We start from the raw sequence: 144,179 nt of genomic DNA, 5'->3' as shown, positions 1-144,179 counted from the left end.
CAAATTATGGACATTGGAGGAGCTATTTGAGTAATCTTTATGGATAGGAGGATGATTGTGATTACTAAACACTAGAGAAACTACTGGAACTACCTAGTAGAGTGGTGATGTGAAAATATATATTATCTCTTTCTTGAAAGAATTCCTAAAAGATGAACTATCTAGAGCATTAAATAGCATGGACAAATAAGTCCCCTAGATATTATTGAGATACACACACAACATGTGGGACTTGGATGGAACTTGTATTGTTTCAAGAGCTTCAATGCTCTTGATCTGAAAGAATTCATTCTTTCAAAATATTTTCAACACATTACACCTACTCTTGACTTCTATCTTTCTTCATCATTTGCACTTTTCCATTTGTAGTAGCTAACATTACCTCCCTCCTAGATGAGTGCCAACCCCATGGCACATTGTAGGCACCATGCTTCAACTTGCATTGAGGACATGGGATGCTTGGGATGTTTGGAAATTGTACTTGGAAGAGTGGTGATTTTATGGATGAGAGCTATTGTTGGGTATGTGGTCATTATTAGTGATTGAAGGTGTGGTTGATCATGTCGTATGTGGTGGTTAGCAATTGAAGTTGTGGTTGGTGATGTAGCTATTGAAGGGCTTATAGTTGTTGGTAGTGCTTGTGTGGTTGTTTGATAGCCCCTTTGGTTGAATAAAACTTGCATGAGCATGGGGTTTGGGCTGTAGCAAGTCGAAGAGCCATTGTTTATATGGTGCAAGAGATGTCATGGGCTTCTATACTTGGAATAGGAAACCTCTTATGTACTCTTCCATTAGGGAAAGTAGTAGTCTTCTTTTTTATGCACAAGACATACTTTAGTGGTTTGGGAGATAGGTCAAACTCCAAGAAAGCTTAGAGTGTTGTCCCACACTTGAGGACCCCAACTATGTATAGGTTTTTGTGAGAGTATTTATGTGAGTGAACTTGCGTACTTAGGTAACTCATTAGGGAGCCATTCACTCTTTGTGATGGCTAGGTCAATAAAGTAAGGGGCTTAGGAAGTTGAAAAGTTTGTCATTGTCCAAGAAGAAACGCTTGAATAAGATCATAGGGAGACACCATATTTGAATGGTTATTGGTGTAGGACAAGGATTCCCATGGTCACCACTATATGCACATTCATGATGATGGATTTCTTTGTTAAGTTCCCTCCCCACCTTGCTTTCAGTGTTGGAATGATGGCATTGAATAAGTAAGAAATAGAGAGAGAAAGTGCAAGTTGTTCAGGAGGTAGGTCACTCTAAGTGAGTTGAGCTCCCTAGGTATGTCTTGCCCTTAATGAGCCATAAGAAAAAGTGGAGGAATCAAGAAGAGGGGCTAGGGGGTTAGAGATAGAGCTAGTTGATTGAGGCCATCTAGTGTTTCTTACATGAGGACCCTTAGACATGGTGCAATGATCATGCTTGCATATTAATCTTTTCATTTGTGAATAATCATATATACAAGCACCATCATGAAATGAGGCATCCATTTTTACAAAAGTGAATGGGGAATATTAAAGATTGGGAGGTTGATCATGAGAATGGTTTGGATCATTTGATTATCACATATTGGGGTACATATGGATTGATTATTAAGAACCATCATTTGAAGTGCAAGCCTCACTATTGGAGCCATTATGTTGGTGAAGACTTGAGTATTGATGTTGATTAGAGAACGTGGAACGGTTTGCATGTCCCTTGAGGAAGTAGAGGCTCTTAAGGTAGAGATTAGGGTACATCTTTTGTGCAAAATTAACACAAGTCTTCAACATCTACTCCAACTCTTGGTGACTCTCCTCGTCACATGCCTCTCTTGCAACTCCTTCAATGTTAATGACACTCTCTCAAAAAATTGCAACAACCTTGGCGACTATTTCATTTAATATTGAGGTAGGTCACCCAAACATCATTCCATCATTTGGCCATCCTCATCAGTATCAACTCTAGTATTTGAATATTGAAGCATTGCTTCTACGTAGAATATTGAAGCATTGCTTCAACATTGCTTCTACAAAATATATTGGGGTGTTGACTAGAAGCTTTGAATATTTGAGCATTTGAGTCAACAAGCCAGTGCTCAAATCAATGCATACACACTTGAATTGCTTCATTCTATTATTGCCTCCAAGGAGCCATATAAAAGCAAGTAGCTTGCTTTGAAAAAAAATATCCAACACTTATTTGAAAGCCACACAAAAAATCACCCTTGATACAACAAAAGGATCAACACTTGAATTCCTAGGAAATAATCAACACTTGAGTTTCATTATTTGAATGTTGCATACAATGCTTGAATGCTAATCACATGCTTTAGTTGATAGCCTTTTAGAATGGTGTGGTTTGAGTTGATTCATCACAAGTTGCTCTGAATTTCTTTATATTTCCTTTTCTATCAATTCTCAGAGCGTATATGACATAGGACTTGCAATCTTACATTTTAAATTTTGTTAAGAAGGCTAAAAATATTATGTCAGAGAAGGCTTAGAGCAAGAATATATTTCCAAGTGAGGGATTGAGATATTTCAACAAGTCACTATAAAATTGCTTCTTGGAGTTGATAATCTAGTGCTAAAAGAAGGGAGTGTGACCATAGGCTAGTCACTCCCAAGAATGGGATCTTTGCCTTGTGGCATCTTTCATCCCTTGGTAGCTACTTGGAGAAAAAGTGCTCATTTATTCTCCAACACTTGGCTCAAATCATCACACTTTTGATTCAAATGCAAACAAGTGATTGGTACACTTGCTAATCATGGAGCACAAATGTAGCAATGTAATCATATCACAAACATTCTTATTGAGAGCCTACCCAAATTGGTACATTTGTGAGTTCCAAGGTTTTCAAGCTCAAGCATATAGGTTGGTTTGCATAATTATTCCTTCAATGGAATCTTCCAAAAACTATGATAGATTCAATCTTCTATGATGTAGGATTGTGACTTCAATGTAAACTAGAACATGACATTAATTCCACATGAGTTGAAATGATTATTGGATTTCATGAAATATCATTGATATTGGAGCTGCAAGAAGAATGGAGATTGTGCACATGCACGCACATGCGTGCACACTCACACCCACACCTACAACCCCTCCCTCCCCCCCCCCCCCCCCCCCCCCCCCCAACACACACACACATAGAGGACTCTATGATTGTCTTACTGCCAGCCACATTGGCCTTTACCCCAACCACCTCCCACTTAAATGCCATTGTTCCTTTAAGAAAGATAGAAGAATAAGAGAATGTTTGAGGTAAATACATATGAGTTACCTTTGCCTAATGCTCATCAACTCCCTACAATGTGCAAACATTTGAAGGGTAGAATTTTGTTAAGAAAGTTTATAGGTTATTGTGGGAGCCTTCGCTCTCAACTGCCAAGATCCACTGACCACTTTTTGCTTCAAGTGTTTCAAGCCAAGCACAATGGCTACCTCTCACATAGCCATACACACTCTCACACCTACAAGTGTAGTGAGCTTACCTCCATGCTCAATTGAGTTGCCTCCTCCCTCAAGCACTCTGGCAGCTTCACGGTCCAAGGTGCAAGCTCAAGCAAGCTTGATCCTCAAGCTCCATGCTCCATGCTCCATTGCCATGCATGAGACAAGAGAAGAGAAGAGAAGAAGAAGAAGAGAGGAGAAGATGGAGAGCTTCTCCACCACAATCCCTCACCTCCCCTCACACGCTCACTCCCTCTCTCAAGCACAAGCTCAAGAAATCAAGAATAATAAGTAGAAGAAGATGTAACGTGCCCGCCTATCGATTGTCTAGGCACGTTTTTAGCGGTCCATTGAGAATCTAAGCAATGCCGCCCGGCAGTCCCATGGAATGTTACAAGGTTTTCCCCCTAGGGTTTCTTGAGTCCACCTCGCAACAGAATGTTCGCTGCCAACTAACTACGATCGACCTGAAACTTAGGTCCCTAGTGTCCAAGGTTTCCTGATAGCATTCTAGCGTCAGGTCTTGGACATCCTACTTTACACAGAGATACCCAAGCCGAAGCAGACCCATACCGCACTTAGTTCAAGGAGAATGGGAAACGAGAGGGATGCGCTACTCAACCTCTCTACCCATAGGGCATAGTCCCATTATGGTCCCCTAAAACGACATGGATCGGGATTCTAACCTAACAATTTCTAAGGGTCGCACGAAAACCTTTTGAGAATCCTTCCAGTTCTTTGGGACCACCGTGCCGTAGGACAAACTTGTCGGGCGTTCTGTCCACCTGCTTCCCTCAATAAGTGATCTTTAGTTATTTAATTAGGTCCTATCACATTTATGTGTGACATTTAAAATCAGCTTCCTTAATTAATCCTTTTAGGGAATAGGGTTTGTTCACATAATTTATGGCACCAACACAAATACAAAGCAAGCAGTCCTTTTGACAAACACCTTAACTTATCTTCCAGTTAATCTTTATCTCTTGCCCATATAGGAGGAATTATATTTCCCTTCTGCCCTGCAGAAGTAATTGGTCCAAATCACATGGCACCATAATCTCCATCCTTTATCTAGAATAGGATCTTCCAATGCTAGAGACATTGGGACCACGGCAGTCTTCAACTCCATTCCACACTTGACAAGGGGTGTCCAGAGCTCCACTTGACCCACAAGTGGCCTAGGAGTGAAACATCAAGTCCGTGGTTGGCCTTTTCACCACTCGTCCTTCTGCTCATGAATCGAGCAGTGCCCTTTTTGGGTTAATCCGTGATGCGATCTTGGAGATGATCCATCTGTGTAGAGAACCTTTCCTTAATTAAATCCTTTAAGAATCAAGCACAAACAAGGCATTCAGGCCTAATATCATCTTTTAGAAAACATTTCTTTATTCCCATGCCAACTTGTCATTACAGACCCTTGCCACAAATTTACCATCCATCACAAGAACTTGGAATAGTCATCGAAATCACAATGAAACAATTAGTTGAATGTAAAAGCATTTAGGGTTTTGTTTGCTCAACCAACAAAACCAATTGTAATCTTTCCAAACAATGTAGGAATAGACACGATAACATTCCCATCACATATCAGCTCTCCCCTTTAGGATCAAAGAGCGATTCTATGTCAAATTTACTTAGCACTTTCTTCCTTTGGCTAAGGCATATGTTAAGGTCTCATACAACTATGCAAAATATAAGTCCGATTGATCACTTACATTGATCGGTAAACCAGCCTTCTTTTCAACAAGCATAAAGGTATCGGTAAACTAGCCTTCTTTACTTTGTCTCAGAGTTTCCGAATCCTTGAGCTCTCCACTTGCCTTTGAGGCAAGGAGTTGTTATTTGCATCTAGCCTAACCTCGAATAGGATTGATAAACATTTTTTCAGGGGGTGGTTTCCATGCGAAGCAGAGGATCTTACATCCTGATACCAACTGTAACATGCGTGTCTACCAGCTGTTCAAGCATGTTTTTAGTAGTCCATTGAGAGACGAATCTAAGCGACGCCGCCCAACACTCCCATGGAATGTTATGGGGTTTGTCGCCTAGGGTTTCTTGAGTCCCCACTTCTCAAGGGAACATTCATAGACGAGAACCCACTAGGATTGACCTAAAACTTGGGTCCCTAGTGGCCAAGGTCTCCTGACAACGTTCTAGCATCGGGTCTTGGACATCCTACTTTATGCAAAGATACCCAAGCGGAAGTAGTCCCATGCCGCACTTGGTTCAAGGAAAATGGGAAATGAGAGGGATGTGCTTCTTAAACTCTCTACAAATAGGGCATAGTCCCATTCTAGTCCCCTAAAACGACATGAAGTAGGATTCTAACTTAACAATTTCTAAGGGCTAGATGAAAACCTTTTGAGAAGCCTCCCAGTTCTTTGGAACCATTGTGTCATAGGACAAACTTGTCGGGGGTTTTGCCCACCCGTTTCCCTCAATAGACGATCTTTAGTTATTTAATTAGATCCTATCACATTTACATGTGACATTTAAAATCAGCTTCCTTAATTAAGCATTTTAGGGAATAGGGTTTGTTTGCGTAATTTATGGCACTAACACGAATATAGAGCAAGCAGTCCTTTTGACAAACAAGTTATCTTCCAGTTAATCTTTGTATCTTTCCCAGATAGGAGAAATTATATTTCTCTTCTGCCCTACTGAAGTAACTAGTCAAAATCACATGGCACCACAATCTCCACCCTTTATCTATAATAGGATCTTCCAATGCTAGAGACGTTGGGACCACAACTGTCTTCAACTCCATTCTGGACTTGGTAGGGGGCGTCCAGAGCTCCATTTGACCCACAAGCGGCCTAGGAGTGAAATATCAATTCCGTGGTTGGCCTTTTCACCACTCGACCTTCGACCCGTTAATCGAGTAGTGCCCTTTTCGGGTTGATCAGCGGTGCGATCTTGGAGATGATCCACCTATGCAAAGAACCTTTCCTTAATTATTAAATCCTTTATGAATCAAGCACAAACAAGGCATTCAGGCCTAATATCATCTTTAAGAAAATATTGCTTTATTTCCATCGCAACTTGTCATTACAGACCCTTGCCACAAATTTACCATGAATCACAAGCACTTGGAATAGTCATCCAAACCACTATGCAACAATCATATGAATGTAAAAGCATTTAGGGTATTGTTTGATCAACCAACAAAACCAATTATAATCTTTCAAAATAATGTAGGAATAGATGCAATAACATTTCCATCACATATCAGCTCTCCCCCTTGGGATCAAAGAGCAATTCTATGTAAAATTTACTTATCATTGATCAGTAAACCAATCTTCTTTTCAACAAGCCTAAATGTCTTTACTTTGTCTCGGAGTTTCCTAATCCTTGAGCTCTCCACTAGCCTTTGAGGCCTGGAGTTGTTGTTTGCATCTAGTCCAATCCCGAATAGGATTAATAAGTATTTGTTTTAGGGGGTGGTTTCCATGTGAAACGCAGGGATCTTACATCCTGATACCAACTGCAATGTGCTCGCCTATTGATTGTCCAGGTGCATTTAGCGGTCTATCAAGAGAAAAATCTAAGCGACGCTACCTGGCACTCCCATGGGATGTTACATGGTTTGCTGCCTAGAGTTTTTTGAGTCCTTGCCTTGCAACAAAATGTTTGCGGCCGACGAACCCACTAGGATCAACCTAAAACTTGGGTCCCTAGTGGCCAAGCTCTCCTGATAGCATTCTAGCATCGAGTCTTGTACATTCTACTTTACACAAAGATACCCAAGCCGAAACAGACCCATGTCGCACTTGGTTCAAGGAGAATGGGAAACGAGAGGGATGCACTGCTCAACCTCTCTACCTGTAGGACATAGTCCCATTCCGGTCCCCTAAAATGGCATGAATCGGGATTCTAACCTAAAAATTTCTAAGGGTCAGTAAAACCTTTTGAGAAGCCTCCCAGTTCTCTAGGACCACCGTGCCATAGGACCCACCCGTCAAGGGTTCCACTCATTTTTGTCAATAGGCAATCTTTATTTATTTAACTAGGTTCTATCACATTTAAGTGTGACATTTAAAATCAACCTTCTTAATTAAGCCTTTTGGGGAACACATTTCGTTCGAGTAATTTATGGCACTGACACAAATACAAAGCAAGTAGTCCTTTTGACAAACAAGTTCATTAACTTATCTTCCAGTTAATCTTTTTCTCTTACCCATATAGGAGAAATTATATTTCCCTTCTGCCCTATAGAAGTAACTGGTCCAAATCACATGGCACCACAATTTCCATCCTTTATCTAGAATACGATCTTCCAATGCCAAAGACGTTGGGACCACAACAGTCTTCAACTCCGTTTTAGACTCGGTAAAGGGTGTCCAGAGCTCCACCTGACCCATAAGCGGTCTAAGAGTGAAACATCAATTCTGTGATTGGTCTTTTCACCATCGAACTTTAGTCGGTGAATCGAGCATTAATCTGTGGCACGATCTTGGAGATGATCTACCTATGCAAAGAACCTTTCCTTAATTAAATCCTTTAAGAATCAAGCTTAAACAAGACATTCATGCCTAATATCATCTTTCAAAAAACATTCCTTTATTCCCCTAGCAACTTGTCATTACAGACCCCTGCCACGAATCTATCATCAATCACAAGCACTTGCAATAGTCATCCAAACCACAATGCAACAATAAGTTGAATGTAAAAGCATTTAGGGTGTTGTTTGATCAACCAACAAAACCAATTGTAATCTTTCCAAACAATTTAGGAATAGATGCAATAACATTCCCATCACATATCATTTCTCCCCCTTGGGATCAAAGAGCGATTCTATGTAAAATTTACTTAGCACTTCCTTCCTTCAGCTAAGGCATATGTTAAGGTCTCATACAACTATGCAAAATGTAAGTCCTATTGATCACTTACATTGATCGGTAAACCAAATTTCTTTTCAATAAGCATAAAGGTATTAGTCTTTACTTTGTCTTGGAGTTTCCTAATCCTTGAGCTCTCCACTTTCCTTTGAGGCATGGAGTTGTTGTTTGCATCTAACCCACAACCTCGAATAGGATTAATAAACATTTGTTTGGGGGGTGGTTTCCATGCGGAGCGTGGGGATGTTACAAAAGAGGAGAGGAGAGCTATTTTTGGCCACACACAAGAATGAGCTTCTTCATTCACTTTTTTTCTTTTATACAAAACCCTAACCCTAATCCCTTTTGGACACCCATCCCTTTTTTACATGCTCGGTCATTTTAGCCTAGGTTCTCTTTTCCTGCTCCCTTCTATTCACATTGTGGCTTCACCCACACCCATCTACTCTTTAGAAATTGCACAAGAGGGAGCCTTGCACTCTTTTACAAAGATTTAGGGGTGCCTTTTCATTTTAAAATGTGCCTCTCCCATTCTTGCACTTGCTGTGGGCTTTTAAGGTGTCTTTGCAATTTTGGCCCTTTTCCCTCTTATTTCTACTATTAGGCCTGCCTTTTTCTGCTTTGCCCTGCATTTTAAAATTTTCTTTTACTTCTTTCTTTTATTTTTTTCATTTCTTGCACTGGGGTTAACATTACCCTCCTCCTAGTCAAGTGCCAGTCCTATGGCACTTGTGGGCTGCTTTATTTATGAGGGCTTGGGTGATTGAAGTGTTGTCATGAAGGTCGATGATGGGGCCTTGTGGAGATTGGATGTGGAGAAGAAGCATATCAAAATGGTTGAGGTTGTGGAGGCCAAAAGTAGATTGAGTGGGTGACGGGGCCTCTGAAGTCGATGGGTTATCGTGGTTGGTCAAATTCACTTGAAAATGAAAAAAATGTGCACTGCCTAGGGGGTGCGTCTACTTTCCCATGCACAATGCATTGTGCATTGTGTCAATGCCAGTGGAACTAGGAGTTGATTCAAAGCTTGGGATATTATCCCACACTTAAGGACCTAGTTCATGTAGAGGGGAGGTTCAGTGGGTGTAGCTTAGGGAGATAGGCCTAACCATAGGCAAGTGTGACCTCCTTAGGTGTGTAAGTCCCTTGATGAGCCCCAAGTGTGGAGTGGGGGAACAAAAGGGCTAGGGGGTTAGGCATGGAGCCCAACCGACTAAGTCCACCAGACACATCTAACTTGAGAACCCCTAGGTGCAGTGTTTGTGGCACTCTAGTATTACATGGCAAAGCTCATTGTTCCTTTCCTTTTGCTTTGTGTGGGTCTTTTCTTTGTTTTCTCTTTTCTTTGTCTTTTTCTTTGTTCTTCCCTTCTTCTTCCTTCTTTTTTTTGTGAGATACATTGGGAGGAAGCATGCTAGACATGATCCTGATGCTCTATAGTAGTTACATTTCAAGGGGATCTAAGAGATTTGCCAAGAAATGCATGGTTTTTCATGTAGTCCTTTGCTCTTCTGACTGTACTTGTGGCCACAAAAGGGGCTTCTTTGCTAGATGTAGGTGTAAAATCTTGGACTTTTCTAACCAGTTATTGTACCTGATTACTTTCATTGACTGCTCCTTCTGCAGTTCCTTGTGTTGGGGTGATTGTTGGTATGGACATGATATGTGGGACTAGGTGCAACAAGGCTTTACTCATGCATGTTGGCACCAGTCTTGGTCCCACTTCCTCAGCTATTGTGCTTGTGCCTGGCATGAACTCTCTTGTTGGGATCATTTTTTCCAATTCCTGAGATCGTGAGGGTTGCTTCTATAGATCTCCTAATGGCCAAGGCACTCTCCTCCTCCTCTTGTTTCCTTAGTCATTCTTCCTCCTCTTCTTTCCTTCTCCTGCACTCTTCTTCTAGTCTCTTTGATTCCTCCTCTACCCTTTGTAGCTCTCTATTTTCCTTGGAAGTGGATTGAGTCCTTCTTGTGGGGGTTTTGAGAGTGATCTTTCTCCTCTCCCCATGGCTTGACAATTTTGAGCCTTACTGCTCGTTGACTATCCTCTAGCTCAAGGCTTCTTGATGTTGAGATGGTGGTCATTCTCCTTTTCATTAGCAACTCTTTGTATGTTTTCCTGTAGTTCCTTGTGGACTTTGCCTCCTCCTATTCTCCTACTAGAAGTATTTATAATTTAACAAAACCCAGTTATCCGTATTTGGCCAACCATCATTGCATAAGATTACTACAACCTTAGGTTGATGCATGATTGCCACTATTTTGGGTTGTGAAGATTCCATGGCTTTCTCACGTTATGCTTCAACCTCAAAATATGCCTCAATTTTAGTGGTGGGCTTGGTGACAATAAACTTCATGCCATGATTTCTCTATGACACTTTGAGTCCACGGCAACTAATCTTCAAGACGTCTTGTTCTCATATGTAAGGAAATGGCCTCAAAATATCATTCTACTATTACATAAGACACAAGTAGCTACAATAGCATACTGGAATTTTTGTAGATCCTTATCCAAAGTTGTTTGGCCACTAAAATCACCTCCTAAAGGATATACACAAAACTAGGGGCTAAAGTAAGTGAGTTTAGGATAATCTATGTAAACAAACTTGCAAGAGTTGTAGCATTAGTTGTATACAGAAGAGTGAGGAAGAAACTTCAGCATAAAGGCACCACAATCGAAAGATATTTGAATATATTGCGATCAACCTCATCTATCTTGTTGTCACAAACTAATCGCACCAACAAACTCCTCACAATCTCCCAATCTTGCATCTCTAGGGTCAGTCCAATTCAAATCATCGATTTGTTACCCAAAGAGTGAACTTGAAATAGATGATTGGGGGAGGAGTAGGAGAGCATGAAATGGTTTTCTTCTTTTACTCTTTTTTCATTCAAAAAAGTATGTTATTTTGTGTTTTGATTTGCTAGTTATGTTTTTCCTTATTATCATTTTTTATTCATATATTTTTTCTAATAGATAATTAGGAATTTATTTTCCTCCTCCCATTATGTTGCATGAAAAGTGTATCCTCATCTATTTCTTATGGGTTTAGTCTAAGGCACTCCCAATAAGGTGTCATAAAATTGTAGAGTAACTCATTTTTCCAAGATGCATGTATTTATGCAAATGATTCTACCCGATTTTGATACTTAAATATCCTATTTTTATTTGTTAATTTTTCTTGTATTTTAATGTAAAAGTTAAATTTTATTAATTAGAATGGCATTTAACAACATTTAAGTGTGTAAATGTGGTAATGATTCATATTTCTTCAATTGAAACACTTGATTAATACTTCTTGCACATTGGTTTAATTATTCCAAATCTTACGTTGTTTTATTTATAACAATTTTGCAATACAGACATTACATCCTCTTCCCCTTAGAGAAATCAAGATATCCCTTATAGGTACATACTTTCCTTATGGGATTCAAGTAGGATTTATGTTGGTCTTGGGCAACCTCTTAGTTTTTCACCCTCTTAGTTTTGGCCACCTATTTGTAAATTATAAGAAATACTAAAACATAGCTAAATTCTAATGGTTTAGACTAGAAAAGTCCAATAATTCAAAAAGAACTTGGAATATCTATCAATAACTTTACTTTGCGGTGGTCTGTGAAGTTTGAATTGTTCCTTGATAAAGATTCTTGCAAAGGATTTATAGATCATCTTGATTGCAATCAAGTGAGCAACTTTGGTCATTCTATCTATCACCACCATGAAGGAATCATATTTGTCACAATGAATGGGTAATCCAACTATGAAGTCCATGCTTATAGACTCCCACTTTATCTATAGAATGTCAAAGGATTGAAGTTCCCCAAGCATCTTGGCTCTTTTTGACTTGACTATTTGGCAAGTTGGGAATCAGGTTATACCACAATACATCATTCTTACCTAATGATAGCTCTTGAGAACTACATTAAGAGTCTTTACATAATCTAGATGTCTGGCTATTGGGATGTCATGAGATTTCCACAAAATCTTAGCCATATCATCCTAACTCTTCAAGATATAAAAGTAATATTGGTAATAAAGATACCCATGATAGTCCTTTATCTTGGCTCATTCTTTGTTTGCTAAGCTTCTGCATTGGAATGTTCTAGACATGAGTAGTTTTTACTCCTTATCATGGGAAAAGACTTAATGTACAAGCTCTAGGATAGGGTTACTAGATATGAATACAATTCGTAAGCTTCGTACTTCAACAATGTGATTGAAAGCTACATGTACAATATGTAGGACATTAGGCAAAAATCCTATTATTTCAATAGCTTCAATGCTCTTGAACTCAACCAAATCTCACATAGTCGACTCACAATTTGACCTTGCATCCATCTAGTCTTTTTTCAATGTGCCAAGAAATCAAAAAAGTAAACAACTAAGAGTTCATAGTAGACTCACCTTCTCACCTTTTGACATTGTACTTTGAATGCTTTTTTGAAGGCTTCATGATGGCCTCACAATGCAAGTGATGCTTCTTTTATGTGCCCTAATACTCCATTGCAAGTGATCCACTCCTCAAATGCTCCAATGAAGAGAGGAAACATTGAGAAGAAGGAGATATCCCAACCTCAACCTTACTCTCTACCTCCAGCTCCAAGCTATTGAAGAAGAAGGGGAAGAAGAGAAGAATAGAAGGCAAGAGAGAAGCTTCACTCTCCAAGTCCCTCACTTTTAGTCTCACTCTCAATATGACATGTAAGAAGATAATATGAAAGTAAAATAAGGTAGCTCTCAAAGTTGCACACACAAGGACAAGTTCCCTACTCACTTTTTGGTCTTTATACATGGGGTTTGGGATTTAGGATTCCTTCTAAAAGTTAGGTACCCTTTCCACTTTTTAGCTCTTGATTGGTCCCATTCACGTTATGTATATAGCTCATATTAGTTAGACCACTCAAGCTTGTGTCCACAATCTCACATTGGTATGGATCTTTCTAACTACTCCAGGATACTTTGCAATTTGCATGGAAGAAAGCCCCTACTTTCAAATGAAATTACAATAATAGCACAATCCAAAGCTACTGACACTTATGCAAATAATAGTTTACAATAATACAATGTAATCCAAAAGAATTAATCATTCCAAAGTGTATATTATACCTCAACTTGACTTGTTCCCTTCTTTACCATTTACAAGTAACATGACTCCTCTCTTAGATGAGTGCTAGTCCTGTTGCACTCACCATCATAGGTAGCATGCTTTACCTTGCACTGAAGATGTGGAATGCTTAGGTGGTTAGGATGTTTTCTTGGGAGGAGTGGTGGTATTTGTTGAGAGATGTTACTTGGTATGCAATAGGTGGTGGTTGAAAGTGCAATTGGTGAAGATGAAGCTACTAAAGAGCTTATTGTTTTTTGTGGCATCCTTGATTGATAAAAGGTAGAGCCTAAGTGGAAGCATACAAGTAGAAGCAAGAGCAAAGCAAGAGCTATGGCACAGAGAGAGAGAGAGAGAGAGAGAGAGAGATCATATGTGGGAATTTCAATAGTCACAATGTGTGATCGGCATTTCCTTATTCAATACCTATTGAAAGAATAAAGAATAAAGTGATAGTAATGGGCACCCACTACCTATAGTGTATAGGTGTGCATGTGTAGTTTATGGTGTGAGTAAATGTGGACAATTAAGCACATGTGCCTTTACCCTTTGTGACTCCATGAACCAGCCTTCCCTTAATTCAATAATCACTAAAAGAATAAAGAATAAAGTGGCAGTGATGGACGCCCACCACCTATAGTGTACAGGTGTGTATGTATAATGTATGGTGAGTAAATGTGGGCAGTTAGGCATATGCGCCTTCACCCCTAACAACCTCCCACATAAATGTGAATTTTCCATAGTAAAGAGTAAAAGAAAAAATAGAAAATTACATGTACATAGAGTAAAAAAAGATGAGAAAAGATGTTATCTCATCCTATGCCCATCAACCTCCTTAGAAAGGAAAAACCTTCAACTAAGAGACTTTTATTGAGTAGATTTGCAGCACCTCAATGTGCTTAGTCTTCACATATGGAAGACCAGATTATGTATTTCTACACCTTGGACATCCAAGAAATAGGACCTTCAACAAAAGGGAAGATATACCTTGAGGTGGACTTCCTACTATCACATGTCCTACATAGTTGGAGTGAGTGTAATCCATGACTATAGTATCTTGGCCACCATAGCAAATGCACATATCTGTTGTGTCTTTCACGTATCTTATGATTTCCTTCACAACATCCTAATGCCAAGTGTAGCCATATAATGTGCCACAACTCCCACTGCAAATGCTATGTCAGGACAAGTGGCTATCATGGCATGCATCAAACTACCCTGCTGTGGATGCGTATGGAACCTATGCCATCTTGGCCCTCTCATCATCTGACTACAAAATAATTGGCCTGACTAACCTTCATGTGAGAAGGTAAAGGATGGCCAATAGGCTTACCATCCTACATATAGAATTGCTTAAGTACTCCTTCTGAGACAAGTACAGAAGTTTATTAGAGCGATTGTGCTTGCGTGTAATGCACATACCAAGTATGTGGGAGACCTGTCCCATGTCCTTCATATCAAAGCTCTTCTCAAAGTCTTTAAAGCATCCAGCTTAGCACTAGCACTCCTAGATATAATCATATCATAAACATGAAGTAGCAAGATAAAAAGGCTACCATCACAATCATTTTTCATATATAAACATGAATCTATATCACTGTAGGAATACCCTTGTGAATGCATGAAAATATCAAACTTATGGTACCACTCCCTAGGTGCCTACTTAAGCCCCTAAAGACTCTTTTGCAATTTTTACACTAGGTGTTCCCTTTTTTTTTCCACAAAGCCCTTAGACTACTACATATAAATCTCATCATACAAGTCCCCATTTAAGAAAGCCATCTTAACATCCATTTGATAAAGGTTTAAACCCAACTAAGTAATGAAAGCCAAGACCATGCATAGGATAGTCATCTAGACTATATGAGAAAAGACTTCATCAAAGTCAACACCATACTTTTTCTTGAAACCCTTTGCAACCAATCTAGCCTTATATGCTAGCTTCGAGTCATGAGGGGTATTCTTTGGCTTGTACACTCACTTGCATGGCAATGTATGTTTCCCATCGAGAAAGGAAACTAAGTCTCATGTATGATTCTTCTATATGGAATCAAACTCTAATCCATAGAGGGATTATATTGATTAGAAGGATATGAAGCTCTAGCAGAGTGCCTTAAAGCTGGCTATGGGGCATGTACAACATGTCCTATTTGTCTAACATCATGATCTTGCATAGTAAGCAGATCATGGGCTACTACATTATGAACAATTATAGCAAGCTCTCTCACTAGGGTTAGCTATACAGTAACAAGAGGCTCCTCCTAAAATACCACCTTGCATACCTCCATTACTTGCTCGGGCTACATATGCATCCTCTCATCATGAACACAACATCATGGCTGTGGATAATCTTCTGATCCGGTAGATCCCAAAGGTGATAACCCATTTCAGCTACATCACCATATCCAAGAAAGATACATTTAGCAAACTCCACCTTGTTTCACTCATCCTTGCAAACATGGCAAAAAAACTCACATCCAAGACCCTCCAATGAGCATATGACAAAGGTTTTCTAGACTATACCTCCTCTACAACAACCTGACAACTAAGAGCAATGCATAGGGATATATTAATGAGATAACAACAATAGTAACTATCTTAGTCCAAAATTATTTTCATAAGCTGCTTGACTAAGCATACTATGAATTCTTTCTTGAATCATCATGTTCATGTGCTTTGTAGTACAATTCTAAGCTGAGGTGTATGGAGTAGTTAATTGATGCTTAATACCTCATTCATTGCAAAAATTCTCAAATGCCTTAGAGACATAGTTACCCCTATTGTTAGACCTTAGGCATTTCAGAGTCTATACCCAAACCAATTCTCAACATGAGTAAAAAAATGCTAAAATGTAGCCAAAACATCTAGGATAATATTAGACCTTACATGAATAATTGTTAATAAATGTTACAAAGTACTTCGCACCATTCAATGATTAATAGGGCATGGGACCACATACATCAAAATGTACAAGACCCAAAGGCTCACCCATGCACATAGAGACAGACTTTTTTGAGTGTTACGTGTTTGGCTATCATAAAGAAAATTATCACATAAACCAAAATGTGAGGTGGAAGATACTAAAAATGAGTATTTCCTTTCATTTCTTTTAAAGACATGTGTCCAAGGCGATGATGCCATAAACATACATGTGGTAAATTGGTCACAATCAATACATGGTCAATAGACCCAAAAATGAACAAATAATAAAGGCTACTAACCTTTGAATCTTGAGCAAAAACAAGGTGACCATGAATAATCTTTGATGCTTGCAAAATCACCAAAAGAGACATGACATCCTATGTCATCCAATTGTCCAACAGCAAGAGTAGACTTTTAGTCAAAGATGGTACATGATGTACATTATGAAAAACATAAGAGCTACCTGAAGCAAACTACAAACTAACATCCCCAATGCCAATGATATCCAATGTAGTGTCATTTTTCGATCTCATAGAACCCATAATGATGTGATAGGTATATGTAGAGAGAGCTCACGCTCAACCATCAAGACCCACAGACGGCTTATTGTTTCAAGCGTTTCAAGCAAGCACAAATGGCTATCTCTCACCTAGCCGATGCACCTTTTGATCCTACTAGGGTGTAGTGAGGTTACCTTGATGCCCGAATGAGTAGCCTTCTCCTTTCAAGCAAGCCGGTAGCTCCACGATTCGTGATACGAGCTCAAGCATCCTCAAGCCTCCACCTCCAAGCTCCATCCTCCATAGCTGTGCATGTGACAAGAGAAGATAAGAGAAGAGAAGAAGAATAGAGGATATGATGGAGAGCTTCTTCTCCAAGATCCCTCACCCTTACACACTCACTCCCTCACACTCTCACACTCCCTCTCTCAAGCACACACAAGCAAGCAAGAAGGAGAGAAGAAGGAAAGAACAAGAGTCCACTTTAGCCACACACCAAAGAATGAGCTTCTCATTCACTTTTGAGTTTATATACAAAGCCCTTATCCCTTTGGGCACCCATCCCCTTTACATGATTAGCCATTGTGGCAAGGTCCCCTTTTTCCCATTCCCTTCTAGTTGCCCTTTCTCTTTACCTATGCTTGTCTACACTTTACAATTTGCACAGGAGGGAGCCTAGCACTCTTTTACAAAACTTTTAGGGGCACCTTGCATTTAAAAATGCGCTTTTGTCTTTGACTTAGATTTTGAGGCTGCCCTTGTGCTTTTGGTCGTTTCCCTTCTTGCTTCTTCCTTTGTGTCCACATTCGATTTTCTTGGACTTCTTTTTCTCAATATCAAACTAGGGTTAACATTACCCCCCTCTTAGACGAGTGATAGTCCCATGGCACTTATGAGTCTATGTTGATGAGGGCTCGGTAATCTGAAGGGTGGTTGGTGAGTTGATGATGATGGGGCCTCTTGGGGATTAGTCATTGGAGATAAGCTGATCAAAATGTTGAGGTGGTGGAGGTCGAGAATAGTTGGAGTGGATGACGGGGCCTTTGAAGTTGGTGGTTTGCAGCCTTTGTCTATACGTGAAAGGAAAAATGCACTACCTAGGGAGAGTGCCTACCTTGCCTATGGTGCATTGTGCTCATGCTAGTGAAACTAGGAGTTAGGTCAACAAGCATGGGTGTTGTCCCACACTTGAGGACCGAGTTCGTGCATAAGGAAGGTGCGATGTAGTATTATTGTCGTGTTCTTCTTCTTCCATGAATCATATTTCCATCATGGCCCCGAAGAAAAAGAATTCAAAAGCAAAAATCGTGAATGACCCTACTAATGTGGAAGTAATAGTTGGAGTTGTGAGCATTGGGAGTCCCTAATAGAGCCACGGGCGTGGATAACAACCCTTTACCAATTTCGATACCATAGGTTTTTCTAAAAATTTCTATCCAAATTTAATAGAAATAAGATAAGTCTCTTAAGAAATACTTTGATCTTTTTACTTGGTAAATTATTAGAACATCTTATAGGCTAGAAACTATTAGGAAAATTACGAAATTCTAGAACTCAAGAGAAATCATAAGGAATTTTTCAAGATGGATTTATTAAGAATTAACCCCAAAGAAATTAGTCAAAGATATACTTTAATCTAGAAGATTTTAAGACCAAAAATATCTCTAAGTTGAAGAAACAGAGTTAAGGCCAAGAAACTTGGTTACAAGAATGCCATTATAAACCTTAAGCTGAGAGGTTAGAGACCCCAAAATCTAGATACCCTTGGGGAAGAGCTCATTGTGTGAATTTCAAAGGTCGGTTGCTATGAGATTAATCATCACTTGAAATTGAAGTCATAATTGCTTGAAGACATCAATCTTGTTTGTGATTTTCTAGATCAGATCCTAATTAAATTAAGTATTGGAGCATATAAAAATTGAGAAGTCATATACCTCCCCCAAGATAGGTGCAGAATCCCCATACCAAGAACCAATGTTCTTTTACCGCCGCGGAAGCATGGCCCGACTCCGATGGCAAGAGGTCTCCCAGTAGGGATCGCATTAAGTAGGAGGTGGTTAGGGTGCCAGGGGGCTCTGGCTAGTAAATCCTTTATGCACCTATGAACTAATTGGTCCCCTGTATTGCTCAAGTTCTACTTAGGACACCTAAAAATGCTAGCTATAGGTGGATTTGATCTTGGTAACGTGCAGATGCACCAGATGAGACAATATGTGAAATTATAATTTTTCTCTTGTATGGGTAGGAGAACACACATTATGGAATATAATCAAGCGATATTGTTTTATTTTGATTGTATGTCCTTGATTAAGTTATGCAAATGAACAATTGTGCATAAAGAGATTTTTAATTAAAGAAGTAGTTTTTATATGTTTCACGTAATGTGGTAGGTAATTAGATAACTAAGAAACTTCATAGAGGGAAGCAGGTGGATGGATTCTCGACGAATCCAGTTTTATTGTAGGGTGGTCTCAGTTAGCCGAGAGGTTTCCCAAAAACAAACACTATGAAGAAACTCTAGGAAAGGTTGATTCAGTGACTTACCTAGGGTTTAGTCTTAAAACCGAAATGTAAATTATCTTAGGGGAAAGGTACAACGGCTGTGCCAAAGCACTGCTAGGGGTTTCATAAATCCTTAGTCTAAAACTGGAAAAAGATGTTGTACTCCATGAACCAAGGGTAATTGCAGTCGCTCCTTCCAGACAAGAAGCCTCTCCAAGTATACCTCTGAATGTGAGTTAGTTGGTGATAGGTGACTGCTAGGTCAATTAGGAACCTTTAGGTCGATTCTCCAGGGGGTAATGGTAGGACGCTTCCCCTACGAGGTAGACCTAGGGTTATAGAGCTAGACAAAATGCGATCATTCTGGTTAGAGTACAAATTGTGACAGCTGGAAGGTAAACTTTGGGTAACTATTAAAATGGTACTAGTCATGTAATCAAGGCAAATAAGTTACATTACCCCCTCCTAGCCTAGTGCCACTCCCATGGCATTGATGAGTAGTAGTTGGAAGGTGGGATGGGTGTAGCCAGATGGCTTTTTGAGTTTGTATACAAGCCCTTGCGGGGGATGGTGTTGGATGGATCGGCCCTTGAAATTGAAGATTGTGTTGGGGTTGGTTCCTCCTTGATACTGATGATGCATGGATCAATCCTTTGAAGTCGCAGATGGTGTTGGATAGATCTCTTTTGGAGAATGGCAGGTGGGCGGATCTAGCTTTGAAATTTAAGATGGTGTTGGATAGATCCCCTGTGGAGATTGGCGGGTGGGTGGATCTTCCTTTGAAATTGACAATGGTGTTGGATGGATCCCTCCTCTCTCCCTCTCAGGTTGCTACTTGGGAGCTTAACATAGCTTGTCCCTATCCCCTTCAAGTTGCCTTATCCCTTCACCTATGTCCGTTTAGACTTTACCACTTGCACAAGAGGACACATGGCACTTCTTATAAAATGAATTACATTATGTTTTGTGCTTTCCTTGCAATAGCCCTCAAAGGTTCTCCCTCATCCTTGAGAGAGCCTTGCCAGAATATTCGGTGCTTTCCTCCACCCTTGAGAGAACATCCTTCATTCTTGACAGGACCTCCCTCATCCTTGAGAGGACTCGCCAAAATATTTGGAGCTTCCCCATGTTTTTTCCCAAGGTTGCCATCTCTTACACTTTTCTTGCCTAAGAAAAATGAGCTTCCTCATTCACTTTTTTGACTTGGGCTTCCTTGATCTTCCTCTATTTCATTTTAGCGGCATGGTGACATGTTGTGCAACAGCGGTCATGTAAGTCGATGATGATGTGGTTTCGTAGGGATTGGTCTCGGGGAGAAACTAATCAATTGGTTGAGGTAGTGGGGCTGGGAGTGAATTCTGGTTGAGGTAGTGGGGCTGGGAGTGAATTCTGGTTGAGGTAGTGGGGCTGGGAGTGAATTGATGGATGATGGGGCCTCTAAAGTAGGTGGGTTGGAGCATTTGTATTTATCTAAAAAGAAAAGAAGGTGCACTATCTAGGGGTGTGTCTACCTCACTGTCCGATGCATTGTGATCATGCTAGTGGAGCTGGAAGTTGGGTTAGAACCACAGGCAAAGCCTAGGTGTCATCCTATACTTGAGGACCCAATTTGTGCATCGTTGTAGGTGCGGTGCATGGCTTAGGGAGACAGATCTGGAATTCCTACCCTTGAGATGGCCTAAGTGCGAAGTTGGGAATCAAAATGGGCTAGGGGGTTATGGACGAAGCCGGCCAACCGAAGCCACTAGATGTTTCTAACTTGAAGACCCCTAGGTGTAGTGACTATAACCTACGTGTATTTTTTATTTTTGCAACACATTGATCTAGCCATTGCACAGGTATCTTCGCTGACGTTGGGGTCAAAAAGAGTGGTGGGGGGTGGCATTCTTGAGAAGTAGGGTCTTGTCTTAAAAACCTCCCACTAAGAGCCGTCGGCTTCTTTCTTCTTCTACTGCTGCTAATTGCTCTGCGGCATCTTGGATCTTTTCATTTTCCTTTTGCAAGTATTTGTACAACACCATCAACTCATCAAAATTACATTGTAGGCTTAGGAGGCGTTGTGTTTCCATCGTGAGTTTTGCTTGCCACCTCTCTTCTTCACCTCCCCTGGCCTTGATATTCTCCTTTAACTCCTTGATCTCTCTTTGATACATGGCCACTTGATGGGTTCTCTCTAATTGAGAGACTGCCATCATCTCCCTTTTGGCCTCAAGCTTAGTTACGGCTATTTTCTTGTCTTCCTTTGCCCATTCTAACTGTGATAGGAGTTCCTATACATAGTCATCGTAGTCTGTGGACAATGGCAGTGCAGTGGGACCAATGGTTGTAGATGCTTCTATCTTCTGCCTTTTGGGTCTTGTCTGGATTCTCCATCCGCAGCGATGCTTCTCATTTTTCTCTTCTCATAGGGGTTCCTGCACTTGCACCTTGAGTTGCCTCTTTGATGACCAAGGAACTACACATAAGCCACAAGATTGTTGGCATCCATAGTGGTAGAGGAGTCTTGGGTGGGTGCAATGACTGGGGTGGTAGGCAATAGGATGGGTGAAATGGGGTTGATTAGACCCTTGCCCTTTCCCTCAATTATTGGGGGTGGTAGGCTTTTGTGTATTTTGGAGCTCGTGCTTGGACCTTCGTGTCTGGGTGGACTTATGGCATCCAGCTCTTCTTGCCTTAAGGTTGCTCCACTGAGAGGTGGATGGCTAGGGCTATGTCTTCTTCCTCGTTCTTCCTTAGCTCCACATCTTCCTCATCAGCTCTTCTCTTTCTCTCCTCCTCAGGTTTCCTAGATTCCTCTTTTGTTTTCTTTGTCTCGTCCCTTTCTTTTCTCCTTCTTCATTTTGTGCTTTTGGACTTACGTTGGACTCCTTGTAGATTTGATTGCTCTTTCTTCCCACTCTCTTCTTTGGCCTTCTTCTTCGAAGTCTCTTTCTTTGATTTCTTGGCCCTTCCTTGGCCAAATTGTGCTTCTCACTCTCCTTCTTGGCCCTTACTTGGTGCAGAGGGGACCTATCTGGTGTCTTATTGACTGCCTCGTCTTCTTGTGCTTTCCCCAGTGCCTCTCTTAGGATGGCTGTCAAACCCCTCCGAAGTAAATGGTAGAGGCCTTTGACGATGACGACTTCCTAGCTTTGGAGGTCGAGGACTCTCCCCTCAAAGGTCTTCCACCAGTGGGGCCAATGCTTTTGCCGATGTTTCTATCGTCATCCTCATGAAGCCATTTAGGTTTACCTCATCAAAGGACTAGACAACAATGCTCTCCAGCATTGGCACATTGATTCTATTCATCAATGTGTTGTACCTTTGGTTGGAGAATAGGGCATGCACCGTTTTGGCCTAAATTTGGGCTTCGGGGTGGGGGATGTCAGCTACTAGGATGATGCTATCGTTGGTGTGGACTATCACTTTGTCCATTCCCAATATGTCGTACACATCCCTTTTTTTTCCATCTTTCCACTTGCTGGGTAGGCCCAGTGCTTTCTGTAACAACTCACGGCTCAGCTCGATTTCTACTTGAAGGGCTTTATTCCCTAGATGCACTATGAAGGTGCTGCAATTCCTGTTGAAGGTCCGAAGGAATTCTGCACACTTCTTGTAGTCAACAACTTTGCCCACCTTCTCCATGCACTTTTGTAGCTTACACTGCTTCACCAATCGCTTGATGGCTATCTCTTCCATTATGATGTCTTTTGAATCCAAGATGTGCCTGAATTTGAATTGATTGTAGGCCCTTGTTTCCACTAAGAGGCTGTACTTCACCTGCTTCTTCTTCAAGAATGGAAGTTTGTTGCTTTTCTCTTGACCAGCCCTTGTGAATACATGTCATAATACCATAGTTTACCATTAGTATTCTTTATATCATTTTTGCATAAAGACATGTAGGCGATAGAAGAAATGCTTATGGGAACTAAAATGATCAATTAAAGAAAGAGAATTTTTCTCTTAAATACTCCATGCTTTTTCACACAAATTTATGTTACTTTTCCTCAATCACAAGTTGATTTTCATTCATTCTTTTCTGCTTTTGGTTTCATTCTTGCTTCACCATTCATCTTACATGTTTGTTTCACCTTACCCCCTCCCCTTTGGAATTGAGAAGAATCCTTCCTAGGATTAAAGTTTGAAAGGTCAAGGGCATTTAGCACATGCTCGTAGTGTTTTACTTTTGCATGAGCTAATCATAGAAGTTTGAATTGTATTTTAGATTAGCATAGTAGTCCATGTCGAAAGGATGGATGCTTACTTGAGTGATGTAGGTGAGAACATCTGTGAGGAAGTCCATGTCAAAAGGACAAATGCTTACTTGAGTGATGTAGCTGAGAACATATGTGAGGAAGTCCATGTCGAAAGGACAGATGCTTACTTGAGTGATGTAGGTGAGAACATCTATGAGGAAGTCACTAGAGTCGATTTGATTGGCAATGTGTAACTCCTCCTTAGTGAGAATTCTATCTAAATATGGGTGGGTTAGGAGGTGCTCTTCTAGGGGTCCGTTACGAATGGTGGTCAACACCCTATAGGAGGTTAGAGCTACATAAGTGGGATCATACTCTGAGGTTTTGATTGCATGGTGTTGCTTAGCGTTAGTGATGATTTGGTAGCCCTCTTGCTCCCATTGAAGTTGTAGAGCATACCATTTCCTCAAGAAGGAGGAGTCAGAGTCGTTTGTTAGCTCTTCTAGCTCTTGGCATGTTGATGTGACTTTGCTCCTGCGATATGATGGGATCAGCCATTGTGTGCAAGCTTTTTCTCAAGAGATCTCATTGTCAATTAGTTCCTTGGCTACTTCAGGAATCTTGACAAACACAAACTCATAGTTCTCCCAAGTGCATGGCAAGGAGTGCATTTCCATTGCTAATGTCTTATCAAGGAGGCCTAAGTCTAGCCATTCATAGTTCCTAGCTAGCATGGTGAATGTGACATCCAAGCATCTGATGCAGGTGACTAAATCATCCCCCATATTCATGGCTGGCTCCATAGCCATCGTAAGGATAGATTTACACCTATGGGAGGGTTTGAAGTCTGTTTGAGGTTGAGATTTGGTTGGAGCTGGATAGCTCAACTGCTGATATCTATCTTTTGGGCTATTCAATGGGGAGTTTGTTGGCCACTTGTGTGATAGATTGGTCCTACGGTCTAGTTGATGTACTGCTCTCGGCCTGTGGAGCAATTGGGACACTAGAAGTGTTAGGTTGAGTTGACCTAGGGCCAATTGGTTACGGCTTTGGTTGAAAGACTCCGTGAGGTTCTATGGATTTGGTGCTTTTTGGGGTAATGGATTCCTCATCCCTAGTTGGCTCACCACTTTGTGGAGGTGGGATGGAGGGCTTGGATTGAGAAGCAAGCGTATTGTTCCTATGCTTGGGCAACCAAATCCAGTTGTTGCCTTCGTAGTAGCCTTGAGCATGCAATAGGTCTTTGGGTACCCATCAGGGCTTGATTGTTCATCTACTTCAATGGTGCCAGCTTTGCCTTTTAGGCCTAGGATGTGATATTTTGTGGTCACGAGTTCATGAGGGTTGACTTCTAGGCAACTACAATTTTCATTTTGGTACCCATTTGAGCTCCTGCTCAATGGTCTTGGATGTGTCCCCTTTAGGCTATAGCCAACTTGTCTTCACAGGAAAATTCAAGTTACAACCCCCCCTCCTTGGACCTTGCATTAGATTCCTCCATCGGTGGCATTGGACACTTTGATGAAGTTGTGCTGCCCTTGCTGCAGCCGTCACTATCCGAACATTGCCAATGGCAAGATGAATGCCCTACGAGTCATAGTTGGCATTATAATGTGCTTATTTCTTAAGTGCACATCCTAGAACACATCGAAGATCATAGGTAGGCTTTAAGTCTCGATAGAGACTGCTATTTTTCACTTTCCTAGTAGTGAGTAGGACTATCCTCCAAATGGATTGAGTTTAGCGTTGGTAGGTTGCAGTTAGGGCTTGACCAATGAGGGTCCAATGATCATGCATACAGATGTTACAAACAGCTCCCTCGTCAATGAGTGCATCAAAGACGTGTGTCTTCTCAGCAGTCATTGATATGTGTAGATAGGTAGGTGCCACCACTTCCTCATGTTCATCTTCAATTTCTGTGATGGTGGCCACTCACATCTTGACAAGATTGGGTTGTTATGCAAGCTCCTTGCCATCATATAGATTACTATAAAATATTACACGGCACAGTGAACAGAATCTGAGAAAGAGATAGAGAGTACACAACAGATAAGAGGAGAATCAGTAAATTCTTTAACTCCAAACAACTGATACAAAGATGGCTCTGTCCACCCGTGCGCTTCCACTGTGTGAAGCTTAGATGGTGATCTAGACAGAAGATAGGTGAACAGCTTAAGGCTAGCTGGAACAACAACTCTGACTGGGTGAAAGATGAGTGATCAATGGTTGTGAAGGGGTTTAGCTTTTATAGCCTGCAAAGGCCGTGAGGTTGGCTTGACCGACCTACCATATAAGCCTCCACTAGTCGGCCAAGGAATATTCTAGGGACCCCTTTTAACTCCCTTACCCTGCAACTCGATGCAATGCGCCTCAAGTTGCTACCAGCTTAACCACTCCGTCTAACCCAAAGATTAGACCCACATCGGTCACCTTTTTGCCATCCGATCACATAGACCTCAACTGATATACAAGTCAGGACTCAACCAATGTCCGGGCTCACATTTGGCTTCTCCTCATAATGGGGGCCTTACAACTTTGAGCACCATGGATCATTGGTAACACCTAATGAGGGTGGGGCATTGATCATATCTAACACCCCCCCTCAATGTCCACCCATAGGTGAACTATCTCCTTGGCCCAATGCTGGGTCTTTAAAGATGAACTTGAAGCAGATCCTTCGTAAGTGCTTTGGTGAAGATATCTGCTCCATTCTCCTCGATTGGACAATAGACCAGTTCCACTATCCTATCCTCCATCAAATCATGCACATAGTGATACTGGATCTCTATATGTTTGGTGCGTGCATGAAACACTGGATTTTTGGCAATGGCGATGCAACTCTGACTGTCACATCTCAGCACAGTTGGTTCTTCATCCTGCATTCCCATATGCCATAGAATCCTTCTCAACCATACTGCTTCACATGCAGCAAAACAAGCAGCCTTGTTCTCTGCTTCGGTAGAAGACAATGCCACTGTTGGCTACTTCTTACTAATCCAAGAGGAAATTCTTGAACCCAAAGAGAAACAATAACCAGAAACTGACTTCCTGGAATCACTGTCTCCTACCCAATCTGAGTCACAGTTCCTCACAAGAGAAGTTCCAAAACTGTATGTGATACCATAGTCAAGAGTTTTCTTCAGGTATCTGAGCACCCGCATCCCAGCCTTCCAATGACTCTCATGAGGTTTGTTTGAGAACCTGCTCAAAACACCAACAGCAAAACTGCTATCTAGTCTGGTGTTACTCAAGTTGGCTCTTGCCACACTTCAATCCCCAAACAATAGTGTAGCAAGCCCAAGTCTATCATTTCAAACTCAGAACTCAAAGCCTTTCGAGTTTGGTTGATCATATCTTCATACTCACCTCTAATAAGAAGGTCGTCCACATATAGGACAATCACTATGGACTTTTTACCATCCCTGTAAACATACGAGTTAGCATCTGAGGCACATCTTTTGAAGTTTAGGTTTAAAAAGAACTTATCTATCTGTTGGTACCATGCTCTAGGGGCTTGTTTCAGCCCATATAATGCCTTCTTCAGCTTACACACTTTGTTCTCAAAATGGGGGGCCTCAAACCTTGGTGGCTAAGCCACGTACACCTCCTCCTTGAGGTCACCATTTAAGAACGTTGACTTAACATCCATTTGGTACACTGGCCACTTCTTGTGGGCAGCCATTGCAAGTACCGTGCGAATAGTGGTCATTTTGGCAGTTGGAGCAAATGACTCTTGAAAATCAAACCCTTCAACTTGTGAAAATCCTTGGGCAACCAGTATAGCTTTGTACTTTTCTAAGGTACCATCAGCCTTGTACTTTACCTTCCAGATCCACTCGGTGCCAATAATCTTCCGCTTTGCTGGTCGATCCACTAGCTCCCAAGTGTCATTCTTCATTATGCTATCGTACTCCGCCTACATAGCAGCCTTCCATGATGGATCTGCAAGTGCTTCTTTTAAGTCAGTTGGCTCCTTTACTTCTCTCATAATCTCAACCATCAAGGCCATATTGACTATGTGAGCAGAAGCCCTCCTTTGCTCCTCTATTCTCTGAGACCTCCTTGGTCCGTCTGCCTTCTTCTCAAGAGATGCAAGCATAGGATTATTGTGGTCATAGAGCTGCTTCACCCAGCGCGGCAATGGCTTTTCCGGTGGGGTGATGTCAGGTTGGTGAACTTTTTCCTCATCATCTGAAGATGATGCTTCCTCCTCCTTAAGGATAGGGATAGCTCTCGGGACAGGTTCATAGTGGACTACTTCTTCGCTTGATGATATAGTGGAAGAACTTTCCTTCTCCTCCTCCACTGTATGCGGCTTCTCCTTGAACACCACATCACGGATCGTGATGATCTTCTTTGCCTCATGGTCATATAATTTGTAAGCCTTCTGCTCATCACTATAACCCAAGAAGATACATTTTCTGCTTTTTGGTTTTAACTTGTTTCTCTTCTCATTTGGAACATGTGCATAACATTCACATCCAAAAATTTTGAAATGTGAGACAGATGGTTTCTTACCAGTGTAAGCCTCATGAGGTGTTTTTCCCTTGAGAGCCTTTGTGTAGCTCCGATTTAGAATGTAGACTGCAGTATTAACAGCTTTAGCCCAAAAATGGTTAGACAATCCCTTGCCCTTTAGCATGCATCTTGCCATCTCCACAATGGTGCAATTCCTGCGTTCCACAACACCGTTCTGCTGAGGTGTGTGAGGCATCATCAATTGATGCTTGATCCCTTTCCTCTTGCAAAAGCCTTCAAACTCATTTGAGTTGAACTCACCACCACCATCTGTTCTAAATTTCTTCACACTTTTCCTTGTTTCATTCTCAATAAGTTTTAGCCATTCTTTAAACTTGCCAAAAGCTTGAGCCTTATCACGAAGGAAGTACACCCACATCTTCCTACTGTAGTCGTCGACAATCAACATAAAATAAGAAGATCCCCCCAAGGCCTGTGTAGGCATCTTACCACACAAGTCAACATGCACCAACTCTAGAGGAGCCTATGCTCTATTCTTGCTTTCTTGTGGAAATGCCTTTCTCTGTTGCTTGCCCATCATACAAGCTTTACATGGTTCCTTCAATTCAGTTATTGTAGGTAGGTGAGCAACCATACCTTGCTTTTGCATCTCCTTCAACACTGCAAATCCGATGTGTCCAAACCTTTCATGCTAAAGCTTACTTGTGCCCACTCCAACGGAGGCTGTAAGAGCACTTAGCTCATACAGCTTGTTCCCTCTTTCTCCTTTGCCAACAATTGTGCCAGCACTATCAAGAATTTCTGCACTTGTCTTCTTGAACCTCACTTCATGACCAAGATCAGTTATGGCAGCAACTAATAAGATATTTCTCCTGATTTCGAAAACATACAACACATTTGAAAGCTTTTTGACTTCACATTTGCAGCAACAAAAGAAATAGTACCTGTGCCCGCAGCAGGGCATTTAGCATCATTTCCAACCGTCACAGTGATGGATTCTTGTAGAGGCTGCATAGAATTGTATAGACCTTTCTTGTTGGTCATGTGATGGGAGGCCCCACTATCCAACACCCATGAGTCAGTGGTAGATTCTTCTTGCGCCGAGGAGCACACTTCCTCAATGGTCGCCATGAATAATTCCAGCTCTGCTTCAGCCGTATTGGCTATCTCTTTCCCTTTACTTTTCAGGGTACCATTCTTTTCATCTGCCTTCTTGACACGACAATCTGCAATTGCATGTCCTTTCTTCTTACAGTAGAAGCACTCTCCTTGAAACTTCTTCTTTCCTCCTTCTTTTTGTCACTATCATTTTTGGTGGAGGAACCACCTTTTCCTTTTGCATTGGCAGAGAATGTAGCATCTCCGTTGTTTCTTCCTTCTTGGGCTTTCAGCCTCAACTCCTCCTCCATTAATAATGCATAAAACTCCTCAAAAGTCAAAGCTTGAGGTCTCACCTGAGTATTAAGGGCAGTTACTAGTCCATCAAACTTTTGTGGAACAATCCGAAGACACCTCTGAGCTAGCTCTTCACTAGTCTTTTGTATCCCAGTGCCAGCCATCTGGTCGCGTAGATTCTTAATCCGAGTGATGAATGCTTCAACCGTCTCTCCTTCAGCAAACTTCTCCGCTGCTAATTGATTCTCCAAGTTTTGAATCCTTGTTTGGTTTCGTGTTTCATACTGACTCCTTAGTATATTCCAAGCCTCTGACGCTTTGGTTGTATGCTGAATCAAAGTCACAACACTGTTAGAACAGCTTGTAACTAAGGCACACAATGCATCTACATTCCTTCGTTTCCAAGCTCATAGAAGATCTGCATTCGGAGGAATCTTCACACTAGGATTTGATGGGTCGAGGGTAGGCTGTGGTTCTGTGTCAGTCCCCAGCATAGTCTCCTGAAGCTCATAAGAATCAAGGATAGTTGTAATTTTGAACTTCCACAAGGTGTAGTTTGTACCATCTAACTTGCCTTCGCTGAAGGTTGGTGGACGAATCCTCAGTTTTTGAATAGCCGGTACAGCAACACCACCTCCTGCACTGCTTCCTAATGCGCCAGAATCGCTTCCGGAAGTCGACATAGTTTCTATTTGCTGTTGAAGCCTTTGCCTCTTGCACACTCTCTGATCTCTAGAGCCCCCTGGGCTTTGATACCATGTAAAATATTACACGGCGCAGCGAACAGAATCTGAGAAAGAGATAGAGAGTACACAACAGATAAGAGGAGAATCAGTAAATTCTTTAACTCCAAACAACTGATACAAAGATGGCTCTGTCCACCCGTGCGCTTCCACTGTGTGAAGCTTAGATGGCGATCTAGACAGAAGATAGGTGAACAGCTTAAGGCTAGCTGGAACAACAACTCTGACTGGGTGAAATATGAGTGATCGATGGCTATGAAGGGGTTTAGTTTTTATAGCCTGCGAAGGCCATGAGGTTGGCTTGAACGACCTACCATATAAGCTTCCGCAGCCCCCAAACCCCATAATAGGGGCCCCTTTTAACTCCCTTACCCCGCAACTCGATGCAATGCGCCTCAAGTTGCTACCAGCTTAACCACTCCATCTAACCCAAAGATTAGACCCACAATGGTCACCTTTTTGCCATCCGATCACATAGTCCTCATCTGATATACAAGTCAAGACTCAGCCAATGTCCGGGATCACATTTGGCTTCTCCTCATAATGGGGGCCTTACAACTTTGAGCACCATGGATCATTGGTAGCACCTAATGAGGGTGGGGCATTGATCATATCTAACAATTACTACTGGGGGCGTATCACTAGGCTTACTAATTGCCTTAGTAGCTTTATCGTACTCCTCACTATCTGAGAATGACAGATCGATTGTGGCTAGCACATGCATCAAATCTCGCTCATCTTCACAGGACAAGGGATATACTTGGTCAGTGGCCCGTACGATTTTCTAACTTGCGCATCACCCTTCAGCATGGCTAAGATGGCATCTAATTCGACTAGTATAGTCCTCCAAGCATCCGTATCTACCCTTACCACCTCTATTCGATTGCCTAGAAGGATCAGACCATTGCCCTAGTCTTCTATGACTCGTGCGTTGCACATCTAGGGTCAGCCTAACAAGATGTTGTAATCCACTCCCTTCATAACAATGAAGTTTACGGAAAACTAGACACCTGAAATTTTCAACAGCCAATTCTTCAACACTTCGAATGACCTAACTTTCATTTCATTGGCCAGTGTAACATTAAACCTAGCATCCTCGACAAGTGGGTTACCCCAAGCCTGAAGTATTGCATGGCTAAGCACACTGACTCCTACCCCCATGTCCACAATCCCTTTCGCGTAGCATCTCGTAATGCTAAGACCAGTAGGATTGCATGCATCTTTGTGCCCTCCCAAAAAGCATTAGCATGTAAGGACTTGGGCATCGAGTGCAGTGTCAAACTAGGTATTTGAGTTACTATGTCATGATTGTGTAGGTTAGTTGCCCCTTGCTCCATTGGTCCTTCAACCCACTGCTTCAATTATTGCCATAGCATCGAAATCTGCCTAAGCTTAGAGTCACTAGTGTGGTCACTAGCATTGTAAGAAGATTGCTAGCTGCTTGCCTCTCCTAACCTTGTGTTTCTTGGCCAATAGCCATTATTGGTTTGCTGGCCTATAGCTTGTAGGATCTGTTTAAGCGGCACTGCTTGTGGTACAACTGTGTCCCTCAACTTTGGTCGTGGAGGCAAAGCTAGTGTGCTTATGCTTCAGAGATCATTGATCTCATCCTCCAAGATTGGCTTAGCATCCTTAAGGTGATCTTGGGCCTCTTTTACCCACTCCTTAACAAACTCTATGGCTTTGAGCTAGCATTTTGGGTTGGGGTACTCCCCCACCCTAGCATTCCCCTTCTCAGTAATCCTTGGAGCTTATGTCTCTACCTCTATGTAGATGACTTTCTTTCCTATAGGCAATGTCGTAGCACCCTCCATTTTAAGTGTGACCTTAGCCTTTTTCCTCTTCTTCCTTTGCCTATGGCTCTTTTTCCTATCGAAGCTGCATCTAGATTGTTGGGTCCAGGTAGTGATACACCAACCTATTTCATTTGTGCCCAAGTCATGACGTGTAATAGGATAAGTGTGTCCTCTCCATTAAATGTCTCGACTCCAAACAACCCCAATGGTACTGATGGCTCGTTCATCACACTAGAGGGTGGTTTTTGTCTAGGACATTCAGCAAAAAAGTGAGTGATTCCACACTCTGGGCATCTAAGATGGGCCTTTTCTCAATTAGCCTACTCGCATTCAGGGTAGCATGAGGAGATACATCATGGGTGACCGCAGTTCCAACAAGAAATTGGTTCTTGGGTCTATCTCCCTAAGCCTTTGCCTCTACCTAGTGCCATGACTGGAACTGGTCAATAATCCATGAGGTTGGATTGCCCTCTTCGTCATGCGAGACATAAGGGTTCACATAGGGCTCATCGTCTTTCAGATCCTCCGCATAGTGGACTAGAGCATCGCTCATTGGATGGGTTACGAAAGATCCACGTGGCCAGGGAATGCCCATGGGATTTATTTCCATCCTAGGAATGGCCATTTTAGCATCATTAGGTGTTGGAAAAGCCAACGGGGCTTCCCTCCCAAAAAAGTTTGGTGGCCTATTCCCTAGGTAAGGTTGGTTGTAAGGTTGTGAGTATGGGAGTCATCTTGGTAAGGTTGGTTGTAAGGTTGCGAGTATGGTTGTAAGGTTGCGAGTATGGGAGTCATCTTGGTAGTCTACAATGCATGGCATCATGATCGAAAATACAAAAAAAAGGCACATGGTTGGGACCTAGGGTCCTAACACTCAACTGGCAGGTGGTTTTCACCACAATACATGCACTGGACATGTGGGCGCATTGGTCTCCTCACAATTTCTTGTAGCCTTGCTATCCCCATCTTCATCTTTGTTAGCTCCTGGTTCAGATCAGTGCTCTTTCCCTTATCCTAGCTATTTGCGACTCACCGTTCTCTAGATGTGGCTGCCCTTTCTAAGGTTCTTGTCTTGGTTTGAGATCCTCTCCTTGAGCTGGTCATCCACTCAAATGGCCTCTTCAAAGACCCTAGTTAGCGTGCTTCACTGCAAGCTTGAGTTGCCTGCCAAGGCCTTGTAGAGTTCCTCACTTAGTAGTCTGTTGATGAAGACTATGGAGAAGATCGCTCTTTCCATGGGTCATTCATTTGTCGAGATTCCCTTAAAGAGAGTCCTTGCATGGGTCACATAATCCTTGATATCCTCCTTATATCTCTACTTCACATTCATGAGCCGTATGATCAGGCTATCCAAGTACCCCGCCTTCGAGAATCTCTTAATAAAGAGGTTCTTGACATGGTTGAAATTTTTACGTTCTATGGCATCTAAGGTAGTGTACCAAGTCATTCCCTTATCCCCTAAGCATAGATCGAAGACCTGCAAGTGCCCGGGGCAAGTGCTAGGTGAGATCGATGAGGCCATTGACCTCACAAACCTACTTGAACTACTCTACAAAATTATAGGGATCATCATTTGGCTAGTACTTGTCTAACTACTTAGCAATGATGGGGATTTTCAATTGGCTCTTCGAGCCCTGGTTGACTGCTAGCCCTGTGAGCAACGAGGTCACAAGTGCTGTTATGGTTTGCTTTGTGGAGGTGTTGTCCACCCAACAGTCACTTCATAAGAAGCTCGCTCAACGTAAGGTCTCCTTGTAGCGCTCTCTCTCTCTCTCCGCATCAGGTCCTAATCGATTTCTATTTGCTAAGGCATTACTCACTGGATCTCCCACCTTTCTATGTTATGTCGTAAGCTTCTAGCTTGTTGTTCTTGATTGTAGGCCATTATGCCCTGAAAACCTTCCCGCGCTAGTCTCCTCTCCTCTTTGAGGTTCACTATGATATCCTGGGATGGCCTATCATGGTGGTTCATTCGGGTCTGCAAATTGTAATTGGTGGCTAGCTACTAGATTTCCATCAAGAAATCACCTAGGTCAAGCTCTTCACTCTGCGTGTGGTTAGTGCTTGACTCTACCATATTCGCGGTCTCGTGCTCCACCAAGTTGTTGATGAGATTGACCAAGTCGGGTAGATCCACTCCTCCAATGGTATTGGTCCTTGTTGCATTTGACTTATGTGTCATGTCCTTGCTTGGTCCTACACTTGGGGTTCTTGATCACCCAACTACCTTTCAGGGTCTTCTCCTATTGGTGGGTTTGTTTTGATTGTTAAGTCTAAGTGAGTTCCTTATTATTTACAAACAATCCTCAACTTACACTCACTCTATGTGTGTGTGTGTGTGTGTGCGTGTGTGTGTACTCTCTTAAGTGCACTATGCGAAATCAGGCTTTCAGCTTCTCTTAAGTACACTTTGAGTGCTAGAAAACAATGTGGGTGCAAATACAAAGTGACAATTGTAGCTCTCACACTCTCATCTACGTACTCGGCCTGATGAGGCTCTAGACTTGATTCCTGACCATTCTAATTGGTGATTAGGGTCTATGATGCATTGTTCAACTCATTCAAGGTCAATTTGGGGTCTGTTGATTAGCCTATGGCTCTACGCATGTCAAATATACTGATATGAGTGTCAGCACAATTCCTAGCCCTTCTGTTGCGATTTCTAGGGTTAGATTTTCCTATAAGGCTTTCGATGAATTCTCCCATTGTGGGTTGTACTCTCCATCATCTTGGACACACTAAAGTTGTTAATTTTGATCTGTCAAAATTCAATTCTACGGTGTCCGATTCCAAGAATCAAACATCTCATTTGATAGGTGTCTGATTTGGAGTGTCCAATTCTAAATGGTCTAATTTTTGTGTCCAATTATGGGATGTCTGATTTTCAAAGTCAAACAGGTTATATCCGATCAAACAGGATGGGTTGGTCGGATTTTGAGTGTGTCTGAAAGCCAAAATCAAACAGAGTGGTCCAAGAGTTTGATTTCCAAAATCGGATGGGGTCACAAGTTTGAGTGTTCGATCCTCAGGATTGGACACGTGGCAGTGGTCTGATTGTTGGTCATCTGATTTTTAGAATCAGACGAGTGCAGGGTGTTCGAGTGTCCAATTCTGGGAATCAGACACTTTTAAGGTGGTCAGATTCCATTGGCCAAGGGGTTAAAATGATGAAAAATCAAATCATCGACATGATTATGAGCAAGCTAGTAGTCAAGGACTTCTAGAATGCAACTATAACCAAAGGCAAGGTTTGTGTATACTTGGGATGCACTAATAACACTGATGGGAGTTGATCGATTCATAGGAAACCCTGACAATCGAAGCTTTCTCTCTCTCTTGATGCCACAAGTGAAAATGAGGTCTCCCTTTGCTTAAACCCTTTTCTCCTTGATTACTGCCCATGAGATTCTAACGCCTCTAAGCACTCTTTTTTTCCATTTTTTCCCTATTTGTGCCTTGTTTGGGCCTGTTTCATAGCAAAAACCCTAAAGCTTTTTCCTTTGATTTCTTGGTCCTATCCTACTCTAAATGCAACAAAAATCGATTGAAAAATCAAATGATTTCTCCTACTTGCCTAATCATCAAAATACCAAAATACTTACTTATTGCAAAGATTAAAAACACAAAACGTCCTACCTATCTCAAGCTCCAATTCAAGGATGAAACCTTACTTCCTTGCTCGATTTCAGGCACACAAGTGCTCAAGCTTGAATCTGTTGGTCCCAACAATGGAACCAAAATGTAGAGGCAACTGCCAAGACCCATGGACCTCTTATTGTTCAAGTGTTTCAAGCGAACACCTATGGCTATCTCTCACCTAGCCGACATACCTTTTTTATCCTATCGGGGTATAGTGAGCTTACCTCGATGCCCAAATGAGTTTCCTCCTCCCCCAAGCACACCGGTAGCTCCACGATTCGAGATGCAAGCTCAAGAATACTCAAGCCTCCACCTCCAAGCTCCATCCTCCATAGCCGCATGCGAGACAAGAGTAGAGAAGGAAAGAGATGAGATGATGGAGAGCTTCACCTTCAAGACCCCTCACCCTCACACAATCACTCCCTCACACTCTCACACTCCCTCCCTCAAGCACACACAAGCAAGCAAGAAGAGGAGAGAAGAAGAGAAGAAGATAAGTCCACTTTGCCACATTGATGGACCTAAAAACGGGCCGGCACTGGCTCATGCACTAGCTGGACCTCTATCTCACGTGCTCAACAACCCCACGGCCTCGCGGCCAGGAGCGTCTATCAAAATCTCTGCCTTCCTAAACATTGCGTTTGTAATACGTTGTAGTCCAACTGATCCTAACCCAATATTACTCCTCAGAGGGAGTCCCTTTTACATAGCCAAAAGGCTCGAACCACATACACATGGGGTTCCTCCTACGGCTGAATGCCGTCAACCCTCTGCGACTCTCCTACACCTTAGGGATTGACCCCTCGATGCGTCGCTCAACATATAAACATTTCGCACAAAAGTCCACTCAAGGTACCATTTAATCGTATACAGGAATGTACCATTGTCCTTACTTCTCTTTTCCCTAGACCCCACGACTAGCCTATGGCTTAGGGTGCCCTGTCTCTCACTCAACGTGGGTCAATGTCCTAATGAAAACAATTGCTGTGCATCCAGGATTTCTGATACCTTTAAATATTTCCATGATTTATGCATAGTGTTGGATGCCTAGTGCTCAAACAGTTATGGAATCAATATTGTGCACATGTGAAAAACATCCTTTTAATGACTTCCAACTACCGTTCTTATGCGGCGTTGCACGAACCTAGCACCAAGGAAACCCTCGTACTACTAGGCCCTTATTTTATAATCATTCACCGACCTATATGGCATGCAAACAAAAACAGCAATCTTTTCATCATTTTACTCCACATTTAGACACACTTTAACCACTCTACCCTCCCATCGATCAAATGTTGCATTGCTGTATAGATTTATAGGGCATTTGGCCATCATTTTATGTGTAGAAAGCGGGAAAAATACACTAGAACAAGAAGGTGGGGTTGAACTGAGGCAAATCCTCATGCTTCAGTTCCCACAAGCATTCACAACCATTGCTCTTAATTTTCATTAATTTTCCGCACCCAAAATGCATTTTTCCCTATTTTTAGTGATTTTTCTCTATTTTCCTTGTATTTTCCCTTATTTTTTGCATTATTTTATTACTAAAAATTCAGAATAGATTATGGACTGTGGCCCTTAGTTCCTTCTTGTAGCAAAATTGAAAATTTAGTTGTGTTCCTATTCATTTTTCCATTTTTATGCCCAAAAACATCATTTTCCCTTGATTTTCCATATTTTACGTGTTTTAGTGTATTGTTTTGAGCCACAAGATGCATATTTTTCTGCTTTTCTGATTATGACCAGCAAGAACTCATGGAAAACAGCAACATAAACAATTTTTAGCCCACATGAACAACATTTTATCAATCAAAAGCCATGAAATCTCAAATTTCCTTTGAAAATTTTGAATTACTTGCTTATTTGCGTGTTTCGGGTTTCATGTCCATGGCTGCAAATCTGAAAATCAACAGCACTTCATGTCCAGCACAATCACAAATCACCATTTCCAGCCCGTGGAGCAATCCGATCCATGCCGGACAAGCCTCCATCATTCTTTCTTCTTCCTTCCTCTTCCCACATGAACTTGCCTTTAGAAGAGAGAGAGGGAGGAGAGAGAAAGACTGAAATCAGAGATCTTCAAAGAGAGCATCATTGCGCGAGTGAAGGGCGGTGAAATGATTGGCATCCAGGGGGGAATGAGGGGCAATGATCACTGGCCTGGGTTGTTTACAGGCTGCATGCTTGATCATCAAGCATGATGGCGCATTTTTCGGACGTGATGGCACCATCTTCTTCCTCCTCTTTCTCCACGATTTTTGCATCTTTCATTTGTGGCTTTCATTTTGGGCCCCAAGGGTCACTTACCCATTTGGCCAAACTTTGGTCCACCCCTTCGTATCTTGACTGGTTTCTTGGCCATTCCCCCGTCCGGACTCGGAATTGAGCTCTGAAAAATCCTGGGCATCCGGCTTGGCATCCCGCATTGGCCAATAGCTTGTGTCAACCCGCACGACTGTCTGAAAATTTATGAAAAATCAACAAGTGTCGCTCGGGCACCTTTAAAGCACTTTGACGCTTAAAATCGTCCTAGATCGAGCCGCCGCCTTTGACGGTGAATATTTTTCCCTTGATATTCATAATTTTTAGCTATTTTTAAGCACTTTCCGGCACCAAAATTCCGCTCTCACACATACCAAAGAATGAGCTTCTCATTCACTTTTTGAGTTTATATACAAAACCCTAATTCCTTTTAGGCGATCATCCCCTTTTTTACATGGCCACCTAGGCCCTCTTTTCCATTGTCCTCCTATCTTCTTAGCTTCCTTTCTACTGCCCATCTACCCTTACAATTTGCACAAGAGGGAGCCTTGCACTCTTTTACAAAGTTTTAGGGTCGCCTTGCATTTAAAAATGCACGTTTTCCGTTGACTTGGCTTTTGAGGCCGCCCTTGCACTTTTAGACATTTCCCTTCTTGCTTCTTCTGTTGTGTCCAATTTTCTTTTCAGCTGCCTCTTTCAGCTCTCGACTTGCACTTTTCCACTTTTTCTTATGCTAAGGTTAACATAGTGGCTACTCGTACATTGACAAGGAACTCTAGCATTAGAGGCTCATGTAGTGGGTGCATGGGCGGGTAGTACTTCTTTATGCAACTGCCATTGAAAAAGTTTATACCCTCACCCTTTAGGGCTTCGAGTTCTACATTACTGATTCTACTAATGGTGCAAACTCTAAAAGATTCTAGCCCTCTGAAATTCATCTTCTATTTATGACCTTTGACTAAGTACAACAGTACTGAGTCTCCATGTTCAAAATCTCGTTGCTTGACATGCTTGTCAAATTAGCTCTTTCATCATGCCTTTTCACAAATCAGTGTATGGGTGGCTAGAAGTCGAGTCTTCGATAAGCATTCTAGCTCGATTAGGCACTCAATCCATGCCTCCCTTCCATCCCATCTCTCTTGAAGAGCTATTCTCAAGCTCGGAACAAAGAACTCTACGAGTAGAATTACTTCAGTTCCGTAGGTCAACCTAAAGGGAGTCTATCCTACAATTGTTTTATAGGCTATCTGATTGGCCCATGAAGCTGCCATTAGTTTGTTATCCCAATCACTGCGAGAGGCACAGACTACTTTGGTCAGGATGTGCACTAAGATTTTCTTAGTAGACTCAACCTGGCCATTCGCCTCTAAGGGTAGTAACGTGAGGATTTTTTATGGGGATGATTATGAAGGTGGATAGGTGAATGATCACTTCATTGATGAAGTGTGTGCCTTGATCACTAACCAATTCAATGGGACAGTTGAATCATGAGATCACTTGCTCCCATATGAACTTAGATATAGTCCTAGCATAGTTTTTCCTAGTGGCTCGTGCTTTCACCCATTTTGTGAGATAATTGGTGGCAACAATTATATACTTGACTATGAGTAATGTGATGCGGGACTAATAGGCTCAATAAAGTCAATCCCCTACTTCTCGAATGGTTGTCTTTCAATGATTGGACTTAACTCCATTTTGTCCTTGCAAATAGGTACCTTGGTCCATTGGCACTCGTCATAGTGCTTGACAAATTGTGTTGTGTCTCAAAAAAGAGTAGGCCACCATGGTTGGATTGCACCACCTTGTGAGCTCTCGTGTCTCCACTTAAATGTCCTCCTGCAATCTCACAGTGTGCCTCTGCAAGTATGTCATGCATTTCATGCTCACATACACATCTTCATAGCATCATGTCTTGCCCTAGCCTATAGAGTTGGCCTGCTATCACTTGATAGGGTTGTATTTTAAGGATGAGTTGCCTAAGTTGAGCTTTTTCAATGGGTCTTTCAAGTAGTTTGTGCTCAAGCACTTGGACTATATCATCTGCCCAACATGGTGTCAAGTCAACTCTAAGTAAATCTCTCTCACTAGACAGTTTAAATAGATGCGCATCTGGTAATTTGTCTGTGATAACCTGTCCATTGGCTTTTCTAGTGGATATGCAAGACATATGATCAGCCACGTAATGTTGCTTTCCTTTCGTATAACCACAAAGAAGTCAAATTCTTAAAGCAAAAGTAGCCATCAAGCAATGCATCCTATAGCACAAGGTCTATTAACAAGATAAAGCAAGGCTTGATGGTCAATAAAGAAGGTAAAAGGAGTAGCCAAAAGATAATGCCGAAATTTCTTTATACCAAACACCATGGCCAAACCCTCTCTCTCTCTCTGTTGTTGAGTAGCTCATTTCCATATCCATGTGTTGTCCCCTAGCAAAGCTCACTGGATAGTCTAGATTGTGTTCACCAAGCTGGCACAACACAACTCCCACGACAAACTTCGAAGGTTATGGTCTAGTCATAAGGGCTCGTAGGATTGGTATTGTGGTTAGAGCCTTCTTCAATTCCTCGTATGTGCACTGGCATTCCTTGGTCCATTCGAATATTATCAGCAACTTGTATAGAGGTCTAGCAATCAATGCATAGTTCATGATGGTACCTGAAATGGGCCGGCATTGGCTATGGCACTAGCCGGACCTCATGCTCATGACACACAAACACCCTCACGGCCTCGCGGACCAGGAGCGTCAATCTAATGTTAAAGGACCAACTGCCCTAAAGCTTAATCTATGCATTTATAGTTTATAGTCCAACGTTCCCTTTTTATAAACTCCTCAGAGGGAGAACCCATACACATTGGCAATGCCACGATCACACACATGGAGGCAACCTCTCAGTAGAAACACCGCAGCCCCACTACAGCTCTCCTACATCGCAGGGATTAGCCCCTTGATGCGCTGCTCAACATATAACACAAACTCTTCTCTCTTATATTTCTCGTATTTCCAGGAGATATACCATGTGTCCTCACTTAACAGTCCCTTAGGAAACCGTCCCCTCTATCCTACGGCAAGGGATAACCTTACACTCTCAATCGTGGGTCAAAGTCCTAAAAAAACGATTGCTATGCAATCTAAGAGCTTTTCCTTTGATACCATGAACCATGCATAGTGCATAATGTGAATGGTTTAGTGCACAAACAAAAGAAAATCAGCATTGTGCATCGTGCGGAACCAATCTTTTCATGATTTCCATGCTAGCGTTTATATACAGCAAAGAGAAAAGACACTGAGCCTTACGCTCATGCTACCTTTCCCTTTATTTTCAAACAACATCCTGTAGGCATGATGCAACACATAAATCAGATTTAAGATTATACTTTGACGCTCAACCTCCCCTCTCACCCTACCATTTAATGTTTTGCATTCATTGATAGGTGGAAGAGTTGTTTTATGTGTATTTCCCTATAAAGAAAGCAATAAACACGGACGAAAACATAGAAACGAGAGTAAATCGAGGCCAACCTCGTGCTTTACCTTCATTATACATTGCACAATACACATGTAATTTTCTAGAATTTTCCTTTTACCGTTTCCTAATTTTCTCTCATTTAAAACCCATTTTTTTACCTTTTTGGTATTTTTCCTCTATTTTCTTCAATAAAAAATGACTAGAAATTAGGATTGATTGTGGACTGTGGCCCTTAGATTCCTTGATAGCAAAATTTCATGGTTTTGTTGATGTTATATCTCATATTTTCTCTTTATTTTGCAAAAAACCCCATTTTATCCCCTTAAACGCGTGTTTTACGGGTTTTATACCATAAATTTCAGCCATAGCACTTATGATTTTCTGATTTTCTAAGCATAAACTGTTGAAACTCATAGCAAACAACAACATAATACATATTCAGCCCATGGGACCAATATTTCATCAACCAAATGGCATAAAAACTCATTTTTTCTTCATAAAAATTGAATGACCGCTTAGGCTCCATGTCTCGGGATCTCGGTTTTGGTGCGGGACTGTGGGTCAGCCCTCATTCAATGTCCAGCATCTTCAGAATCAGCAATCTTCATGTTTATATCGACCCAGAAGCAATCTAGTCCCAACCAGACAAGCTTTCCTTCACCATTCTTCATTTTCCTCTTGCACACAAGAACAGTCCCTTAGGGGAGATAGAGGGAGGAGAGAGAAAGACTAGAATTGGCTCTCTTCATTCAGGCCACCATTGGACGGGCGAAGAACGGCGAAATGATCAGCAGGGAAGGAGTAGTTGGGCCCCATGATCAATTAGGTAGGTTGCTTACAGCCATGCATCATCATCTCCATGAGATTAGGTGCAAAATTCGAGCGTGAAGATGGCGCCCTCTTCCTCACAATTCATGCTTCTTTTTTGCTCCACAATTTCATGTGGCATAAAATGTCCCAACTCCCCAAAGGTCATGCCCATTTGGCCTAAAGTTTGTCCACCTCTTCATATCTTGACCGGTTTCTTGGCCATTTCCACATCCGGGCTCCGATTTGAGTGCTATAAATTTTTGGGTGTCCAGCTTGACATCCTGCATTGGCTAGCAACTCTTGACAACCCGCATGGTAGTCTAAAAATTTATCAAAAATCAACAAGTGTCGCTTGGGCACCTTTTAAGAGTCGTATTTCACTTGGTGCTTAAAATCTTCGTAGCTGGAGCCGCCACCTTCGATGTTGAATATTTTTCCCCTAAATTTCAGATTTTTTGGAAAATTTTAGGCACATCCCGAGCTTAAAACTCTGCTCTCATTAGCGACCTCGGGATAGGGCGACTCAGCCCGTCGAATCCCACAACAGATCTGTTCAAAACAACCAAAGGAAGCATCAAGCTAATACAAAGATAGATACATACTTAAAACACAGCACAGTGCTCACCCTACCCCCTGACAAAACCAAGGCATGACATCCACAAGGAGTAGGCCTCGCATAATCTGATAGAAGGTCCGAAGCTAGTCACTAATTGACTGCTCCAACATGGCCAAACTAAAAAGAACTATCAAAGAAGTTGCCCTAAGTGGTGGTTTGAACTACCTACCTAACTAAGGACAACACAACCAGGAGCTCCTACTAGGCGAGGACTCCTATAGCTTGATCAAGAAGTATTTTCTTTTAGCACATTTCCTCTTTTAGGTTTTTATTGCATACTCAGGCATGTAAAAAGGAGGGAGCTGAGCGTAGTGACCCAAGGAGAACAGGGCATCAGCCTCAGGTCCTGTCTCGGTACCCAAGAACCTACCAAGCCCTCGCAAGGCGACACTTAATCCTTGTCTGACGCTCACTTTTATTTTCACTCCAACCTTCCTTAATTTCTTCTTTGCCAGCAAAATGCCACCCCTAAGAAGATAAGGCGTCGGCCCCAGGTCTGACTCGTCCCTAGGAACCTACCAGGCCTTCGCAAGGCGATGATCAACCGCTTATAGATTTTCCTTTCTTTTCTTTTCTACTTTGATAGGGGTTAGAACCCCTTTCTACACACTTTTGTATATATTTATTGTCTTTTAGATATTTAGGGTTTCTTTTCCTCTATCATTATTTTTCTTCTTCAACGGGCTTCTCTAACTGCCTCACAACTAACAAGAACTCCTAGAACGGCTGCCTAGCAGGCTAGCAGAATAGGGTCACTAGGACTACCTTCTAAAATAGGATTTTCGATGCCTGGCAATGTCTTCACAGGAGGCAACCACTACTCAGACCTCCCTCAGACATACCTAACCTAACCCTGGGACTTTATGCCTTGGAGGCCGGCCTCTAACAAGAAAAGAAAATCCCCTACAAGTACACAGACACATATAGCATAAAAACACATTACTCGTAAAGGAGAGATATCACTTGGATAGCGCCACGAGAAGCTTCCATGCAACAAAGGCTCCTTCCAAGCTCTTCTTCGAACCTGTCTAGCATAAGACTAAAACAAGAAACCATTAACCACACCTATACTAAATAGACAACTGGCCCTCTTGGCCTAATAAAATAAATAATAAAACCTCGCAAAACGGGCCCTCTTGGCCTAACGAGATCAAACAGAATAGCACCTACACATCCCTCACTGGAATAGTACAGATATACAATAATAGGCTCCTTTCCAAGGAGGAAAAACCAGGCTTGCAGCCCTAAACTAAATGCATAAGGTTATGACCCATCCCTCTTGCATATACAGCAAGAGGTGTACGCATAACATGTTGTCTAATCAGCCTATGGGTCTAGGATAACAACGATAGATTGGTCTCGGCTACTCTTTGCATCACCCATATCAACCATCGACTGCCATATATAGCATGCTCTGATAACATTCCCCACAAGCGACCAGGCCTGTTTCATCATTGATAGTAATATCCAAACTAGGACCATAGTTAAAGAAAAGGTCTTCTTCATAAGCAAGATTTGCCAGTGAATCCGCAAACTAATTCCAGTAACGTGGAATCAGCTGAAAAGACACTCTCTCAAACTCCTCAAGTAGGGTCATCACAGTTCGATGATACATACAAAGAATGGGATTGCGCACTGTGTATGTCCCATCTAGCTAATTCAGGATAAACTGGGAATCCCCTTTTACTAACAACCGTTGAATACCACCTTGTTTGGCAATATGCAATCCCATAATCAAGGCTTTATACTCCGCCATATTGTTAGTGAATCCTACCCCGAGATAAGCGGCTAACTTCATCGTAACTCTACGTCGGGGATCTCGAATTACTACTCCAACACTCCCTTTTTTATTAGGGCCCTTGGACGCTCCATCAAAATATAATGTGTACGTCCACGATGGGTTTACACAACTTGCCATCACAAACTCCTCTATTCGTAACTATGATAGTCAAAATTTAACATGTTGAGAGGATGAACTGACGGCTCCATCCCACCTTCTTCATTGAACTCAACAGGGATACTTGTCAACAGTCATAAGCAGTGATAGCAAAAGACTTTGATCTCCCATACAAAGGTTCCGTCTTCTAGCTCAATCACTTTGTATCTTTTGCTCCACCAGATAAGTTTCTCCTGATGGTATCTCTACTCCAGATATGGGTGCTTCAAAGAAGGAATTAACCGCCCCATCTACCGCCTTTAAGCTCTTTTGCAGGTCTCAAATCATCCCCAGCATGGACCTGCAATGCATTTTCCTATATTAGCATACTTAGAAATAATAAGGTTTAATCTTATTAAGATTAACCTTATTTTTAAATTCTACTCCCTGCAGATCAGCCAGTAGAGCCGTAGACCTATTTTTCCCTATCCTAACAATCTTGTAGGGGCCATTCCATCTTGGTTCCAACTTTCCTGGAAACAGCTCCCTACACGCATCATAGTATAGAATTAATTACCCTTTTTTAAAGGTATACTTCTTCTCTTTAAGGTCGTGCAACTGCTTCATCCGACGTTTAGCTACCTCCTAGTGTAATAAGCTCTGCAATTTCAGCTCATCCAGACGGGCTATGGTCGTAAACCACTCAAAGAGTGAATCCTCATCTCCCAAAGAATGGTTAATTGCAAACTGTATGGTTGGCAACTCAATTTCCAGGGGTAGCACACACTCTTCCCCATAAACCAATTTAAATGGAGTATGGTTGGTAGCTCGCTTGAACGTGGTATTGTACGCCCATACTGCCACATACAACTTCCTATCCCAGTCGCATTTCTTCTCAGAGACTATTTTAGAAAAGATACCCACAAGCTGCTTATTAGTACTTTCGACTTGCCCGTTTGCTTGCAGATTATAAGGGGTCATTTTGTTGTGCTTGATTTGCCAAACTTCAGTCAAGATTTTGATCACCTTATTCAAAAAGTGGGTTCCACGATCCGACACCAATTCCTTCGATGGACCGAAACGGCAGATAATCTGCTCGAAAAGGAACCTTGCAGTCTCTTTTGCATTGTCCTGCCTCGTCGCCCGTGCTTCTGACCATTTTGTAAAATAATCAGTTGCTACTATAATGTACCTCTTTTGGGTAGTAGATGACGGGGTGATAGGACCCACAAAGTCGATGCCCCAGTTCTCAAATGGAAGGATAGCCATAATATGCGTAAGTGGGCGTTTCCTATTCTCTCGGCTGTCATGTCTTTGACAAGTATCACATCTCTTAACATACTCGAAAGAATCTTGGAAGATGGACGACCACCAATATCCAGCTCATAAAGCCTTCTACGCCGTCAACCATCCAACGAAGTGCCCTCCACATGCAGAGTCATGGCACTCCTCCAAAATGAAAGGAACCTCAGCAGGCATCATACATTGGCGATAGATATCATCAACACCCTGCGGATATAGTGTTCCTATGATTAAGGAAAACTTCAAAGCTTGTTGTCTGATTTTCCTCTTTTTTGATTTTGATAAACCAGCTCCAGTCTCTCCTGTTGATAGATAGTGCGTAATAGCAGCATACCAAGATGGAATAGAAGCTGTATTAATTTTAAACATTTCCTCAATATCACTTCCTTCAGCCAAAGTCTCTTTCGGTTCCCCGAAATCCACAAGGCATTCCACAATCCCCTGCAACCTCGGTGGCTTACTCTTAATCTCATAATCAAACTCCTGCAAAGTGATTAACCACTTGGCCAGACGATCAGGTGGCTGTAGCTTGTTCATAAGCAATCTAAGCCCTTCCGCCTTCGTATAGAAAACTACCTTCTCATTGAGGATGTAGTGCCTGAATTTCTTAGTCCCAAAGACCATTTCAAGGCACAACTTCTCCATGTAGGTGTAGTTGATCTCTGAAATGCCCAATTTTCGACTAGTAAAAGCTATCGAGTGATACCACTTTTCCTCCCAGATTTGGGCTAAATAGCCTGATACTATGCATGGTGGCTACTGAAAATACATAAAATACCTCGCCTCTTTTAGGTGCTTTTAAAATGGGTGCTTTTACTAGCTCCTGTTTCACATCCTCAAAAGCTACCTTACAAGGGTCGCTCCATTCAAATAGATAGCTAAAGGATAATAAGTTCGTTAATGGCAATCTTCTTTTTGCCAAGGCATTTATAAACCTCCGATAGTACCCTATCGATAAGCTATGTACCTCTTTTGGAGTGCGTGGTGGACTCATAGCGACTATAACCTTGATCTTTTTAGGGTCAATTGCTATCCCTACTGAACTAACCACATAGCCTAACAATAGCCCATAAGGCACTCCAAAGATACACTTCTGTGGATTAAGAGCGATACAAAATTGTCTGCAGCGCTCAAAGCACTTTCTCAAAATAATCAACATTATTATCCTTACAGTGGTGGCTGCCCCCAGGTCATCAATAAATACTTTCAACTCATCTGGGGAGATGTCACCAAAGGTCTTATCTACAGTTCGTTGCCATGATCCAGGTGCATTGCACAAACCAAAGGCCATCACATGGTATGCAAAAGTACCAAAGACAGTAATGAAAGTCGTTTTCAACTTGTCCTCTTCTGCAATTGCCATCTGGTTATATCCTGCAAAGCAATCCATAAATGAATATATTTTCCTACTCACTAATTGATCCAAAATTTGGTCAATAAATGGCAACGGGTAGTAATCCTTAACCGTCTGCTTATTCAGCTCTCTAAAATCTACACATAGTCGGATCTGGTTGTTTTTCTTCTTCCTGATGACAGTTGGTGAACACCATTCCGTGTGCTATACAGGGAAGATTAAACCAGCTTTTCGTAACTTCTGTAACTCTTCAAACAGCCCATCCATCAATTCAAAAGGCATACGCCTTACTTTTTGACGCACAGGATGAATATTCCCTTCCAAGCTCCTGCAAAACCCAGCTTCCAACAGGCAAAGTATATGCCTTGGGCTTTGCCCATAGCCATGAAATATTGCAAGAACCTCGCCTAAGTTCTGACACGCAAAAGGAATACATGAAAGACATCCCCATCTTCATCCTCACCCTCACTCTCCATTGATCTTGCAGTAGAGCACAAAGAGCAGAGAATAAGAATCAAGAAAGAAGTTGTGCCAAGCGAGAGAGAGAAAGAAAGGACCGTATGCATGGGTTGATAAAGGAAGAGAGAAGTTACAACTTCCTCAACCACCCATAATCACGACTGTTCTTTCCTTCTTTCTTTTCTTTATTCAAAATGAGAACATTTACATGATTTTTGAACCTTAGGCTTAGGCTTTCAATTTTGTGTATACATGGCTATATCTTTGAGCTTTATAAACCAAAGGAAGAGAGGTTTTGTATGCATTGGCATTAAAATGTGTAGACCCACTAATGAGCCAATAGCATTTACAAAATATGACATTAAGCATTTTACAAAGATGTGTATGCCAAAATTTTTGGATAAAAGGAAATATTTTGTCGATGAAGAACCACATTCTTTTAGCCTTTTTGGTGATAAAATCGGAGGCTATCACAGGACGACTGCCTTCTTTTACAGGAATAGTATGAATAGCCAGGCTGGGAGGAATGCCTCTCAACTCGTCATAACTCCAAGCAAAGATGTCACGGAATTCTTGAATCAAGGACAGATAGTCCTCCCTTTCTGCTAAACTGAGCATGGAACCTAATTTAATTGGCCGCAAATCATTCGGCATGCCAAGGTCCAACTCAATCACATATGCGCCTCTTATCCTATCTTGTGGCTCTATCGACTCATTTAGAGTTATCTGATAAATATCCTCTGTAGTGGACCCCTCTTTAGATTCATCACTAGATGATGTCTCACTATCAGATGGATCATCTGTTGTTTCTAATTCAGTAGAGGATAAAGGAGCTCTCTCACTCTGAGGAGACTCAGGGTAAGCATCGACTATTATGCAATTAGCACCTCTACCTAGAATCACTCGACAGGAGGGTATATCGACTTGACTGTCTGTTCGTAAGATCCAAGGCCTCCCTAGCAAAACTCGATAGCCAGGATGTCCTTCAAATCTAATCACCCTAAAGTCCAAGAAGCATTCTACACTTGCAACTGTAACATGGACTCTAGTAACATAACCTTCTGGTTGTCTTAGACTATCATCAGCCATTCTAAGAAGGGTGGAGCTATCTTTTTGGATGCCTAGACCCAGCCTCTCCATCAACTCTGAACTCAGGATATTGACGGAGGATCCAGTGTCAACAATAGCATGCTCCACTAATATCCCATCCACGTATGCTGGAACCCTAGGGCAAATCTTTTCAGCATGATCAAACCAATCTTCCCCTACTCGTGCTATACCCAAGGGTTCTACAATGTACCCAATACGCAGGATCTTTTTGAATTCTTTGCGTACTCCTGGAGATAATTTAATCAACTGCAAGAGGTTCACATCTGGTTTAACTTTGCAAAGAGAACTTGCTAAATCAACATCATGATAGGTAGCCAAAGCTCTCTTTTCTCGCCAAACCATCCTTTCTTTTGGTCTCGGGACAAGCTTCGGTGCTTCTTTCTCAGCTCTTGCCTTCTTTCTTGGCACTTCCTCATCCTTCTTAGGATCGACTTTTCCGTCAACGGGCCTTAGAGGCCCACCTTCCACGCCAGGATTCTGGACTTGTGTTCCATTATCCCCTTGCTTACAGTTTCCCTCGACCGGTTTTGCATTATCTTTATCAACCTCTTTAGCCTTTTAGCCTCTTGTCACGGCTCGTAGGTTAGAGGTTTCAGCGTCATTGACACGTACAACCTCAATAAGGCTGACTCCATTGCCTTGTGGCAACTCTTCTATAGTGGTCTTTTCCCTTTGTAGTATTTGTCTTGGTCCATCATTTTGCTGCAGGTTATTACCTTGCGTTCTATGATTAACTGGACCCGGTTGTTTACTCCCTTGTTAAAGAGAACTAATCTTACTCCAACAGGTAGCGGCTAAGTGGCCCAACTTCCCACAAATATCACATTTAACATTTGGACAATTTCTAGTGAAATGTTGTCTGCCACACCACTTACAACTGAATCTTGAGGGTCCACCCTATTCAAGGCGTCGACTCCCTATCACATTCTGCTGCTTCTTTAAGAAATTAATGTCAATAGCTATTTGCCGACATTGTTCATAAATCATGTCGGTGTAATGCTTCATCATGTCCTTAACTTCGCCAAGGACATTAGATGCACTCGACTCATAGCCTTGATCGTCTATCCGTCGTTCCATTGGCCTAACAATTTGATTGGGCATTGGTTGTTGACTCACAGGAACCACATTAGGGTTCGAAGCTTGGCCTCCAATATTTGGTGGAGCCAACTGACTTGCCATAGGCATAGTCACACTAGGAGGAGCTGGTAGCAAAGGTACATTTTGAACCATGCTTCCTCTCCCATTAGGGTTAGTCATAGGCATCCCTTGACTTCCATTTGTCAACAGTAGATTGCCTTTGGGTACTAAACCCGCATTAACATTTATTCGAGAGGAGTAGGCCATTTGTAATCGTGATTTTACTCCTTCTGCCCGCGCAATGGCGGTGTTTATATCAGCCAAAGCCACACTGCTCAATTGTACCTGAATGTTGAAATCCAATCCATGCAAAAAGTATTGCAATTGGGCAGTCGGTGGAATAGGAATGTAAGTTTGTAGCTTACGAAACACTTCCTTAAGCTTCTTGGCATATGCTTTCACATTCTCATGGGGATCTTGGCGTGTCATATTCAAGACACGCAACCAATATTGGCCACCTCTTTTAGGGGCACACTCTCCTCGGAAAGCTGCATAAAATTGATCGATTGCGGTTATGGTTCCAGAATCTATGCTATGATACCATACCACAGCCCTTCCTTTTAACGTCATATTAAAGAACATCATAAGATGTCCCTCATCTTGGATGCGATAATTAAACATTAGTCTTTGGAATTCACAAATGTGAAACTCTGCATCTTCTTCGGCTAACCCATTAAAAATGGGCAGAGGAACTCCTAAAGCTAGCAAATCCGACGTCCTTGCAGGAATTGCAATGGATTGTGTCATGGTGACAATTGGATTAGCAATGGGAGTTTGAACTGACGGGATCACACCCCCACTTGAAGTGGGTTGACTTGGTGGAAGAGACGAAGAACTTCTACTTCCTCCTGTACCTAAAAGACTATGCGCAGCATTTGGGTTACTAAGACCACTGCCTCTTATGCATATCGGGCTACTCCTTTCAGGAGAATAACGACTTATGATCTCTAACCGCCATCTAGCCCTCTCATCACGTTTTGCTTTTTGTATTTCGGCTTGACGGTCCTTGTCAAGGGACATAAACCAACTTTCTTTTGGTCCCTAAAAACACTAGATTCGAGAACCACCACTTGTTGGTAGCTCCCGGCAAACGCACCACTAATGGAAGGTGAAATGGGCCGGCATTGGCTAAGGCACTAGCCGGACCTCATGCTCATGACACACAAACACCCTCACGGCCTCGCGGACCCGAAGCGTCAATCTAATGCTAAAGGACCAACTGGCCTAAAGCTTAATCTATGTGTTTATAGTTTATAGTCCAACGTTCCCTTTTTATAAACTCCTCAGAGGGAGAACCCATACACATTGGCAATGCCACGATCACACACATGGAGGCAACCTCTCGGTAGAAACACTGCAGCCCCACTACAGCTCTCCTACATCGCAGGGATTAGCCCCTTGATGCACTGCTCAACATATAACACAAACGAACACAAACTCTTCTCTCTTATATTTCTCGTATTTCCAGGAGATATACCATGTGTCCTCACTTAACAGTCCCTTAGGAAACCGCCCCTCTATCCTATGGCAAGGGATAACCTTACACTCTCAATCTTGGGTCAAAGTCCTAAGAAAACAATTGCTATGCAATCCAGGAGCTTTTCCTTTGATACCATGAACCATGCATAGTGCATAATGTGAATGGTTTAGTGCACAAACAAAAGAAAATCAGCATTGTGCATCGTGCGGAACCAATCTTTTCATGATTTCCATACTAGCGTTTATATACTGCAAAGAGAAAAGACACCAAGCCTTATGCTCATGCTGCCTTTCCCTTTATTTTCAAACAATGTCCTGTAGGCATAATGCAACACAATAAATCAGATTTAAGATTATACTTTGACGCTCAACCTCCCCTCTCACCCTTACATTTAATGTTTTGCATTCGGGCGTTGGTAGGTGGAAGAGTCGTTTTATGTGTATTTCCTTATAAAGAAAGCAATAAACACGGACGAAAACATAGAAATGAGGGTAAACCAAGGCCAACCTCATGCTTTACCTTCATTATACATTGCACAAACACACATGTAATTTTCTAGAATTTTCCTTTTACCGTTTCCTAATTTTCTCTCATTTAAAACCCATTTTTTTACCTTTTTTGGTATTTTTCCTCTATTTTCTTCAAAAAAAATGACTAGAAATTAGGATTGATTGTGGACTGTGGCCCTTAGGTTCCTTGATAGCAAAATTTCATGGTTTTGTTGATGTTATATCTCATATTTTCTCTTTATTTTGCAAAAAACCCCATTTTATCCCCTTAAATGCGTGTTTTACGGGTTTTATACCATAAATTTCAGCCATAGCACTTATGATTTTCTGATTTTCTGAGCATAAACTGTTGAAACTCATAGCAAAAAACAACATAATACATATTCAGCCCATGGGACCAATATTTCATCAACCCAATGGCATAAAAACTCATTTTTTCTTCATAAAAATTGAATGACCGCTTAGGCTCCATGTCTCGGGATCTCGGTTTTGGTGCGGGACTGCGGATCAGCCCTCATTCAATGTCCAGCATCTTCAAAATCAGCAATCTTCATGTTTATATCGACCCAGAAGCAATCCAGTCCCAACCAGACAAGCTTTCCTTCACCATTCTTCATTTTCCTCTTGCACACAAGAATAGCCCCTTAGGGGAGAGAGAGGGAGGAGAGAGAAAGACTAGAATTGGCTCTCTTCATTCAAGCCACCATTGGACGGGTGAAGAACGGCGAAATGATCAGCAGGGAAGGAGTAGTTGGGCCCCATGATCAATTAGGTAGGTTGCTTACAGCCATGCACCATCATCTCCATGAGATTAGGCGCAAAATTCGGGCATGAAGATGGTGCCCTCTTCCTCACGATTCATGCTTCTTTTTTGCTCCACAATTTCATGTGGCATAAAATTCCCCAACTCCCCAAAGGTCATGCCCATTTGGCCCAAAGTTTGTCCACCTCTTCATATCTTGACCGGTTTCTTGGCCATTTTCCCGTCCGGGCTCCGATTTGAGTGTTGTAAATTTTTGGGCGTCCGGCTTGACATTTCGCATTGGCTGGAAACTCCTGATAACCCACGGCAATCTAAAAATTTATCAAAGATCAACAGGTGTCACTCGGGCGCCTTTTAAGAGTTGTATTTCACTTGGTGCTTAAAATCGTCCTAACTGGAGCTGCCGCCTTCGATGTTGAATATTTTTTCCCTAAATTTCGAATTTTTTGGCAAATTTTAGGCATATCCCGGGCTCAAAACTCCGCTCTCAGTTCAATACAAATCTCCGATAATACCCCACATGGCCTAGGAAGCACTGAACTCCCTTGTAATTAGATGGTGGTGATAGATTGACAATAACCCTAGCTTTCGAAAATTACATGGCAATGTCATTCTTCAATACTACGTGCCCTAGGATGCATCCATGTTTTACCCAGAACTGGCACTTCAAGGGGTTCAACGAGAGAGATACAATCAGCATCGTTCAAAGACTGCTCGAAGTTTGTCTAGTTGTTCCTTCCAATTAGAGTGAACACACAAATCATCAACAAATACTTCTAACTCTTTCCTAAGCATGTCTTTGAATATGGCACACATGAGCCTTTGGAATGTGGCTAGTGCATTTGTCAACCATAGCCAACAAGCTCTAAGCTTGACATTTTGTCATTTTTTCACTCCGAGCTTCATTAATAGTGATTCTAATCACTGAAGCATAATCTTTGAAGCTTATTCTAGATTCAAAAGCTCTTGGGCATGCTCAATGGACATCACTGAGTGCATTGGGAAGCCGACTTCCAACCGGGTTCCATTCAAGCACTTCACTAAGCTTGGCAATAGTGTTTCTAAACACTAATCATGATTCATCTAATCATTTGCTTGCTGGGCATTCACTAAAATCTAGTGAGTTTTTTTTCCTCTTCGTATATTGTTGTAAGGTTATGTGTACAATTATAAACACATAGACCATCATACACTAGAAGTGCATTGCATACCGTGAATGACTTTGTTTCAAGTACACTGGTCAATGAAATCAAAAGGATGAGTGGCATTGTACTCTCCTCGAAATCATCAGCAACAAGCATTGAGATCATAGACCAACCTTGTCCAACATAAACTTCATCCACTAAGCCATACCACAAGGAGGAGCCTAAAGTCCAGTCTAGGTTTACTTCATTAAAACCTAAAAAGACTATTAAACCTCGGAAGAAGTTTGCACATAAGAAAGGACCACCACAATCATACTTTGAAATATTGCATTTATATGATTTTCAGCCTTTCTCTTCATTGCAACTTTGATTTCAAACTGTCTGATTTGCTTCCGCATTCAGTGGAAAATTTGTAAGGGACTAGACACTTCCATTGTCCTAACAAGTGGTAAGACCTTCCCAATGACCACAACATATGCTGATGTCCATCCTCAAATTCAAAAGTTTGATGGCAAAGATTTCCACCCATGGCAGGTACTTATAAAATACAAAATGATGGAGAGAGGGTATTGGCCTCTCATTCAAGGCAGTAGAGCTGTAAACTCTGCAAATCTAGTTGACATAGAGGATGACCAACATGTTCAAGCAATCATAATGTTACACTTAGATGAATCCTTGATTCATCATGTTGATCAACTAAACACTGCTAAAGAAAAATGGGATGAGCTTGAAAAGCTCTATGGAGCCACTGGTAAAAATACTAAAATCTTCCTTAAAATTGAATTCTTTAGCTTGGAATATCAATCAGGAGAAGATTTGGGAAAATTCATCTCTCATATGAAGGGACTTATGGCACAACTTGCCTCTATACAAGCTCCAATACATGAAGAAGATACTATTTCTATACTTCTAAAAGCTGTAAAACAGGTGTTTCCTACTCTTGTAACCACTCTCACCAACATTCCAGATCCTACATTGGCAAGTACCATTCAATCCTGTTTGGATGAAGAAAAGAGGAACCACAAAGAAAGCAGCACGGTCATACATCTTCAAATTTCTGTGATCAAGTATCGGTACATACACCTCTCACTAGATGTTCTTTCTGTAAGAAAAAATGACATCTTGTAAACAACTGCTGGAAGAAGTATCCCGAGAAGATGAAATGTAACAAATGCAAGAAGACAGGGCATATCACTAGTAAATGCCCCAACACTCCTGATATACCCAAAGAATTGGTGGCCAACTATGCCTCCAATTCATCTGAAGATCAACTGTTTTGACTCTTTAAATCATCTACCTAAAATAGCCTTGTAAGCTTGATTTATAAAGGCATCCCGAGAAGGGGGGGAACATCTTACATTCCTTGTAATCCAATGCCACACTGGCATTGAGGGGGGGTGTTAGAAGACAGGCATAGGAACCCACTATAAGCAAGGGAGTATAAGGGCAGATGAGTGTGAATAGCCCTAGGGGTAGGGGAAACCCTAATCCTAGCTTGGCAGAGGCTATATAAATAGTCTATGGTTCACTATATACTCTAAGAAACTTAGTAAGCAAGATTTTGTTCTTGTACTTTGAGCTCTCTTCTCCCTCTTGTGCACACATTCCAATGATGCAACTCTGGTTTTCAACATATATACTCCTAAAAGAGAGCAATGAGATAGCCTTCCTCCTTCTTGGTCAAGTCATCGGCTATAAAGAGAGGTCAAGGTGTCTCCCCTTCCTTAGTTAGATTAACCTCCTTGACTTTGATTGGCCCTTCTATTGGTTCACTCACTTGCCCTTGTCGTTCGGATCCTAGCAAGATCACTACCCTATCACCTTTCTTAAACTTTGTGAATTGTTTCTGCAAGTCTTGTGGCTTTCTTTGCTCCTCAGCTTGTGGTTCGTTAGGTTGTTTCTTTCATTCTTCCTTCAACCTTTAGCGCCTTAGGTGGACTAGTAAGTCTCCTTTGGTGCGTCTGGTCTTAAGGGGGTCTCTCCTGGTGGAGCATGAATCTGTTGTGAATAATGGTGCAGCACTTGGTTGGACTAGGCATGCTTGCTCATAGTCAATTGCTCCTATATGCTCCAACAATGTGCAATCACAATCCATACGCATGACTCCTCTCAATTCTAAAAGTGTTCATCTTTTTAGGTTTGGATTTTTCCCACATTTTCTCAATTACATGTTCCTCAATGTCATACTCTATCATATTGATCTCTCCTTTGCTCATTGGTAAAGAAGTAGAATTCCTCGTATTTGTCATTAGAACTATCCTCATCCAACTTCTCATCATCTCCTAAGTCTTAATACGACATTTCATTTTCATCGATGACTAAGGATCAATTATACATTAAGTTTAGGTCGTGCACCTTAGTCCACATCCACTTGGGTTCATCTAAGAGATCCTTGAGCGGCTTGAGATTAGTTGCTGGGTTGCTAGCTAGCTTGTTCATCTGATACTCTAAGATCTCAAGGAGTTCTCGCTTGTTGTTTGATACATGGAATATGGCAGGGTTGGGTTGTCTATGCAAGCTCCTAGCCATCATGCAGACTTGTATTGAGGGCGTGTCACTAGGCTTACCAATTGCTTTAGCAGCTTGCTCATACTTCTCATTATCCAAGAATGGTAGATCAATTGTGGCTAGCACATGCATCCAATATCGCTCATCTTCATGACAAGGGATATACTTGGTGAGTGGCCCGTATGATTTTCTAACTTGTGCATCACCCTTTAACATGGCTAAGATGGCATCCAAGTCAACTGGCGTAGTCTTCCAAGTATCCATCTCTACCATTACCATTTCCATTTGATTGCCTAGGAAGATGAGACTGTTGCCCCAATCTTCTATGACTCATGTGTTGCGCATCCAAGGTCAGCCTAACAAGGTGTTATAGTCCACTCCTTTTATGTCTATGAAGTCTGCGGAGAACTGGACTCTTGTGATCTTTAATGGCCAAATATTTAGTACTCCGAATGGCTTCACTTTCATTCCATTAGCTCGTGTGACATTAAATCTAGCATTCTCGAGAGGTGGGTTACCCCAAGCCTAGAGCACTATGTGGCTAAGTACACTGACTCTTGTCCTACCCCCGTGTCTACGATTCCCTTTCTCCTGGTATCGCCTAGAGCTAGGACTAGTAAGACTATATGCATTTCAGTGCCTTCCCAAAAAGCATTAATGTGAAAGGACTTGGGCATTGAGTACAGTGTCAAACTCGATATCTACATCACAGCATCATGCTCATGCAAGTCAATAGAAGCAACTTGCTCTATCAATCCTTCCACCCACTACTTTAGTTCTTGCCATAGAGTCGGATGCTACCTAAGCAGGTCTCCTAAGTTTAGAGTCACCGGAGTGGTTACTAGCATTGTGAGGAGATTGCTAATTGCTTGCTTCTCTCCTGATTCAAGCCAATGGCCTTGGCTAATTTGCTAACCCATAGAGTTTAAACTCCATCTAAGCAGCACTACTTGTGGTGTAGTTGCATCTCTCGATTTTGGTTGTGGAGGCAAAACTAGTGTACTTACGCTTAAGAGATCATCAATCTCGTCCTCCAAGATGGGCTTAGCGTCCTTTAGGTATTCTTGGGCTTCTTTCACCTACTCCTTCACTTTTTCTATGGCTTCTAGTTGGTGCTTCGGGTTGGGATACTCCTCTACCTTAGCAAGTCTTTGGAGCGAATGTCTTTGCCTCCGCATCTATGACCTTCTTTCCAATAGGTAGTGTTGTGTCATTCTCAGTTTTAAGTGTGACCTTTGCATCGCTTTTCTTTTTTCTTCATGTATAACCCTTCTTTTCAATTGAGACTACGTTTAAGTTGCTAGGCCCTGGCAATGACATGCTAGTTTGCTTTCTCTCTGCACTCGTGCCATGACATGCAATGGGATGGTCATGGCCTCACTATCGAGTGTTTCGACACTAAACAACTACAATGGGACTAATGGCATGATTGTCGAGCCAGTGGATGGCTTCCGTCTAGGGCAATTGCCAAAGAGATGTGTGATTCCACACTCAGCACATCTAAGATCAACCTTGTCTCAATTGGCTTGTTTCCTTTCAAGGCAATGTAAGGAGATATGCCATGGGTGACCACAAGTCCAACTTGAGATCTTCTCTTGGGCATGCCCTCCTAAGCATCTGCCTCTACCTCTACCTAGCACCATCACAGGTATTGGCCAATAATCCATGAGGATTGGATTTCCCTCTTCGTGTACGAGACATAAGGGTTCACATAGGGCTCGTCGTCATTCAGCTCCTCCACATAATGGACTGGAGTGTCGCTCAATGGATGGGTTTAGAAAGGTCCAAGTGGCCGGGGTATGCCTGTGGGATTTATCTCCATCCTAGAAATGGCTAGTTTAGCGTCATTAGGTGCTAGGAGAGCCAATGGGCTTCCTTTCCAAAGAAAATTGGTGGCCTATTCCCTAGGTAAGGCTTGTTGTAAGGTCCTGACACTCAGCTGGCAAGTGGTTTCCACCACAATACGCGCATTGGCATGGCATTGTGGCCAAACCTATTGCAATTGGCACATGGCTGGGACCTAGGGTCCTGACAGTCAGCTGGCAAGTGGTTTCCACCACAATATGCGCATTGGATGTGTGGGTGCATAGGTCTCCTCATCATCCCTTGTAGTCTCGATAGCTCCATCTTCATTTCTACTAGCTCTTGACTCTAGTCAACACTCTTTCCCTTATCTTGGCTAATTGAGACTAACTATTTATTGGATGTGGTTGCCCTTTCTGAGGTTCTAGAACTAGCCTTTGAGCTCTTGGAGCTCCTCTCCTTGAGCTGGTCATCCACTTAAATGGCCTCTTCAAAGATCCTAGTCAACACATCTCGCTACAAGCTTGAGTTGCTTGCCAAGGCCTTGTAGAGCTCTTCACTACATATTCCATTGATAAAGATGGTGGACACCACTCTCTCAGACAGTTATCGAGATTCTCTTAAAGAGACTCCGCATGTGGGTAATGTAGTCCCATATATTCTCCTTGTCTTTTTACTTTACGTTCATTAGCCGCACTATCAAATTGTCTGAGTACGCAGTCTCCGAGAATCTCTTAATGAAGAGATTCTTGATGTTATTGAAATTATTGTGCTTGATGGCATCTAAGCTTGTGTGCTAGGTCCTACTCTATCGCCTAGGCACAGACTGAAATCTTGCGAGCGCTAAGCAAGATCAGTGAGGCTGTTGGCCTCACAGACTTGCTCGAATTGCTCCACGAAACTATACAAGTCATCATTTGGCTAGCACTTATCTAACTACTTAGTAACAATAGGGATTTTCAATTGGCTCTTAGAGCCCTGGGTGACTCCTAATCCTGCAAGCAATGATGTTACTAGTGTTGTTGTGCTTTGCTTTGCCGATGTGTTATCTAATAGTTGCTTCATGAGAAGCTCGCTCAGTGTAAGGTCTCCCTCTAGCGCTCTCTCTTTCTCTGCATCAGGTCCTACTCAATTTCTGTTTACTAAGGCTAACACTAGCTGGATCTCTTGCATTTCTACATTCTGTTTTGAGCTTCTAACTTATTGCTCCTGATTGTATGCCACTATGCCAAGCTTTCCACGCTAGTTTCCTCTTCTCTTCGAGGTCCGCTAAGATATCCTCGGATGGCCTACAATGGTGGTCCATCCAGGTTTGTAAATTGTACTTGGTTACCATTTGTTGGATTTCATTTGGAAAATCCCCCAAATTGAGCTCTTCGTTGCATCTGCGGTTCACGAGCTAGTCTATGCCATGTCTGCGGTCTCTTATTCCACCAAGTTGTTGATGAGGGTGATCAATTCAGGTAGATTTGCTTCCCCAATGATGTCCGTCCTTATTGCATCTAACTCCTATGTTGTGTCTTCCTCTTGGTCCTACAACTTGGGTTTCTTGATTACCAATCTAAGTCTCAAGGTCTTCTCCCTACTGGTGGCTTCGTTCGGTTTCTTAAGTCTAAGTGAGTTCCTTGTTATTTACATACAATCCTCAATTTACTGTCACTATATGTGTGTTTATGTGTGCTCTTTTTCATGCACTATACAAAATCAAGCTTTCAACTTTTCTTCAGGTGCACTTCAAGCATCAAGAAACAATGTGGGGTGCAATGCAAAATGGTAAATGTAGTTTCAACACTCCCATCTACGTTCTCGGCCTAATAGGGCTTTGAGCTAGGTCACTAGTCACTCTCGCTAGTCTCTAGGGTCTATGATGTGTCTTTCAGCTCAATGAAGGTCTAATTGAGGGTCTACGGCTCAATTTGGTGCTCTTAGTGGGGTGGACAACTAGCAAGCTGGTTAGTATCATTGCTAAATCTAAAATTTAGTGGTTCTCTCGTTTCTTACGTCGGAAAGGTGTTCTGTTTGTTTGTATCACTCTCGAGGGTTTGTTCAACTATGGTCCAGGGCACTCAGGGTCAAAAAGTGTCAATTTAGGCAAAATCTAAATTTAGCCAAGTTGGTCCAAATTGCAAGTTCTGAGTATCAGATTTGGCCCATTCAAGGCTGAGTGGGTCAAATCGGCTAGGTCAAATGGCCAAATGACATGTCCGAATGCATGGGTCAAATGTCGCATGGCAAGGTGGGCCGAGTGTCCAAACGTCTGATTCAGACGGGTCAAATATGGTGGTTCGAGTGGGCAAGGCCGAGTGGGCCAAATGTAAATAGGACCAAGGACCAATTCTAGGGTTCGGCCTAAAGTGGCCGTCCGAGTCTGTGACTCAGACAAGCTGAGTATGACGGCACGTGGCAAACACTTCCGGAATAGATCAATGGACAAAGGTTAAGGTCTGTATATACTTATGCTCGAAAAATGCTCATAGAGGCCAATCGATCGATCACAAGGAATGGGTCTCTCTCTCTCTCTCTCTCTCTCTCTCTCTCTCTCTCTCTCTCTCTCTCTCTCTCTCTCTCTCTCTCTCTCTCTCTCTCTCTCTCTCTCTCTCTTCTCTCTCTCTCTCTCTCTCTCTCTCTCTCTCTCTCTCTCTCTCTCTCTCTCTCTCTCTCTCTCTCTCTCTCTCTCTCTCTCTCTCTCTCTCTCTCTTCTCTCTCTCTCTCTCTCTCTCTCTCTCTCTCTCTCTCTCTCTCTCTCTCTCTCTCTCTCTCTCTCTCTCTCTCTCTCTCTCTCTCTCTCTCTCTCTCTCTCTCTCTCTCTCTCTCTCTCAATTGTATTGTTGCAAATGAGCTTCTCCCTTGATCTCTTGGGTTTTAAACCCTTGCCCAGGCTTGACCTCTCCAATCACTCCCCTTGAGACATTAACACATCTAAGCACTCTTTTTTCACATTTTTCCTTGTTTTGCGCCCTATTTGGGCCTATTTTACATTAGCAGCCCTAAAGCTTTTCACTTCAATTTCTCGATCCTATCCTACTCTAAATGCAAAAAAAATCAAAACCCAAATACTGAAATGATTCCTCCTACTTGCTTAATCATCAAAAAACTGAAATAATTACTTGTTGCGAAGATTAAAACCCCAAAATCTCCTACCTATCTCAAGCTCTAGTTCAGGGATGAAACCCTTACTTCGTTGCTCGATTTGAGGCATGCAAGTACTCAAGCTTGAGTCCATTTTCCCAGTAACGGAACCAAAATGTAGAGGGGGCTCACGCTCAACCACCAAGACCCACGGATGGCTTATTGCTTCAAGTGTTTCAAGCGAGCACACATGGCTATCTCTCATCTAGTGGATGCACCTTCGATCCTACCGGGGTGTAGTGAGATTACCTTGATGCTTGAATGAGTAGCTTCCTCCTTCAAGCAAGCCAATAGCTCCACAATTCGTTATGTGAGTTCAAGCATCCTCAAGCCTCCACCTCCAAGCTCCATCCTCCATAGCCACACACGAGAGAAGAGAAGAAGAAGAGAGGAGATGATGGAGAGCTTCTTCTCCAAGATCCCTCATCCTCACATACTCACTCCCTCACACTCTTACACTCCCTCTCTCAAGCACACATAAGCAAGCAAGAAGGAGAGAAGAAGGGAAGAAGAAGAGTTCACTTTAGCCACACACCAAAGAATGAGCTTCTCATTCACTTTTGACTTTATATACAAAGCCCTTATCCCTTTGGGCACCCATGTCTTTTACATGATTAGCCTTTGTGGCAAGGCCCCCTTTTTTCCATTCCCTTCTAGTTGCCCTTTCTCTTACCTATGGTTGTCTACCCTTTACAATTTGTACAGGAGGGAGCCTAGTGCTCTTTTACAAAAGTTTTAGGGGCACCTTGCATTTAAAAATGTGTTTTTGCCTTTAACTTAGCTTTTGAGGTCACCCTTGCGCTTTTGGCCATTTCCCTTCTTGCTTCTTCCTTTGTGTCCGCATTTGGAGTTTTCTTGAACTTTATTGGACTTATTTTTCTCCGTCTCGAATTGGGGTTAATAGTATAAAACCAATCCTAATGGGAGATAACATGGAAAGAGACCCCTGAATTAAGCAGCCAACACTAAGAGCAAGTAGATGAAGCATCGGTCAACTAAGTAGCATCAAGAGACAAAGTAGTAAAGATATAGTCATCATCAGACTTAGGTTTGAAAGGTGAGAAGGATCGAAGCTTGCACGCGAGCTATGGCGGGAGAGCAAGAGCAAGAAAGAGAGAGACAAGAAATGGGAACTCCAACAGTCACAATGTGTGACCGGGCCTTCCTTTATTCAAACTGTCACTAAAAGAATAAAGAATAAAGTGACGTGACGGGCGCCCGCCACCTGCAGTGTGCAGTGGCGGGTACTGTCAGTGTAGTAATACACGGGGCGGCACGGCGGAGGCGCCTTTACCCCCAACAACCTCCCACTTAAAGGCGAATCTGCCCTAGTGAGAGAGAAAAGAAAAAGAAAAGACAGTACAAATGTACATAGGTGAGGAAAGGTGACATCTCATCCAACGCCCATCAACCTCCTGAGGAAGGCAAAGCGCTTAGTAGTGAGACTCTTCGTGAGCAAATCTGCAGGATTCTCGTCAGTGGAGATCTTGACAAGGTCAACAGACCTGTCCTCCACGACACCATGTATGAAGTGATACCTCACCTCAATGTGTTTCGTCTTCGCATGGAAGACCGGATTCTTAGCCAACTGAATGGCACTCATAGAATCCGAATGCAGTGTAGGTGTAGCATCAATCCCAAGGTCAGCAACTAGACGGCCTAACCATATGGCCTCCTTGCAAGCCTCAGTGGCTGCAACATACTCGGCCTAAGTGGTAGACAAAGCCGTACACTTCTGAACCCTGGACATCCAAGAGATAGCCCCTCCAGCATAGGTGAATACATAGCCAGAAGTGGACTTCCTACTATCTGCATGTCCTGCATAATCGGAGTCAGTGTACCCCACGACCCCTGTATCCTGGCTGCCATAGCAAATACACATATCTGCTGTTCCCTTCAGGTACCTCATGATACCCTTCACGGCATCCCAATGTCTGCTGCCAGGTGTAGCCATATAGCGTGCCACAACACCAACTGCATGTGCAATATCTGGACGAGTGGCTATCATGGCATACATCAAACTGCCCACGGCTGATGCATAAGGGATCTTGGCCATCTCGGCCCTCTGCTCATCTGTCTGCGGACAATCAGCCTATGATACCTTCACATAAGAAGGTAATGGACAGCCAATAGGCTTTACGTCCTGCATGCGGAAGCGCTCAAGGACTTTATGAATGTACTCCCGCTGTGAGAGATACAAAAGTCCCTGATGCCTATCGCGCTTAATGCGCATCCCAAGTATATGTGAGGCCTGTCCCAAATCCTTCATCTCAAAGCTCTTCTTTAGCTGAGATTTAAGAGCATCTAGCTCATCATGAGCTTTCCCTACTATTAGCATATCATCAACATAGAGTACCAAGATAAGCAAACTGCCATCACGGGCTTTCTTCGTGTAAAGACACGGATCCATAGCACTCCTGCTGTAGCCCTGTGACTGCATAAAGGCATCAAACTTATGATACCATTCCCTAGGTACCTGCTTCAAGCCATACAAGCTCTTCTTCAACTTGCACACTAGGTGCTCCCTGCCAGGTTCTTCAAAGCCCTTAGGCTGATCCATATAGATCTCATCATGCAAGTCCCCATGTAGAAAAGCCGTCTTGACATCCATCTGATATAGATCTAAGTCAAGATGTGCAACCAAAGCCAAGACTAAGCGCAGGGTGGTCATCTTAACCACAGGAGAGAAGACCTCATCAAAGTCCACACCATGTTCCTGCTTAAAACCCTTTGCTACCAATCTAGCCTTGTATGCCGGCTTGGGGTGTCCAGGGGTACTTTTCAGCTTGTACACCCACTTGCATGGCAAAGCCTTCTTGCCCTTAGGCAAGGCAACCAAATCCCAAGTCTCATTCTTATGCAGGGAGTCTATCTCAGACTGCATAGCCCTCTCCCAGGAGTGACTGTCACCCCTGCGCATAGCCTCATCATAAGTGAAAGGCTCTCCTGCATCTGTAACCAAAACATAATGCATAGAGGGCTGAAATCTGTCAGGTGGACGTCTATCTCTAGCAGACCGTCTCACCGCAGGCTCTGCTGCCTGTCTAACTACTTGTCCAACATCCTGGCCTTGTGGAGGAACTGCTGCAGGCTGTACTACTGGCTGTGCTGGAGCTTTAGGCTCCTCCTGAAAGATCACTCTGCGGATCTCAACCACCTTCTCGGGCTGCCTGTGCATCTTGTCTTCATGGAAGACGACATCATGGCTGCGTACTATTTTCCGCGCCTGCGGATCCCATAGGCGACAGCCCATCTCTCCTGACTCACCATAGCCAAGGAATATGCATTTAATGCTCTTTGGATCCAATTTACTCCTCTTGTCCTTGGGCACATGGCAGAATGCCTCACATCCAAAGACACGGAGATGCGCATAAGAGGGTGGCTTACTAGCCCAAACTTCCTCTGCAACCTGGAAATCCAATCCACTGGAAGGCGATCGGTTTATGACATGCACTGACGTACTAACTGCCTCAGCCCAAAAACTCGGGGGTAGGCCTACATGGCTAAGCATAGAGCGCACACGCTCCTGAATAGTCCTGTTCATGCGCTCAGCCAAACCATTCTGGTGTGGGGTGTAAGGGGCGGTCAACTGACGCTTAATACCCCTGTCATCACAAAACTACTCAAAAGCATGCGAGACATATTCTCCCCCATTATCTGTCCTAAGGCATTTCAGCCTATACCCAGTCTGGTTCTCAACAAGAGCAAGCCATCTCTGAAAAACTGCCAAGACATCGGACTTCTGCTTTATGGGATAAGCCCACACTTTCCTAGAAAAATCATCAATGAAGGTAACGAAGTACTTCGCGCCACCCATAGACATGCAAGGCATAGGCCCACAAACATCGGAATGCACCAATGCCAAGGGCTCACTCATGCGTGGCCTACCCGATTTCTTATGCGTAGACCTATTCTGCTTACCATAAAGACAATGATCACAAGAGTCAAAACATGCATAATCCAAAGGCGGAAGATACTGCAAACTAGATAACATTTTCATTCCTTTCAAAGACATATGCCCCAAACGGGCATGCCAAAGTGATACATGTGGGATAGAGCCCACTGCCAAAACATGGTCTACAGAAGACCCAGATACAACAAGAGGATAGAGGCTGCCAGCCTTGGCGCCTCTAGCAAGCACAAGTCTGCCTTTGGTAATCTTCCAGGTAGAATCCCCAAAACAGACATGAAATCCTGCATCATCCAACTGTCCTGCAGACATAAGACTACGCGTAAGCGCAGGTACATGACGTACATCCCTGAGCAAAAAGGAACTGCCAGTGGAAAACTGCAACTGAATATCTCCACAGCCCACAATATCAAGAGACCTGTCATCTCCAAGTTTGACTGATCCAGATACAGTACGGTAAGAGTGAAACCACTCACGGTAAGGCGTCACATGGAAGGACGCACCTGAATCCAATAACCAGCACTGTGCATACATACTAGGTGTCTCAGTCAAGTGTGAAGCATCAGAAGAACTAGCTGCAAGTATAAACTCATCACCACCATCGGACTCTTCAGTCTGCGTGACATTAATTTCCTCAATCTTGACGTTGGACTTCGCAGGTACTATGCTGCGATCAGAGGACTTCTCCTGCACTTTATCTTTCCCCTTATCCTTGCGCTTCTCATTGCGCAACTCATGACATTGTGGTCTAATATGGCCCTTTTTTCCACAATGATGACAAGTGACATTTGCATTGCGTCCACGCGACTTACTACGCGACTTGCCACCACGAGATTTAGACCGACCCTTCTGCGAGTCACGGCCTCGGCCATTACCACGGTCATACATGTCATTCCTGCCTCTAACTGTCAAAGCATGACTACCACGAGAGGCATCCAAGTTTTTGCGATTCACCTCTTCCTGAAGAAGAGCACTCTCAACATCTGCCAATTTTAGAGTAGCACTAGAGGCACAAAGAGCAGTGCGGAATACATCCCATGACTCATTCAGAGTTCCAAGCAAGAAAAGAGGAGTTACTTCCTCTCCAAAGGTGATATCCTGCGAAGTCAGGTTCTTCAGTATAGCATGGAACTGGCTCAAGTGAGCAGACATAGTCGCATTATCCTTCATGCGCAGATCCATAAGCTGCTTCAACCAGTACATCTGACTCGCCGGACTTTTCTTATCATAAAGATTCTTGATCTTATTCCATAGATCCCATGCACTCTGTGCTTCCTCAAATACATTATAATGTACCTGTTCAGTGAGAGACAATACAATCGTGGACTTGCATAGCTCATCAAGTTCAAGCCAGTCGTCAATGTCCATAGTTTCAGGCTGCTCCCCACTCAACCGAAGTGGCTTAATCTGAGATTTCTGCACCAAAACCTGCCATATTTGACTCTTCCAGTAAGAGTAGTTGGTACCATCCAACTTTGTAATGTTAAAGATGGCACTATCATGCGAAGATGACGCCATTATGCAGGCTGGAAATGCCCAAACAGTCCAAAACTGCTTGCTGTTTTACTGCAGAAACTGCCCAAAAATGACCAAAACGGGGTCCAAAGGGTGAGCAAAGTGTGCCAAAAGTTGCTGCCCACTTAGTACTAGGTGCGGTACACCAAATCAGGATATTTCAGCATGAAAAGTACACCTCAGTCCACCAATAACTGCTTGCTGTAATAAATTGCAGGTATGCAGTCTAGAGAGCAAACTGTCCCAAAATAGGATCCAATGTCAAGCAAACAATGCTAGGTCCAAAGCCGGCATGAAACGGACATAAGCAAGGCCAATGACAGTGAAAAGAACATGAGCTCAACACCAAGCATGTCAAAATAACATCTGCCAGTGAAAGGCACACCCCCAGACACTCTAGGCAAAGTGTTCCTGCAACTGCCAAAACCTGACACAAATAGGTATCTGCTCAAAGAGAAAGATCCAAATATGAGACTCAGCTCATAAGCATCCTGTGAACCAAGAGTACATCAATGCATATCCATAAAGATCGGAGTATGATCCCAAAGTCTCAATGTGTATGTAGCTGCTCAAGACATAAACTGCTTCAAATACATGTAAGTGCTCCAATAGCATGCAACTGTCAAAGGTCAAGAAAGCATGTAAAATGCTCCCACTGGCACAAAAGGCATACAAAGCGAGCTCAGAAGCTCAAACAACCCAAGAGAAAGCACCAGTGATAAGTGACCCTGTCAATGCATCAAGCGCATCCGAGAGAGCATGACATACATGAAGCACCGGTCGTATTAACCATGAAGCAATACATAAGCCCAAATAAGCTCTCGGTCAACTCAATGACATCCAAATAGCAACCAAGATCAGTGATCAAGTAAGCCGGGAATGCTCAAATACATCCAAATCCAAGCTCCAAATGTCGGCATGGCATACACGAACCAAATAGCATATGTCACGAACCAAAGCATGTAATGCAAAAGCCTAACTGTCAAGCAGAGACATGAGGCATAGGTGGTCCACGAGCATGCCGAGTCGGTCCAAATGCCAGTGAAGACGGAGCTAATGCGAAGCTCAAAAGCATCCCATAATCTCATACATATGCTCCAAGTCGTCCCCAAATGTCAGAGATATCATGCCAAAGCTCAAAGCATACATCCGGTATCGGTAGGTAAGTGCCAAAGCATGTAAAGTACCTTCAGCCCACTGTTATTCCAGCATGTATTTACTGTTCTAAACAGTAGATTTCAGCCCCAAATTCAAGCCAAAATCATGGTCAAACCAAATGCATACATCCCCAATACATCCGGGTAGGAAGTAGACCGCATACGGGCATCAAACAAGGTAACCGGAGTAGAGTATAAGCATTAAATGCCAATGCCAAGTGTGGCTGCCCTGTTTCCAGCACTGTATAACAGTAAATAACAGTCCCAAATCAGCCAATATTTCAAGCCAAAATCATGGCATAATCATGTGCATACATTCCCAAGGCACTAGGCATCATGTAGACCGCATACGGGCATCAAATAGCACAACCGGAATGGAGTATAAGCAACAAATGCTAATGCCAATGGTGCTGCCCTGTTTTCAGCCTGTTATGACAGTTTATGACAGTCCCAAATCTGAAGAAATCAGCCCCGAAAGATCAAGACCAATACCCAAAGCTTGAATGACATCAAACATGAAGTCTATAGCCCTCTTGATCAAGGTAGAGAGCAAGAAGCAATGGCCAAGTGTGGAGCTGAAGTAGATGAGTGCTCACAGCCTGGAAAAAAATGATGCAATCTGCCCTGTTGGTGCTGAACTTGCTGTTGCTCCACATGGGCTGAAAAGGGGGTAATGGGGGGCTCAATGATGGCCCAAGGTAGGCACATACCAAGCCATGAAAGCCCAATGCAAAGGGGAGGGAAGATATGAGCTATGGAGCTCAAGAAGAGTGGCTGCCCTTTGTTCCTGCCCTGTTTCAATCTGAGAATACACTCAAATGCCTGCAAATGCTGAAGCAATACCTCAAGGGCAAGGCCCTGATGAAGGTCAAGAAGGCCAGGATGGAGCTCGGGAAGCCGGGGAGAGTCGGGAGCTCAAGAGGTCGGCTATGGCTGCCGGGATGGAGACCCAATGCGTGAAGCGAGTCGATGCGAAGGTCGGGAAGCACCGAGTCGAGCTCGAGCAAGAGAATGCCAAGCTCTGATACTAGTTGAAAGGTGAGAAGGATCGAAGCTTGCACGCGAGCTATGGCGGGAGAGCAAGAGCAAGAAAGAGAGAGACAAGAAATGGGAACTCCAACAGTCACAATGTGTGACCGGGCCTTCCTTTATTCAAACTGTCACTAAAAGAATAAAGAATAAAGTGACGTGACGGGTGCCCGCCACCTGCAGTGTGCAGTGGCGGGTACTGTCAGTGTAGTAATACACGGGGCGGCACGGCGGAGGCGCCTTTACCCCCAACAAGGTTGCACTACATTTATCTCTTCAATCATCATAGACTTACTAGATACAATGCTACGATCATCAATCTTTGCATTGTCCTGCACTTTCCCCTTGCTCTTCTCATTACGCCTATTATTGCGCATTTTATGGCACTTACAACCTAATATGAACCTACTACCCACAATAATATATCAAAAATGGCTTATGTCCATGGGACTTACTACAAGATTTCCCACAAGGCTGAGACTTGCCCCTATTGTGGGCTATGATTCTCTACCACAATTATTATTGCCATTACCACCATTTCTGCCTCTAACACTCAATGCATGAGGAGTGTGAGTTGCATCAATGTTCTTCCTAAGTGCAGTTGAGATGCTAGAGTTTGCTTGTCATAAAGAATACAAATCTTTTTTCATAATGCATAAGCACCACCTTCAGTGTCAATGACATTAAAATGCACATGCTTTGATAATGACAAAATGATAGTGGACTTGCATAGCTCATAAAGTTCTACCCAATCCTCTACATCATAAATCTCAAGCTTTATGCCCTCTAACTTCAATGGTTTAAGCTACCTCTTTTACACTAAGACTTTTGTGTCTTCTAGTATTGGAAGTTATTCCCATCAAGCTTTTCAATATTGATAAACATCAATATCAGCTGATGAACATATGATAATGACTACAAATGTTTGCAAGTGACAAGAATACAAGCTATTGTAAGTCTAGCAAAACAATCCCAAAACTAATCCAAAAGGGGAGGGGGGGAACAAAAGAGGGTATAGCTGTCCACAAGCTACAATCAATAGAAGGATAAAGCAAACAAGTAACTAGCCAAAGAGCAATGGTGCTTTAGTGCACAACCAATATGCACTATCAAACTACTGATAGAGGTAAGTGTAGGTGACCAAAGCATACAAATTCAAATCATCCCATAAGCAGAGGTAATTATATCCAATAGTATACAAGAGAGTAAGTATAATAGGTATTCAAAACATGAAGCTCATTGTTGAATGCTTTCTACCCAAACTATTATTGCAATAATAAACACTTCAATGACTGAGCTAATCAAGCTCCAATAATCCCAAAAGCCTTTCTAGAGCATTGATGTATCATCTAGGCATTGCAAGCATTTTCCATAAGCACCAACAGAGCATAAATCAATCAAATGCTTGTTGTCGGTCGAGAGAAGGGAAGACTCAATCTATACCTCAGAATAGCTACTTCTTAGCTAAACCCTTACAGAACCTCGTGAACTATTGAGATGCTGCCATTAGTGATGCTTACTTTGCAGAGTGTCACAAACTTAAAGCAATATTGTTCCAAGATCAAGTTCAAAGGCTATAAATTTTTTTCATCTTGATGGATTCAAAGGATGGGGGTAGGTATTATCCATCCATTTGGTAAAATGTTTTCGTGATGGATTCGAAGGATGGGATAAATATCACCCTTTCATAGCTCTCCCAAGTGCAAGAAGCCTTGGTGACCCCATTGTCTTAGCACCATTTTTTTCTCCTAGAGCATATCCTTGCTAGTGAGAAGACTATATCATGGATTGATTTGTAGTTATCCATATCTTCAATCCAAGCATTTGCACTTGTTCTACCTAGGATCCTTGTCCGTTAAATTTCAATAGTGCGGTTTGCTTTAGGAGTTGTTTATTTTCTTGGAGCTCCTTATAAGTGTTACCCATTCGTAAGCCTTTGTGATTCTAGGTAATACACAATACATACTTTAGAATCTAGCTACTCAAGAATTTTAAACCTTCCTTTCTTAGACAAGTGTAATTAAAGCAAAATAATAAGATTGTGATTATGTCAAAAGAGGATTGCTATCCATAGGCAGTAGAGTTTTAATCGTGGATGTTGTGTTGTGGCAATTTTTGAGACTCTATAAGTGGTAGGCAAAGGAAGGTTTCCCTTGATGGAAAATCCATTTTGAGCATATCTCGTGTATATCAAAACTCAAGGGGCAAGATTTGAGTGACTTGGTCATACACCCAATGATGCAATGTCATATTCTTCCCACCAATGGTCACAATATCTTTTGTCCCTTATCCCTCAAGTACAAAGCAATGGACTAGCTTTAGTTCCTCCATCCATTGAGTTCTCTTAAGATCAGTTGAGGTTTCCAACATGGTCCAAGTAAATTGTGAAGAAATTATGGGATATTCTCTATGGCATTCCTTGAGACCATCCCTATTAAATCTAGGTATAGTCTCAGTACGATACATGTTTGAGAGATTCTCAACCACCATTATGAAAGCTCCTTAGAATTCAAAGTTTGAGGATTAAAGCTCAGGGTACTTAGAGAGTTGGTAATTCTTGGAACTTAGTTTACCTTATGAGAGCAATTCTATTGAGAGAGATACCAATGGTATGCTAATCATAAATCTCTTTAGAATTCAAAGTTTGAGGATTAAAGCTCAGGGTACTTAGAGAGTTGGTAATTCTTGGACTTAGTTTATCCTATGAGAGCAATTCTATTGAGAGAGATACCAATGGTATGCTAATAAATCTGCTGGTTCACCATGACAAATTTTCCATCTACTCTGTCTTGTCCTTTCGAAGGTTATCGTACTTATAAACTCTAATTAATTTCAAATCTTCAAGCCACTTTAATAGTTTGAGGTGGGTTACCAAGTCCTTGCATCCAACTAGAAGTAGGGATCAACCCTTTCCCAAGTCATGCTCAGTAGTCTCTTTGCAGACTAAGGCAGGTCCAAAGGTGCATATTCTCTAGGATACTTATGATATTCTCTCAGAATTTCAACATGGGTGTTTGACAAGCTTCTGTGTACATGATTTCAAATATCAACTGCATGCAATAATGGACCTCATCACTTGCATGCCAAAATAACTCATTCATTTAATACTAGTATATCTCAAAGTTCTTACAAGAGTAGTAAGGGTTCCCTTTATTAATGCAATATGGTTTACAAAATCATAAGTCAAGCTATAGTTATCTAGGCTATTTCTCATGTATTCTTAGTAAAACTAGTCAAAATCTATATCCTCACAAGTTGGTGGCTTCCTATAGGTGCATCAACTAGCACATTTCTCATGCACATTAGAGTATCCCCAACATCCAATTTCAAACATAGGGTTCCATGGAAAAATGTCCACCCTTTCATTTGCCACTACTTGTGTGTCACCTATCAATGGACCTATATTGTCTCAAGCAACCGATCCTCATATGAAGCATACATATAGTACATGTTGACTATCTTTAATCTTTTGCCCAACAGACTCTCAATATCATATTTGGAGTATGAATTTCTAGCATGTATAGATTCTCGTGCATTTTAGACTTCATGGCCAAAAGTGAAGCATATAACAACTACCTTGAGGGAATCATAAAAGATCTAGAGGAATAAACATCCTCTCCATAATCTCAAACATGGCTTTGTGATGGTAAAGGCATATCTCTCTTAATCAAATAGGTTTTTAATCTCCAATTTCTTGAAAAAGGTTGGTTCACACACCAAGAAAGTAGTGAAACTAATCTTAAGGGTTCAATTCAAACATGTGTTGTTATCTTAGTTAGTTCCATTTATTTGATAGTTTTCTTATCTTTAACATTTTCTTTGATTGTTTGAGGTGCCTCCACTAGACAGGTCCTCTATTAGTCAACCAAAACTCTAAATGTGTGTGCAACACCATCCGGTCTCCTCTTGAGTAGTTGGACATGGCAATTCTGGTTCTACTTCATAAAGGGCATGTGAATGGTCACCCCTAATTGCAACGCAATGCCCATCTAAGAAGGGTCAACTATAAGCTAGCATTGCACTTGGTTCAAAGAGAGCAAAGTTGTCAAGATGTATGTGATTGGACTTGTTCTATAATCACAAGGGACTTAGAGCCCAACTAAACTCCCCTAAGCCTCTAGAGCCATCCATTTTTATGGGGCAATTACCACTTGGTCTTGTGCCTTATGAGGTACTTGAGTGATGAAAAAAAGCAGAACACCTCCCACTCGTGCAAGAGTGTAGGACCCTCACTCTGCAAGGCGAGTTTTTCCAATATTCCACAAGATACTCAAGATTCATCAATGTGGAAATCCCAATGGTTTTTACCAATATATCCTCTTTTTTGTTTTGTTGTCAGAAGTACAGCTTTTGGGGTAGGATAACCATTACATACAAAATCCAAAAATAGTCACATCACAAAGAGAAAGCATAATATTAAATTTTAATGGCCATGCATATAAAATCCAAAGACAACTACACCACGAACAAAAAACATAACATTAATTTTTAATAACTATGTCGCACATGAATCTACCCTTGCATTTTGATGGGACCTAAAATGGGCCGGCACTAGCTATGGCACTAGTCGGACCTCATACTCATGACAAACAAACACACCCTCAAGGCCTCGCAGACCAGGAGTGTCTATCTAATGCCAAAGGACAAACTGCCCTAAAGCCTAATCTATGCGTTTATAGTTTATAGTCCAACGTTTCCCTTAAACTCCTCAGAGGGAGAACCCATACGCATTGGCAATGCCACAATCACATACATGGAGGCAACCTCTCGGTAGAAACACCGCGGCCCCACTGCAGCTGTCCTACATTGTAGGGATTAGCCCCTTGATGCGCTGCTCAACATATAAAACAAACGAACACAAACTCCTCTCTTTATATTTCTCGTATTTCCAAGAGATACACCATATGCCCTTACTTAACAGTCCCTTAGGAAACCGACCCTCTATCCTACGGCAAGGGATAACCTTACACTCTCAATCGTGTGCATAGTGCATAATGTGAATGGTTTAGTGCACAAAAAAAAGAAAATCAACATTGTGCATCCTGCGAAACAATTCTTTTCATGATTTCCATGCTAGCATTTATGTAATGAGAAAAGACACCAAGCCTTACGCTCATGTTGCCTTTCCCTTTATTTTAAAACAACGTCCTATAGGCATGATGCAACACATAAATCAGTTTTTAATTTATATTTTGATGCTCAACCTCCCCTCTCACCCTACCATTTAATGTTTTGCATTCGTTGATAGGTGAAAAGGTCGTTTTATGTGTATTTCCTTACAAAGAAAGCGATAAACACGGACGGAAACATAGAAACGAGGGTAAACCAAGGCCAACATCGTGCTCTACCTTCATTACACATTGCACAAACACACATGTAATTTTTTGGAATTTTCCTTTTACCATTTCCTTATTTTCTCCCATTTAAAACCCATTTTTCTCTATTTTTTGGTATTTTTCCTCTATTTTCTTCAATAAAAATGACTAGAAATTAAGATTGATTATGGGCTGTGGCCCTTAGGTTCCTTGACAGCAAAATTTCAGGGTTTTGTAGGTATTATGTCTCATATTTTCCATTTATTTTGCAAAAAATTCAAATTTTCCCCTTAAACGTGTGTTTTACGGGTTCTATACCATTAATTTCAGCCATATCACTTATGATTTTCTGATTTTCTGATAACAAATTGTTGAAACTCATAGCAAACAATATCGTAATGCATATTCAGCCCATGGGAACAATGTTTCATCAACCAAATAGCATAAAAACTCATTTTTCCTTCATAAAAATTGAATTACCGCTTAGGCTTCATGTCTCGGGATCTCGGTTTTGGTGCGGGATTGTGGGTCAGCCCTCATTTAATGTCTAGCATCTTCACAATCAGCAATCTTCATGTCTACATTGATCCCGAAGCAATCCAGTTCCAACCGGACAAGCTTTCCTTCACCAGTCTTCATTTCCCTCTTGCACACAAGAATAGCCCCTTAGGGGAGAGAGAGGGAGGAGAGAGAAAGACTAGAATTGGCTCTCTTCATTCAGGCCATCATTGGACGGGCGAAGACAAGCGAAATCATCAGCAAATGGAGGGAAGATCGGGGCCATGATCGATTAGGTAGGTTGCTTGTAGGCTGCAATCATTATCTCCGTGACATGAAGCGCAATTTTCAGCGTGATGCAGGCGACGTTTTTTCTTCATGCTCTCTCTCTCTCCACTATTTCTTGTCAAGTTTCATGTTGCATAAAATTTTGGGGGGCTACCAAAGGTCATGCCCACTTGGTCTCCCAAGTGTCCACCCTTTCAAATCTTGACCGATTCTTGGCTCCTTCCCCGTCCGAGCTCCGATTCAAGTGCTATAAATTTCTATGTGTCCGACTTGACATCCCGCATTGACTAGCAACTCCTGACAACCCGCACGGCAGTCTGAAAAATTATCAAAAATCCACAAGTGTCGCTCGGGCACCTTTTAAGAGTCGTATTTCACTTGGTGCTTAAAATCGTCCTAGCTGGAGCTGCCGCCTTCGATGTTAAATATTTTTTCCCTAAATTCCAAATTTTTTGGCAAATTTTAGATACATCCCGGGCTCAAAAATCCGCTCTCACGTTTATATGTCTTTCATTTTGTAAAAGTGTAATTTCATTAAGTTTTTGGGGTTTATTAGGTTTTAATTTAGTTAAACTCGATCATTACAATTTTTGGAAACAAGACACCATTTTTATTGTACTTTCTTAGTACTCTTGGGGTTACTTTTATATTCCCATGAATATGTACATGACCACCTTCATGATTTAAAGAGAGAGAATCAAGGAATTCAATGTAAATTTAATGAAAATTTATGTATTTATAATTTACACAAACCAAGTTATCCTCATTTCACGAATCATTGTGCGTGATATTACCATAACCTTTGGTTGTGATGCAAGACTACTACTATTTTATGTTGTGGGGATTCTAAAGCTTCCTCAAATTACACTTTGGTCTCGAGATGTGTTTTAGGTTCAACGATGGGCTTGTTGATGATAGGTTCACACAAATCTCTTCATGTTGCTTCAAGACCGTGGGAACTAGTCTTTGGGACACCCTTTTCTTGTACACAAGGAAATAGCCTTCAAACATTGTTTTGTTGCATGAGGTAGAGTAGGGCTATTTTAGTTTGCTTGATTTTGTGGAGCTCAATCCAAAGGCATTTGGTTGACCGAATCACCTCTCAAAGGTTGTATACAAAAAGGGGCTAGAGTAAGTGAGTTAGGGATAGTTTAAGTATAAACATGCTTTAGAGGGGTTGTAACATTAGTTGTTAGGGGAAGAATGAGAGAGAAACATCAACATGAAAGAGCTATGATGAGAAGATGCTTGAGGATGCTATGATTAGCCTTGTCTATCTTGTTGCAAATCGATCACACCATTGAACTCTTTACAATATTCTAGTCTCATATCTCTAGGGGCTCAACCTAACTTTAATCATGAATGGATGTGGATTTCTTGCCCAAAGAGGGAAGTTTAAATAGATGTTGTGTGTGTGTGTGTGTGTGCATGCGTGCGTGTGTGTGTGAGCATGGCATAGTTTTCCTCTTTTATTCTTGGTATAAATTTAAAAAGTGGGTTATTTCATGTTTTTCTTTGTTAGTCACACCTTCCTTTAAAATAACAATTTTTTTTTTTTCAACATGCCTATTTTTCCCAAAAGCTAATTAGGAGTTTTTTTCCCCACTCAAAATGTTTCCTCCTCCCATTATTGTATTACATGAAAAACATGTTCTTACTTGTTCCTTGCGAGCTTAGCCTAATATGTTCCTAGTATTGGATTAAGGTCCTGTAATATTGTAGAGTAACTAAATTTTTGAGATGAACTCATCTATGCAAATAGTTTAATTGGTTTTAATGTAAAACATCCCATTTTGAGTTTTTTGAATTTTCCTATGTTTTAAATGCATGAGTTAAATTTTATTAATTATGCTTGTGTTTAACACCATGTAAACATACAAATGTGCCACTAATTCACATTTCTTCAATAGAAACACTTGATTGACACTTATTGCACATTAACTTAGTTATTTCCAAATCTCACATTATTTTATCAATAACAATTGTATAATGGCGACATTATGCAGAAAGTATTTGGTTTGCCTCTATTTGCTTTTCAAATCATATCTTTATTAAAAAAATGTTTGAATTGAGGAGGCTTACCCCAAGTACTTTCGACAACATATAATCTTTGTTTGTCCTTAGTTACATCTTTGGTTGGTTGCTAATTACTTGCCAGTTTCCCTCCTTATTTTCCTTGTTAGAAACTATCGTAAAGCTTTCAACCCCCACTTGGCTATTGTTTCAAACAACTTCTATCCCCTAAAGTAATGGCCATAAAACCCACAATTGTAGCAAGCGCCTACAAACTCACTCCATGCAATCTTAAATTTAAGCTCTCCCATATATGGCATGTCAATATCTATGTATTCTAGTTTGTTATCATGAGTGTTCATGGAACCCCCCCCCCCCCCCCCCCCCCCCCCGTCCCCCCAACCCCACCCCATGACCCCCGTGCTCCCCCATAGGAACATTCTCCCCCTAATTTTTTTAAATTTTTTTATCTCTCCCTCTATCTTGCAAGGAGAGAGAGAGAGAGAGAGAGAGAGAGAGAGAGAGAGAGAGAGAGAGAGAGAGAGAGAGAGAGAGAGAGAGAGAGAGAGAGAGAGAGAGAGAGAGAGAGAGAGGGTGACGTGTGGGAGCTGGGGGGCATGCAGGCCGCAGGTGGAAGTGGCCCCCCTATAAAACCTCCCCCTCCTCCCTCGCACAGGGCAGCGGCCCCCCTCCAAGTCCACAAGCGGCTCCCCTCCACCCTCGCCAGACTAGCAGCCCCCCTCGACTCGATAGGCAGAGTGCGCCCCCTCCTCTAGGTTAGGCAGAGTCCCCCCCCCCGTTGCTACCAAAGTCCCCCCCCCCCCCCCCAGCTATGAGACCTACGCGCTAGCCACCTACGCCTCCACCTTGCCATGACGATAGCTTTCCTCCCTCTTGGAACAAAACCTACCCCCCTTTTTTCCACTAGCAAGTTGCGCCCCGTGATTAGTGAGAAGAGAGGAGAAGGAGAAGGAAGAGGGAGAGAGAGGAGGAGAAGAGGGTGAAGAGGAGGAGAAGAGAAGGAAGAGAAGGGAAGAAGAGGAAGAGAAGGAGAAGAAGAAGGGGTAGGGAGAGAGAGAAGGAGAAGGAGAGGGAGAAGGTAAGAAGAGGGAGAGAAGGAGAAGGAGAGAAGGGGAAGAAGAAGGGAGAAAAGAAGAGAAGGAGAAGAAAAGAAGGGGAGGAGAAGAGGAGAAGAAGAGAAGGAAGAGAAGGGAAGAGAGAGAAGGAGAAGGAGAGAAGGGGAAGAAGGGAGAGAGAGAAGAGAGAGAAGAGGGAAGGAGAAGAGGAAGGGGAAGAAGAGGGAAGAGAGAGAAGAGGGAGAGAAGAAGAGCAGGAGAAGAAGAAGAAGAAGGAGAAGAGTTAGTAAGAGGAGATGAAGAGAGGGAGAGAGAGAGAGAGAGAGAAAGTAGGAGAATAAGTGGAGAAAGAAGAGGAGAGAGAGTGAGAGAGTAGGAGATTAAGTGAAAAGAAGAAGAAGAGAGGGAGGGAGAAAGAAAGAAGTGAAAGTCGGTAACTGCAAGGAGCCACGCCCAAACCACTCTCTCAGAAAAGGACCCCATCTAGCGGTCCTTCTTCTGAACCTGTCAACCCGAAACCTGTCAGACTGCCCAATCCCCGCGAGGCGAATGGCTCCCAAGAAGAAAGTCACGGGAAATGTAGGCACCCAAGCCACCGTTAATGCTAGAGGGGTGAGTGAAATGACCAAGTAGCACACACGAATCAAACCCAAGTTTTAAGCATTAAAAATTAATTTAGGAATTATTTCTCAAGGAAGGGATGAAAGGATTGATGTCGTGCATAGGGTTTTGTTTACTCTAGGAACTAAGTTGCATGCGAGGAATGGCAGAGTTTGGAATTCGCACAAGAGTTTATATGCATGAAATGATAGCTTTTACATACATAAAATGATAAGGTTTTTGCATTATTTCACATAAAATAATAGCTTTTAAACCAATTCAGTGCATGAACAGTCATTTAGAAATCATGCTTCACGATCATGACTAAAAGAAACATATGAAATGATAGACTCTGATGGATAGAAACCTAGACCTTCATGAGATCCGGTGCATTAGGAATAAGTATAATTGCGTGCGAATTGTTTTATCGATCTTGCCATGGACTATCGCAAATGGATACGCTCCAAGCCTAATTGAAGCTAGTGACCTAACCCTAAATGGATTGTTGACCCAAGTTATGCTTGGCGGTTTGAAAAGGTTAAGCAAGTGTTTTGATACATCCAGTTAAAATTCTGATTGTGCATGCAATGGGATTGCAAGGCCTTGAAGCAAGAGGGTGTGCATTCAACTGTTTGTTAATGTGGTTTTGGAATGTTAACCCAAGTTGGGAGTGTTTGATGATTTCATGGCCGGGTCTGAGATGATTGATTGCCATGGAAACGAAAGGGATGTTTTCCCTAGCAATTGTTACTTTGCTATTTGCTTCAGCTATGGTTGATTTCCTAAATGGATAATTAAGGAAGGATGGCGTTAGCTACCCCCTGCGAGCAGCCAAACCCTAACCAAGGGGGTTATGAATCTGTGCTGGGAATGTGGACCGAACCTGCCACGAGAGGTCTCTTCGTGTAAATCACTTGGTGTAGGAGGATGCTTCAGTGCCAGTGGGGGCTCTGACCATAAATCTCAATGCCTCCGGGCCCTACACAAGTGTCCTACGTGACTCGGGATGGGATCTCGAGGCCTTGATACTAGTTACAAGGCAGAATCTTGGAAGGATAAACCTTGGGGTTTTATTGCCGGAAGACGGAAGGATTTTTTTGCGAAGGCAGAAAGGAGCACTTAATTCTCTTGTATGGGCAAGAGACACACATTAATCCGAAGATAAGTTAAGGAAGTGTTTGATCTTGTTTTAACCTGTCTTCGTGTTTGTGGCCTAAATTACATAAAGGAACCTGTGATTAACGGGTTAATCAAGGAAGCTACCTTTATATGTCAAATATAATGTGGTAGGTAATTAGATAACTAAGACAACTCTCGAGGGAAGCATGGTGGATGTGACCAATGGGTCTATCTTACAGAAGGGTGGTCTCGGTTACCCGAGAGCTTTCCTCAAAGGAAATGTTAACGAGAAATGTTAGGAAAAAGTTGGTCTATGACCTTAGATAATGTTGGCTAGGAACCTGGACTTCAGGTCGATCCTAGTGGGAATGGCCGGATAAGTTCCGTTGCGAGGCAGACTCGAGAGACCCTAGTTGACAAACCCTGTGTCATTCCTTGGGAGTGCCGGGTGGCGTCCTCTAGATTGATCTCTCGATGGGCTGCTAAGGAGTGTCCTACAATTTGAGAAGCGGGCACGTTACAGTTCCATAACAAGCATAGCAAATTCTTGAAAGTCTAGCATGATGAGGAATATACAAAGGTTTCTCCAAGTCTTTAACAAAATTTGGTAAAATATATAATAAATAAGCTAGAAGATCATGTATTTCCACATGCAGGGCACTTTTTTCTTAATAAAATCCTTCATGTTCTCAATAGGCTACCTCAACATAATCAACTCCAAGGCCCTAGAAATAGATCCCTTATTTTAGGACATTTTTTCTTATCAAACACAACTTCAAGAAATCCTTTGCACCATTTTACTTTGATTCGTTGCGCTTTGGTTTGTGAGAACTTATCACAAGGCCACTGTAACCAATTAAACCTCCATTGTCTTTCATGCTCTCATCCATGGCCACATCCTTTTGTGAATATTGAGAACCTTTGCTAAGGCTCCCGTGTATAGAGTTGCATGGAAAGGGTGCAATGATTCAAGTTACATGGATTAAATGGCACATGCTAACTAAAGACAAGCCCATCCTTTGCTTCTCCTCTCTCAAACACGTCAATCTTTGTGTAACATAATTTAGCAAGTTCTGCTCTCGAGCATTTGACTCACTTGAGGGAACACTAGTAATGTATCATCGTGCATGATAGATAATAGATATAGATGACATGTTATCGATTGTAAATTTATACATTTATAGATTATGAAGTAAAAGATGTCAAGTTATGAAATAAATAAAAGATGCCATATAGATATGAAAGATGAAAGGCCTACTCGTGGTTTTCATAATTATTAATTAAAAAACATTGTTGTAAATATGAAGATTTTAAACCTGTCTGTCTCTTCTCTCTCTCTCTCTCTCTCTCTCTCTCTCTCACTCACGGACAGTGGAGCTCACAGAGTGAGGTAAGCGGCCTTTATTTCATAATTCCACTTCATTGATTTGATTTCATGCCTTCAAACCAACCGCTCATGATTTCATTATAATGGGATTCACAGCTTCTCAATGCTCTCTCATGCTGGCATTCCTCTTCTGTCTTTAGCATTCAGAAATGAGGCAAGTCTGGCGACCCTTCTTTAAACATCACAAATTCTCATCCCCGGCCAGCCCTTTATCAAAATAAATTACTGGATTTTTTGTTAAATTTTTTTTGAACCAAATGATCCATCTGCTTTTGGTGATACCCACCAATCCATGTGACCAGTTTGGGAGAGAGATTGTAAAGAAATTAGCTCTCTCTAACTTGCTATTGGGTGGATCCTGACAATGAGCAAATGGGTGCAAGAAATTAGTGACACAGTTGCATTAGAAGAAATTGAATGGTTTTGGGTGGATGCTGCTCACAATGAGCAATTGGGTGCAAGACATTAGTCACACAGTTGCATTAGAAGAACTTGGATGCTTTTGGATCGGTAACAGGATCAACATCTTGGCTTCATCCACATCCACTGGTGGTCACCATATGCCATGTTTGGAAAGATTCAAAAATTGCACGGGAGGTTGTGAGGACCTTGATAGGGGAAGCATGGCTTGTATTAACTGTTATTTTTGCCCATGGGTTTTCTGAGAATAGCGATGGCCTTATATGTAAATTCTCGCTGTTCTTGTTGAGGTTTTGGTGGTGCTCTTTTCCTGGTAGATTTTGCATGTTCTCTACCACCCTGCAAACTTGTCTCAAAATGCTGCTCAGCTTCAATGTTGGTGGTTTCACGATGTCTTTACAAGCAGCATAGCTCTTAAGAGCTCCAATTTCGGTCTGGAGCTCATGGAAAGCCATGTATAGAGCTGTGCTTACAAGGGTTATGGTTCCTTGACTTCATAATTTAAAATGATGGCATAGTAATACTGCTGCTTTGGTGAAGCATGTCAAGCCTGGGTACACGCACATCGTACTATTTCTAGTGCCCATGGGCTCAATCCCTTTACTGCTTTTCTGGCTACGGTTGATTTCCTCCATGTCAGAAGTGTTCCAACCTACTTGTTTGGCTACAGTGATGCAAGACCAAGAGATACGGGCATTGTCTCTCTTGAAAAAATCTTTGGCAGTTGCAGATGATTCATGGCCTTGTGACATGCATCCCTGCAGTGGATGGGTGGGTGTAGATTGTGAAGGAGGCCATGTTGTTTCGATTTGTTTAGCTGCGTTGCATCCTTCAATTGTTCTACATAAGTATCAAACCAGAATATTGAACTATGTCTTTGAAGCACTGCCCTTCCTATATCACTTTAATGCATCAAGAGTCCCTTTTCTTGATGGTTTGCCTCCTGCTTTGTTTCATCTTAGTCAGCTTGAGCTCTTGGATTTATCAGCAACTACACTTCAGGGGACCATTCCATCTTCATTAGGTAAACTTGTCAACCTCAAATTCCTTTCTTTGGCCTATAACAATTTGACAGGCTCCATCCCTTGTGGGTTAAGCACACTCTTCAATCTAAGGTATATTGACCTTTCCTACAATCTATTAATGGGTCCACTTTCGGATGTATTTCTCTCAAACTTGTCTCAGCTAGTTTCTATAGACTTATCACATAACCTGATAGCGGGAGCTTTACCCCCTGCTTTATGGAGACTTGAGAATTTGCAGTTCTTAGCATTAGGAGACAACCTCTTGCAAGGTTCCCTTCATCCTCAGCCTTTGAACTGGTCACATCTGAACCACTTGGATTTATCAAACAACCAACTATCAGGCTGTCTCTCCTCTACGATCAGTAGACTGAAAAGCCTTTCAACTTTGAATCTTGGAAGCAATTATTTCAATGGCTCCATTCCCTCCAGCATCTCAAGCTGCACAGGCCTTCAGGTTCTAATATTAAGCCATAACATTTTAAGAGGGGAACTCCCCTCATCTTTGATCAGCTTGACATCTCTAACAATATTGGATTTATCCTTCAATGCATTGACTGGAAGCTTGCCACCTGGCCTCTTTACTTTGCAAAACCTTCAGCTCTTGAATGTTTCGCACAATCTATTCTATGGTTTACTTCCTTCGAAAAGAGTATCCATGAGAAGTTTACCAAGCATTGATCTGTCAGTCAATTTCCTCAGTGGAAGCACAGGTGGGATTTTCCCCTTAGTAGCTACAAGGAAAAATTGTTTTTATGATGTGCCAGAACAGCACGGCAAAAGGGCATGCTGGCTGTTTTACAGCAGAATCAAACCGGCTTGGGACACCCAGTTACCGAACAGTGTTTCACCACCAGGCAATACCAGTTTGAGCCAACGAACTGAAAATCAAGGTTCTAAGGGCAATCACTTCATCATCATTTTAGGTGGTGCTACTGCAGGTGCATTCTTGCTTGTGTGTGCTGCAGCTTTAGTTATCTGTGTTAACAGATATGATGAGCAGATGGAACAGAAAGTAAAAGACCAAATACTTGAAGGAGAGGCTGCAAGATCTGCTTCTTTGGAAAAAGAATCATGGCCTTGCAGCCACACCTCATTGGGAGAAGCTTTCCCTTTTGAACTTCTTCAACATGCCACCGGCAGCTTTAGTTCCTCGAGCATGCTTGCAAATGGCCAGTCTGGGGAGTTTTATAAAGGCATTCTAGATCAGGGTGTGCCAGTTGTTGTTAAACGAATAAAGAGTACTGAGATGATTGAGCTCTGTCTACAAGAGCTAGAGGTTTTTAAAAGAGCTTCTCACAGCAGAATTGTGCCACTGTTGGGTTATTGCATGGATGTACCAGAGCACAAGTTTTTGGTCTACAAGTACATGCCTAATGGAGACCTAGCCACTGCTCTGCATGGAAGGAAAGCTACTAGTGATGAATGTTGTCGAACATCTTTAGATTGGATAATCAGGCTGAAGATTGCAGTTGGTGCAGCAGAAGGGTTGGCTTATTTGCATCATGAATGTTCTCCCCCAATTGTACACAGGTACAAACTAATCACTCATGCTGCAAGTCCCTATAGTCAAATTGAGTGATCTTCGAAGACCTTTGCGAGGTCCATAAGGCAACACACATACAATGATAAATTTTCCTGCATAACTCCATTTGTCTCATATTTTCCAATCTATGAACTGTATTCTAATGTCTCTCTCAAATATTTCTTTCTTGAGAATGGCTCCCTAGCTTTGATGGTTTGACGTGCAGAAGCTCAAAGAAGGTAGATACTAGGATTTCTTGTGATTGTAATAAGTTTGACAGTTCTTGCTTCCAACTTAGTTCATTTTGAGGATCAGGCAACCAGACCTTTAGTGTTCATGTGCACATAGTACATACAGTCCTTGGGCTATGTGAATCCCCCACACACAAACTTGCATGCACACTTGTCGTGACCTTTCAAGAAGGCAAGTCATGACACTAAGGCAAAAACCCATTGGCAAGGTCAAGTTGTTCAGGTGCTGCCCAGGATGCAGTGTAACGATTGAAATTGCTGCAAGCTGAAGGACAGCTACAGCATGGTGGTCACAACCACCTATGACTTTGAATGTTTTAGTTTAGAATGTTGAGAGTAGAAAAGATGCAGGGTAATAAGGGGTTCCACCTCCCCAGAAGCCCTGATTTTGATTCCTGAACACTAAATTTAGGAAAGTCTCACTTGTAAAGGCAATTATCTTCTGTCCTATCAGGATAAGCAGCAGTGAGACTTTGGCATTGTGTAGTCTCCTCTCATAACACGGTTCCCTCTTTGTCCAATTATTTCTGATGACCACACATAAATGAAGCTGTTTAACTATCTTAACTTGGCTTTTCCTGATGCCCCTTGAATATTTGTTTTTTTCATTGAAGTGTCCAATCAAGATAGAATCATGCAATAGTATCAAATCTCAGGCATGGTTTCAGAGCACACAAATGTAACTCAATGGTGTCTTCAGTTTCTCTTAATAAATGTTTAGAGTACCAACTTTGTCAACTCATACTAATTGATGGGCACACTGCACACTTACTCTAAATTGGATGTGGATGGTTGCTGTGTCACCATTTGTCAGGAATGTGAAGGCAAGCAGTGTTCTTCTTGATGATGGATATGAAGTGAGACTTGGCAGCCTAAGTCATGCTCGGATACAGGATAAACTTCCACATTCAGGGCTGTTTGCACGTCTTTTGGGGTTTTCACAGTTAAGTATCAATGTATTTGATCCTTTCTTCTTATAAGTAAGGGCTTTGTAGGAATTGTAAACTTGAATGCATAGGCTCTACTTTATGACTGAAGTCTTGAAATTCTAGTATCATAATAATTGTTGCTGTTTCTTTGAACACATGACCTTGTCTGAGCTGGTTTCAATTAACTGCATAAATCAAACACCTCAATCCAGGATGTGAGCTGAATAAATTAGGTCTGACTTGCTGATTAAAAGAGTGCTGGGGAGCATGGGCAGAAGGATTGAGGCATGCATAGTTGCCAGGAATTGGGAACATTGGGTGCACCTTGAAGTCCACCTGCATGTGAAGTGAATCTAGAAAGTGATACAGATGGAGCTGAAAATCAAAGTTTTTGGGTTTGCAATAAATGAGAAGGCCAATTGCAGACACAACTCAAGCATTGGAAGAACTCTAGCATAGATAGGGTTAAGCACCTCCAAAAGATGTCAATCTATTCCAGCAAGTGTACTCCGGAAACAAAGTAAGGGAAAGCCCCATACGTCAAGAGCGAATGAGCAAAAGCAGCAAGTACTGATGAAACTAGATATGCAGAGAGGAGTTGACTGTGAAGAGAGAGAATGAACTTTGAAGGCAGAGAATGAACAAGGCCAGTACTATGCTGGCAACAAAAATATGAGCAATGATATGTACATAAGTGATGAGCCTAAATATAGGCAAAAAGATGAAGAACTGTCAGATTCTTGATACAAAAACAAGGTTGACCAACAAAAGGAATTGTGATGGTCTGACTGACAGGCTGGAGGCTCGACTGTGCAAAAATGTGATGACATGCTGGGGCTGGACTGTGCACATGCGACAGACCGAGGAACAAGAATGGGGAACAAGAACGTGTCTGAGCTGGAGGACTATATACAGAGAGTGAGGGGATAAAAAAGCAAGGTCCCTGTCTGACCAAATGATACATCAAGGAGGTCCAACCCCAATATGATAAAGTAGATCACCAAGGCTGCTGGAAGGTCATGCCTTGGTAAACACATCTGCAACATTGTCCTGTGTGGGGACATACTCCAATTGAAGTGCTGCAAGCTTGATCTGCTCATTAACAAGATGGTAATGTTAAATGGACCCCAGTATGGCAGGTCTGAGAATGGAAGATCAGATTCCGAGCGAGGGCAATAGCACTTTGACTGTCGCAGTAGACAAAGCAACTGATCCTGGGTGAACTAACTCTTGAAGAAGCTGGCGAAGATGGAGAAGTTCAAGAGTGGCATCATAAGACACCTGATACTCCACCTCTGCTGAAGAACCTGCAACTGTAGGCTGCATTTTACTGGACCAGCAAATTAGTCCTGAGCCAAGAGAGAAACCATATCCTCCATGAGACTTGCGCTTGTTGAGATTGCCTGCCCAATCTGAATTAAAGTATCCTGGAGAATGGTGCCACAGTGTTATTGAATGCCGCAAGAAGTGGTACTTTGTAGGTACCACAGCACACACATGGCAGCCTGCGAACGAGTCAGTTGAGGAGCAGTAGAGAACTGACTGAGGATGCTGACTGAAATAGAAATATCTGGCTTGGTGACCATGGGTGTGGTACCTAAAGTTCAACCAGCCATGCCAAAAGTAGCAAGAATCTCCATACAATACTTGAGCTGGGAGAGAGAGACCCCATGCTCATCATATGTTATCTCCATGCTAAGGAAATAGTGGAGAAGACCATTTGGTCATCTCAAACTTATGTCTGAACTGCCCCATAATATCGTAAATCTTGGCTGAATAAGATCATCTACATACAGAATAATAAAGCAGACAAGGGAATCAGCTGAAGACAAGTAGAGGTGCGGGCGAGGAAATTCACCCAACTATTGTGTGAAAATGATCAATCAAAAGGAAGCAATAGAGAGAATCATGTAAAGAGGTGTCTGCATGGATCCACATAGATCCAAGTGAAATTGCTTCAAAATAATGTGTAACCAATGAGTGGCCCTCCATGGGAAATGCATCCTGATGTTGCCTGCCCTGGAAGCAGCTTTGCAAACTCCTTTACATTGTTTGATATAAGGAGGGATGGCCATACCTCTATGCGCCAAAGCATAGAGGCTTTGGTAGGAGCTGCCATGAGACTCAATAACTTTTAGAAAGCTGAATCTTCCTTGTCCACTGGGGAGATATAGGAAGTAAGCCAATAAAGACCCCCTCTAACTGCATTAGTCTGTATGGCAACCATCTCCAATGTACCTTGATCAAAGTAGAAGGCTTTCCCATGGCAAGAAAGTTGATGCACTTAACACAAATTCATGGCAACCTTAGATACATAAAGAACTCTTGTAAATACTTGATGTGACCATCGTCAGACTCCATGGGGATGCCACCTCCACCAACCAAGTCAATGTGCCATGTGAAGAATGAATCTTTGAAAACCAAGAATGGTTCTTGCACATGTCGTGGGTAGCACCACTTTCAACCACCAAGTCATCAGAAAGGCATTCGCCAAAGGAGTATTTGAAGGAACTGTGTGTTGGTAACCATATCCACGACCTTGGCCTTGACCTTGTCCCCACCAACTATGGGGATCACTTTCGATACCACCTTGAGCATCACAACCATAGTAGGCCCCTCCCTTGGTCCTAGAGTTTTCAAGAACTTCCTCAATTGTCCATGCACTGCCAATAGTCTTTGTAATTGTGACCTCTTCGATCACAATAGATACAGGTAGAGGGGCCACCTCCTGTTAGAGTGCAGCGAATATGGAAGTGGAGAGGAGGGAGAGAAAAAAGAGACAATAGAATAGAGAAATGTGTAATGAATGAATGCTGAAATGAAGAAGGTAGATATGTACATGGGTCGTTGATTGTATCTCCGTGAGGTGATCTCTCTCCCACCTGAAAACCAAAGTGGAAACGACTGAAGGCTGGTCAGCCTATAAATAAACAGTCAAAGCTACAAATCATAATAAAATAATGCTGCGCTGAAATAGCTATGCCATGTGGTATCTACATAGCTTGCTGGCCGGCTTAACTACTAGGCAATGCTGGAAATCACCAGACGACTATATAAATGTGCTTGAGAGTGCTAACAATACAACAATAAACTGCCAATGCTTGTCTAGGGGATGAATAAATCTCTAACTCCCCCTCTTAGATCCTTGACATGGCATAAGGCTCAAGGATCTAGAGTGCTATTGAAGAGAAAGAGCCTTCATAAACAAATCTACTAAGTTATCCCTAGCATGGAATACAGGATTTTGTGCCAAAAGCAATGTGACTCTCATTGTTGCAATGCAGTGTAATAAGACTTGTTTGAGGACAACCAAGGTCTCCTAACAACATTTGAAGCCACATTGTCTCACGTGGTAGAAGATATCACTCTATACTTGGCCTATGTAGATGATAGGGCAACAGTGGGTTGCTTCTTGCTACTCCAAGAGATAGCACTTGCACCCAAAGTGAAGCAATATCTTGTTGTTGACCTCTTGTGGTCAACATCTCCAGCCCAATTGGAATCCATCTAGCTGTGTAGGACCAAGGTTGAATCTCCTATACTTGTTGGATAATAAATACCTATGTCAAGGGTCCTCCCGAGGAACGGCAAAATCCTCGTAGCAGCCTTCCAACGAACTAGCTTGGGTTCACTCATGAACCTTGCAAGCAAATCTATAGGAAAACACAAATCAATTTTAATATTAAGGAGCCATATCAACAACCCGATCAATTGCTTGTAGTGAGTGGCATTCGCTGTCGATGAATGTGCATGGGCCACAACCTTCTAGTTCAGATCCATGGGAGAAGAAATAGCCTTACATCCTTCCATCTCAAAAGTAGTCAGAAGCTCGTGCACATGCCGCTATTGGGAGATGAAAATCCTCCTTGGAGTCTACCAAATCTCATGACCTAGAAAAAAGTGGAGAAGGCCCATATCCATCATCTTGAACATCTCATCTAGTGCCTCCTTTGTTTACTTGACCTTTTGGATGCATACTGAATATATCCGAGATCCACTATACATAAGAGCTGTCCATCACTAGAGTGAACGTGTTACCTCCCTCTTGAGCATTAGGGAATGTGATTGAGCCTGTTGGCTCTAGAGGTGAAGCTGTAACAATTGAGAGTGGTCTATGAAGTCATCCTCTTCCATCCACTTAGCATCCATCTATGAGAGTGCGCAACGGAAGAAGAACACGAACACAGAGGAGAGGAGAGAGAAAGCAAAGAATGAAGAAAGAAAGTCTGCACTGACTGAGATGAATGCTGAATACACTGAAATGGACAGAACAGTCCCTGCACGCAGCCCGGAGCGTCAGTGAGGGAACCAGGACAGACTGGAAGCAGTGGCAGCACCAATGCCGGAGACGGAGGTGACGGGAGCAGTGCTGTACCTGCAGAGCATAATGCTGGACTGACTGGGGGGGCTGATATAAATAGCCCCCAGGCCAGCAAACTGGCCGACCAGCCAAACTGGCCGACCTGGCCAGATTTGGCCGACCAGCCAGATCTGGCCGACTTTGGCCAGATCTGGCCGACTGCCCAGAAAATGGGCAGTCTGGACAAAAAACAGCCCAGTTTGGGCTGTATGACACCCAAGGCTGCTGGCTAACCAGGGCAGCCACAAAATAAGTTGACAGAGCTCCTCTGTCTCCTGTCAGACTCTGACAGGAGCTCACAACCAGGAGATGATAGATTGAGACTGATGAAGAGCAGGCTAACACTCCCTCTCAACTCCTGGGAGAGTCTGAAGACTCAAGAACCGCATGTGATGAAGCAAAGAAGCCTGAGGCAAAGGCTTCGTAAAGAGATCAGCTGCATTGGCCGCCGTAGGACAATAGACCACCACCAGCTCCAAATCCACGATCCGCTCTCGAACATAGTGATACTGAACCGCAATGTGCTTTGTGCGAGCATGAAACACCGGGTTCTTAGCCAGAGCAAGAGCACTTTGGTTATCCATGCGCAGCTCCATAGGTCCGGTCGGGGAAAAGCCAATCTCCGCGAGTAAGCGACGGAGCCAAACTGCCTCCATAGCGGTTGAACATAGGGCCCGATACTCGGCCTTTGTAGAAGAAAGTGCCACAGTAGGCTGCTTCTTGCTGCTCCAAGAGACAGCACCAGATCCAAGGGTGAAAGCATAACCTGTAGTGGATTGTCTCGAATCCACATCACCTGCCCAATCAGAATCACTCCATCCAGAAAGGGTAATCCCTTCTCCATACATGATCCCGAAGGATCGAGTCCCTTGCAAATAGCGAAGAACTCGCAAGGCCGCCTGCCAGTGATCCTGGGTAGGAGTCTGCATAAAAGAAGACAATAAAGCCACCACAAAAGAGATATCCGGCCGAGTATGAAGCAGCCAGATAAGAGAGCCGACAAGGCACCTGTAACGGGTGGGATCGGGAAGAGGAACTCCAGCTGTCAAAAGCTTGGACTCGGGGTCCATGGGGCATGAGATAGGCCAACACTTAGCCATATCAAACTCCGAAAGAAGCTCGGAGATATACCTGTGCTGCGAGATAAAAATGCCCTGTGACATCTGATATATCTCCAGGCCTAGAAAGAAGTGAAGAATCCCTAGATCCGTCATGTCAAACTCCTGCTGAAGAATGGACCGTGTATGCTCCACCTGCTGAGTGTCGCTCCCTGTAATGATAAGATCATCCACATACAAGATAAGGAACACCGAAAGAGAATCCACAACCCGTAAGTAGAGGTTGGGATCATAAGCGGAGCGCGCAAAGCCACTCTGTAGAAAGAAGCGGTCAATCCGCTGGTACCAAGCACGAGGAGCCTGCTTTAGGCCATAAAGAGCCTTCCGCAGCCTGTAGACATGATCCTCCTTCCCCTGCACAAGAAAACCAGGAGGTTGTGAAACATAAATCTCCTCCTCAAGAACGCCATTCAGAAAAGCAGACTTGACGTCCATCTGATAGACAGGCCAACGGTGGTGAGCAGCAAGAGCCAAAAGAACTCGGATGGCAGACATCCTGGCTGTAGGAGCAAAAGTCTCAAAGTAATCCAACCTTGTACGCTGTGCAAAACCCTTGGCAACAAGCCTAGCCTTATGCTTGTCCAAGGAGCCATCTGCAAGATACTTGGTCTTAAAGACCCATTTCACACCAATCACCTTCCGTTTCGTGGGACGCGGAACAAGCTCCCACGTATGGTTTCGCTCGATGGAATCGAGCTCGGCCTGCATAGCCTGTCTCCAAATATCCTGTGTAAGAGCCTCCTCCACAGTGGAAGGCTCAGAATCCTGAAGAATCTGTGACATAAGAGCATAGTTTACACATAGTGAACTGTCCCGCTGGGCCTGTAAACGGGCTGATCGACGTGGACCTGAAGAAGAAGCAGGAAAGTGAGTAACACCTGAATCCTGCATGAGCCGGCGATACCATAAAGGAATCTTGAGAGACTCCTACGGCTGTGAGGGAGACCGGGGGGTCTCCGGAATCTGAAAAGCACCCAAATCGGAGAGGGACTCCCCCTCACCGAGTGAAGGTAGATCCTCCGCATCTGAAGAAGGCTGTATATCCCGTGAAGATCCCGAAGTGGCGGTAGAAGAGCTCGTAGTAGATGAAGGCACATCCACCAAAGGGGAAAGGGAAGCCGAAGGAGGAGGAATAGGGGGGGTGCTAAGGGGCATCCTGGAAGGAAGGGAAGGGAGAGAAGGTGGGGGGGGGTCCGTCGATGATGAAGAAACATCTGTAATAGAACCATCAATCGGATCCTCAGAGGCCGAAGCCTCATCAAAGATCACATCCCTGCTCACCTCAATCGTCCGCGTCGTCGGGTCATAGAGCCGATATCCCTTCGTGGTCGTATTATAACCAACGAAGATAAGCTTTCGCGACTTAGAGTCGAACTTCGTCTTCCTCTTCTTCTTGTCCACATGGACAAAAGCATCGCACCCAAAGATGCGAAAATGGGACACGGAAGGCTTCTTCCCAAAGAAAGCCTCATACGGAGTCATGTCCAGTAACGCCGAAGTCGGAGAGCGGTTGCGAATGTGCACCGTTGTAGCCACCGCCTCACCCCAAAGGAAATGAGGAAGACTCCTATGCTCCAGCATAGATCGGGCCATCTCAATCATGGTCCGATTCGCGCGCTCCACCACACCATTCTCTGATGGTGTGTTCGGATGGGAATACTCCACTCGAATACCATGATCCCTGCAAAACTGAGAGAAAAGGTGAGAAGTGAACTCGCCACCGTGATCAGCTCGAACACCATGAACCTTGGAAGTTGTTTGGGTTGCCACAAACACCTGCCACTCACAGAAACGGGAGTACGCCTCGCTCTTGTACTCCAAGAAATAAGGCCACACATAACGACTAAAGTCGTCCACAATCAGCATCAAATACTTGGCCTTCCCAAGGGAGGCTGTGCCCATAGGTCCGCAAAGGTCGGTATGAACCAACTCAAGCGGAGAAGTAGCCCACCTAGAAGCAACCTGCGGGTGAGGCTGCCGGTGCTGCTTGCCCCTCAAGCAGCTAGGGCACAAAGTGTGAAGAGGAGGGAAATCAGGAAGTCCCTCCACCATCTTCCTCCTAGAAGCCCGGCGAAGAGAATCGAGGTTCAAATGACCATACCGAGCATGCCAAAGCAGCCCAAGCTCATTGGAAGTCCGCGCAGCCAAGGCTGTGAGCGTATAAAGCCCACCCTCCTGTGTACCTGTCCAAAGAGCATCACCAGTAGAAGCATCCTCCACTGTGACTGCATCCTGAGTAAAAATGACTCGGGTACCTAACTGAGTAAGGCCATGCACAGATAATAGGTTAAAACCCAAATCAGGGACATAGAGAACTTTGGCGTAGGAAGACCGCCTGTCAGAAAACATAGGTAAGTCCCCACGCCTCGAACAGGAACTGTAGAATTGTCACCAATGGTGACTGTACCCCCTCTAGAACGAAGATCCTGAAGCTAATCCTGTCGGAAGGTCATATGTGAAGATGCTCCACTGTCGACGAGCCAAGGCTTCTCCTATGTGGTAGAAGCTAGGGCAGTGTCTTCCTCAACAAAGACATGCACAAACGCAGATTCTGTTGTGGCTGGGGCCGCCTTCGAGTCCTTCTCCTTAGGCTTCAAATGGGGATACTTCTGCCAACACTTCTCCTCGGGATGAGTGCCCTTCCCACAATGGGGACACTTGGGCTTCTTCTCCTTCGCATCTTGCTTGTCCTCCTCCTTCTTGTCCTTGGCCTTCTCCTTCTTTTGTTTCTTCTTCTTGCCGCCACCTGTGCCGGCCGTAAATGCCTTGGTGGAGCCACTGGCTCCCACCTCTTTGAGTCGCTCGTCATGCTCCAAGACAAGCGGGGAAAGCTCCTCCCATAGGAGTGTCTCACGGGTCCTCGAAGTGATGAGGTTGGTGTAGAAGACATCATAACGGGGTGATGGCAGCTGAGTCAACAGAATCATCGCTATATCCTCAGACGATATCAGACGACCCAAGAGAGGCTAGCTCGCCTCGCATATCCTCCATCTTTGTGATGTGCTCCTTCATGGAAGAAGAACCATCAAGACTGAGCATCCGCAACTTCTTCTCCAGGGAAATCTTGTGAGCAAATGTCTTGTGCTGATACAAAGACGCAAGCTTTGTCCACACTTCCGCCGCGGTCTGTAACCTGTGAACATGTACAAGAACAGAATCATGGAGACTCATAAAAAGAAAGGAACGGGCTCGAGAGTTGAGCCTATCCCATAAGGCTGCACGGTCCTGAGAGGTGCCATCGGACGAATCTACGGGGGGTCGGTCGATGGGCGAAGAAACAAGCTCCCAAAGGTCAAAGGTATCAAGGATGCAGGCCACCTTGCATGACCATAGGGAGTAGTTGGAACCATCCAACTTATCTTCCTTCGGAAAGGAAGGGAGAATCGGCACCTGTATAGAGGGAATCAAGGAAGGCATCCGCACATCTGAAGCAGTCTTCACTGAAGAAACCTTCGCAGTAGATGGAACCCTCTGAGATGCATGGACTGAAGAAGGACGAGTGCGAGGAGGTTCTTCCCGATGTCGAACTTCACGATAATCCCGCCTCCGCTCAGAGGAATGATGAGAGAGAAGCTCATCCTCTGAGTCTTCAAAACCTGAAAACTGGTAAGACATCTTCCAATCTGCAAAATACCAAAGAAAGTTGTGCCGCTATCGAAATAGGACCAGCAATGTGGTCACCAACCACCAAGACGCAGGCAGAGAGTGCCTACAAACACCTGAATCTACAGAACAGCAAAATGCAGCCTGTAGGGAGGTCGGCCAGCAGCAGGAGAGGCAGCCTGGTGGAAAACGCAGGGTTGCTGCGTCGCTGGATGACGTGGCAGCGTCTGCAGTCAGCGTGGGCAGCAAAACGCAGGCTGAACAGCCTTCTGTAGCAGTCGCCTGGCTGTGGTTGATCTGTTGGCAGCAACAGCAGGGTATCTCACTCCTGAGGGTATGTCCTCCGTGCTCTCAATCAGGCGATGATACCATGTGAGAGTGCGCAACGGAAGAAGAACACGAACACAGAGGAGAGGAGAGAGAAAGCTGAGAATGCTTTTACGAAAAAAAAAAAAAAAAGAAAGCTGAGAATGAAGGAAGAAAGTCTGCACTGACTGAGATGAATGCTGAATACACTGAAATGGACAGAACAGTCCCTGCACGCAGCCCGGAGCGTCAGTGAGGGAACCAGGACAGACTGGAAGCAGTGGCAGCACCAATGCCGGAGACGGAGGTGACGGGAGCAGTGCTGTACCTGCAGAGCATAATGCTGGACTGACTGGGGGGGCTGATATAAATAGCCCCCAGGCCAGCAAACTGGCCGACCAGCCAAACTGGCCGACCTGGCCAGATTTGGCCGACCAGCCAGATCTGGCCGACTGCCCAGAAAATGGGCAGTCTGGACAAAAAACAGCCCAGTTTGGGCTGTATGACACCCAAGGCTGCTGGCTAACCAGGGCAGCCACAAAATAAGTTGACAGAGCTCCTCTGTCTCCTGTCAGACTTTGACAGGAGCTCACAACCAGGAGATGACAGACTGAGACTGATGAAGAGCAGGCTAACACCATCAATAGGTGAGACAATACTAAAACTTCACCAAGAAGCACATGCATACTTTATCTCTAACTCTCCATGCCTTAAAGCAGAAATAGAAAAGATATTGAGAACATACGGCTTGCTAGAGAGTTTTAAATCTTTGTGAATTACAAGAATTTGGAACTTTTGTATATTCGTTTTAGGAATTTACAACCTACAAAAGTTTAGTGTGCAAGAGGATATATAAGTTTGCATTTACTCTAGGCTTTACCTTCAAGATCCCATGCTTTGGATACTTGGAAAAGATAACAACAAAAAAATCATGTACATTTGATTAGTTTGAGATGTCATTTAAAAAGGGTTGCGGGAAAGCCCTCTCGACACCAGTTTGCTTCTAGAGTATTGTAATGTTCTCAAGTCATTATTATGTCCTCTGATATTATGCGCTTGATGTAATACATGGTCATATGTCAAAACGAAATCATCCACATAAAGCATGAACAACGCGTGCTGTCTAGTTGAGGTGTGGGTATACAATTGGGGATTAGTAGCGGAATGCCAATACCCTAACTTTCCTTGGAGGAACGAGTCTATCTTCTTGTTTCAAGCATGTAGAGCGTGTTTGAGGCTGTAAAGGGCCTTCTTCAACCTATACACTTTGCCATTTGATCAGGAAAAATTGGGAGGTTGCTCAAGATAGATCTTCTCCTCCAAATCTCCATTAAGGAATGTAGACTTCACATCAAGTTGATAAACTGGCCATCTCCTATGGTTGGCAAAGGCAAGAACGACCCTAGTGGTAGACACCCAAGCTATAGATGCAAAGGTATCATGTAAATTCACTGTTGGCCTCTGTGCAAAACCTCACCACCCTCTCACACTCCCTCTCTGGCATTGGAGAGTTCTGAAGGATGTCTTACATCACTTGTACTAGCAACTTGGAAGGGAGGCCTTGACAGCCATTGCTAGGGCTGCATGGCAATAGCCTAAACCTAGACTTGTGGATGATGAAGACTCCTTGAGAGAGTTGTCACCCTTTGTCACTGTCCACGTCTTCTCCTTCCGTAAAGCGGCTAATGTCCTATAGCCCTTCTAGAGATGTCCCTTCTTGCCACAATAATAGCACTGACACTTATTCTTCTTGGGTGTGTTACCCCTCTCTGAAATTGGAACATCTGGAGTACCAAGAGACAATATCCTCATTGAAAGACCGCAACATAACACTCGTAGATGAGTAAACAATGTTTGCATGCTAACAAATAGTATGAGAAGTCGGAGGAGCCATGATGAGGGAGATATAGAGAAGATGAGAAGAGGCAAGGGATCTTGAGGGAGAGATGTGTGCTAAAAATATAGACTCACAAGAGGTTCGAGAGTTCAAGTAGTAAAGAAAGCAGATAGAGAATGGATTAATAGTACGCGGAGTGTGGTGTAGAGAAACACAACCGAATACACAAGAATCCTCTCTAAATCTGAGTAGTGTATCACACAAAAGTTGATCAGAAAGGAAAACACCTATTGCAAAAACAAACAAGTCACAGCTAGAGAAGGGAAAAACATAGAGGAGGCAACCACCAAGCCTTGCATAGAAGCAAAAGAGCAAAATGTAGAGACTGATCAGGAAAACATAAAGTTAGTAGGCAGTAAATGTTATTGTACGGCAGAAAGACAGGTTGCCTCAACCTATAAACACAAAACCTAGATGCAGCTTGGGAAAACATAGAGTTTAGAGAGTTAGTAATAGGTTCCCTGAAGGAAAGAACGTGCAATGGGAGTGTGAGTCAGAAGTGGAGCAACAGTGTTGAGAGTGAGAGAGAGTGAATGCCAAGATGAGTGTACTAGATGTGTCGGTACACAAAGAATAAGAATGCATTTATATGTTAGGTTACAAATAAGGGTGTGTTCACACTCGTATAACTTTACATGGAGACGAAGGGACCTTTACACCCAACAACCTTCCACTTAAAGGTCCGAAGTGGTACCTTTAAGCTAACCTACTTTCACTAATCGGATGCAATGCTCATGTTGAGCCTTTGCAAGACTCTTAGTAAGAACATCTGTAGGGTTATCTTGGGTTTTGATCTTAGTCAGTGTAACAAGACCTTAGCCAAACATATAGCACTTTGGTACATGATGTTGTTAGTGATTAGCGCAATGATGATGCTATTGAGTTGTGCATAGCATGGGGCAAAATTAGGAATCAGCATGCATTAATATTCTTTGATAATGGTGTACGAGCCAACTTCATCTTTGTAGACACGATAGCCTATGTAGGCATTAGAGAGGATAAGAAGGGACCTTGGGGGAAGTTGGAATGGTATGTAAGGGTCATGCAAATCTCGTTACACCACTTATTGGAAAGCTTTGGTTGCATATACAAGGATATGTGGATAGCGAAGAGTTCTTCATTGCTCCACTTGAGGGTTGTGATGTGTTGCTCGGTATACCATGGTGTCATCGTATCTATGCATTGATTGATTCATGTGCAAAGGAGATCACTATTCAACATAAGGGAAAGACACTCACACTTGATGTAAAGTTGAATGGGAAATTTATCCCTGTTGTATCTACAACTACCATCTTTCAAGTAATGAAAAATCATCTTTTAGTGTACTTGGTTTTTACTAAAGATAAAGGTAATAATGAGAATTTTGGAAATATATCTAAGTTAGAGAGAGATCGCATGTCATTTTCGAAAATGTATGTTGATTGCTTCTCTTAGTCACTAGTAATACAAGTACCGCATAAAAGGCCTGAAGATCATGGTATAGATCTTATCCTTGGGAGTAGCCCACCTAATAAGCCACCCTATAGAGTTGGTGCAACCCAGTAGGAGAAGATTTTAAGTCAAGTGAATGAGTTGTTAGAAAAAGGGCTGATTGAGCCCAGCTTATCTCCTTTTTGTTCTCTAGTGCTTTTGGTGCAGAAAAAGGATGGTTCATAGCGTATGTGCATTGACTATCGTACTTTGAAAAAAAAACACCATAAAGAACTGGTTTTTGATCCCTCGGATTGATGATTTTATGGATAGATTATAGGGGCCAACTATATTCAGCTGTATAGATTTAAAAAGTGGGTATCATTGGATAGGCATTAGGCCAAAGGATGTGCCTAAGATAGCTTTCAAGTCATCTTTTGGATTGTATGAATTTCTTGTCATGTCTTTTGGACTTACAAGTGCTCCTATCACTTTTATTGGATGATGGATTGTATCTTCAAGCCACGTAGAGCATTTCTGGGCACTTTATTTGATGACATGATTAACTATTTAAACAATGAGGTAGAGCATAGAAGGCATTTGGACATTGTGTTCAATGAGCTACATAAGCATATGCTAGCTATCAATGACAAGAAAAGTGAATTCTTTTTGCATGAAATCATAGTTGCACGAAAGAACGTTTTGGGCTGCTCGAAACGGAAACGTTTCGGTCCTAAAATGCTTTTTGGAATAGCCGTTTTGGGCAAGCAAGGCAAAGCCTTCAGTTTCAGGATGGGCTGGCCATTTTGTCTATTTGTGCTAAGTTTTTGGCCTGTTTTGTCTACTCTCCACCCTCTTTCTCACCTGATTACTCTCCCTATTGTTGTCTATAGCCTTGAAACCCTAACTCTCTTATCTCTCAGCTGCCAAGTACTTTTCCTTTATTGTCCACACTATTTGCAGCACTTCTCCCTCATTTTTGAAGCTATTTTTTAGTATTTTCAGTGAGCAATCCCTCTCCTCTTTTTGTTCTTTGTTGCCCACATTGATTCGAGTTGGTTTTTTCCAACTTTGCTGTTGGTTTTCTCTATTTCCAGCAATGAACAACCATAGTGAAGGATACATTTTGGGACCACATGTGCATCATCAACAACTATGGAGCTGATGGTGATTTGAAGTGGTGGAAATGTAACTATTGCCATGTCATATGCACGGGGAGCGTTACACGAGCGAAGGATCATCTTGCTTGTGTTAGTGGTAAGGGTATTGATAATTACCCTAATATGCTTGATGATATGTGTTTGCTAGTTTAGAGCATTGGAGGTGGCAATGCCTTATGGTTAGTGTGGCAAATGAGGATGATGCTCCACGACAAAGTGCATACCACCTCCTATTGTAGGTGGTAGTGCCCCAAAAAGAGGTAGAGTGTGCAAAGATATTGCTGCTTCAGTTAGTGCCAACATCTCTATGGATATAGATATAGAGGTGACTTAGGCAAGTGCAGGTGCATCTGTTGAGGTTCTAGTGCTTCACAGACCCATTTTCCACATCCTAGGGGTGTGCAAGGTGGTAGTAACTCATCAATAGGTGCATGTGTGAAGAAAACTACTAGGGTTTTCACTGAGGACACAGAGAGTGTACGACCAAACAAAAACACAAAGAGATTGATACAGACATAGAGGGAAAAACTCAAACCCTAAACGTAAAACTCAAAACTCAAAAACTCAAACATTGAAACTCAAACACAAACAGAAGAAGGGAGAGAGAGAACACAACTCTGAAGTGAATGAATGCTGTAAATGAATGTAAAGAGTGTACAGTGTGCTCAAGGGTAGAGCAATGTCGGAGTGTGATCTCCATCGGAGACGGATCCCAAGTCTGTGACCACTAGTGGGAGAGTGAAGAGAGAGGAAACTGCAAAACATTGACACTAGGGACTGCTAGAGAGAGAGGCTACAGCTGCAGAGTGGGGAGGTGATACCAAGCAGCTCCAGAAGGATGCAAACGCAGGCTGTAGAATGTCGCGTGATGTTGGCGATGGCAGCTGGAGGCCAAACGCAGCATGGGAGATGGCGCTTGACAGTGGGCGACAACCGGAAGAAGGCGCTAGGGCATTGCGAGGCTAGAGGGAGAGGTGGCAGCAATCGCGAGGGCTGGATAACCACGTGGAGGTAGACTGATGGCTGAAAACTACACTGGAGAGTGTGAAACTTGCACAGACAGAATGAGGCTGAATGGGGGTAGCTTGTCTATTTATAGATGTGGAAGGGCGCCCCAAAAATTAGGGTTTCCATTGAGCTCTCTCGAACCGCTCCCTGTTTTAGGGTTTTTACTCTATAAGAGCATTTTTTAGTGTGTTTGGGGCTGTTTGAGAGGCTAATCAGCAAGTAATGTATATTTTAGCTCAACACCCCCTCTCAGGCCCAATACTGAGCCCGCTTAACCTCAAAGGTTTGATCTACGATTTCTGCATCAACATCTGCCAAATTTGACTCTTCCAATAAGAGTAATTCGTACCATCAAGCTTAGTGATGTTGAAAATAGCATGATCAGTGAATGAACTCGCCATAGTGCAAGCTGGAAGACTGTAGACAGTTCAAAACTGCTTGCTATTTACTGCAGAAAATGACAAAAAAATTACCAAAATCGAGGGAAAATGGCGAGGAAAGTGGAATCAAAGCTGCTGCCCACCAAGTACTAGTGAAAGTACATCATTTCAGAGTGTTTCAGCATGAAAAATCCATGTCAGTCCATACATAAATGCTTGCTGTAATAAATTTTAGATTTCAGTAAAAGAGAGCTAACAGTGCCAAAATTAGATCCCAAGGCAATCAGATATTGCCAAGACTAAAGCCGGCATCATGCGAGCATAGCATAAGCATATGACGGTCGATAAGCATGAATCCAACACCCAAGTATGTCATACAAATATCTGCCAGTGAGTAGGCACACCTCCCAGTCTGGGGCAAAGTGTTCCTGCAACTACCAAAACTTGACACAAGTAGGTGTCAGTTCATAAAGATACGGATCCAAAACTGAGACTTAGCTCATAAGCATACTGTGAACTAAGACATATGATGTATCATCCCAAAAGGTAAGAAGTCCCAAAGTCTCAAGTGTCTGTAACTGCTCAATGGCATGTAACGGCTCAATGCATAAAAGTACCGCCTGCTCAATGTCCGATAAACATTCAAGAATGCTCCCACTGGCACAAAAGTCATATGTATGAGCTCAAGAGCTCAAGTCAAGGCAAGATACAGTGCCAATGACACAAGTCTAAGACAATACATCAATAGTACATCCCGAACATGTAGGTGGTAGAGCATCCGTATGTAGCATCCGTAAGCATGTAAGACATCAAATACATCCCAATCCAAACTCTGACAAGCCAAGTAACATCCAAGACTACTCCAGATAATGCAAAATGCATCCAAGGTGGAGCTTCAATAAGCACTCAAGCTCAATGTATGCATAGGGTAATCAACCGTGACATGAGTATCAAGCCGTAGGCAATGGGTATGCATAAACCCAAGAAGCATCACTGTCAAAGCATATACCAATGTCAATAAGTGCGGGTTGAAATAAGCTCAAGCTTCCAAAAGCATCTGGATTCAATGACAAGCTCAAAGTCATCCCTCGATGACCAATACATCATAGCATAACCCAAGACATACATCTGGAACCAATAGGCATATGTCAAAGCATGAAAGATAGCTTCAACCCAAGAGTATTCAACATGCATTTACTGTTATAAATTGTGTATTTTCAGTCCCAAAATCAAGCCAAAATCATAGCATTACATGTCGCTTCAATTCCCCAATCAATCGAGATGCAATAGGCATCAAACCGGTTATGTAGTCATGCCCAAACAAGCATAGGCATACAAATACATGCTGTCTCAGACTTGAAATCTGTTGCAGAAGATTCTGTCATCAGAATTTGGCAAATCCGACATCACCATCGCGTCCGGAGCGTGCCAAAACCCTAACTTAGAGTCTTACCTTGCCTGAATTGGGTTCCGAATGCCCGAGATATGACAAAAAGAGTGATTTTTGGGCCAAATTTTGAAAGAGGCGCAAAAAAAACGTGAGTTGGCTGGGGGGGTCTGCAGTCCCATGTGTCAACAATGGGGCCCAAAGGGGACACAAATGAGGGCCAAAGAAGGCATACACCAAGCCTCAACAAGCCTTGATAGGCTGGAAGCAAGATCCAGGTGAAGGAAGCTCCAAGAGGTGTGAGCTATGGCTGTCCACAACTTGTTTATAGCCTGTGAGACCTGAGAACTGAAGTAAAACTCTGAAATAATGAAGCAATACCTCAATGCCAATGCCCTGATGGTGCCTCAATAGGCCGGGAAGAAGTTCGGGAAGTCGGGGAGTGACGGGAGCTCGAAGGAGTCGGATATGGCTACTGGGAAGGAGACCCAATGCAAGTAGGGAGTCGATGGGATGCTGAGAATGTTATGAACCAAGCTTAAGAGTCAGAAAGCAAAGCTCTGATATTAGTTGAAAGGGAGCGACGGATCGAAGGTTGGACTCGAGAGCTATGGCGGGAGAGCAAGAGCAAGAAAGGGAGAGATTAGAAATGGGAACTCCAATAGTCACAATGTGTGACTGGGCCTTTCTTTATTGAAACTGTCACTAAAAGAATAAAGAATAAAGTGACGGTGACGGGCGCCCGCCACCTGCAGTGTGCAGTGGCGGTGACTGTCAGTGTAGTAATAGACGAGTGGTTAGGCGGAGGCGCCTTTACCCCCAACAGTACGTTCAGTAGTAGGGCTCTACCAAGGGAACGCCTGACGAGGTGGGAAGGAAGGTGAGATAGATGCATGAAGTGTAATGGGATCGGACTGTGCAGAGCAATCAGCTAGTCCCTCAGGGGTAGTGAAAGAGATGGGCTGCTGAGGTTGTACTCGAGTCACCTTTCCAACAGCAATGGCGGGTGTGCTGAAGGAGCAGATGAAGCAGGAGTGGAAGGCGTAGCCCCACTGGACTATGCAGTCGTAGCGGTCTACAGAGGCTTTTTAGGTGGAAGACCTTCGGCCTTGGAGCGACACTCCTCGTCCACATGGCCTGCTCTCTGGCAGTGAGTGCAAAACCGGTTTTTCTTAGGGAATTGTTGCCGGATAGATCTAGATTCTTTGGTTCCATCTAAGGAAGAGGAGCCACCCTTTGATTGGCTTGCCTTCGCATCTTGCAAGTTCTTGCCATTGGTGGTTTTCCCTCCCAAAGAAGAGGCAACCAACCCCCTTTGCCTTGAATAAGACTGTGATGAGGATTTCTTGTGGACTTGATCATGCAACCTTGCATAATGCGAAAAGTGGCACCCAAACTTGTAGAAGGTTGGCAATTGAGGTTGGGAGATGATGTGTTGAATGAAATTAAAGTATTTTTCGGGCAACTTATTCAAGAAGAATGTAACTTGATCGCCATCTGACTTTGGAGAGCCAATAGTGGTGAACTTGGCAAGTAACCACCTATATTCAGCCAGCTTGACTTTCAGATCATTCCCTTTCTTAATAGAGAACTCTTGAGGCTCAAAGTTGAGATTGATGCACCGAGTACGATCACGAGCCGCATAGCGGTCAAGAAGGTGACTCCAATGCTTTGACCCGAGTAGGAAGTGTTGCAACTGAGAGTGAAACTCAGGAAGTAATTCCTACATTAGCTCAACATTGGCTATGGCATTGTGGGCTCTCCATTGATGGATGTAATTAGGGTGAGCTAGTCGAGGGCCCGGCATAGGCTCTAGACCAATGACGAGGTTCCAAAGACCCTGAGATTCAAGCACTTGTTGCATGAAATTACACCAAGTGGTGAAATTTGACCCGTTAAAACGTATCTTATCCGTGAAGGCATTCTTGGCCGTTGCAACAAGAGTGGTAGTGCTCGGAGATGGATAGTGGGAAAAAGTGTAGTGGGGTTAGAATGGGGGAGTGGAGTACACTTGGGAATGGGCTCCAAAGTGCCCACCAGGCATGTGGGTAGTGTGTAAGGTGGATCCATAGGTAGGGAAGGCTGACTAGGCATGGGCATGGTAGCTACATGAGGAACCCAAGGAGGTGGGACAGTAACATAGGAAGAAGAAGAGGGGAATCCTTGCGTAGATGTAACCCAAGGAGAGTGTGAAGATGCACCATAAGCTGAGGATGGAAACCCCTGTGTATGAGTGGTCATGGGAGATTTAAAGCTGGGGATAGTGAGGGGGATGCCCATCAGAGTCGACCTAGGAGTTATGAGGTAGAGAATAGGGTGGAGAAGGAAAAGATGCTAGGAGTGGAGATGGAAGATCCAACTCCTAGGGTGTGTGATGTGTTGGGGGTAAAGGCGCCTCCGCCTAGCCGCCCGTGTATTACTACACTGACAGTACTCGCCACTGCACACTGTAGGTGGCCGGTGCTTGTCACAGTCACTCATTCTTTATTCTTTTAGTGACAGTTTGAATAAAGGAAGGCCCGGCCACACATTGTGGTTGTTGGAGTTTCCACTTTTGAGTCTCTCTCTCTCTTGGCTCTTGCTCTCCATCCGCCATAGCTCTCACCACCAAGCTTCTTTCTCCTGGGTTTCACAAGAATATTCTTTTAGTGACAGTTTGAATAAAGGAAGGCTCGGCCACACATTATGGTTGTTGGAGTTCCCACTTTTGAGTTTCTCTCTCTCTTGGCTCTTGCTCTCCATCCACTATAGTTCTTACCGCCAAGTTTCTTCCTCCGTTCCACTTCCCTTTCAACTAGGAGAAAGAAGCTTAGCGGTGAGAGCTATGGCGGATGGAGAGCAAGAGCCAAGCGAGAGAGAGACTCAAAAGTGGGAACTCCAATAACCACAATGTGTGACCAGGTCTTCCTTTATTCAAACTGTCACTAAACGAATATCACAGTCACTCATTCTTTTTTCTTTTAGTGACAGTTTGAATAAGGGAAGGCCCGGCCACACATTGTGGTTGTTGGAGTTCTCACTTTTGAGTCTCTCTCTCTCTTGGCTCTTGCTCTCCATCCGCCATAGCTCTCACCACCAAGCTTCTTCCTTGTGGGTTCCACTTTCCTTTCAACTAGGAGGAAGAAACTTGGCGGTGAGAGCTATGGTAGATGGAGAGCAAGAGCCAAGAGAGAGAGAGACTCAAAAGTGGGAACTCCAACAACCACAATGTGTGGCCGGGTCTTCCTTTATCCAAACTGTCACTAAAAGAATAAATAATGAGTGACTGTGACAGGCGCTTGCCACCTGCAGTGTGCAATGGCGGGTACTGTCAGTGTAGTAATACACGGGCGGCTAGGCAGAGGCACCTTTACCCCCAACAACCTCCCACTTAAAGTCGAATCTACCCTAGTGAGAGAAGAAGAAAAGACAGTACAACATGTACACATGTACACATGTACAATAGGATAAGGAAAAAGACGTCATTTCATCCAATGTCCATCAATCTCCTGAGGAAGGCAAAGCACTCTGTAGTGAGGCTCTTCGTGAGCAAGTCGGCAGGATTTTGCTCAGTCAGAATCTTGACAAGGTCAACAAACCTGTCCTCAACGACCTTGCGAATGAAGTAATACCTCACCTCAATATGTTTCGTCTTCGCATGGAAGACCGGATTCTTGGCCAAGTGAATGACACTTATAGAATCCGAATATAGTGTAGGTATAGCATCTGTCATACTAAGGTCAGCAATCAAACGGCCTAACCAGATAGCCGCCTTGCAAGCCTCTGTGGCTGCAATATACTCGGCCTCTGTAGTAGAAAGAGCCGTACACTTCTGCGTCCTAGACATCCAAGAGATAGCCCCTCCAGTATAAGTGAACACATAGCAAGAAGTGGACTTCCTACTGTCTGCATGTCATGCATAATCAGAGTCAGCGTACCCCACGACTCCTATATCCTGGCTGCCATAACAAAGACACATATCTACTGTGCCTTTCAGGTACCTCATGATACCCTTCATGGCATCCCAATGTTTCTTACCAGGTATAGCCATATAACGTGCCACAATCTCAACTGCAAAAGCAATATCTAGACGGGTGGCTATTATGGCATATATAAGACTGTCCACGGTTGATGCATAGGGAATCTTGGCCATCTCGGCCCTCTGCTCATTTGTCTGCAGACAATCGGCTTGTGAAACCTTCACATGAGAAGGTAATGGACAGCCAATAGGCTTAACATCCTGCATGCGGAAGCGCTCAAGGACTTTATGAATGTACTCTCTCTATGACAGATAGAGTAGTCCCTGAGATTAATCGCGCATAATGCGCATACCAAGTATATGAGAGGCCTGTCCGAGATCTTTAATCTCTTCTTGAGCTGAGCCTTAAGAGCATCTAGTTCCTCATGAGCTGTTCCTGCTAAAAGCATGTCATCCACATAGAGTACCAAAATCAGTAAAGAACCGTCATGGGCTTTCCTTGTGTACAAGCACGGATCCATAGCACTACGACTGTAGCCCTGTGACTGTATGAATGCATTAAACTTATGGTACCATTCCCTAGGTGACGCTTCAAGCCATATAGACTCTTCTTTAGCTTGCACACTAGGTGTTTCCTGCCAGGGTCTGCAAAGTCCTTAGGCTGCTTCATGTAAATCTCATCATGCAAGTCCCCATGTAAAAAAAACTGTCTTGATATCCATTTGATACAAATCCAGGTCAAGTTGTGCAACCAAGGCTAGGTTTAAGTGTAGGGTGGTCATCTTGATCACAGGAGAAAAGACTTTATCAAAGTCAACACCATGCTCCTGCTTAAAACCCTTAGCAATCAATCGAGCCTTGTATGCCGGCTTGGGATGTCTAGGGGTACTTTTCAGCTTGTACACCCACTTGCATGGCAAAGCCTTTTAACCCTAAGGCAAGGAAACCAAATCCCAAGTTTGATTCTTATGTAATGAGTGAAGCTCAGATTGCATATCCCTCTCCTAAGAGTAGGAGAGTGACAATCACCCCTGCGCATAGCCTCATCATAAGTGAGAGGCTCTCCTGCATCTATAACCAATACATAATCCACAGAGGGCGCAAAACGGTCAGGAGGTCGTCTATCTCTAGTAGAACGCCTCAATCCAGGCTTTGCTGCCTGACTGACATTCCGTCTAACATCAGCATGTCTAATATCTGGGCCATGAGCATCAGGTGATGTTGCACGCTGTCTAGCTAGTCTTGGAGCAGGCTGAATGGGAGCAGGTGGTTCCTCCTAAAAGATAACTTTGCATACCTCAACCACTTTCTCAGATTGTATATGCATTTCGTTCTCATGAAAGATGTCATCATGGCTGCGGATCACTTTCCGCGCCTGCGGATCCCATAGACAGTAACCCATCTCTCCTGCATTTCCATAGCCAATGAAAATGCATTTGACACTTTTAGGATCCAGCTTATTGCATTTGTCCTTGGGCACATGGCAAAATGTCTCACATCCAAAGACACGTAAATGATCATAAGAGGGGGTCTTGCTTGCCCATACCTCCTCTGCAGCATAAATACAAGAGGTCTAAATGTCAAGCAGTAACAATAGGCATAGATTGGTCTGAAGCATGCCAACTGAAGCCAAATGCCAGTGAAGAACAACCAAGTCGGAGCTTAATACAAGCTCAAAAGCATTCCGAAACCAAGAAGAAGCATTTGACAATCTTCAAATCCATCGGTATGATCATTCAAACCTCCAGTGAGCACCCCGTATCCATGAACCAATGCATACACCAAGTAAATGAGCTTCAGCCCACTGTATTACAGCAAGCAATTTACTGTTAAATGAAGCTCAAACGGTGCTCAAATCTGCTCCAAATCAGTCCCAAAGCATAGATACAACATTCCATAACATCCAGGCATCACCGGGCAGCAATAGGCATCAAACAGGCAATGCCAAGAAGCATTAAACAGTAAATGTTAAGTGTCACCCTGTTTTGACAGTCCTGTGACTATAGCAAAGGGCTGAAGGGGGAAGCACTTAAATCGATCACCGGGAGTCAAGTATTAATGCTGGGGAGTCAAGCAATGCTCGGGAAGGTTGCCAAGAGTGCCGGGAAGCTGAGGAGGAGCAGGGAAATGCCGGGGAGCATATCAGTAGGAAGTCCATTTCTGGCTATGTGTTCACTTATGCTGGAGGGGCTATCTCTTGGATGTCCAGGGCGCAAAAGTATACGGCTCTTTCTACTACAAAGGCCGAGTATATTGCAACCACAGAGGCTTGCAAGGAGGCTATCTGGTTAGGCCGTTTGATTGCTGACCTTGGTATGACAGATGCTATGCCTACACTGTATTTGGATTCTATAAGTGCCATTCAGTTGGCCAAGAATCCGGTCTTCCATGCAAAGACGAAACATAGGTATCACTTCATTCGCGAGATCGTTGAGGACAGGTCTGTTGACCTTGCCAAGATTCTGACTGAGCAAAATCTTGCCGACTTGCTCATGAAGAGCCTCACTACAGAGTGCTTTATTTTCCTCAGGAGATTGATGGGCATTGGATGAGATGACGTCTTTTTCCTCATCTTATTGTACATGTGTACATGTTGTACTGTCTTTTCTTTTTCTCTCTCACTGGGACAGATTCGCCTTTAAGTGGAAGGTTGTTGGGGGTAAAGGCGCCTCCGCCTAGCCGCCCGTGTATTACTACACTGACAGTACCCGCCACTGCACACTGCAGGTGGCGGGCGCCCGTCACAGTCACTCATTTTTTATTCTTTTAGTGACAGTTTGAATAAAGGAAGACCCGGCTACACATTGTGGTTGTTGGAGTTCTCACTTTTGAGTCTCTCCCTCTCTTGGCTCTTGCTCTCCATCCGCCAAGCTTCTTCCTCCTGGGTTCCACTTCCCTTTCATGATGCAAATGTGGAGTGTAATCCAAGGTTTTGGAATGATGATGAGAGATGAGATATAGAAGAGGGTGGGATGGGAGGGAAGTGAGAAGTGTGTGTGACATGCTCAAATGAAACAGAAGCTGTAGATGTATCTGAATTTCATCTGCTTCGTGAGCCCCCTCTATTGAAGTTCACATACGCAAAACCATCCGGATCGTGTACCTCAAAAGAAGAAACATGCGAGGGTTTTGATTCATGCAACATAAAAGAATTGTGCAAACGTGACATTGGACCTGGCTGAGATGATGAAGATGGATCGCCAGATGTTCTGAATGCCGTATGTCCTCCATGATCGGAGAGGTGGCCAGCCTCACCAATTGGCCTGAATGTGGTAGCAAAATTGGTAGGAGGGGTATAAACATCACCGTACTTGTTGCGATAGTACTTATTGCGATAGTACTCCTTAAAGTCCTCCTTTGTTATGTTAGTGAAATTTGGTGAAGGTGGAGTGTCGTCCTCCTCACCAAGTCCATAATGCTGTCTCAGGGCCTCCAATGATGGAGGAGCTTGATAAGACATCATAGGAACTGGAGAAGAAGGTGCCTGGGACATTGTGATTCAGTTACGAGTCGTATTGTGTGCCTTGCACAAAGACTAGCTCTCCACAATATCCGCAGGTACTTTACAAGAGCACCGACTTTGATACCATGTGAGGAAAATTGCTACGGTTTGCACTAAGGACACACAAAGTGTACGACCACGACAAAAGCACAAAGAGGTAGACATAGACATAGAGGGAAGAACTCAAACCCTAAATGCAAAAATCAAAAACTCAAACACAGAAACTCAAACATAAACATAAGAAGGAAGAGAGACACAACTTTGAAGTGAATGAATGCTGTAAATGAATGTAAGAGTGTACAGTGTGCTCAAGGGCAGAGCAATGTTGGAGTGGGATGTCCACCGGAGATGGATCCCAAGTCTGTGACCACCAATTGGAGAGTAAAGAGAGAGGAAACTGCAAAACACTAACACTAGGGGCTGCCAGAGACAGATGCGACAGCTGCAGAGTAGGGAGATGACATGAGCGGCTCCAAAAGGATGCAAACGCAAGCTGTAGGATGTTGTGTGATGTTGAAGATGTTGGCGATGGCAGCTGGAGGTCAAATGTAGCCTCGGAGATGGCACCTAATAGTGGTGGGCGACATCTGGAGGAAGGCGCCATGGCACTGCGAGGCTGGAGGGAGAGGTGGCTGCAGTTGCGAGGGCTGGTCAGCCATGTGGAGGTAGACTAATGGTTGAAATCTGCACTGGAGAGTGTAAAACCTGCGCAGGCAGAATGAGGCTGAATGGGGGCAGCCTTTCTATTTATAGATGTGGAAGGGCGCCCCAAAAATTAGGGTTTCCACTAAACTCTCTCAAACCGCTCCCCATTTTAGGGTTTCCATTGAACTCTCTTGAACCGCTCCCCATTTTAGGGTTTTTACTCTAAAAGAGCATTTTTTAGTGTATTTTGGGGCTGTTTAAGAGGCTAATCAGCAAGTAATGCATATTTTGGTTCAACAGTATGTACTAGTGGGGTAGAAAGGGGATCATTGGAAAGGGCAAGTATTACAACAATTCTTTAAAAGCAAGCAAGGGTAGAGGCTACTTGTGAGATCATGAGGTTATTATACAGTGCGCGATCCCTTTCCATGTTGCATGCACAAAGAGATGGAAAAGGACCATTAGGGCCATTAGTTGGATTGGATGTGAGTGGGAGGGTCCCACCTATGAGGCTTTGCATATATGTGAGCTTGTTAGAGAACAACAAGCTATAGAGTTAGCAATGCAACATTTGAAGACTACTTGGCAAAAATATGGCTGCACTATCTTATGTGATGGATGGACAGATGTGAGGAGAATGAATGTGTATAACATCTTGGTATCCTCTTGCAAAGGGACCATGTTCTTGTGTGCCATAGATGCATCAATAGAGCAGGGATAGTGTTATAGGTGATTACATCTATAGGCACATTAGGGCTGCCATTTTGGAGATTGGTATAGGAAATGTAGTGGAGGTTATAGTTGATAATGGTAGTAACTGTGTGGCTATGGATGCTTTGTTAAAGAGAGCCCTCTAAGATCATGTGGACTTCATGTACATCACCTTGTTTGGATCTACTCATGGAGGATTTGGAAAAGGTTGGATGGATAGATGACCTCTTTAAGAGAGGCAAAAACATGCTAAAATTTGTCATAAACAGGCCTAGAGTGCATGCTATATTTAGAGCAAACAGTGATTTGGATCTTTTGAAGCCATCAACCATTCGTTTTGCTTATATGTTTATTATTGTGGAGAGACTTGTTAGAGTCTGTCAGGGCCTCACGAGGACGGTTGTCTCTAGAGAGTGGGCTACATGGGATGAGAGGAATCAGCCAAAGGATTTAATATTTTTTCAAAAATGCCATGTATGGGGCTTATTGGCAGGATGCAGTGGCATTGGTGAAATCTCTTGACTTCCATTTACAAAGTATTGAGGATCATTGACATGGAGAGGTAGTAACTGTGTGGCTATGGGTGCTTTGTTAAAGAGAGAGTCCTCTAAGATCATGTGGACTTCATGTACATCACCTTGTTTGGATCTACTCATGGAGGATTTGGAAAAGGTTGGTTGGAAAAGGTTGGATGGATAGATGACCTCTTTAAGAGAGGCAGAAACATGGTAAAATTTGTCACAAATAGGCCTAGAGTGCATGCTATATTTAGAGCAAACAGTGATTTGGATCTTTTGAAGCCATCAACCATTCGTTTTCCTTATATGTTTATTATTGTGGAGAGACTTGTTAGAGTCCATGAGGGCCTCATGAGGACGGTTGTCTCTAGAGAGTGGGTTGCATGGGATGAGAGGAATTAGCCAAAGGATTTAATATTTTTTCAAAAATGCCATGTATGGGGCTTATTGGCAGGATGCAGTGGCATTGGTGAAATCTCTTGACTTCCATTTACACAGTATTGAGGATCATTGACATGGAGAGGAGTACTCTAGGCCTCTTGTACAAGTATATAGATAAGATTGAAGAGGCGTTTGACAGAAACATCTTCTTCTCTCAAGATAAGTAAATATATCAATGATAACTCATTCTAATTTTTTTAAAAATCATATCTATAATCTATTGTGATTCATAATTTACATCAATATGTGGGTTAGCTTTTATAGATGCCATAGGGTGCAATACATTCGTGCAGTGTGAAATAGGAAATAAAATTGGTTTTACAAACCAATCCATGCTGTTGCACATTGCTTGCATTCCCTTTGACGAGTGAGGATCAGTGTGCAAGTAAGGAGCTTGAAGAGGGGTTGCTAGATTACTTTAATAAATGGGTTGATGGAGATGTTTTCATCATTACACGACTTGAGAATAATCTCCTCAAGTTTCATAATCATACTCTTTCATTTGCATGCCCCATAGCAAAGTTATGTGAGACATAGCTCTAGCTTGTGTCTTGGTGGGAGAAGTACGGAATTTGTGCTTCGACTTTGGTAAGTAAACAAATTCAATGAGCACAAATAAGAATGCTGAATATCTTTTAGTTCTTTGTTTTAGGGCTTGAATTTAGCTAATACTTCTTGAATCCTTAATTCTGATTCTAATTTCTAATCTTATTGGAATTTGGTAGAAAAGGATGGCTATTTGTATTCTCTCTTAGGATTGTGGAAGTGGTCTTGTTGAGAGAAATTGAAGCACATGGGCTTTCTTTCACACAAAAAAGACAAACAAGTTGAAGACTACTCAACTTGAGAGATTGGTTTTTTGCCATTGTAACTTGTGCTTGTTTGAAAATTCAAGTTACACTATTGAGTGAAAGCAAGTAAATGTAGATCAGATTAATTTAGAAAAGGTAAGAACATTCCCACTATTCCAAAGGAGGAGATAGACATCTACAACATGCTTTATGAGGAGATGTTTGCACCTGCGCATTGGACACAGTCTAGCCGTGCGTCATCTAGAGTGAGAGGAGCTTGACTTTGACATGCAGTTGCTTCTACCTCCATAGCTCTAGTGGTGGATGATGATGATGATACCTCCTCTTTCTCTAGCAATAGTACTAGTGCTCGTGCTAGAGGGGCATGAGATAGAGGACATGGCTTTGGACGATATTGAGTGACTCTCATTAGATAATGGTTTATTGGCATTTTGATGGGATATTGTGATCACTAGAATCTTGACACTTGACGCTGTGATTGATACATGATTATTTATACATGATACATTATAGTTGTATTTATTTTTCATGTACTATAGTCTATTTTACTTTGTTTTTTGAGTCTATATGATATAATATGAGTCTATGGCTGTTTAATGTCCAGTCTTCAATCTTGACATATGTCATCATCTTTGTGGGCCATGACAATGAGTATCCTAAAGTCTTTTATATTACGTTCTAACTTTTAACTTCAAAATCTTGATCTAGGAAGTTTTTTAAACTCATGAATTGTGATTTTACAATCTATTGGTCTTAAATCTTTGGTAGAATCATGTATACTTGTCAAATCTCTTATGAAGTCACATGTATACTTTATATTGTTGAGGAATTTAAGTAGTTTGGTGTAGATGTTGAATATATAAATGATATTATCAATTTATATATATCTAATATTAAGATATCCCTAGAAATAGATATAAAATCCATTTCGCTATTTCGGTCTCACGCCGAAACTTCGTTTCGCGATTCTGAAACGCATTTTTGTTCTGCCTTTTCCAAAACTCCATGCAACTATGCATGAAATCCACTTTTTGGAACATATTGTATTGTCTCATGATATTCACATGGACCTTGCAAAGGTTGAGGCAATATGATCATGGCCACCTTAAAGGAATATGTATGAGATCTATAGCTTCTTGGATTTATGTTCTTACTACAGGAAATATCCACGCAGGTTTGCTAAAATTGCATCTTCATTATTGGATGCTTTGTAGAAGAAGAATATGCCATTTAGATGGACAACAATGGAAATTTTAGCATTTGAAAAGTTGAAGGAAAAGATGACTTTAGACCCTGTATTTTGGTTGCACAATCTAAGGAAATCATTTGTGATTTAGTGTTATACATGTGGTAACAACATTGGGACTGTTCTTATGCAAGATGGTCAAGTTGTGGCTCGGTGCAAAGAAGAATTTGCAAGTCTATGAAAAAGAGCTCTTGGTTGTAATTCATGCATTGTCTACGTGGCAACATTACTTATTGGGGGCTAATATTATAGTGCAGACACACGAGTAGACTTAGAGGTTCCTTTTTATGTAAACAAAGTTATTAGAGAAGCATATGAGCTGAGCAAGTTTTCTCTATTTTTCATTTTCAGATTGTACATATTGATGGTAGAAAGAATGTTGTGGTTGATGTACTGTCACGTAAGCCGCAAATTTCAATCATCAATGTGGTTTATCACATCGAATTGGATGCCATGAAGAAACAATATATTGCTGATTCGGATTTTTCCAATGTATATGATTAGCTTTGTAATTGCTAGAGACATGAGCACTTGGTACTTAGAGATGGATTTTTGATGATACATGGACGATTGTGTATCACATAGCAGTTGAGGCCTAGAGTTATTACTAGAAGTCATGCTCCTCTCTATGTAAGACATAGAGGTATTGATGCCACAGTCAAGGCAATGAAGCATTTCTTTTATTGGCTAGCTTTGAGGCATGATGTAGAGCAGGTTGTCAGGATATGCATTGTATGTTAGAAGGTAAAGTATGATAGGCAAAAGATACTAGGTTTTCTAGAGTCCTTACCTATTCTAGACAAGCCTTGGCAAAGCATTGCAATGGATTTTATTTTTGAGCTTCCTATCTATGGGGGATGATGGGATATGGACTATCATTTGTAGGTTTAGCAAACATGCCCATTTCATTCTAGTGAGTAAGAAAATAAAGGCTAATCATATGGCACAATTATTTTTTGCAACATATCTTTAAGTGTCATGGTATGCCAGAGTTGATTGTCAGTGATCGAGATCCTTGGATGACTAGTTTATTTTGGAAGGGGTTGTTTAAGAATATGGATATCACATCGAAATTCTTATCATCCTTTCATCCGCAGGGAGATGGCCATTTTGACGAAGTAAATTCCACAGTGTTGGATCTTTTTAGATGCTATGTTTTAGACCACAAGACACAATGGTAGCAATATTTGCCATTGGTTGAGTTTGCTTACAACAACACAATACATAGTTTCATAGGCAAAACTCCATTTAAGGTGGTTGAGGGTTGCAAGAAGATACCAACTATCTTACACACTAAGGATAAAATCTTTGAGGCCGATTGCTACATGTAAAATTTGGATGCAGCCTATGCAAAGATAAGTATGCACTTTAGAGATCATAGGAAATGCAAAAGAGGGAAGCTGATCGCCATAGTATCTCATACTTTAAAGATAAAGTATGGGATACTATGTCCCTTCGAGGTATCGGAAAAGATCAGTGTGTGGCATATCGGCTGAAATTACCTCCACATTGGCGGATACACAATGCCTTTCATATTAGTCTGTTGAGGTTTTTTCATGGTGATGTGCTAGATGATGTATTTATTGAAATTCAATTTGAGGTTGAGAAGGTGGATGAGATATTGATACCTGAGCAGATTTTGACACGTAAGGAAAGAAAGATCAGAGCTAAAGTTTCCAGGAGAGATTTGATGAAGTTTGAGAACTATTCACCAATGGATGCAAAGTGGATGTAAGAGGATGACTTGGCAGACCATCCTCAATCATTGTAGCTTTACCTAGATGCCTTTCAGTTAGAGCCTACTTTGGTTCAAGCTTAGTTAGGTTTAGCAGAGCAGGGGTCTAAAGCATTGCTAGATACTCCAAGGAGAGGTAGTAGTTTCACTTTGCTAGTTGTGGATAGCTCTCGTATGTAGTGGATCCAAATGTATTTAGTGTTGGGAATAAAGGGCCATTGTGCCTTTTATATGTGTACGGGTGTGAACACACCCTTAGCACATTGTACTTTCATACATATATCTATCTAAAACCTAAAGTGGTACACTCGTCATTGTACCAAAAACTATACTCTGCTCTCTCGTACTCTCCCTGTCTCTCTCACTGCACGTAATGACTGTCTGCCTCGATCTCCGTGCCTAATCAATTCCTTCAAACTGGTATCAGAGCGTAAGGTGCTGCAGATGGTTGTCAGGCTGAGGCAATAGACCAGCGTGGTGACGAGAGCTCAAAGGCGAGCAGGAGAGTCACAGGTGTAAGCTACAGGCAGTGACAGTCGACTACAGCAGGTATGGACCAAGCGTGCGACGGGTTGTAGCACTGATAAATGAGGAGGCTGTTGCTGCGTGACCAGTCGAGCTGCGTGACAGGCGACAGGGAACAGCGACCAGGCGAGAGGGCACGCGGGCACCAAACAGCCACGCCAGCGATGAGGTGTCACGGGACGGCGACCAGGTGCCGTGTCCAGCGGCATCACATCGCACGGCTGACGGGTCCGTTGACCCGTCAGATTTTTTTTCTCATTTGACAAAATTCAACCTTTTTTTTTCTGATAATTGCTTCATCCATTGACGGGGTTTCGCACGCGTAAGCACAAGACTTCAGATCTGTGCAAAATCGGCTAAAAAATTTGGGGCTTTTCTCGAATCTGGAGATCTCAACACAGAATTGGATAATCTGACTTAGAAATTGCAAAGTCGGTGCACATTTACCCGAGAATTTTGGGGCTTTTCACATTTTTAGTGAAATTCTCTCAATTTCATTGAAATTAGTGCATGCAGGACTTGGAAAATTTGGGGATTTGTCCAGATTTCATACGCGCAAGATGCAACAGTGATATTTGTCTCAGAAATTGTAGGAATTTGTGACATTGTCCCCGACATTTGGGGCTTTTCATGTACATGCACAAATTGGGCTGAAATTGACCCAATTTCTCGACATTGAGGCACATTGGACCCCGTGCAATTTGGGGCTTTTGCGATTTGGGCAAAATTTGTGCGGCATTTGGTCATTTTATGTATATGCAGGTTGAATTCCGCGCAATTTGGACATCAACACTTGGTAAAATTTGGGGGTTTTGCTGAAATTGCTTTATTTTGGCAAAATTGGACAGTCCTATGCATGACAGAGGAAATGCAGATGTGTGTTTGACACTTTTGAGCACAAAATTTTGGGGCTTTTGACCGTTTGTGTCAAATTTTATGCCCGTGGGTATACGTACAACAGAAATTGCAGCTGAAACTTTGGGATTTCTCATGTAATGTGATGCACATGCCCTTTGGAAAAGCCGTAATCAGTTGGATAATGTTGTAGCACTTGGTTTGGTGCTTCTGAAAACTGAATTACAGATCTGAAATCTGTACTTCTGCGTGGTCATTTATTGCTGATTGGTACTTGTTTGTACCTTGGTCACTTGGGTGACAATTTGGGCCTGCATTTACTGGTTTTTTGGTCACTTTTGAGCTGAAAACCATGGCTGGCAGCAATGACAGCAGTAATTTGATGCATATAAAGAAGCTTGAAGGCGCACATAATTTTGCAGTGTGGCAAAAACAGTGCTACAATATCCTGTTACAAAAGAAGCAGGCAAAGCCGATCAAAACTAAAGGGGCAAAGCCTGTGGACATGGATCAGGACGATTGGAATGAGTTGAATGAGCTTGCACTCTCAACCATAGAGCTATCGATTTCTGATGCCTTGCTCTTCAACATTGAAGGTTTGGATTCTGCATATGCTATATGGACTAGACTGGAAGAACTGTATGCATAGAAGAGCGATGCAAGTAAAGTGTATTGGCTGAAAAAGCTTATGGATTTGTGTATGAAAGAAGGTACAACAATGTCTACTCACTTGAGTGAGTTTAACTCAGCCAGCTAACCGCCTTGAAGTTCATGATTGATGAGGAATTTAAGGCTACTTTCTTGCTTTGCACTCTACCAGAGAGTTGGGATACATTCAGGACTGCTATGAGCAATTCTAATGTGATCCTTTTGTATGCTGATGTAGAGAGTGCTCTACTTATGGAAGAGATGAATCGGCAGAACAATGCATCCAATAAGTCTTCCAATGCTTTGCATACTAGGGTAGATCACAACAAAAGGGTAAATATGATGGCAAGGGACACAGTAAATCATGTGGCAAAGATGTTGAATGCCATCATTGTGGCAAGAAGGGTCACTTTAAATGTGATTGCTACAAATGGAAGAAAGAGAAAGGAAAAGGCAAGAAGACAGATGATTGCAAGGAAGAAAAGAAGAACAGTCAGCCTAAGAAAAGCAGTGTAAAAATTAAAGAGGTGAATGTAGTCACTCATGACAGTGACAGTGGGAGTGATGTACTCTTTGTCTTTTCACATTTTGGTGCACATGCTCTACTTACAGATACAGATGATGACATGCATACCTAGATTCTTGATTTAGGTACTTCCTTTCATGTCACCCCTCATCGTGAGTGGTTTTCCACATATACAGGGGGTCGACATGGTGTTGTCCATCTTGGGGATAACTATGCATGTGAGATTGCAGGTATTGGCAGTGTGCAGTTATAGTTTCAGCATGGCTCTGTCTTTACACTTCAGCATGTACGGCATGTACCTCAGCTCAAGAAGAGCTTGATCAACACAGGGCAGCTAGATGATGATGGTTTTCATACCACCTTTGGTGATGGAAAATGGAAGATCTGTAAGGGATCTAAGGTTATTGCCAGAGGTTGCAAGAGTGATACGTTGTATCCACTTCATGTATCTAGTGTGCGTGACCATGTTATTGCCGTGACTAAGCAGCCAAGTGTTTCTTTGTGGCATGGCCGGTTGGGACACATGAGTTAAACATGAATGAAAGTGCTTTCTCGTTTGGGTTACTTGCCTTGTCTTCGTTATGCTGATTTTGAGCACTGTGATCATTGTATTTATGGCAAACATGCAGAGACTTCTCACAAAAAGTCTCTTTCTTTGAAATCTTCTCCTCTAGAGTTAGTACATTTAGATGTATGTCAAATGCCAGGATTATCTTTAGGGGGAAAGAAATATTTTGTCACCTTTGTCGACGATACTACACGGAAAGTATGGGTTTACCCTATTCGTAGCAAGGATGAAGTGCTTGACAAGTTTAAAAAATTCTTGGCATTGGCTGAAAATCAAATAGATAAGACACTTAAGTGTCTTCGCTTTGACAATGGTGGGGAATATGTGTCCAAAGCCTTTCAGGCATTTTGTGACAACAAAGGGATAAATAGGGAGCTCATTGCCCCTCATAATCCATCCCAAAATGGAGTTGCAGAGCGTATGAATCGGACCATACAGGATAAGGTCCATACGATGCTGTCTCATGCTGCATTACCCCATGGTTTTTGGGTAGAGGCTGTTATGATAGCCGTTCACTTGATTAATCGGTCACCAAACAGGTCTTTGGAAGGGGGAGTTTCCCAAGAAGTGTGTTCGGGAAAGCCACCTTCATATGCTCATCTGAAAGTGTTTGGCTGCGAGGCTTTTGTGCACATTCGTAAAGAAAAACGCAGCAAACTTGAGCCAAAGTCCCGTAAATGCATTTTCCTAGGATATGGTGACGAGGGTGAAATGGGGTATAAATTGTGGGATCCCGAGAAAAGGAAAATAGTACGCAGCAATGACGTTATCTTCCGGGAAGATCGCATGCACAAACAACGTGAAAAGATTGAGGAGGTCTGTAGGGTTGTATTCTGGGAAGAAATACCTTTTGGACAGCAAAATGTGCCCGCTGTACAGCAGCAAATACCTGTTGTAAATGAACCTGTAAATGCAGGAAATGATGCTGGAAATGATCAGTCAGCTATTGCCCATGAAAATGAGCCATTACATGTGTCGGAACAGCCAGGACAGCAAGCTATTAATGCTGATTTGCAGGCTGAAATGCCAGGACAGCATGCTGAAAATGGAAATTTGCAGGAACAGCCAGCAAACAATGACCATTGGGTTAGGAGATCGTCTAGGGCTACTAGACAACCTGACAGATTTGTTCCTGGTGCAAGTAATGTGGCTGAGTATGTCATGTTGACAGACTGTGGTGAACCGTCTTGCTTTAAGGAAGCAATGGATAGACAGGACAACAAGAAATGGTATAAAGCCATGTTGTCAGAAATGAAATCTCTTGTCAAAAATGGTACTTGGGACTTGGTGCAGTTGCCTAAAGGGCAAAAAACCCTTCCATGCAAATGGGTTTACAAAATGAAGGTCACTTCTGGTTCTTCACCAAAGTACAAAGCAAGATTGGTTACAAAGGGGTACAAGCATGTAATATTTCTGCTGAAAATATTACGAGGCCGTGTGAAGTCTCAGGCAAATGATAATGCCGGCATTGTGGTCACGGACGGTGCGAACTTTAACACGATGTATCACGATCTCCATTGGTAGAATCAGGACTAAGGTTTAATGAAACCGCATATTTTCAGGTGAACCTCCTCTTGGGAGGAGGTCAAGGGGATAATTGATGGATATATGGCAATTTTTTTAAAATTTTAACCTTCCTTCTCACAGCCGAAGGCTGTGCTAGAGGAGAGGGAGTAAGCACGGATGACTAAGCACAGTGCTGGAGGTCGTGGGGGGGGGGGATATAGCCATGCACTAAGCCGTGTGGGGGGAGGGAGGTCCCTCTCCCTACCCTATGAAAACTCCCTGTGGGGGGGGGGGGGGAAAGGAGAAGTAAGAAAGAAAAGGACGGGACGTTGCCAGAGGCCAAGGAAGAGAGAGACTGAGAAGGGTCGTAAGCTGTCGTTGTGTGCCGCGCCGTGAGGGAGGAGTTGCCACCGAAGTTCCGCCACGGCCATCATTTCTGCCTTGCCCGCCCACACGCCGCCATTAGAAATCATCTCCTTTCCTCCACGTGGCTTCTCCACGCCTACAGAAGCTTCAAGAAGCTTCTTGAAAAGCTTCTAAGGGGGACTTTTATAAGCCCCCTTCACAAGTGATCTTTACACCCCCTTTCCCCCCTTTTTCATTTCACCAAGTCCATTTAAAACCCCCCTTCCCATGGGGTTCCATACAAATCCCTTTTTGGCCACTTTTAACCCCCGGGTTTCTTAAAACCCCTTTCCTATTGCCTCTCAAGCGGGTTTTTATAACGCACCCATTTCTGTGGGTTCCACCTAAGCCCCTTGCCTATCGCAAATTCCACGAAAGTTCATTTTAACCCCAGGTTCCTTTAAAACTCCCTTTCTATTGCCTTCTCAAGCGGTCTCTTATATCCCCGGGAATTAGACTTTTCCCCCTTGCATCCCCCATAAGCCACACTAGCCAGGTTTTAAAAGGCCTTTCCCTGGCAATTCCACAAAGCCTTTTTACAACCCCGGTTTTCTTTTTAAAACCCTTCCCACACAAGCCTTTTAAAACCATTGTATCCTTTTTCGTGAAAGCTTGTATATCCGGAATTTCTAAGTTCCCTTTTTCTTACAATCCCCAAAAGCCATATTAGCCGGTTTTTAAACCCTTTCCCATTTCAAGGCCTTCTAAAGCCCGATTCCGAAAGATGGTGCAATCGGTTAAGGAAGCCGAATCTCAAAGGGAGTTTCGCGTGTGAAGGAAACGGGCCAAGATCATAAGTTTGCGGCCAAGGCAAGAAGGTTGAATTCTCGATGGCTCCTAAGAAGGCACAAGGCGCAACCGCAGCAGGATCATCTCCTAACATCCATGTGGACATTTCACCGAATCCACAAGTCCAGGTTTTCTTCCTATTTTTGATTTACGTCGGAATATCGTAATTATGCATGGTTAATTCACAAAAGTAAGATGCACTTTTACGAATGAAAAACATTGGCTATCTTAGGGAAAATAACTCCAATCGAAGAATTGGTCATTTGTATTTTTCAAAGGAACGAATGAAAGAAGGACATAAGATATCTATGCATTCTTAGCAAATTGTTTATAGGTATTGCAAAGTAACGAAATTAGATCAACTAATGATCATCTTTACAAAGTCGAATTTATTGTTGAACACTTCGATTATGCATGGAAAGTATAAATCGAATGTCGCATTATTAGACATCTTTTCTTCGCAATGATTCGTTAAAGAAAGTTGCTAATAACCGTAGGAATTTGCAAGGCATGGAAATGATTCTCCGGCTGCATGAAGTAGATTAATCTCTAGGAAATTGACATAAATCTCAATCAATTACGTAAGCAGTTACGAAAGGTTGTGTAAATTCAGCATGCGAATAATTCATTCAGAAATGAAACTAGGAAAAAGATTGCATGGTTCGTTTTAAACATAAAACCCTAAAGCTTAGTAGCATGAATCTTGATTGCATGTTATAGAAGGATCAATAGGAATTATGCCATAACGTAACATACGCTTTGATCTTAACCAGAAAAGTTAGGGTTTGTAAATCTACTCATACGTAGGCAATGAATCATGTGATTACGAAAATGGTATTGTAAATGTCTTCAAGAATAGAAAAGTAAATTGGTTTAACCTAAACACCTAAAACGCAAGGGACTCGCTTAGGAATGGTTAAATCGATGCAACATATCCCAAAGTGCTCACTAGGGTTTAGCACGTTGAGGACGTGACCTCGTCGCACTTATTGCCAAGTTGAAACTCTCGTATCCCTAAAGACTTGCCCATATTCACGGAATGCAGGGACAATAGGACATACTTGCGAGAAACGATCTAGGGTTTCTATCTTAAGGATCGCTCGCTAAAAGGATGAAACTTGGTTTGAATTGGAACCCTAGGACCAACAATGTCGGCCTAGTGCAATCAGAAACGGATTGGATATGAAGACACCCTATCCTTGTTTCCTATCTAATCATGATTCCATGGTTAGAAGACGCCGTTCGATGGGTAAAGTAGTCCCATGGGTTAAGTGCGACACTTGTGCAACAAGTTGCAGAGTCACATGATTTTGTGATTTGATCACAAGGGAATGGCCAATTCCTTGGAATAGGATTGACAGATTCTTGCGCAAGTTTATCTTGCAAAAGGATGAGTAATCGTCCTGATATAGTACCTTTCTTGGGGAAAGTGACCAAGACATGGGGATTAGATATTTGCTTGGAAGCAAAGGACCAATCAATAATTTGGAGCAACATACTTACTGTCAATAAAACTTAAGGTATTGGTTAAGTTGGGTTAACAGGGTATGGCCCTAACCCAAGGACATAAGGGTTAACAAACCAACCCTTGGGAATCTTGCCAAGTCACAATTGATCCTAGATCGAATGCTGAACGCATTCGGAAAGAAGGATTCACTCCTTAGCAGTTGGTCAAATTAACGACCACTAGAAATGATTGTGCTTATAACAGTTTAGAGAGCACTGTTTTGCTTTGTTTGCTCAAGGAATTAAAGGATGAAAAGATATCTAATGCTTCAGGTTGAAGGCCTGAAGGGAGAGGCAGCCTCAGTTATCCCCGACTGTCTGCTTGACCCTAACTAAGGGGGTTGTTAACCGTGCCGGAAAGGTGGACCGAACCCGCCGCGAGAGGTCTCTCCGTTGAGCGCTACTTGGAGCAGGAGGACGCTTGGGTGCCAGGGGGGCTCTAGCCGTAAATCCCTCGCCTTCCGGGCCCTGCACAAGAGGCCAATGTGACTCGGGCTTGGATCTCGAGGCCCGCATACTAGTCTACGGGTGGAATCTTGGATTAGTGATCCCTGTGGATTGCTGGATAGCCTTCGGAGGGATTTTTGATTAAGCCTACGGGTTGGACCTATAAATGTATTCCAATGATAAATATGATAACCTGTTACAAAGGAACTTGTTTTGACACTGCTTTTCTATGTCAAGTGCTATGATTACGCGAAGGAACCGGTGTCTAACGGACTAATTAACGAAGCTGTTTGATACATGTCCAATTAAATGTGGTAGGTAATTAGACAACTAAAACAACTGAGAAAAGTGCGGTGGATGTGGCCATGGGTCCGTTCTACAGATGGGTGGTCTCGGTTGGCCGGGAACTTTTCTTAATCATAAATAAGAGCAATAAGATCGTTTCAAAGGACACGAACAACAAGGGCGCTGACCTAGAGTCTAAGTTATAACAATCCCGATTTACGCTGTTTTAGGGGAACGGAATGGGACTATGCCTTATGGCAAAGAGGTTGAGCTTTGCATCCCTCTCGTTTCCCATTCTCCTTGAACCAAGTGCAGTGTGAATTTGCTTCGGCCCTGGCATTTATGCGTAAAGTAGTTCGCTCGAGGTTCGATGCTAGTTGCCGTTTAGGAAATGACCATTGGAAAAAACCCTGATTCAGGTCGGTCCTAAGTGGGAATTGCCAGAATACTTCTGCTACGTGGCAAACGCGGAAAGTTCTAGATCGCAAACCCCGTGACATTCCATGGGAGTGCCGGACGGAGCTTTCTAGATGTCCTTTCCGATGGACTACTAAGACGTGTCCTGAAGAGAACAGGTGGACACGTTACAAAGCAGGAGCATGGAATTGATTTTGATGAGACTTTCTCTTCTGTAGTCAAGATGACTACATTGAGAACCATTTTGGGCTTGGTTGCAGTTGAGGATACGGAGCTCATACAGATGGATGTAAAGACTGTGTTTTTACATGGTGATCTGCATGAAGACATATATATGCAGCAGCCTGAAGGGTTTGTTGAATAAGGGAAAGAACAAATGGTCTGTAAGCTCAAAAGGAGTTTGTATGGGCTGAAACAAGTACCAAGAGAATGGTATCATAAGTTTGATACATTCATGCAGTCCCAAGGCTTTCATAGAAGTTAAGTGGATCACTGCCTGTATACCAAGAAGTCAACAGATGGCAGCCTGATTATCTTGGTTTTGTATGTTGATAACATGCTGATTGCTGGCAGGGATACTCATGCCTTGGATTCATTGAAGCAAAGTCTTCATGGCAGCTTTGACATGAAGGATCTGGGTGATGCAAATCACATTCTTGGCATGCGAATACTCAGAGATAGATCTTAAGGCTTACTCTATCTATCTCAGCAGGAGTATATCTCCAAAGTTTTGCAATGTTTCAATATGAAAGGGAGGGAAAACAATTGGGGTTACATTGCCTCCATATGTGAAACTCAATGCAGAGGACAGCCCTACATCTGATGATGAGAAGGCTGAAATGGCCAAGATACCATATGCTTTAGCTGTTGGCAGTTTGATGTATGCTATGGTTGCTACACGTCCTGACATTGCTTTTGCAGTGGGAGTGGTTAGTAGATACATGGCAAACCCTGGCAAGAAGCATTGGGATGCAGTGAAAGGTATTATGAGATACCTCAAAGGCACAAAGGAGTTGTGCATCTGCTTTGGAAAGCAGAAGGCATCTGTTGTTGGCTTTACGGATGCAGACTATGCTGGTCATGTGGACTGCAGGAAGTCCACTTCTGGGTATGTGTTTACTTTCACAGGAGGAGTGGTCTCTTGGATCTCCATGCTACAAAAGTGTGTTGCATTGTCTACTACAGACGCAGAGTATGTAGCTGCCACTGAGGCATGCAAGGAGGCTTTATGGCTTTCACGTTTGGTGGGAGAGCTTGGCATCACAGAGTTACCTGTTCTCCATTGTGATAGTTAGAGTACTATCATGCTAGCATGGAATCCTGTCTTTCATGCAAAGACAAAGTACATACAGGTGAAATATCACTTCATTAGAGATGTACTTGACAGCAAGAGCATTGAGCTTTTCAAAGTGCATACAGATGATAATCTTGCAGACCTTCTCACGAAGGGTCTTTCAGTAGAGCGGTTTGCTCATTGCCGACAGATGATGGGAGTTGGATAGATATATTTATTTCAGCTTTGTATATACTTAGACTTAGCTGATTCTTTTCTCCTCTTAAGGCACATTGCCTTTAGGTGGGAGGTTGTTGAGAATAAAGGACCATTGTGCCTTTTATATGTGCACGGGTGTAAACACACCCTTAGCACATTGTACTTTCATATATATATCTATCTAAAACCTAAAGTCGTACACTCCTCATTGTACCAAAAATGTGTTCACTCTATACTCTGCTCTCTCGCACTCTCCCTGTCTCTCTCACTGCGCGTAATGATTGTCTGCCTCGATCTCCGTGCCTAATCGATTCCTTCATTTAGCATGCATCCAAGGTATTCTGTTGATAGCATGTTTGCCATGGGATCACTACTAAGTGTACTAGTCACTGTGAGATATATGCAGTTGAGTATGAGTTTCATACGAGCATTGAAATTATACTTTTGCATCAGTTTATGATTAGTTTGCCATGAGTTTTTGCAATAGCAACATGGAATGGCCAGTTTTGGGTTCCTTGTCTCCGTTGCCTGTCCCTATTCCCAGTTCCATGCCTATTCCATGTGACTATGTAGGCACATGGTATGGCAAATCGTGGTATTTCCCATTCTCATTCACCATTCTTGTTTCTTGTTCCATGTTGCTATGGTTTTTTCCTCAATTTTGAGACAAAATTCAGATCAGTTTCAGCATAGGTTTTAATCAATTTTGACAACCATTTATGGTCACTATTGGGATTAGTTTTACATCAGTTTTTGCAATTGATTTGTGATAAGTTTGAAGTCACATTCGCAATAATTTGTGATCAGTTCTCAGATCAAAAAGTGATTAGTTTATGCTAAGATTTCAATGATTATCAGCTAGCTCCATGTACAATAGTACGCTAGTGAATGCCATTGATAGTTACAACCATGGTTTATGTTGAATTAATACTTTTCTATTGTTGATAATTAGATCAGTTGTTGAGAAACAAAAGAAAATATATATTGGAAAGAGATCTTTTCAAACATAGAGTATGACTTGGCATGACTTAGATTCCCTTAAGGAAAGGTGTTTGAAAACTAAGTAAAGGGTTGATCATGGGAGGATCCAAGGTCTTTTGATCATTACTTAGTACTTTAGATTTTGCTTTATCCATTTTATATTTTTAAGGATTTATTCAAAGATGCTATTGAACTTGAGGGATGATACTAAAGTAAACTCACACTACCTCTTCACTTTTAGATAGTGCATAACATGTATACTTGGATGGTGGAAAAATTTCCTTCAATTAAGGAGTAAATTTTTAGTTACTACCTTTGCTATAAGCAGATGCATCCAATGGGTTTCTAGCAAAAGTTTTGGGCTGTTTCTTAGTTTTATTTAATGTTTAAGCTTGTTGGAAGTTTTCAGTGGGTTTGGGGTATATGGCATGGTTAGAGAGCAATGGCCAATGTTGTGACTATAATGCCTTATGAAAATTCCAATGTAGTATGCTTTTCCTTTAGCAAAATGTAGTACAATCGATGACGATTGTCGAGATTTCAAAGGGGAGGTTTGTCATGGGGATGTGAAATTTTGAGATGCTTTAATCTTGTTGATAACATTTGATTAAGTTACTAATTAGATGTGCAAGGTTGTTTGGAACATATGATATACATGGCAGTTATTTTATGAGATGCTTTAATCTTGTTGATAACATTTGATTAAGTTACTAATCAGATGTGCAAGGTTGTTTGGCACATGTGATGTACATGGCAGTTATTTTATGATAAGAGGCCAAGGATCCCAAGGATGTAGTGGGTGTCAAAGGCAAAAGTTGTAATAAGTTATGTTAGTTGGGCTTTGGTGGTTAATTGGCACCAGTTTGGACCCTAGGACAGTTGTTTGGCTAATAAGTGTTAGTAGTGATACTAGGGACTAGTCTATGATTCAACAAAGGTTGGGGACCACCCTAGGTTGCAAATGGCCTAGCCAATTTAAGTATGGATGGGCATATTTAATTTTGGGTAGGGTTAGGAGTAAAATAACTTTTTAGAGTTATTGAATTTTGAAAATTGATTTAATGGTTGGATAATGCTGAAAATTGTGTTGAAAAGGCTGCACTTGGCAAAAATATGCATGCAAACTGAGAAGACGTTTTTTGGGCTTAGTTTCAACCATTAAGTGAGTTTCGAGTCTAAGGGAAATAGAGAAGAGGCTATTGATTAGAATTTTATGAAAAGGAGACATTTAGAATGCCACCAACTATTGCAAGAGACCCTAGTGATGTAGGCAACAACATTTACAATGTCTTTTGATGCAAATGGCAACATTTAATGCAAGCAACAACAACTGGGCAGTTCCTTGACAGTAGGTGACAATAATCTGGGCTGACCAGAGTATTTAATGCAAGCGACAACAATTGGGCACTTCTTGACAGTAGGTGACAACAATTTGGGCTGATCAGAGCAGATGGAAATCAATTTCAGCCATTTATCCACGAAGAATCTTTGAATTTTCTCTCTCTCTAGCATTCTCTCACCTTTTGAGAAGATCTCAACTTATTGCATCCATTTAGCAGATCTTAGCTAGATTTGGTGGACAACAGATGGAATTCTGCCGTAAACCCCAAATTTATGCAAAAATTAGGGTTTAGCAACCACCTTGTGACCTATGCCATTAGAGAACTGAAATCAGCACTTGCAGTTTGTGGTATTAATAGGGCTTTCAAATGCCAATCTATCAATGTGAATTTAGGCAGCATTTAGCCGTTTGGGATCCAATTAGAGCAAGTCCTAGGTGAAATTTAAGGGGCAATTTGCCCAATTTGTGTGTTGATTACATTTACAGCAAGGGTCTTTTGGATCAGCCAAAGAGATCAAGGAATCTTAGCTTGTACCCAATCCATTAGTCAATAAAGTTAGAGAAATATTGAAAGGGGCACGAGTTTTGGGGCCAATAGGGTGTCTATTGTCCAAGATTATGAAGGCAAAGTGTGTACTTTAGTTTATATTTATTTATTGATTGTTGTAATTAAGTGCTTGATTAAGAATTACCAACCTATCGGAGAAGGTTGGTTTCAGGATTCCATAAGACATAGATGTTGGCTTTAATAGTCGAATTGCACCATGCTTTTGATGTGACAAATCTTGGCCACTTATACTACTATCTTGGCATACACCTTATTACAGTTGAGGGGGGCATTATTTTGCAACAATCAAAGTATATTGAGTAGCTTCTTGAGCATTTTTAAATGCGAGATTGCAAGCTTATCTCTACTTAAGTTGATGTAGGCCACAAGTTTACACTTCCATATGCAAGAGATCCATTTGATGCTTCTCTTTATCACCAGGCTGTTGGCTGTCTATTGTATTTGTGTAATATACGGCTGGACATTTAGTTTGGGGCTTAGTTGGCGCACTGTGTGCACAACCCTAGTACTACACATTGGGCTGGTTGTTTTGACATGTGGGTGTCCATTAGTGGTAATTGTTTCATGCTTGGTGACTCGTATTTCTTGGCTGAGCAAGAAGCATTCTACAGTTACCACATCTAGCTATGAAGCTGAATATAGGGTATCATCTATGGCTATATTGGACTGTGTATGGCTTAGATGCCTTTCGTTCGATCTTAGTATGGGGCAACACTCACCCACTCCTATCTATACTGACATTGCGAGGAATCTAGTTTTCCGAGCTTGAACTAAGCACATTGAGATGCATTATCATTATGTCAGAGAGAGACTCCATGTAGGGGAGATTGACTAGGTTTATGTTTCTACATAGGGCAACTTGGCAGATGTGTTTACAGAAGCTCTCTCTAGGGAGAAGTTTAAAGCCTTTTGCAAGGCTCCAGACTTGATACCATTTGGGGATTGATCTGCCTATTTCCTATATACATTCACATCATTTACTCGAGGGGGGTTTGTTACAGTTATTGTATTCCTCCTAAGTTTTGGTGTGAATGCTTCCTTATCCATGGGTTCTTTTTAACTTCTAGTTGGAGAAGTGTTTTTTCCCCGTGTGAGCCTTAGTTAGTGGGTGTGGTACCTAGTATCTTAGGGATTGTACCTTCATATCATTCTCACGTAGTGAATGTGACATTCCAATACTCTCTTCTCTCTTGCTGTTTACTTGTTCACAGTGAGTGTGTGTGCATGCATGCATGTTGCTAAACCCTAACCTAACAAATAGAAGTAACAGGCAACAATGCCTCCCGAAACTTCTTGTATTGCTTCAAGTTGCACTAAGAAGCATCCAACTTAGGCCAAGTAGTCATTACATTAACTTCAAAGGTACTCGTCAACCATGTAGATGCAAAAACTTGCTTAAATTGTACCCATGTTGATGGTGGTCTACCTTGTATAAGAAGTGATATCCACCACTACAATGTATTACCCTTCAAGAAAGTGGCTGCCTTGTGTACTTTGGATGACTTAGTGAAGTTTCCTCTTGAGTATGCTACATCAAACTGCTAATGAATAAAGGTCAAAGCCTCTAGCTTGTCTTGCATACCACTAAATACATCAAATCTATTGCTTTTCCACCGTCATTAAACTTTTTGCCATTCCTTTGGGTGCTACATTGTTATTGATAGGTGGTTGCAAAAAGGGTACATTAGTTGCATTTACATCATGACCAACATTCAGTCCATGAGTTCCGTACACATTGGGCTAGTAGATGCATTTCCAAACATGCCCGTTTGTGCACCAAGAACCATGCCAATATGATTATACATTCAATTATGCATACCACCAGCCATTCTTGAATACATCGGACCATACATTGCATACCACCAGCCATTCATTCTTGGATACATCGGACCATACCTTGCATACCACCAGCCATTCTTGGATACATTGGACCATACAGTGCATGCATTGCTTGCTGCATATCATAAGCATTTGGGCCATACATACCCATAGTTGGTAACTAGCCATTGCATGAAATATGGAGCCATCTCTCCAAGATGCCCCATGTTGGGTTGCATACCTTGCTGTCCAACATGCATCAGATTGGCATTTTCTAGATGCATTTGCTGTCCTTGCTCCATAGCCAACATTTGCTTCTACTCGTTAGCATTTGGTGCTTCTTGAGTTTGAGCTACCTCACCTTTTGGAAATTTGTCATTTTTTCTCTTCTTTGGAGAATACAAAAATTCCACAAACAAGGGTTCTTTGCAAGTTTTGCATCTCTAGAAGAGCAGCAAAATATTTTTGCCTACTTCCTAGGGTCTCCTAATGACCATCAATTGCCATTGTTAGCTTCGCTGATTGCTGGAATCTCCTTGATAGTACCCATCCAAATGCCATGTTGCCTATACAATTTGTTAAACTCTTTAGAAATAAAGTCTCATCCATGATCGTATCATGGGAATGTGAAATTTTGAGATGCTTTAATCTTACTGATAACATTTGATTAAGTTATCAATCAAATGTGCAAGGTTGTTTAGCACATGTGATGTACATGGCAATTATTTCATGGTAACAAGCCAAGGACTGCATTTAATGTAGTCAGCCTGATTATTTGGCATGCTCTGATGCTGGTCGGCCAGATTTTGGAGGTTCATGCTATTTATAGCCCCCCCAACTAGTTGTGAGATCTTCTTCTTCCCTTTGGACATGTGCTCTGTTGGTTGCTGCAGTCTCCTCCATCTCCACCTCTGTCACCAGCTCCATCACCGTTGGTGCTACTGTCATCATTTCAGCCTGATCCGGTGCCCTCATTGACGCCTTGGGCTGTGTTAGGGACTGATCAGTCCTCTCCTTTGTATTCAGCATTCTTTTCAGTCAGTGCAGATTTCTTTCTTCATGTGTGTGTGTGTGTGTGTGTTCATGGTTCTCTTCCATTGCGCACTCTCAAAAATCGTATGTGCAGAAACTGATGAATACAGTCACATTGATATATCTAGTAGTAGTTTTGGAGATGAGGCATACATCTAATTTTTAAGGTTAGAGTTGAGTAGAAATAGATTCCTTTGGGGGGAAAGGGTGGGTTTCCCGTCTTCAACTTATATCCATCTCTTTTATGAGTCTATGGCTGTATCATTTCTGAATAATTGTCATTTTCAGCCTCTGGTGTCTGTTCTTTCCATTTTCCTGAAATGTTTAGTCATGGAAGTAAGTGAATATTCTAATTGTTAAGCATATTACGTTTGTATGGGGAACTTACAATTGCTTTGATACTTATTTATATGACGTCACTTAGTCTTTGTTCTTCTTTGCAGGTCCTTGGACCAAGTAGATGCAGGTAATGTTGTTATTCCTATGTCCTTAAGTTTGTGGATGATGTTTTACATATGAAATTTTAATTGTATCCAATCACTTGTTCAGGTCCTGAAGTTGTCCTACAGTCAATGGATGTGTACAATTTTGGCAAGATTTTGTTGGAGATAATCTCTGGGAAGACAGGGATCAGTGATTGGCATCACCCAGAGATAGATCAGTGGGTCAACTGGGCTTTGTCTCTGATTGAGGTGCATGATAAAGAACCATTGTTTCAACTTTTGGACCCTACTCTTATAGTTGATGAAGACCTTTTAAATGAGGTCTGGGCTGTTGCTATTGTTGCGAAGGCATGCCTTCATGGGAAGCCATCAAGACGTCCAACAATGCAGGACGTCCTGAAGGCTTTGGAAAACCCGTGCAGAGTTATTCTCAGGGAAGATGGTTGGGAAAGGATGATTTTGCGAACTTCATCTCACAGTTCGTGGATATTCCAGGCTTGCACATCTGGAGGTTCTTCCCAGCATTCACAGACAGCTGAAATCACAAAGGAAGAGTCTATTCAGAAATCTACTTTGCTTGTGCAAAACATTTCCTACAACAGTGAGATTGGAGAATGCTCAAATGCTGACATTGAGGAGCTAAACTAAAGAAATGACTGAAATGACAATATCTAGTGGAGGTTTTGTGAATGCTGAAGGGATTTAGAGGAAAAGAGTGCCAACATCTTTGAATTGAAGCAGTGTGGATACATCATCTCTGATTACTGGTTTCTATGGAAGACAGGCTTTTTGGGTGCAATGAGTACATGTAATGGAATTTTACTGGCTAGCTTAGCAATCAGAAGTCTTGCTCTAACAGTGGCTAAGCTTTCCAGAGAGAGTTGATATCACATAGTAAAGGTGGACCAAGTTGTAAGGACTTCAGATTCCATCCCACTAAGATTACAGGAAGGTTGATAAAGGTATGGTCACCTGGAGGTGCTGTATTGCAGATGGTAAAGTACTGTTAGGTGCACAAAAATTTCCCTGGGGATATGCCATTCATTTTTAACAGATCATAGATTGATTTGTTTCTATTATTTGACAATGGTCAGAGCTTCTACAAGAACACACAACCAACATTCTTGAATGGCATCAACAAGCTTCACATTCAGATAGCAAAGTTTGTTGACTATACAAACAAGCATCCACATCATCTGAATCTGAGGAATAGACTGTACAATCTTTGGAATGGAAAAGAAAAGTTACAAGACAGCCTGTCTAAAAGTGCCTAGATCCATCAACAAAAGGAGTTTGCAATAATTGCATTCTCAACTTCAAATGAAACAAGACACAGTCTTGACCAAAACCTTCAACTGAAGTGAAAGAAGAGCATATTAAAAGAGACAATGGCCCAAGTAGTATGCACATCATCCACCATATAGTATGGATTGACATCTTAGAAGGCACACCATCCTTGGAAATTATCTTAGAAGGCACATCATTGTTAAGAGAACCAAATAAGCATCACAAAGATCTTGTCCATAGAATACCTACACATCATGATAAAACAAGGCACAATAGCTCTTCAAAGTCTTCCAAGTCCATGAAGGTTGAGCATTTAGTTCATAACAACACATCGATGAAAGATTCCAAGACAACCTCATGAGATGGACTCATCCATGGAATGTGAAGCTTAACTTCATTACTAAGAGTTCCCATCACTTCTTGCCACACTTTCTCCATAATATCATCCTTAGCTTTAGAGTGAGCAACTTCAAGGGAACTTTCCTCAATACGTAGTTGATTGAACTATTTGCACTTCGATATAACATATTATTCACTTTTTCATAGGCCTTTGGCAATCACCATCATCCTTTTGTATCCATTGCAACAACTCAAAGATTTGGAGTCACCCAAAAGGCATCTTCAACTTTCAAAGTTGTAAATAACAATTGGCTCTTGAAAAAATCCCAAAGATGACTTATCTAAGGCACCTAAGGATATTCCATGTAATCTGCAATTAAAAAATTGATTATGTTGCAAAGTCCTCCATTTCCCTTTGCTTTTTCCATTTAAGCCCCCAAACCACTTTAAAGCATCATATATTTGTACAGAGAACATTTGTAAGATATTTTGCCATATAACTTCAGAATAAAATATATCATTCCCTTCATTTGGCTCCCTAGCTAAAAGTCACAAGAAATAATGAGGTTACCAATATAATAATCTAATACAGCTACTCTAGATAACATCTAATTTTGGTGCTTGAGAGATAGAGAGAGCATGTGTGTGCGTGCGCACGCATGTGTGTACATGCATGTGCATGTGTATGATGCATAGCTCTTGTTGGAAAAGGAGCTTTGTGAATTACTCTCTAATTGGTGGCGAATAATATTAATGTTGGTCGCGAATCTATTTTAGTGATTGCCAAAAATAGTTGTCAAAAGAGACAATGTTAAAAATAGTAAGTGAAAATCGGGAGTTGGGAATAGTAAGAAGAGACCAAGATGAGCCAAATAAATAACATATTAATTTTTTGAGATATTCAAGGCCTTGATGTCTCTTTAAAGTGCATCTCTATTTATATTTTCGGTCATATGACTAGTCTACTTTTTAGAGTCAGAATCAAAGCATGTACATCATGCAGAGAATGTTTATTGTAGAATTTGGATGTTGGGTTCACTCTTGCAATAGAGCCATTTGTGTGAGAGGTGGATGTGCCAAGAGAGAGTGAGCTCTTGAAAAAATATGCATATTTTGTCCATGTGCCACTACTAAGCTCATAGAATGTGTCATTTTGGTTTTCATGGCAAGACAAGTGGAAACCACTTGTTTGATGATACTCTATTTCCTTACCCTATTGAAGATTAGGAAGTAGACATTGCTAGCTTCACTCTTATGCAATTGAGCCATCCATGTGAGAGGTGGATACACTAATAGAGAGTGAGGTCTTGAAAGAATAAGAGTATTCCATCCATGTTGGTTTTCATATCGAGATTGATGCAATCATTTCTTGGAGAGGTGTGAGTGGTGACCTATTGTCCTTTCAAGAAGGGATAGCTTATGGAATCTATTTGGCTAGGGTAAGAATGCCAAATTAGAAGGAAATGATTCATGGAATAGCTAGAGTAGAAAATATTAGGGAACAAAGATGTAGATTAGGCATCCAAATCTCTTAAAAGAATTGGAAAAAAGTTCAAAATATCCATTCAATCTCTTGTAGGCAACTAGTATACTCTGCAATCTTGATTCTTGCATGTACGTATTGATCAAGCTTCATTATTAATTCACTTTTAAGAGTCATATTTTATGCTTGCAACCATACTCTCAAGATACTCAAGAATCTTGTGTTCTTGAGCATTCTTAAATTGGGATGAACCAAAATGGATTTCATGCATGCTAGAGGGATTATGGGTGCTTGATTCTTGCTTAGGATTACTTGGAGAGTTAAGATTGGCTTCTACTTAGCAAAGAGGAAAAAAAAGTTGAAAATTGGTTGCTTTCAAATGAAAATTTGCTCTTCCAAGTTTTGAGAAGCTCTACTTTGTGACTCTATAATATTTTCCATAATCACAAGGCATTATGCATGAGCAATGACTATGACTAAACTATAGTCAATACCACATTTCTATGACACCTTTTTTTAAAAATAGAATAGTCCTCTCAAGGTTGATTGTCACTTTTTTAGTTCATTCTATTGGGGACTATACACAAATTCTCACTACCATGTGTGCTCAAATTTGAAAGCCCCTTATTTGGGAAATTTATTATGAATAAAATAAAGCACACATGCTTCTTATTCAGCTTCACACACCTACTTCTTATTCAACTTATGAATCTCCCCATTAGATGATACCCTTCAGTATGTAAGAAGAGGTCTAAAAGAGAGAGTAAAAATCTATTTTGTTGAACTCACATGATATGCTTACATATTTATGAGTGATGTCCCCCCACCCCCCAAACCAGTTAATTCCTCTATGATAATCTTGCTTGTCTGTGAGGCTTGGACTTACTTTGGCTATATGATGTTTGACATCTTTTTCCTCAATGACTAGGTTGTTTCTAATTTCAATGATGTTTGATATTTATTGTGATGGATATTTCTTAGATATTTTGATATTTCCATGACAACATAAACATCATCAATGTTTTTTTCATGCTATCTATTTCCTTCATTGATGGTAAAAGATTTCCATGATGGGAAAAAATGCTAATCTTTGTGGATGATGACAATTTCCATGACTATATTTGGAGATATGCATTTTCCCTATAGAAACATATGAAGATATGGACATTGAGCTTATCTCATCTTTGGCTATTTATGCAAGTTCTCAGAAAGCAATTCAAGCCCAATGGTTGATGGTATGGTAATGAATCTCAACAAACACCTATTGTCTTTAACCTTGCTATCATACCTAGTTCGTCTGCTTGGTCTCTAGATCATAGCTATGATTAAGCATATTAATTAGCTACACATGATCTTGACTTTATAATATAATGACAAAACATAATAGGTCAAAAGCGCTCAAACTCATATTTTATTTCAATAGGTACATTTTTAATATAGAACACTAGTGATATTCTTGACACATGCAAGTTAGATTATGTTCCACATTTATTAAATAATTGTATAATTTCCCATGTCAAAGGATATTTCCATTTAAATGGTGGTGATTCATTTTGACGTTGTTTATATTTCCATGATGATGCTCTAGAAGATTATGGCATTTCCTCGACAACCATATTGTATTACCTCGATGTTGCCTTGTTCAATGACTATGAACCTTAAACATTTCTCGAATACTTTAATTTGAAGGCAAGATTTGAGTTTTCTATTTTTACAATGAGAGCAACACATAATTGCATGTTGCTAATGAATATATTGTAGCACTACAATTGCAAAAGTGTTGGACTATGCCAAGGGGAGAAGAGTGCTTTGATCATGAAGTGTATGGTTTAGAGTGGTTGAGAAGATCACATTGCCAAATTCATATTGTGCTTCCATAAAGCAAAGGTCTTCCAAGTTTATACAGCTTCTCAAAAGTCATTTGTTATTTTTATGCTCCATCTCCTCCATACATGTATCCTCTCTTCTCTTGGCACAACAATAAAAGATCTTGACCACAAAAACCATTGTGCACAATGTCCTTAGCAAAAGACAAAAGCCCATATTTTTGAGTTATAGCTTGATGATTAATCATCCTCGACAATCTAGCCTACCTTCATGATGCTGCCATAACTTACCTTGATGCTATTGGCTTAGCTCTTAAGCTTACCTTAATGGTTAGATAATGAGGAATGCGCTTTTGATCTTCATTAAAGTATACTAATCCAACATGTGCTCAGCATCATACAAATCCTTGACATTACATCTTTGTAGGACAAGTTCAAAGCACCCCCTACTAACATGAGCCATAATTTGCATTTTTTCGATGCTACAAGGCATAGGCCCTAGCACTACAAGGCCTATTAAGGATCTTTGAATCCCCACTAGCATTTCAGAATCATCTAGACATGGTCTCATCCAAAATTGGAGTGCCTAATGGTAGCCTGTTCAACCTATCTAAGCTAAAAGTGTGATCACTTTAGAAGTGGTAGCTAAGAACACACCTTGAAGTAAACCATAGCCAATGATTCATAGAGCTCAAAACATTGACATTGCAACATATGCCAAAGAAGCCAATGTTTGATTAGCAAACTAGTTTTTAACTAGGCTAAGAAAGTAAGTAACACAACTAGGGAACAAATAAGGATCTTGATTATAAAATCATATTTATGAACTACATGGTTGGAGAAGATTCTTACAACTTATCAAGAAATTTAACAAGTTAGTGAAGCAAAAACTTGACATCATAAGACAAGAAAGCTCAACCTTTGGATTGTGTTTAGGTAAGAAGGGAAAGACTTAGAGCATTAACACAATTAAAAATGCCATTTCCTCACCTTGAAACACCTATTTATTAAGTGGTTCACCGAATCACGATATGCATATAATCTTGTAAGTCAAGCTAATGAACATTGAACAAAATGACAATGAATCCATTTTGAACAATATGAGCTTTTGAGGTATGTTCAAAAGATTAACAACCATAGAGCAACCCAATCATAGGGTTATTTCCATAGTCATCACAATAGGATTATGGATGAAGAGCCTTATGGAACCATTACTAGCAATCCTAACCTTTATAGAATATATGTTAATAGTGTATTTGGAGAAGTGATTAGCATAGATGACTTGCTCGAGGAAAGAAGTAAAGGCAAGTTGCGTACTCCAACACATATTAAACCTCAAAGCTCCAAAGGAAAGGATAATGAATGCCACTCTCATGTTTTTAATTTTTGTTTGTGATGGTCATCTCACTCTCATTCCTAGTTATAAAAGATCTTTTGCACACATTATGTTACATGCATTATGTTTTGATGTCCCAAAAGACAAAAAAAGTACTCAAAGCGAAGTATCATTGAAGGGTGCATTGCAATTTTGTCTCCAAAAGCATAAAGTGTTTCCCCTCTTCAAAGAAGATTATAGCTATAGCTAAGGGGAAGGAGAGTATGAAATATTTTATAGTTCCAAAATGCATGAAGCTCTTGTGGTCATGTTGTTATAGTTTGAAGATAGATTTATGTCCTAAAATGTAATAATGGTTTAAGGTCCACTTCTAACCTTGATTCTTGTGGGCATGTTGTTATAGTTCAAAGATAGATGTATGTCCCAAAATGTAATAATGGTTTAAGGTCCACTTCTAACCTTGATAAGTGCCACAATCATTGTCTCCACATGAATGAATTGTAGGAGAGAAAAAGATCTTAGGGGAAAACATGTCGTCCCAAAAAGACCAAACAAAGGTCTTAAAAAGGCTTTCCAATTGATGATTGATTGATGAGAGAGGCACAAAAAAGGCTGTCCCAACAAGGTTCCTTTTTGAGGTGTTGCTTAATCTTTTAGGCTCGTGCAAAAACACTCACTCAAACCACCTAAGAGCTACACCATTTTGACTCTTCTGAACACAATTTTTTCCTTAGTTCATCCATTTCCCACATAGAGGCTAGCGCACATTCAACCTCTTTGATCCAACTATAGGAAAGAAACCCCCAAATTATATATTGCACTCTCTCATCACTAGATGCAACTCAAGCTATTAGAAATAGGATGGGGACCACTAAAACTCCACTTCCTAGGAGATCACCCATCCCAATATTCACATCTCCATTTTCCACATAGAGGCAAGCACACATCTCAACTCCTTGACCCAACTATAGGGAAGAAGCCTCCCTAACTATGAATGGTGCTCTATTATTACTAGATGCATTAAGCTAATGCCCAAGATATTAGAAAGTTGATGAGGAGTACTCCATCCCCCCTCCCAAGAGGTCACTCATCTCAGTACCGTTCACAGTAGTGTGTGCTTAGAACCACTTGCTTTGAGAAAAGCATAACTCCTCACAAAATGTCTTCAAGTACAACTCCCACCAAATATCTATACCATTTAGACTCTTCTAAGCATGATTTTTTTAAAAATCCCTCGATCTTCCACATAGAAGCAAGTGTAGATTTTACCTCCCTATCCCCCAACTATAGGGAGGAAACCTCCCAACATGTGGATGGTGCTTTCTCATTGTTGGATGCATTAAGATAATGCCAAAGCTATTAGAAACTAGGTGGAAAGCACTACACATCCCCTTCTTGAGAGGTAACCAATCTTAGTACTATTCACACCTCCATTTTCCATAAAGGCAAGTGCACATTTCACCTCCTTGAACCAACTATAGAAATAAACCTCCCAAAGTGTGCATGGTACTATGTCATTGCTAGATGGATTAAATCTAGGTAGGGAGCACTACACCTCCCCTTCTTGGGACGAGGTCACCCATTCGATATTGTTCATGCAAGTGTATGCTTAGTTGAAATATTCTCACAAATTGGACTAGGTATCTAGTTCCCAAAACCTTAAGGTGATGGGGGATCTCCAATCTATCCAATTATGCAAATCTTCTTTTATTGGCCTAGGATTAAAAACTTTTATGAACACATCACCACTACACTAAAAGTGATCTCGTTTTCTCTAGCAATTGTGGATTTAATTTCTAATATCCTCCCTTATGCCACACATTGGTTGATACCATAGTACTACCCAAGTTCGCCTACCATATTAGAGAGTAGGGGAGGGGATACTACACCTCCTCTTTGCGATAGGTTAGCATCCTAGTTTTGTTCACGCCAATGCATACTTAACTAAAAGATTCCCACAAATTGGACTAGTCATCTAGCCCCCAAAAACCTTAAGGTGGTGGATGGTCTTTAGTGTTTCAGTCTATCCAAGCATGGAAATCTTCCTCTATTGCCTAGCCCAATCTCAACAATCATTGTTGCACTAGTGAGCTAGTTTTGTCCAATAAGTGTGGATTGCATTTCCAATAGAAACAATTGAAATACTAAGTACCATTCCCCTAGAGTTGGGAGAAAATTATGCATGAAATTGTCATCTAGCTTTGTAAATGAGATAACTCTTCACAAAGGACTATAATATCTTCCAACTTTGGTTGTGTGTGGTCTCATGGCCAACTGGTGCCTATGCTTATCCTCCATTTTCATTCTCAATGCAATTGAATCTTGGTGATTCTAACTCCTCCTTGTGAAAAGATTAGTCCAACATATTATGAAAATGAGTTGTCAATGTCCAATGGCACTAATTAAGGGGGTCTTGCAAGCTACAATTAATCTTGACGATGGTGATGGAGGTAGGTGAGAGATTCATGGAGAGAAGGGGGAACCAAAATTTCAAACTATAATGACCTATTTGACTTGATTTGTGAACCTAATGACTAATTAGGAGTAAGAATTGCTTTGATACCATGTTAAAATATTGAGGAGCACATTGTAGTGGATCACTGATGAGCAAGAAGACAATCATAATGGACCATAAGTAATGACAAAAGAGAACAACTAATATTATTGAAGCATAATGCAAGTACAACTAAATGTGAATGATGGGATAAAATGAGTGGAGATAAGTGCCTTTTATAGGCTTATAATGAGCGGTATTGGTAGGTGGCAGCAAGTGGAAAGAGATCATGGCATTTCAACTACCATGGTTTTAATCAAGCATGCACAAAGTGACCTAGTCTAAGGTTTATTGTCAATGTGATCCTTCACCTTGCTATTTCATACAAAGAGGCCACAAAGTGGGTGTGGTTGCACATTTCTCAATAGCTTGAGCTACCCATAGGACTTGAATGCAAGACCTCATGAAACTCACACACCCTTATTACTGATCAACGTACATGTTGTTGGTAAAGAATGACATGTTGCATAGGTAGTAGGAGTCTTTTAATGTGTATGAAGCCTCAAAAGATCATTAGAACCACTCTTCATGTGTAAATATCCTTGCTTATAGGTACAAACACTTGTAACTCAAAAATTTGGATGGATTTTTTGAAGAAAATTGCAAATATTATCACTTTCATAACTAAAACTTTTGCAAAGTTGAATTTTTTAAATGTTCTAGTAGAGCATTGGTAATGCTAGAATTGCTGATCTTGAGGAGCACGAGGGAGAGGGGATGGGGAATGTAAAAATACATCATAGGAAGGTTTATGCCATCTTGTAGGTGATTTAGCTCCTTTCTATAGCCTTGTTGGATCACCCCTATCTACACTCTTACTAGACCTTGCTGTACCTGATTGGAGAAGATAGAGTCTTCATCTTGTTTTTGACTCTAGGGAGAGGTGGATTCCATGTCTAATCAAAAGCAAGGGGATGAGCTTGAGAAGAAGGTAGAAGAAAAAAAAGACACAAAATGATAAGAAGTTTCATAAAAAGGATTGGATACTCAACTTGGAAACTTGATACATACTATCCCTTGGAGCTCTAGCTCTTCTCCTAAGGGCCTACATTTTGGATAGATATTTGAAATATATATCTTTTTTAGAATGTTTTGTATTGCTTGATGGGGAAAGGGCTAGTTTGGTAGAAACTATGGGAAAGGTGTTCCATATTCTTGTTATCACTTTCAAAGAGCTGTATATGCATCCTATATGATTGAATGAATGAATCTCCATAGAGCTTAAAGGGATTCAACACAAACAAGATTTGATTCCTCATTGAAATCAAGTTCTGAGCTTTTCTAGATGCACGCTTCCTTTGTACAAAGGAAGGACATCATATAAAAGATTTTCCAAAGAGGGTTGTGGTATGTGATGCACCCACCCCTAGTGACCTCCCAATAAAATGTCATGTCCTCAACCCACTAGGATTGACATGAGGGACCTATGACCTATTAGCCTCTGTTAGTATTCTAGCACCTAGCCATTAAGGATTGCTTTGCAAATCAATCAAGGTTGAGAATCACTGCACTTGATTCAAAGAGAGTGCGAGACAAAGGGGAGCTAAGCTTGAAAGTTTTTCCTATAAGGCATAATCTCACTCTAGCCCCATAAAATAGTCTAGTTAGGATCTATGGCATGACTCTAGATAGTTAACATTTGGCTGTGTTTCTATAGACCTTTTGTTAGAATCAACATTTGACTAATTAGGTCCACCTATCCATACGACAACATCATTATAATAGCCATCCACCTTTTTTCCACCTAATGCATGTGACATGCTTAGCTTTTTAATTAGGATTCTACCATGCTGTGAGATCATATGAAAACAACATTGAATGAAACTTCAACCGATCATGAAATTCCTCCATCCACCAATATACCATCATTGGATATCTTGATTGTAGACCAGGTCAGATATCCTTATCTTTGAATCAACATCTCTCCGATGCCCATCTCCATGCACCATGCCTACTGAGGGTTTCTTCCCTATTGTAGGATTGGACATGAGTATTACCTAATCGACCAAAGTCCCACTAGCTCTTACTCTGCCATAAGCAAAAACCTTCCTCTCATGTTTGACCTCATTGTCTAGGTGGTGATCTTCACTGTAGATAGAAATATCCAATCGAGTAGAAAGTCATACATGGCAAGAATTGAGGGAGAGTACATTCCTCACAATTCCATAATTACCTCATCACAATATAGCCATGATATATCTCTTCAATCACATACACATACATCCATATCTCGATGCAAGCAATTTTATCAACCAAAAAGTCTAGCTAGTTTTTATTCACACATCTTAAGATGTTACCATTTCATGATCTCTCGATTCTTAAAAAACAACATATCCATATAGGCACAAGGTGTGGTTCAAGTAATCATCATATCTTATTATTATAACTAGTCCATTCCTACCATTGCATGATCCTAACTTAGAGAATATCATATTCATGTGCTCACAGGATACCACTATTACATGACCCCTTTCTAGGATAATGGATGTTGAGATGACAAGCTCAACACATGCAGACATTGATGGTGGACCGCCTAGTTAGATGGGTCCACACGTCTACACTTAGCACGTCGGCGGTCATTATGACTCTCACATGGCCAATGACTCATTACTTATTATATTCAGGTTGTTACACCTATTTACATCTGGCATAGTTATAGCGCCAGCCAACTAGTTTAGTCGGTTATGCATTGTTTGACTTAGTAGGCCACTTTCCTTTATGTTGTATCTTATCTATACTTTGTGTACATTGTAAAGTGTAAAGAAGAAGAAGAAGAAATCAGCAAGAAAACGTTTTGGCCTCCATCTCTCTTCTTGTCTCTTGAGTGAGCTTCTCCTTGTGCATTCTGTGTGTGTTCGGCGCAGCATCTTGAGCAACTTCCCCCACCACACGATTCTTGACATGGTATCAGAGCCGCGCCACTGAGAGAGGCTGATTTTGAAGGCTGAATTGAAGGAGAAGAAGCAAGGATCGAGCAAGCAAGCCACGGGTAAGAATCTCTCCCATTCTTCCACTCCTTCTCTTGGATAGTGCCTGTGGAGGCACCGGAAGTAGGGCAGAGCAAAAATCTCAGATTGCAGTGAGATTTGGTGTGCCCAAAGAGTGCTGTGTATTCTAGGAATATGCCCTTTAGGGCTTTTCCGCAGAGATTTTGGGCATCTGAGGGCGTTTCAGGGCCCGTTTTGGAGCCGCAAGGTTGCGGACAGCAGTTTTAGGGTATACTGTGACTTTGACTGTATTGACCGAACGTGGGTGTGCAGGTTACAGATTTCAGATCTGTAAGTTCAAAGGTGTTTACCAGTGAGTAAACACAAGGTTTATCTGCAAACATGTTGCAGATTGCATGTATTGTTGAGCAGATAGTGAAAAAGGCTGTCTGGTGTATTGCTATGCACTACAGGTCGAGGGTTGCAGAAGATTTGCTTGCTGTTTGGTATTATTCTTGTGATAATAGCAGAGAATAGTGGAAGCCCCATCATTGAGAAGCTCGATAAGAACAACTACTCTTCATGGAAGTTCCGTGTCACGAACTTCCTTATTGGAAAAGGCCTCTACGAGTTCGTTTCAGGTGCAGAAAAGGAGCCGGAGGTGAGTGATCCTCCAACTGCAGAAGAGACAAAGGCACGAAAGGAATGGAATGCAAAAGACAAGAAGGTAATGTATTGGTTGTCTGTAGTAATTGACAATA

The 144,179-nt window shown here is 42.2% G+C and overlaps 1 protein-coding gene across 2 annotated transcripts; it reads left to right on the top strand.

Annotated features, from left to right (window-relative positions):
• Positions 1 to 81,141: 81,141 nt before the first annotated feature.
• On the top strand, positions 81,142 to 133,586 carry LOC148025808 (uncharacterized). 2 transcript variants are annotated; one of them, XM_087693050.1, is made up of 5 exons: positions 81,142 to 81,172; positions 81,266 to 84,144; positions 85,202 to 85,330; positions 131,667 to 131,689; positions 131,773 to 133,586. In XM_087693050.1, exons 2-5 carry the CDS (start codon positions 82,175 to 82,177, stop codon positions 132,312 to 132,314), a joined length of 2,664 nt encoding a protein of 887 aa, XP_087549176.1. In that variant the 5' UTR covers positions 81,142 to 81,172; positions 81,266 to 82,174; the 3' UTR covers positions 132,315 to 133,586. The 2 variants fall into 2 exon arrangements, with proteins under 2 accessions (XP_087549176.1, XP_087549175.1); XM_087693049.1 differs by lacking the exon at positions 81,142 to 81,172 and having other exon boundaries at positions 81,179 to 84,144.
• Positions 133,587 to 144,179: the final 10,593 nt, after the last annotated feature.

This window comes from Lygodium microphyllum, chromosome 14 (assembly GCF_053477565.2).
Source record: "Lygodium microphyllum isolate KBCC chromosome 14, Lygodium_microphyllum_v1.1.10, whole genome shotgun sequence".
Taxonomy (NCBI): Eukaryota; Viridiplantae; Streptophyta; class Polypodiopsida; order Schizaeales; family Lygodiaceae; genus Lygodium; species Lygodium microphyllum.
This window is presented reverse-complemented; position numbering and strand designations above follow the sequence as displayed.

Coding starts and splice junctions, on each gene's coding strand:
- LOC148025808 (XM_087693050.1), top strand. CDS start 82,175: ATGGGCTCAATCCCTTTACTGCTTTTCTGGCTACGGTTGATTTCCTCC. Junction 84,145..85,201: donor TCTCCCCCAATTGTACACAG/GTACAAACTAAT, acceptor ACCATTTGTCAG/GAATGTGAAGGCAAGCAGTG. Junction 131,690..131,772: donor CTTGGACCAAGTAGATGCAG/GTAATGTTGTTA, acceptor TCACTTGTTCAG/GTCCTGAAGTTGTCCTACAG.